This window comes from Cryptomeria japonica, chromosome 3 (assembly GCF_030272615.1).
Source record: "Cryptomeria japonica chromosome 3, Sugi_1.0, whole genome shotgun sequence".
Lineage (NCBI taxonomy): Eukaryota > Viridiplantae > Streptophyta > Pinopsida > Cupressales > Cupressaceae > Cryptomeria > Cryptomeria japonica.
In genome coordinates, this window is record NC_081407.1 from 722190885 (window position 1) to 722335063 (window position 144179).

At 35.2% G+C, this 144179-nt stretch overlaps 1 protein-coding gene across 1 annotated transcript; it reads left to right on the top strand.

The window, feature by feature from the left end:
• Window positions 1–33338: 33338 nt before the first annotated feature.
• On the top strand, window positions 33339–35838 carry LOC131874333 (uncharacterized). Its single transcript, XM_059217658.1, has 2 exons — window positions 33339–33404; window positions 35419–35838. Exons 1-2 carry the CDS (start codon window positions 33339–33341, stop codon window positions 35836–35838), a joined length of 486 nt encoding a protein of 161 aa, XP_059073641.1.
• Window positions 35839–144179: the final 108341 nt, after the last annotated feature.

A 144179-nucleotide genomic window follows, 5' to 3' on the forward strand; every position in this document is an offset into this window, starting at 1 on the left:
CCTAATGTTAAAGGCGTCACCTTACCCAATAAGGAAAATCTTTTGAACATAGAGTTTGCTAATGAAATTGCACTATTTCTAGAACTAAGTCAGCATAATATGGGCTCTCAGATGAGGAAGATTAACCTATAATATATGGCGTCAACAACTAAATTTTTTAATTTAAATCTATAATGCTTCTTTGGAAAGATAAGCCCCCTCAATGGTTTAACAAATATGAGTTTCAATGAGGAAGGCCTAAAAAACATGTAAGATATATTGGAATTCCCTTTTCTCTAAATTCACGCCTAAAACACATGTGGAACTTGATCAAAGGAAAAAAAAATAAAAATTAGGGAAATGGAACAAATAATTCATATGGCTATCCAATAGTTGCCAAGTGAATGATATTCTGAAGAAGATCAAAAAAAAATTGTGGTTAGATGGAAAAGGCAAAGGCAAGTAGCACTTATTTTAATGGCAATGGCGTTGCCTTGACAAAAATATGAGTGTATTGGGTCTTAAAGATCTAGAGATTGAAGGAATTGCCCTTTTTGCTAAATGGATCATAAAAGATTTGGAGGGTGATGAGCCCTGGAAAGTGTTGACCATGAATACTTTATCTTCTATTCCAAAACAAGCTAGGAAATGGAGGTCATTCCCTTCAATGACTTATTAATTGGTAAATTCCTAATGGTACCCATTGGATCCATTGTGTTTAAATTCATCTAGAAGGCATGGGAAATTAACAAGATCCTCATTACCCATAATGGCATCATGTTGAAGGACAAGAAGTTGAACTATGAGGGATTTGTTTGGTGGAGCCTTTACCATAATAACAAGTCTCTTTCTCTATTACAAGGTTTCTCTTTAGTCCTTTAAAGACGTCCTTTTGGATGGGAAAATTAAATCTTGGAATTTTAGCTAGGAATTTGATATTCCTCAAACTCATTGGAGAACACATTTTATTCCTAGAGAGGCTTGCATCTAGTTGGGATTGACCAAGAGCTACATTACAAGTATTAATTGTCTTAGAGGTCTTAAAGGATATATGGTTCTGCTCTTAGTAATGTGAATGTAAAATTAATTTACAAATCTATGTGTAACAATGCTAATTTGATTGGATTTCTTCATAATTATTGACAAATAAGATTAAGCAATATGTTTTGGATTGACGTTTTTAATAGAATTTGGCATTCCTACTTGGAACCTAAGAAGGATTTCTTTAAAAGGCTACTTATCTTACAAAGAGTTCCATATAAAATGCATAACAAGGATATGGACTTATGTGACATTTGTAGATATCTTGACTCTATCAAGCATATTTTCTTTAATTGTTTTATTGCTAAGGAAATCTAGACTATGTTTTGCAACAATTTGAAAGGAGGGAAGAATAGTGTTATTATATTGGAGATTTTATATGGTGAAGTTCATGGTCTTAATAATGATTAGAATATATTTTAGATTCTTTTAACTAATAGAATTTTATGAAATATTAGGATTTTGAAAAATGAGGGGAAATATCAAGGAGTAAGGAGGGAGCTTGCTGAGTCTTGTAAAAGACTCATTTTTTCTCATGTTTCTATGTAGGTAACATTCACTTTGGATATCTCTAGAGTAAAATTCATGATGTTTTTGGAGGATGGAGCAATGAGGGTAAATACTTCAGAGGTAATATATGGCCACACATGGGCTTACACAAAGGAGGAAAATATACCGCTTGTGAAAGCACTGAGAGAGTTTGTCCAACATTACAATGAAGCTAAGTAGAAAGAAGATAAAGACAAGGGGCAATAGGTAGGCCAGGATAACAAGAAGAACAAAGTGACCAAGGTAAGATTCCATGTAGTGCCAAGACATTCTTTTGAAATGGAGGCAGTCAACTCTAACAAGGAGATATTAGACATTGGCCCCCAATGGGATGGAGGGGCATGGACCAATTTGGAGAAAGAAGCAACCTGTGAGATGAAAATGTAGATCTCCTATATTCAGTTTTGATGTTTAGCAATATCTTACAATAGTATGTAATGGTTACTTGTTCAATCTCTATGCTTGGATAAGGCTTTGTTTGTATATTAACTCGAGAAAACTATTGTTGTGGTAGTACAAACTTTATCTTCTAGATACGAGTGTAATAGCTAACATTATGGATAAACTTTGTAGTTTTTTGAACTATCTTTAATATATTAAAAAATCCCTAGTTGAACACTCCACCTCCAAGCACCACATCTTTTTAGGAGAAATTCAAATCTTGGTCAAATAAGACATCTACTTCAAAATAAAACTCAAATAATTTATAGAAATTAACAATCACCATTTTTCTTTAAAACTATTGTTGAGCCACCTCAGAAACCACTTCCTCTCCCTTATTGACTCACATCCTCTCTTTCTAACCAACCTTTGCTTTTCCTTTTTTAAGCTATGCTTATTTCCTACCCTAGCATGCAATAGCCTGTTCCCTTACTACTCTCTTGTAATCCTAGTTTACTCTATACCCATGTGGTCCATTTTCTTTTCTCTTTCTTTCTTTTCTTACCATTTATTCTTGGTATATATTTTCTCCTATAGTTCTATCTCGGTCATATCTTTTAGTGTTTATATTTATTTTTATATTTACATGTATAGATTTAGGTTTAATAATAGACCTCTATGTTTATGTTTTAGTCTCTCCTTTAATGTGTATGTTTTTAGATAAATGTGTGTAATTTTTCTTCTTTGTTTGTGCACTCTATTATTTGTTGTGAACTATTCATTTATATATAATTAAATTTATACATACTAATTACCTTCATGTATGTTTGTGAGTTGTACATATTATATAAAAAAGTAAAATTCTAAATATGTATGTATACTTAAATAAATATGCAATTTGTTTCCTCATATTTTATTTTTCTATTTTGAAGATATACATATACTTCTTAGTTTGTACCTCTATTTTACTTCATTGATATTTTATTTGAACTCCCTTATAATCTCCAGAGTTTAAGACTACCTCACCCGCCTTATTTATTGGCACTATTCTATTTACCGATTTTCATCCATTCTTCTCAATTTTTTACATCTAAGAATAGATTAGAGAATCTAATTCTAGTAGATAACAAAAATTCTAATACAAATAAATCCTGAAGCACACATTCTAAGCATCCACAAGAAGACATTTCCGACAGAGAGTGCACAAATAGCTGTCTGTTGCTCCATTAGAATAAAATGTACAAGGATTGAGGCTATGAATGGTACCTGTAACATTATTACCGCATGTCACTTAAATCAAACTGAGAAATAAGGTTATTCTGTTGCCCATCGGTAAAATATCTTGTACTGTCAAAGGCATAATTATAATCGAAATTCTGTTGATCATTGGAGTCCAGCCATGGGACACAACCAAACCAAAGCAAATCAGAATCTGACAAGAGATCAAATTGATATTGGCTTGATGTTTTTACAGATTCTATGGTCTCTTCAATGTCACGTAGACTCCATCAGAATTCTCTTGAACAAGAATCTTTGATGGAGATGCAGTTTTGTGTACTGTGCTTACTAATTCATTTGTCTCAAATGAATATATGGTATTGCAAGATTTCTTCAGATATTTGAGCCTGGTTGATATATCTGGGGAAAAATTCAGCTTATCTGATTCTCCGTTGCAAACATGTTTTAATTGCTTGGATTCTTCTGGGCTGGGGTTCGAATCTATTTGCAGTTTTATGTTATGATAGTGAAAGTTCTTCTTTGTCGGAGACTTTAAGGTCATTTTTGCGTCAGTGGTATCTTTTACCTTGAGGTTTACTCCATTGCAGCTTGATTTCTTACTCAAATGAATATTCCAGAAGTTCTTTACGTCATTGGGTGTTCTTCCCGGTATACGGGCGGCAATCAGCGACCACCTGAAAATTATTATTTTCTTTACTTCTCAAATCATTCATGAAGCCTAAAACATAAGTAAAGACTGCAGGGATTGCAATGAATAGATGGATACTTCGTTGTTTGGGTAAGTAATTTGAACCTGTTTCCAAGCAGTTTGTGAAGCCTTATAATAAGATCTTTTTCGTCCTTAGAAATGTGACCTAGCTTTACATTGGGGCGGAGGTAATTCATCCACCGGAGTCTGCAACTCTTTCCACACCTCTTCAAACCTGTAAATATTAAGTGACAAAACCTGAAATTTATATGAAGCGCTATTCTTCAGATCGTAAGGAAGTTTCTAATCAAATAGTAACAATGTATAAAGTTGACTCTTGGATTAGATTAGATGATTGAGTTGTTGAACAACACGGATAGTAATTACAGAATTAGGTCCAATTCAAATGGTATGTTCAATGAGAAGGGATTTGAGGCATGACTATGAAGTCTTAGGAATTCCCATGTAGAAAAGAAAAAATAGTAAGTAGGTTCAGTATAAATTTATTTTTTTTAAATGTGTTGAAAGCTTATATAAAATCCTATACAATATAATTGTAGAAGATCGATCAAAGTAAATGAAGAAAATCAAATATAAAGTTAAATTATCATGTAAGTTTATAATTAAATAATAATAACATATTAAGTTGACTTCTAGATTAGATTAGATGGTTGAATGGTTAAAAAACATGAACAATGATTACAATTTTGAATCCAATTTAGAAACTATGTCCAAAGAACATTTGAGACATGACTATTAAGTTTTATTTAAGAAAAAAAGTCATTAAATGGATTCAACATAAATTTATTAATTTTTAGAAATGTATCAAAAACTTATGTACAAAATTACTATAGATGATAAAACTGAATACATAATTGAACTACCATATAAGTTTCTAATCAAATAATAACAATGTATGAGGTCAACTTTTAAAGTAGATTGGATGGTTGAATTGTTGAAAATCATGAACAGTAATTGTAAGTTTGGACTAAATTCAAATGCTATGTCCGAATGAAAGAGCACTAAAAAGCATGACAACTGAATTGTCAAAAATAGTATAATTTTTTTAGAAATGTGTTGAAAGCCTATCTAAAAACCATTATATAGAAGAAAATATATCATTACATTTTTATGACTCTTTTACAATCAACACACTTTTAACTCATAAACGTAAGTGGCATTTAAGCTTTACCATATTCAAATACAAAAATCTGTATTCATCATGGTTCACCAATCTTCATGTTGGCATTTTGAATTTATTGGTTTTTTTGCATAAAGATTGCATTAATGATATGTTGTCATTGATGTCAATTGCACTGGTAAAAGGCATTCAAGTTATTGATGATATTGTTGTTTTTGATATTGGCTTGTAACTAGTAAGAAGAGAGATGTAGAAGATGTTGTAACCTGTATGTAAAGTTTGTGAGTTGAATCGGTGAACTGGCGTAAAGGGTTAAACCTTCTATGTAATGTAATTGGTAAACCCTATCAGGTGTTAAACCCTAACCAATCAAGTTTGTTGGTTTATTACCCGATGAGCGGTAATGATGGAGACACGTGTGATCACTATATGAGGATAAATTCAAATTGGTTTGATGTGTTTGTTTAATGTCTAGGGAAGGAGAAAAGTGAAATGTATTTAATGCACAACATGTGATGAGCTACAAAGTCCACTAGAGTGGTGATCATGGAGCGGTTGGAATTGTCTTCAAGAATGTGAAGAGACTATCATGATTGAACCGACTTGTTTGTAATCTCAATAATGAGAATTAGGTTTTTGTTGTGTTACCAACCTAATTGATTTGTATTTGAGGTCGATGAAGGTGTTTGTAAAGGTTGTTGGCAAGGCTGATAGAAAACCTGTTGAGTGTATGGTTGCCCAAATAGTGAATGGATCTGCACTTTGAGTGAAGGCGGATTGAAGCTTAGAAGGATCTGATCAAGCAAAGATAGTGCTACTCAGATAGATCAAGAAAACCTGTTGTTTTCTAACAATTACAACAAAAGTAAAATCCCTTAACCGAGTAAGCTCTAACAAGCTTGGTTACTCATTAAATACTCTAAAAAGGTGGTCCATTAGCTTGGATTCTTAAATCCTCCAGTGAGGTTACTCCTAACAGGGTATTGTGCTTCTAACAAGGCATATTTGTAAATCTGTTAATCAGTTGATTCCTAACCAGAATTAGTTCTTAACAAGACTTATTGTAAAGCTCTAACAGGCTCTGGCTCCTAACAAGGCAAACTTTGAAATATTTCAGATAGCTATCCTTGTGAGTCCCATCTAACCATGGTTTTTACCTATTTAAGTTTTCCACGTATAAACATTTGTGTCAAGTGGTGAATGGTTTTGTGGGTGTGATCTTATTTGTTGATTTGGTTAAACTCTAATAAGGCATGTTAAGTATAAGCATTGAGAGATGAATATGTTGAGTTAAGATTAAGCATTGTTGATGTTTACAAGTTTGATTGTGTTTACTATTAAAGTTGTCATAACAGTTAAACTGGTTAATGTCAACTATTTCTATGAATATTGATCTTGACTGAGATATGTTTACTTTATTTGACTGAGTTTGAGTTTGGGAACTTTGTATCAGTTTTTCAATATACTGATTCACCCCCCCTCTTAGTATGCTACTAGATACTTATTCTTTCATCATACCATCAATTGGTATCAGAGCATCTTAGGTCCTCTTAATCTAAAAGCCTAACAAATTGAGGAAAAGATCTTGTAGATCACGATGAAGAAACAAGGTCCAAATTTTAACAAAGATAACTATAGAATATGGAGTGACAAAATGAGGATTTACATTAAGAGTCTTAGTAGTCAGTATTGGGATCATATAGAACATAAGTATACTACACCTACTCGACCCCTGACTGATGATTAGAAGAAAGAACAAGAAGAAAATCACTAGGCATTAGAAGCTATTATCAGTTCTCTATCGGATGCTGAATATACAGATGTTCATGGTCTTGAAACTGCATATGAAGTATGGAAGAAACTTGAAGATATCTATAGCGGTGATGAGCATGTCAAGATTGCTAAAGAAGAGAGTTTAAGAGGCAAGTTTGATGACATGAGAATGTCAGAAGGAGAGAACATCCAACAGTATGGTCAAAGGATCAAAGAGATAGTTGGAGAAATAAAGAGTGCAGGAGGGAAAGTGGAAGATGCCATAGTAATCAGTAAGGTACTAAGAACCTTGCTACTAGTCTATGCTATCCAAGTTGCAGCTATTCAGGAGTTGAAATCCATTGACAAGACAAAGGTAGCTCTTGACTGTATTATTTGCAAACTTACTGCTTTTGAACTAAATGGCTATGATGGTAGTGTACAGAAATTAGAATCTGCATTCAAAGCTTCTGTCTCTAACCCATCTATGAGAAGAAGTAGAGATATCGGCCATAGTTATGAATCTAGATCCAACAAAGATGCTGATGATGTAGACAACTTAGTGGAACTTGAAGCATTTTTGGCAAAACGACTGCCTAGAGGGAATGGTAAATATAGAGGTAAGCTACCTTTGAAATGTTTTGCATGCAACAAGATTCGTCATATAGCAGCAAACTTCCCTAATGGTGAAAATGATTACAAGAGAGACAAATTTAAGAAGTAGAAGGGTAAAGGTAAGAGAGATTGTCTTGTAGCTATTGACAGTGGTATTATTGATGATGAATCTGATGATGATGCTAGTTAAGATATTGTGTTTGTAGCAATTAAGGAAGAAGTATTAGATCAGAAGGCAGTAGTATCTAGAACGGATAACTCTGATGATTGGATCATTGATAGTGGTTGTCCACATCACATGACCGGTGATCGGAGAAAATTTCTTTCCCTGAAGGAATTTGATGGTGGTGTTGTCAGATTTGGAAATCACTCACCCTGTATGGTAAAAGGTAAGGGAGTTATTTCTCTTAATGGGAAGAGCAGTGTTGATGATGTCTATTGGGTTGAAGGCCTAAAGCACAATCTATTAAGTGTGGCACAACTTAATGACAAAGGTTACCCACATGAGTTTAGAAATGGTATATGAAAGATCTTTGACAACAAAGGTGAATTAACTGCAACCGGGAAATAGACCAAAGGTAATATATTTCATCTCAATCCTAAAGTTAGCAACTGTTTGATTGCAAAAATAGATGTTAGCTGGCTTTGGCATAGGAAATTTTGTCATATAAATTTTGACAATATTATTAAAGTAAGCAAGTCTAAGATAATAAGAGGTCTGCCTTAGCTACAGTTGGTCTTGGGTTTGACTCCGAGGCCTGAACTCACCCGACCTAATGCGCTGGGCTGAGTCACAGAAATACCATTGACAAAACAAACAAATGTAATGCCCCACCAGGAAACCCCAAAGGGATAAAGCTAAAACACTCAAATGGAGTGCAAATATTTTTTATTTTATTTTTATAATAAGACATAACACTAAGATACATTGGAGTTATCTAATGCTTAGATAACATAGCGAAAGACTAGATGAACCTAAGGAGTTTCCCAACGTGATTACGTAATTTAACACCTAACTCAACTCACGACATCTGATCCAATTAAGCAAGATATCTTAATTACATGTTATTACTTGAAACATGGATATAATTTGTTTAGTGAATTGACATTATAGAAATTAGGAAGCGTTCATCTATTATGGTTGAAGATGAGGCTAACATGAGGAAATTTACCTAATGAAGTTAAAACATAGATAACATGTGAATTCATCCAGTTTAGTTAAAATATAGCTAATAAGATGAAGTTCATTTATTAAGGTTAAAATGTAAATAACCAAATGAGTTCATCCATAATAGTTACAACATAGCTAATAAGATGAAGATCATTTGTTAAGGATAAATTCTAAATAACATAATGACGTTCATCCATTATAGTTAAATTATAGATAATAAGATGAAGATCATTTGTTAAGGATAAATTATAAGTAACATAATGAAGTTCATCCATTAGGGTTAAGATATAGGTAACTTAATGAGTTCACCCATTATAGTTAAAATAAGGTTAATATGATGAATTCATTTGTTAAGATTAAAATATAAATAACTAAATGAGTTCACCCAATTTATTTCTATTATAGCTATTGAGATGAAGTTCATTTATTAAGATTAAAATGTAGATAACAACATGAAGTTCATCCATTAGAATTACAATTTAGGTGATATGACGAGTTCATCCAATAACTTTTAAACCATTCATTACGTTCAATTTTTGTATTAAACACATAACAAGCACCTTGTTCCAAAACGCTCTATTAACATCATCATAACTAGGAGGTCTTTTCATGCATACATATTTTCATTAACATTAATAGAGTTCATTCCTTCATTTTCCATTTATTGCATTTAACCAGATGACTATATTCATGCATTCAAAAATTAACTTCATTAAATCCCCATTATACACTTAAAAAATGCATCCATACATGCTATCACTAAGTATGAAACATGAGAGACAAAAGCATCACATAACACAGAAATGATCTTGGAGTTCACCCCTAGAGGGCTACATCTCCAGGTCTGCTCAACTGCAAGACCCCTCTGGCAATTAATTAAGTTAAGATTACATAAGGTTCATGTCATTTACATCTCTGCCTTATAGGTGAACACAACCACTATACAACGACCACTTTGGTCAATAAATACATAAATGATCCCTTCATAGAAGCGGATCCAATTGAACACATCAAAAGCAATTACAAGGGTTTCTTGTCTGACGGTACTCTAACTAGGGACTTGACCAACTATGTTTAATCATTAAACAACCAGACGACAAGGTCAAACATATCAAGGTTTTGCCATTTCTTTAAACAAAAGCGAATACAAAAATTAAACCTTGTACAACCAATAACCGGAAAATACAATCTTTTCCCATATTGATTTAAACATTTAAAGGTTGATCAAGTTTTCTAAATGATCTAAGTTGTTTTCGGTTTTCTACCTCATCCAGATCCAGGTCATTCTAGGTTTCCTACTCACTACGTTCATATGCATCAAGACATAACATAAATACATCTCTACAAGTTTTCCAACCAAGTTCACATGAATGTAAGCATTATTAATCTAAATAGGTTATTTAATCCTTAGATAAACGTCATTGACATACTGGTTTGAAATAACCTAGTCCCCTCTCTAGCAACACAAATTTACCCTTTACAAAAAGAAAATATACATTAAAAGGAATCTTCGAAATGGGAAAAAATACTCCTCAATGAATTATAATTCCCTTGTGTATATTTAAAGCAATTACACCATCCATAAATATGAGTTAGTGTATACATATATCTCAATATATATCTAACTAAATAAAATTAACGTCTAAACAATAATGGTTATTCACTGACAATATTCGCTACAAAGGGACCAACAATTAATATATATATATAATTAATAATATATATTAATATATGGATTATCTAAATTAACATTGATTTAAAAATCCACATTAATCCACAATTAAAAATTAATATATATTAATAATATATATTAATCAGAGTTTAGTGTTAATAAATTATATTAATTTATAACTAAATCTATCCATATTTCTCATTTTCTAAAACAAAAAAAATTTATTAATTTTTTTTAAAACAAGGAAAGGAGAGGTGGAGGGCGGCAAACCCTAAGGTGGATGTACCCTAGCCGTCGGGCCTGCGGTCACCATGGTGGACATAGACCCTTGGCCTCCACACACAGTGGAGTCAGGGTCTTTGTGGCTGTCATGGGGGTCGCAGACCCTTCGGCCTCCACACTATGGAGCAGGGTAACTGCTGCCACTCACATGGACGTAGTCCCTCCACTTCCACAGGGTGGAAGCAGGGGCTCCTGTGGGAGGCGATAAGGGGAGGGCGTGAGTTGAGCTTCGACTCCCCCCCCAAAACTCCAAAATATATTCTTTTTCCTTTTTTTTTAATTTTTTTTAATTTTTTATTTTTTAAAGTTTTGATTTAAATTCTATTAAACAGAAATAATGAAATTTCAAAAAAACATTACTTTTTATTTCCTTCTTTCTTATTTTTTTTTATAGAATGATCATGAATACCAAGTTGATTTTAAAACCAAATCTGCAGTCTCAGACATATAAATGCACTTAGCAAATTTGAAAACAAAAACCCCCAATAAACATAGACTCAGAAATTTTCTGAGACAAAGAATAAGAGAATGGATTTACACTCCTTCATCTACTCCATTTAAACGATCTTGAACCACAAAATCAACCATATTCCCAACTAATACCTAAATTTTAAGAACATTCATGGAGCTTTACAACAAGAAATCTTCAAGAACAACCATTTTATTTTTTGAAGAGACAAACCCAATACCATAAGAAAACAAGAGATGCATTCGAATCCTACCTCATCTCGCATTCTTCGCAAGATTTTGAAGACAAGCCCAACCTGCAGCTGTAGAAAAATCCATCATTCCAAAATCCCCAATCTCCATCCAAAGAATCTTTTTTCCCAAAAATTCAACAACCCCCAAAATATTTTTCCAACCTAGGTTAAAAGAATGAAATTTTGACCTAATTTTCTAATTTCGAATTTAAGCACTTTTTAAATAAAAAAAATGAAACTAATCATTCTTTTCAATTATTCAAATAATCTAACTTGCTTTTCTAAATAAAAATTAAAAATCTTCTCTCTCATTTAATTATTAACTAAGCTAACATTTATTTTTCACAATATTGATGGGAATAAAATATTTTAATTACATTAATTCCCAAAATCACTCTTTCACACTAAATCAAAATATATATGAATAAAACTTACTTTTCTAATCAAAATCGATTTTCTTAAATAAGTAAAATTAATCTTTGTTTTCCAAAACACAAAAGGGATTAACTTATTTCTATTTCAAATAACTTTAAATCCTTCCTTTTTTTAAAACGCATAAACTAATTAAATTTGTTATTTAAAATTAACTATTAAATTAAACTCGCTACAAACATAAATAAAGCGATCTTTTTAATTAATGATTAATCACCTAAAAGGAACCTATTTATTTTAATTTCTCAATTACTAATGCGTAAATGAACACATTAAATTAAATTAACTACTTAACATAAAATATTCCATTTTACCACATGCAAGGCACGCAAACCAAAAAAGCCAACAAATCACACGACACGCAAACCCAAACAAAAAAGGAAACCGATGAACCACACAAGATGCTCACTTGATCATGGCTAAGGCAAGACAAGGGTTTTGTAACCACCTAATCCAAATTCTAAGGATGAAAGAGGTATACTCAACCCTGCGAATCCTAATGGAGACGAACCTCGCACCTAGGCAGTACTGTACCTGCAATCTCCTGCAACCATGAGTCACGCAAGCATACATATATATATATATATATATATATATATATTCAATGAAGGCGTTAGTTTGAGATTTATAACAAGAATTAGGGAAACAATTAAACTTACACAAGAATCGATGTGAAAGTACAATAACAGGTACGCACAATATTCATATTATCTAATCTACCACATTACATCTCAGTAAATCAACCATCCAAGAATGCCACATAGAAAAAGTCAACCAAGGTCAAACTGGTTTTACAAGGTCGACTAGGGTAGGGCCACTACAGAAACAGACCAAAGGTAATCTATTTCATCTCAATCCTAAAGTTAGCAACTGTTTGATTGCAAAAATAGATGTTAGCTCGCTTTGGCATAGGAGATTTTGTCATATAAATTTTGACAATATTATTAAAGTAAGCATGTCTAAGACAGTAAGAGGTCTGCCTCAGCTAGACAAACTGGTTAATGCTCTTTGTAAAGAATGTCAACTAGGAAAGATGACTTCTTCAACTTTCAAGAGCAAGTCCTTCCTAGCAGAGCACTTGTTAGATTTGGTTCATACAGACCTATGTGGACCAATAAGAACAAGAAGCATTCAAGTTGACGGAAACTTTATGATCTTCACTGATGATTGTTCAACGATGATGTGGGTCACATTCTTGAAGGATAAGAATGAATCTTTTGGAAAATTCAAGGCATTCAGAGCTTTAGCTGAGAAGGAGAGTGGCAAAAAGATAAAATGTCTAAGAATAGATCAAGGCGGTGAATTCACTTCAGTAGAGTTCACTAAATATTATGATGATAATGGTATCAAGTGGCAACTTTCTGCACCAAGGACACCACAACAGAATGGTATAGTAGAGAGAAACAACTGGTCAGTGGCTAAAGCTGCTATAACTATGTTGATACAAGGAGGTGTATCAAAAACCTTTTGGAAAGAAGCTGCTAGAACTATATTGATACAATGAACCAAATTCTGGTAAAAAGAGGTAAGGACAAGACCCCATATGAGTACTAGTATGGGAGATCACATGATCTTAGCTATTTAAAAATATTTCATAGCAAATGTTTTATTAAAAGAGGTGACTACATAAGCAAGTTTGAAGCTAAGAGTGATGAAGGCATATTTCTTGGCTATTCCACCAAGAGTAAGGCCTATAAATGCTTCTACAACTGGACACAAAAAATTGTTGAGAGTGTTGATGTTCATGTAGATGAATGTCCTAAAATATTAGAAGGAACCAGTTCTGAGAAGAAGGATGAAGATCCTTGCATTTTTCTTTTAGAACCAGAAACTGGTAAAGCAAATCCTGATGTACTTGCTCAACTGAAACAAATAAACTCAGAAGAAGATGACAATGAAGAAGCTGAACCTGAAGAGAATGATCATGTTATTCCTAGGTATGTGAGACTAAATCACAGTATTGAACAGATAATTGGGAATAAGGATGTTGGAGTACTAACTAGAAGGAGAATACGAGAACTCTTGCATGATATCCACTTTTGAACCCATAAATGTTAAAGAGGCATTTGGTGATGATCATTGGATGAAAGCTATGGAGAAGGAGTTAGAACAAATTGAGAAGAACAACACTTGGACCCTGGTACCCTGACCGGTAAACAAGAATGATATAGGTACTAAATGGGTATTCAGAAATAAGTTAAATGAAAATGGTGTTGTAGTTTGCAATAAGGCAAGATTAGTATGCAAAAGTTATGTGTAAGAAGAAGGGGAAGACTATGGAGAAACTTTTGCACTAGTAGCAAGACTGGAAGTTGTCAGAACACTACTTGTATTTGCAGCTCATAAGAAGTTCAAAGTATACCAGATGGATGTCAAGTCTGTATTCTTGAATGGGATACTGGAAGAAGAGGTTTATATAGAGCAGCTTGATGGTTATGCATTGACAGATAAGGAAGACATGGTATCCAAATTGCATAAATCTTTGTATGGATTAAAGCAAGCACCCAGAGCATGGTATAAATGAATTCATACTCATCTGATGAAGATAGGCTTTGCTAGAACCAGTGATGACAACAACATTTATCTCAAGTCTGAAGGAGATGATATACTGGTTAGTGAAGTATTTGTAGATGACATTATATTTGCAGGAAATGATGACATGAGTAATTGTTGTGTAGATGAAATGAAGAATGAATTTGAGATGTCATTAGTGGGGGAAATAAAAATTTTCATAGGCTTACAGATACAGTAGATGAAGTATGGTATTTTCATTACTCAGTCCAAGTATGTGAAAGAGGTTTTGAAAACTTTCGGTATGAGTGACAGTAAACTAGTTGGAACCCCAATGGTTACAGGTTGTAAATTGTCCAAGGAAGATGCATCTAAGTCTGAAGATGAAAAGGAATAAATGTCAATGATTGTCAAACTACACTATGTTGTTCACAATCGACCGGATATAGCACATACAGTTGGTATTGTGGCTAGATTTCACAAGAATCCAAAGGAGGCACATCTGATGGTAACTAAGAGAATCTTTAGATATTTGAAAGGTACTATTGACTATGGATTATCGTATACATATGGTGGAGATTTTGACTTGAAGGTATACACAAATGCTGATTGGGCATGAAATATTGATGACCAGAAGAGTACTACCGGTGGAACATTCTTTCTAGGAGTAAGGCTAGTTTCATGGAGTAGTAACAAGAAGAGTTGCACTTCGCAATCTACTGCTGGGGCTGAATATGTAGCAGCTTATATTAATTGCACACAAGCTATGTGGATGAGGCACATTTTGGAAGGTTTGAAGATGAAAATCTCAGAACCTATAAAGATTTTGTGTGGTAATACAAGTGCAATAAACATTTCTAAAAATTTTGTTTTGCACGCAAGGATTAAGCACATTGAATTGAAATGTCACTTCTTTAGGGAAAAAGTTCAAAATAAAGATGTTATCTTGGAGCATGTTTCTACCAAGGAGCAGCTTGCAGATATCCTTACCAAACCTTTGTCTAAGACCACTTTTGAGTATCTTAGAAGTCAATTGGGGGTTGTCCCTCTTCATGAAGTTAGTTGAACATGATGCTGATTGCATCAGTCCCTGAATTACTTGTAGAATCTTATATGGATTGATGAAGGAGTGGATGTATTCCATAGGGGGAGCATCAAGTTGCAGAATGATGCTGATGCACAGTGAGAGAAGAATTACATGTTTTACTTTCACTTTGGCATTGTTCTCAAAGGGGGAGAAGAATTATGTGATTGAGGAGAAGAATTGTGTCTGACAAGGTGAATACTTGGTAATGTAAACCAGGATTCTTATTCACTAGCAGTAGGCTAAAGAAACATAGAGCAAGGTGAATACTTGGTAATGTAAACCAAGATTCCTATTCACCAATCTCAGTAGCAATCAGAGGCATTGATATTTATATTGCCATCAATGCCAAAGGGGGAGATTGTTGGCATTTTGAGTTTATTAGCATTTTGCATAAAGATTGTATTAATGATATGTTGTCATTGATGTCAATTGAACCAGTAAAAGGTATTCATGTTATTGCTGATATTGTTGTTTTTCATATTGGCTTGTAACTGGTAAGAAGAGAGTTGTAGAAGATGTTGTAACATGTATGTAAAGTTTGTGAGTTGAACCAGTGAACCGGTGTAAAGGGTTAAACCTTCTATGTAATGTAACCAGTAAACCCTATCATCTGTTAAACCCTAACTAATCAAGTTGGCTGGTTTATTATCTAAAGTGGGGTAATGATAGAGACACGTGTGATCACTGTATGAGGATAAATTCAAATTGGTTTGACACATTTTCTTATTTTCTAGGGAAGGAGCAAAGTGGATTGCATTTAATGCACAACGTGTGATGAGTTACAAAGTCCAATGGAGCGGTGATCATGAAGCGGTTGGAATTGTCTTGAAGAATGTGAAGAGACTATCATGATTTCTAATGGTCAAGATTGAAACCAACTTGTTTATAATCTCAATGATGAGAATTAGGTTTTTGTTGTGTTACCGACCTAATTGATTTGTATTTAAGGTTGATGAAGTTGTTTGTAAAGGTTGTTGGCAAGGTTGATAGAAAACCTATTGAGTGTGTGGTTGCCCAGCCAGTGAATGTATCTGCACTTTGAGTGAAGGCAAATTGAAGCTTAGAAGGATATGATCAAGCAAAGATAGTGCTACTCAGACAGATCAAGAAAACCTGTTGTTTTCTAACAATTACAATAGAAGTAAAATCCCTTAATTGGGTAAGCTCTAAAAAACTTGGTTACTCATTAAATCCTCTAACAAGGTGGTCCATTAGCTTGGATTCTTAAATCCTCCAGCGAGGTTACTCCTAACAAGGTATTGTGCTTCTAACAAGGCATATTTGTAAATCCCTTAACTGGGTGATTCCTAACCGGAATTATTTCTCAACAGGACTTATTGTAAAGCTCTGACAGGTTTTAGCTCCTAACAGGGCGAACTTCGGAAGAGTTGAGATAGCTATCCTTGTGACTCCTATCTCACCGTGGTTTTTACCTATTTGGGTTTTCCATGTATAAACATTTGTGTCAAGTGGTGAATGCTTTTGTGGGTGTGATCTTATTTGTTGATTTGGTTAAACTCTAATAAGGCATGTTAAGTATAAGAATTGAGAGATAAATATGTTGAGTTAAGATTAAGTATTGTTGATGTTTACAAGTTTGAAGGTGTTTACTGTTAAAGTTGTCGTAACAGTTAAACCAGTTAATGTCAAGTATTTCTATGAATATTGATCTTGACTGAGATATGTTTACTTTGTTTGACTGAGTTTGAGTTTGGGAACTTTCTATTAGTTTTTCAATATACTGATTCATCCCCCCTCCCTCTTAGTATTCTACTAGATACTTATTCTTTCATCATAACATCACTTCACACCAGCGGTTAGAAAAAATCAGTGCTTGTGTATATCACAATAAGATTAGAAAGATAGCTAGTGCAAAGCCATGGAGACAATTCAATTTATGAGAAAGGAAAAAGTAAGAACATCTAGCATAGGAAGATTTGGTAATAATCTCTCTAGATTTATGAATGAATTGTAGACGGTACAAAAGCCAGGATAATATGCCACCCTTTTTTTGAAAAAGATTCGCAAACCTTTAAATTGAGTTGCAAGTAACATCATGCGAATGCGAATGAAACATAGCAGTCACTGTCAGCTGCATAGACATGGCCCTTGAATAGTTATGAAGGCAACATGACTTTCATGGTGATCAGATATCAAAAGGTTTCTTTTGGTGGATAAAACATCTCCAAGTATCGATCTTTTAAAATGGTTCAACCAATTGAGAAATAATCCTTTCACTATCTATGGCTGGGGTTAAGTAGACATGCTAGTTTGCAATGAACAATGTAATTTTTTAGTTGTTTCTTGTTCTTAAATTCATTGTATAGCAACATTCAGACAACATAAATTGTGATCTAGTCTTGACTCTTAGGCATTATGTATAATATATTTTCTACCTCTTTTGGCCAACATCTATATTGAACAATGTAATTTTTACTAGGTTGAATGGTACTCTTGTTATAGTTCTCTTTCTTACAAGGATTCTATGGATTAGTCACATAAGCCCTTGAAAATGTGTTGTAAAATACTGTTACCATTCAACCCTCAAATTTAATGCCCCATCCTAATCAAGTCATTTTTCTATCCTCAATATAAGATTAAGATGTCATTTAAAAAAAATTGTCCACCATAACTTATTAGTGAGTCCATGCTTGAATGAATTTGGTTTTTTTTTTTGGGAAGTTATGTGCAACCTGAAGCTTTAAATTGTCTATTTCAAGTCATGTCCAACTACAAAGCTATCTTCCTGTACCATTTATCAATTTTTTCCTCTTCTTATTTTTCATAACTATGGGGGACCTTTCCTTGTAGCGGTAGTTACACTAGTCAACCAATTTATCAGCATGGTAGTTGGAATCCTCAATTTGTTTTGTTGCCCCTCTCATTGAATATCCATTGTCTTAAACATCTCTCGTGACAACTTCCATAACACATGTTAACCACTCTCACTACACTATGATCTTCTTAGATGTAAAACATTCATTCACTTACACAACTGGCTCCATTGGTTGTACAATTGGAATACCTTCATCATTTTCAGATATTGGTAGTCTCGCACCTCTCCTGTATGGAACGAGTGTTGTATGCAATCCCTCTCTACCATTCCTAGTTCTTATTTGGGCTTTTTTCTTCATTATTTTTTCTTCATCTTTAATGAAGCATTGCATAATGTGAGAATTGAATGACCATATAATAGCTATAATAATTGTGTATATGTTTATGATCCATATATTTCACATTTTTAGATAGAAATATACATACATTTTATATTTTTATTCATATATTTTATGTGCCAATGGATTTCTAAGTTACAAAAAGTTGTAATCAATTTATTTAGAAAAAATATTACAATGTTGTGGCTGCTTGCAAGAAGTTGAGTCCACTTTTGGGTCAAAAAGTGGAAGTGTTTTCCATATTTTTTAGAATTCATCTTTTTTGACCTAAAATTTTGAAGCACTTAAAAAATGAATCTTGAAAAAAGTTAGTAATAGAAAATGTAGTGCTTGAAGTTTAGTTTCCAAATATGCAATTTATTTTAATATTGAAATGATAGAAATTAAGTTTGAATAGGCATTTCTAAAACCTATAGTTTAAAAGTCAATTTTTCAAGACCATACCATGCACGTGTATGAGAAGCATACTTTAACCCAAATGCAAGTATTTTTTTGAATCATTTTCGGAAAAGAGTTGTAACTCACTCACCTTTGATGAGGATATTTTTTTGTAATTTTTTATCGGGCATAACTACTGCTTTGAAAATCCCTCATGTACAACAAGCATAACTTGACCTAAAATTATCGTTTATTTTTAAATTGTATAGAATTGTCTCTAGTTTGATGCCATATCATTTGTTTTTCAAAAAAATAAAAAAAAAGTTATTAAAAAACTAAGAAACCTTGTTATTTCAAGTTTATTGACCTCTTTCATTAGAAATTATTTTAAAAATAAAAAATTAATCCAATTTTTTAAAAAATTACATATTTGGAATCTAGACAGTCTCTTCTATAATGGGTTTTCATTGTTTCAAAAAATTCTAAAAAAATTGATGTTTAGATATATGTCCAAAGTCATTATTTTTTATGGACACTAATATGGCTTTCAAGTTGCAGGTCAAACCAAGTCCAAGGCTAAGGGTCAGCACTCCAAGCCATTTCCCAAAGCAAAATTTGAAGAGCAAACTGGGCCAAAATTTGGTTTTTTTATGAACGGGATCTCCCATTTATAAATCGGGACCCTATTTATGATTCAAGATCCCATTCCTTTTTTAAAAAAAATAAAAAATACAAATTATAAATGGGATCCTGTTCATTTTTTACCTTTTTTTTTAAAATAGTTTTGTATTTATAGAAATTCTTTTCACTAATATGACATGTCCTATTGTACGGCTTTTATGCATTATTTTTTTATTCTTGTCTCGTGGATGCTCTTTTCTTGCAACTTTATATCCATTTTTTGAAGGTGTTAATCATTGCATAATTTTAAAGCCATAATTTATTAATCATGGGATCTAAACAACTTCAAAAGAAGAAACAAAGGAGGGACATGACCACAGAGTAAATTCAAGCACAAAGAGAGAAGGAAGAAAAATATCAAAGAGATAGAAGAATGAGGTTTCGAGAAATGAGTAATCCTAATTCTTTTGGATCCACGACAATGGAAGAGACAAACATTCAAAATGATCTTATGGGGAATAAGATGGATGTAGATGATGCAGTTATGGAAGATAATACGAATATAGAGACTAATCCTACTACATATTCAAATCTATGTACGTCTTCAAATTATCTAGGTACATCTTGAAATCCTTCTTTGAAAGACATGGATAGTGTAATTATAGATGATGTTCATGGTGATAATTTATTAGAAGTTGGATATAGAAATATTGAGATTGATATTATTCATGAAAAAATGGAATAACTTAGAGATATTGAAAATGAAAACCCTTCTATTGCTGAAGATTAAATTCCTTTGGATGTTGAAAATGAAAATCCTTATGAACATGGTGAAAATGAAAGTCTTCCTATTGTTAAAGATCATGAAAATATTTTTAAAAAAATTGAAAATAATGTTTTGGATAATATTCCTAGTAAGATTTCTTGGAGACAAATAAGAACTTATGCCAATAGAATATACAAAGATTTTTTTATCAAAAAAAACTAGCAATTCAATATCTACTAATGATTCAATTGATGAGAATGTCAAAAATGAGAAAAGTGATGAAAAAATTAGGCATCTTTGTGAAACCAACAAAAAAAGATGAATAAGTTAAGCATGCTATGTCTACTGTTGTAAGTGTAAGAGTAAAAGGTATTAGTTTATTTAATTAATTAAATCATATTGATTTAATAATTAAGTCACATTTTCTCTATTTCACTTAGGCTAAATTTTGGAAGCTAAACTTAGGAATATTAATAATTAATTCATTATTAATTATTAATTTCTTATAGGGTTTATGTTTTTAGGTTTTGATCTCCTTTTATAAGGATTGATCCCTTTGTAATCCTTACCGATTCTGATTATTATTATTGCATATTCTTGCTCTAGATTTTTAAAGCAATCTTTGTGTTTTGTATGAATCTTCCATTGTTGTGACAAGTTATTTGCATATAGGTGTTCAATGGGTTATGTGAGGTTGTATTTCACAACTTTAACATGGTATCAAAGCTTCAGACTTAAGGCTTTCCTATTCGTTTGATTGGGAGATTATACCTATAGCGGGTCTTCTATGCAATTTGTGTTGATTTGGACCTCACCATTGAATCTGACACGTGCAAAATAGTCAAGATCGACCTTTTGTTTGTTAATTTTTGATTCACGGGGCCAGATCTGTGAGGGTTTGAAAATCCAGCTTTTTTTGTGATCCAGGGGGCACCTAGTTTTTGGAGAAATTTGGGCCCAAAAGGATGTCACGGATAGCTTCAGGAGGTTGATTCCATGAATTTTGATATATAATTTGATATATTTGGGCATCGTTGACCTTTGATGCAACTTTTTTTTCCCTGTACAACCATACCACTTATGCACACACTACAAAATTGTTTAAAATTATTCTAGTTTATTTTATCCAAAAATTAACCGAAATTTTTTATTAATATCATTGCTTTTTTTAAGTTTTTTGGGCATTGAAAATTTTTTTTTAACAAAAAATAAAAAGCTTGTAAGGGGGGGCGTAGCCCCTACTACAGTTCATCCAGCCTGCAGCAAGGCCAACGGTGTTTAGCCAGGCCCCCTCCCCATTGTAATTTTTTTGCAGCCTTGCCAAAAAATTTACCGACCGTAGACACCGCCTCCACGACCATCGCCACCCATCTCGTCAGCTCTGCTTTGCTGACCCTTTAGTTTTTTTATGCAATCGATGTTTCCATGCAGCTGGTGGTTTTTTGTCGGACCCCTACTTTTTGTCGGCCGCTGCCACCATTTTCTGGTTGCTGGCTGTTATTTTCCAACCCCCACCATTTGGCCTCCAATTCCCGCAATTTTTTTTTTGGCTACCTTTAACCTTTTAAGGCCGACACCAAATTTTTCCAGCGACAAATATTTTTTTCCAACCCTGACAGTTTTTCCGGTCATCTATAAATTTTGGTGAAGTTTTTTCGGTGGATTTTATAGGAAAAGGTGTTTTTTTCAGCAGGAAACAAATATTCTCAAAATATTCCACTGTCGTCAACATGACATTAGTGGTACGGTTAGCTGTGCATGGCCATTTGAACCCTCTTTGTGCCTTAAAAGAGGTGTTTTTATGTTTTGACCATAACTTGGGCATACGATATCATTTTTTTGCAAATGAGATATGGTTGGAAAGATGGTTTTGTCTACTTTCTAGATTTGTGGGTTTCATCACTTTGTTTTTGTGTTGGTACATATTATAGCCATTTTAAGTCAGAGGTGTTGTTTTCAATCCCGAGTTCCTAACTTTTCACCAGTTTCTTCATTTTTCACGATTCTAGTAGCATTGGGACATTGTTTTAGAGCTTTCACAACCATAAATGCACTTTTTCTAGATTTCACTCCATGTACATTTTATTTAGTGGTTTTTTTTTTCACACTCTAGTGAATTACTTAGACATATGAGATGGTGAAAACTTCTTATTTGCGTGGGATGACTTATTTTTGGTTGTTCTACATGTATGCCAAGTATTATGTCTTTTTTTTTTTACATTCTAAGCTTTCATTGTAAGCATTTATGATTTTGTAAATGCACTGAGATAAAACGCCTTTGTATTGCACATGTATTATGGGATCTTGCACATCAATATTATGCCTTATTGTACTCGCACTATGATATAGTGTTATGAGGGTTTGATGTTTTCCTTTGTTTTACTTCATACCTTTCTCATGTGTGTGTGCCTTGGTTTGCACACCCTTTATATTTGCTTATACTTTCATGCCAGCACGGTCAGATGTTCTTGGTTCTTCTTCATGCACTACATGATGGCTTTCAGATTCAGTGTACATGTCATACCTCTCACTTATCAGCATTATGGGGGGGCTTCTATTGTTGGTGCTAATGCTTCCTTAGTTTCATATTAGAGTCAGCTATGTATTCAGTATTTGTTCCTATGTATTAGGTGGATGCAGCGGCTGGTTATGCATTTCAATGAGATGGAACACTTACCATATGGACACTCTTGCATTCTTATTTCTGGAGGTGACCTTCCATTTTTCATTTGATCATTTCTTCATACTGTTGGTACTCGTGCCATCTGTATCTTTGAGTTCTAGATGTCTTGCCTTTGTTAGCCATCTAATTTGGATTCGAGTAGTGTCATTGAGGGAACTCATCAGATCCATGTCTTCTTGATCCTGATCATATTTTATTTCAGAGGAGGTTCTTATTTCAGCATCTTAGCAGTCATTCAATGATAGAGTTTGCAGCTTCTTCATGCTAATCTTTTGTTCCTATCTTTTGCAACATTCTTGTTTGGAATCTTCTTAGTCCTTCAATTAAGCTTTCATCTCTTCTTGGAGAGGATTTTTTTCCCCACAGGGTTTTCTCCTTTTCTCAACTTTACAAAGATTTCATTGTACTTGGGTACCTCATTAGGCCTTGTTGCCGAGACCCATTTTTTAGCTTTCTAGCATCTTGTCCTTAGTTTTTTTAGCTTCTCCCTAACTTCATCTTAAGGGGGGTTGTTATAGTTAAAGGTATTAGTTTACTTAATTAATTAAATCATATTGATTTAATAATTAAGTCGCCTTTTCTCTGTTTCACTTAAGCTAAATTTAGGAAGCTAAACTTAGGAATATTAATAATTAATTCATTATTAGTTATTAATTTTTTTTAGGGTTTATGTTTTTATTTTTTGATCTTTTTTTATAAGGATTGATCCCTTTGTAATCCTTATCGAATCTAATTATTATTATTGCATTTTCTTTCTCTGGTTTTTCAAAGCAATCTTTGGTTTTTGTGAATCTTCCACTGTTGTGATAGGTTATTTGCATACATGTTTTCACTGGGTTCTGCAAGGTTGTATTTCACAAATCTAATAGTAAGCGCCATTGAATCTATTGGAAAATAGAGTCAATCTAAAGATAAGAATGTAGCATGATGAGCCATAAGAATTGCTATAGTGAATAAAACAACCCTGAATGAAAGGATGTTAAGAAATAGTAATGGAATTTTAAAGATGCATCCTAAAACATTGGTAAAAGCAACAAAGAGAAGAGAAAGTATTGAAAATGATCCAATCAACCAAAGATGGATTTTTAGTGGTTGACTTCCAAGGTCAGCTATGAAAATGAATATTGAAGTGAAATATTTGATTGAAAAGTATTGGCATGATAATAGAAGGGTATTGTCTAATGCTAGAGATGTTTTGAAGTTGACAGTGAGGTTGAAAATTCATGATCCTCATCCAAAACACCTATTAGACACAACTCAAAATAAATTTTATAGAAATTATTTGGATGATGAACTATGTTACCTTGAAACATTACTATAAGTCAAAGACCATTTGAGAAATGCAAGTCGTGCTATGTGAAAATTAATACGCAATGAATCTCTTGTTGTTGTTAAATGCATGTGTCATTTCATTATTATTATGATGTTTTTTGATATGTATGTTGTGTTTTGTATAGTAACATGCTCATATAGGAATGTGTTATTGATATGCCATTTGAAACAATCAAGGAATTTGTAGCAATTTTATTTTGTGAAAGATATAATGGGAAATTATTTTATTTAAGTTCATGTATCTCTTGACAATGTTCTAGTTGTGCAAATTTTTCATTATTAGTAGAATGTATGCATGAGAGTAGTGAAAATGATATTTGACAACAACTAGTGGATGTTAGAATATTTAAGAATATTGAGTATCCCTTAAAATATGGGAAAATAGGAAATTGTGTCGATTTGATCATAGAAAAAGTTAGTGTATATGCATTCATGTCAGAATTTAAGAGTAAGATTATACCAGAATATGTGACACACTCTCGACATGCCAAATGACTTGATGATAATATTTTCACATGTAGAAATTCATTTCCAGTTGGAAATATACTATCAGTGGTGGACTTTGTAGACAATTATACTCTTAAGCCACAAGAGGAAATTCAATCTCAGTACTAAAATTCTACTTAGGTCGCTATTTTTGTTCATATTGTTAATAGAAATTATAATGCCTCCAAAAATACCTTAGAGAAACTAACCATCTAATATGAAAATGGAGATATTTTTTTTTAAAAGCATAACTTAATGCAAAATATTCAACTAATTTCTCATATGCATTTATCATCAATTTATAAGATATACATGTTTTCATCAAGTACATAAACATAAAATCACTGTACACAAGCAGAAATAAAACAACTCTATAGTTAATCTTTCCCTAGGGTACCTCAAAGTAATTATTTACAACCTCATGAAGATTATATCCATATAATAACATCATATTTACTACCATGATCCAATGCATTATAACTCAACTAACCTTTCTCTTTTCATGCACACATAAAATACCTCACTAGTCTATCTATCATTAATAGATCTATTTATAATTCAAATCCCATTAATCCCCTAAGATGCATTTTAAAACACCAATTACCAATGTTCCTAATCCCAATTACTTATTCAACATCCTAGCATCATTACTCCATTTCCAATTATAATTACCACATTACTAATCCATTTCCTTAATCATCATAGGCATTCCCATTATACTATATGCATATCTATAGAACCAAATCCATTAATGAGCATTATCCAAGATACATTAAGAATACATCATTATGTTCACCTAATATCTCATCTACCATTACATATGAATACTATATCCATTTACATAATAGAGAATAGCTCTCAACTACAAATACAATTATATCATGAATTCTACACATACATATGCCATATGAATCTCATACACCAATCTGATAGAAGTATCCATCCATAGCTGAAGAGATAATAATCCACATCCACGCATGAGAGCATCCAATAAAGAACATCCCAATGGAAGAAGATATCAAACCACCCAACCATGTTAGGAGATGACACAAGATCCCACACACACCCTAGATCCAGGATGATACCTAACAACCAAAGGATAATACTCCACACATCATGTAGCTAAATCAAAGCTCAATATAAACATAAGACCTCTAGAGGCTACTCAACAAATCAAGACTCAAGGTGCTAGGAACTACTTGTAGGGAAAGAGTATCATTGCATGCAATCATAATGGGAACATGGGAACCCGTCCTGACATCCATAATTCTCATGCAAAGCCATCTCAACCTTGAAGGAGTAAGGGAGATTAGCTTACCTAGATCACCAAGGTCTTCTCAACCATTCTTGGATCCTTATAAATACCCCAGGGACATGCGTTGAGGCCACAAAACCATTTTTATCGTATCATGGTGAATTATAATTACCCAGCCCTCTTAAAATCAACTAATTTAAATTATCACTTGATTACAAGATAAACTCCCAATGAGATATTTTGGTAGTTTAGACTTTGGATAACCTGGTTGTCTATTCCCCACGACCCTAGTGACTCACTTGGAATCCCACTCCCCCTAGCATGCACCTATGCCTTAGGGTGACAATGATGCACATCACATAAACATGGGCTCTCAATAACTCATAACTAGATAACCAAGGTTATATAACAAATAATAATCTCCAAGAACATGAACAACATATGTTACAATCATAGCCTTACATAGGGAAACCAAGAATCATCAAACATCAAGAATCTCATTATCAAAAGCATCGAATATGAGCCCAAAGAATAACATAAATGCATTTCCCATCTTGCTCAATCTATTAGTGGAATTAATCATCTCAAATCAATAAACGGTTCTTGGAACAACATCAGGAAACTTAGAAAAGCCAAAAGGATAGCCTCTGGATTGGCAAAACCAAAAGAATAAAAAGCCAAGATGAATCAAAATATCAAACACAACAGTCTAGCACCTACATAGACCATCTCAACGCATATAAAAAATAATGCAAAGCTTATGCCAATAAAAACTATGCTTTTGTTTAACAATTTAACGCATACAAGCAATACAATAGTAAAATTAGAATAGAGCACAAAAAGGTCTCAAACAAACCCAAAATCATTCGGCCAATTCCAATAAATAAATTAAACACTTAAACTAAAGTTGGGCTTAACAAAAATGAGACATAAATAAGTGAGAACATGAAATAAATTCAATTGACCAAAACAACACCAACAATCCTTGCATCCAAAATTCACAACAAGCATTTCTAGGAAGGATAATTGAAAAATACAATAGTCCCCATCATATATTATTAAACCATATAATTAACTTAACAATAACATCAATTTCTTCTCCCCATAGAGAGGCTTTTACAAACAGTCCATTTCAATAACAAAACAAGCAGATCTCCAACCTGATATTAGAAGTTATGGAAAGACAACAATCTGATGAAGCGCAATCCCAACTCCAAGCTCCAAAACCAAAAACCTCAAAATCTTCAAACAATGCAAAATTTCTCTAGCTAAGCCCACACCACAAGAATCTCAAAAAACCAAATGAACAGAGTTCCATTCAAAATCCATGGAACATGTTGGCCAATAAAAAATAATTAAAAATATAATATTTCATACCAACCCCTACCCAAATTCAAGGTAAGAAAATTATAATAAAATATTACTTAACTTACCTGAATATCTCAACCAATAATAAAATAGCATTGGTAGGGTAAACAATTAAATAATAGATGAATAATTAGACCAAACAGGAAAATGAAAATTTTATAATAATAACTAATAAATAAAATATAAAGGCTTAGTAAAATAAACCCAATAAATCAAAGGCCCAATGAAAATAATCCAAAATAATATATTTCTTGCCAACAATCTCGAAAATTAAAACAACAATAATATAAAATAATATTATTACAATCTTGAACCTCATAGCCAATAATGAGGGAGGGTAGGTAAGATAAATAATAAATAAATAATGGGTAGGAAGAATAAACAATAATAAATAATAAATAAACCCATTAACCAATAAAAAAAATAGAAAGGGCTGATAAATAAAATAAATAAATCAAAAGCCAATAAATGTTAAAGCATGAAAATAATATAAATAAATAAATAATATTATCTCACAAACACAACTCCTAAAAATCTCAATCATAACAAGGGGTAAGTAAATAAATAAATAATAAACAAATAAATAACCAATAAATAGATAAGCCAATAATAAATAAATAAATACACAATAAACAAATAATTAAATGTACAGATAGATATAAAAATACTCCAGCCAATATAATTTAAACTCAATACCATTACTATCTCCCACATACATGTAAAATATAATAAATAAATAAATAATCTTTCATGCATAATTATAAATTCCAAATATTATGATCGACAAAATAATATTAATAAATAATAAACCTAAATAATTAATTACACAATTATATTTAAATACCAATGTCATCCAATAATTTAATTTGTTATTAATTAAGTATATAAGATAATTAATTAACTAATAATTTAATTAACAAATAATCGCAACTTCTTAAGACAAACCATCATAGGGTAACATAAAATACCACAAGACAACTCTACCACAAAAATAAGACTGATAGGGTACCAACTTAAACCTAGAGTGTAGAATGGGATTTCATGTCATGTCCGATCAACTTGCCATTGGGATGAAGACATGCTCAAACCTATGAAGTCAAATGGATTCAATGTCTAGTACCTGCAAACCTATCACCACAAATACACGTACAAAAACATATACCATAACATATATCCTGAAATAAACAAACAAGTGAAGGGGAATCACCATGTCATATCATGTTCATGAATGAGCGGTATGACATCGTCCCTATCACAAACACAATAGAAGACAGTCACAACAACCAAGAACTATCATAATCATCATATAGTAGACTAAGCTATATAATGTGATATATTAATATACAAAAGGCAAGATGAATCAGATAGGGGCACTACATCCTTCCCCCCTTGGACTCAACTTACTCCTGGAAGTCACAAGGGTTACATTGAAAACATGCACGCATTAATCCAAAACTTCCTTTGAACATAGACAAATTAAAATCTTTCCTTTAAGACAATTACAAACAATATACCTAATCTTTCTCAATTAAGGATTAATCAATAAAACATCTTAACTCAAGCATTTCCTAGTTCAAAGTAAGATAATTCCAACAAAAATTTCCTTCCTATGCTTCAATTATTCAAGGAGAATGCATTACACAAGAGATAAAATAAGTCACAATACTCCTACTAATTATAACAAGCATGCTAAATCATAAAAATATTTTCAAGAGAACTTCATTGAACCACATTTTGTGAGACAAAACTATAAATCCTATCACTGAGTTAGCATCTATAAGTGAATATCACAATAACTCACACCATTTAAGCATGTCAGCACTCCTTTAACATCTAATTGCAAGCAATTAAGAAGACAAATGTTTATTTTACACAACATTTTACACATAGGAACATCCTTATATTATTAAAGTAGCCATTTCATACACCTATGTGAGGAAACATTTCTTTCAATAAGCTTCCTTCAAGACCAAATAAAATCATAATAATCCACAATTTGTATAAATCTATAACCCATATACTTAAGAGAAAACAAGATTTATGGTATTCAAACATCCCAGTCTCCACATCAAGCACAAAACATGAAGCACAACACCATCTTAACTAAACCTTTCTCTTGACGAGTCCTTTTTTGTGTCGGTGCCTGTGTGGATGCGCCTCCCGAGCCTCCTACTGGAGTTCTGGAATGAGGAAATCTTTAAGGGGATAGCGAGTTCTTTTGGAGAACTTCTCTTGATCGATCCAACGACTACAACTAAATCAAGGTTGGTTTTTGCGCGTATCTGTGTTAATGTTAATCAAATGACGGATATGCCCCAATCTATTGATATTATATCTAAATTAGGGAAATGGACCCAAGCGATTGAATATGAATTGCTCCCATTTGCTTGTTTTCATTGTAAAAAGTCGGGTCATTGGGCAAAATCTTGTCCTCTTAAGAAGAGTAAGAATAGCAAGAGTGATGGCAGTTTGAAGCAGAAATGGCAAACAAAAGATAAGAAAGAAGACCCACTAGTAGAGTGTGTTCCTGACAAGGAAGTGATTGAGCTCGAAAATGAGGCAAAGAAGGATGCGATTAGTAATAATGAAAAATTTATTTGTGCCTATTCTAATAATCAAATAGAAAGTACCAAAGAAGAAGAGTAAAGGATAGAGGCAAATGTGCAAAAACATGATCCAGAGGACCAGAAGGGAGGGCTTGTCAATCAAGATAAAGTAGAGGAGATTTCCAATGACGATGCTTCTGCTTCATCTTATACAAAAGCAAATGGGGAAGACTTCAATGAATTGCAGCATTACAACATCTTTGATTTTGATCCTCTTTTGTTATTAACTAATGGAAGCCCTAAGCCGTTTCAATGCAAAACCCCATCTAATAGTGTGGAAATGACAGCCCTGGAGTGAAATCTTAGGATTCTTAGTACTAAAGAGGGAAAATTGAATAAGGAAGGACCCAATGGAGGTATCTCAACTAGAAGAAAGAGTAAGAAAAATGCAGATGTTGGAAGCCAAAACAAAAAGCTGGGGAGATCTTCTCTAAAACATCAAAGGGAATAGGAAAGTTGGAAGAACCATGCTGATGGAACACAGAGCTCCATCGAGTCAGCTCTATCCCTAGTTAAAGTATGAAGATAATTTCTTGGAATATAAGAGGGTTGAATGCCCCTCATGAGCAAGATGTGTTACATAATATTATAAGAGATCATAAACCGGATGTGGTCCTTGTTAAGGAAACTAAGATGTGTAAGGATAAAGTGGAAAGGATAAAAATATTTAAAAATAATGGAGTTATAGGAACTAGTTCAGAGGGTGCCTTTGGAGGAACAACAATTTTTTGGAACTAAAAAACTATTAAAGGTAAGGAAATCATTTTTGAAATCAATAGGAATTATGTGCTCCTTGAGCATATCAAGGATAACTTTGTTTGGGTTATCACTAATGTCTATGTGCCTAATACCAAAGCTGGGAGATTTAAATACTGGAGAAGTCTTGCAGAAGATAGACTAAATTTTGTTGATAAAAGCTGGATAATAATGGAGATTTCAATACTCTGCTTAAGAGGAAGAGAAGATGGGAGGCCTCCCCTTGCAGCTTGATGGTAAACAGGATCTTATGGACTTCATCAATGATCAAGCTCTTATGGATGTGGATCTCCAAGGGATCAACTATACATGGACTAATAGAAGAACTGGAGTTGATCTTATTCAAGTAAAGTTAGACAGAACCTTAATTTCTCCTGAGTGGTTATCTAAGTATAGTTGTTCTTTGGCATCTATTATTAAGATTGGATCTGATCATTACCCTATTTCTTTTACTGCCAATTCTTTTCTGCTAACAGAAATTTCCCTTTTAGATTTGAAAAAACCTGGTTATCCTTTCTGTCTCTAGAAGTTTGTGTTGCTGATTGGTGGAGTTCTAAGGTTGAGGGAATGGATTTATTTAGAGTAGCCAAAAAGCTCAATTTTATAAAGGATAAAAACAAATTTTGGAACAAAGAGACTTTTGGGGATATCTTCAAAAGTAAAGCCCAAATTAAAACTGAAATAAAAGAAGTTTAAGATAAAATCCAAGAGGACGGGCTTTCAAAAGATTTGAGATCTGTGGAAAATGGTTTGTTCTCTAAATACCACACTATTATTTCTAATCAAGAGACATTCTTGAGACAAAGATCAAGAGCCTTGTATTTGAAGGAAGGTGATAAAAATACTCGGTTTTTTCACTTAACTGCTCTTAAGCATAGGGTGGCTAACAGGATTTCAAGGTTATCTTGTAATAGCGGGATTTTAACGGATGATAATGACATAAGAAAGGAAGTTCTGGATTATTTTAGTAAGTTCTTGGGAGAAGTGGATGATCTTGACGTCAGTAATAAAAATCTCCTTTTGGAGGCTATTCCTTCTACCTTGACTGAGGAAGAAAACAAATATCTCTCTCGAATACCTTCTAGTCAGCAAATAAAAAAGGTGGTGTTTTCTTTTCAGGGAGATAAGTCTCCTGGTTCGAACAGTTTTCCAATGTTCTTTTTCTAATCCTTTTAGCACATTGTGGAGACTGATATCTGTAAAGGAGTTAAAGAATTCTTTGGTTCTAGAAGGCTTTTAAAAGAATTGAATGCGGCCTTCATTGTTCTAATTCCGAAGATTTCAGGAGCTAACTCTCTCAATAAGTTTAGACCTATTAGTCTTTGTAATTCTGTTTACAAGATTTTGTCTAAGGTTCTCACTTCAAGATTGTTGCATATTCTTCCCAGAATTATTTCTGCTCAGCAAAATGGTTTTGTCCCCGATAGACAGATTTTGAATTCCATTATTTCAGTTCATGAAAATATTCATTCTCTAATGGTTGCTAAAAATCAAGGATTTTTTCTTAAGTTAGATACGTCTAAAGCCTATGATAGAGTGAATTGGTAGTTTCTTTTTAGGATTATGAAAGCCTTTGGATTTGGAGAAAAAGTTATTCAGCTCTGTTCTCAATTGATGGAAACTTCCTCATCTGCTATTATTGTCAATGGATCTCCTTCCAATTTCTTCAAAAGCACTAGAGCTCTAAGACAGGGGGATCCCATCTCCCCTATCTTGTTTACTATTTTAGCTGAAAGTTTGGGTAGATTTATTTTTAAAAATGTGGAAGAAGGTAATCTGAAAGGACTGAAACCTTCTTCGTCCAATATTACTTGTACTCATGACAGTTTGTTGATGATTTGATCACCATGGGGGAAGCTACTATTAGGGAATCAAGAAATATGAAGAATGTTATGGATATTTATGAATCTGCTTTTGGCCAAAAAATTGATTGGGATAAGAGCTCATTGTTCTTCATCAACACCCCTATTCAAAGACAATTAAGGATTGAAAGAATTCTTGGATGTAAAATTACTGAGTTTCCCTCTACTTACTTGGGGCTTCCCCTTTGTATTAAGCCTGCAAATAATTTATGGATTAAATTGGTTGACAAATTCAACTCTAAACTAGTAGGTTGGAAAGCGGCTACCCTTAGTCAAGCGGGCAAGGTTACAATGCTTAAAGCTACTCTCCAAAAGTTGCCTATTTATGCTCTCAGTCTATTTAAAATCCCTAGAAAGTTTGCAGAGGCAATTGAAGGAATCCAAAAAATGTTTCTTTGGTCGGGAGTGGAAGACAAGAATAGAATTCCCCTTATAGTGTGGAATAAAATCTGCTCTCCCAAGGCCTCTGGGGGATTAGGTTTAAGGAATATTAGCTCTATGAATAATGTGTTATTAACAAAACAAATCTGGAGAATGAAAGGGGAGGAAAGAGACTGGAATTTAATCTGGAGAAAGAAATATCTTCATATGCAACCTTCTGAGGAAGAATTTATGGATAAATCTTTTACTGTTGAAGGCTCTACAATTTGGAATGCAGTTCAATTGGATAAAAGTTGGGCTGCTGCTGGAAGAATGTGGAAATTGGGGAATGGTAGAAGTATAAGATTTTGGGAAGATAGATGGCTTATGGATAAACCTTTGGAGGAAATTCCAATCCTTTATGATTGGAAAGACTAGTTCAAAAATAGGCATGGGGGTTTGGTTAGAGACTACTGGAGAAATGAGAATTGGATTGAGTTTAGCCAGCATTGTCCAGGTTTAAAGTTTCTTGAGATTTTGATTTCTTCTAAAATTTTGAGGGACAACAAAGAGGATAGTTTGATTTGGAGGGAAACCCCGGATGAGAATTATTCTGTGTCTTCGGCTGTGGCTATCCACAACAAAGTTATGGAAGAGATTCCTATTTGGGCTAAAGTGTGGAATAAGAAGTTGATTCCTAAAGTTAATATCTTTTTTTGGATCTTTATCCCAAACAAGGTGTTGACTTTGGACAACCTTCAAAAGAGAGGATTTTTTTTTCCTAACAGGTGTTCTCTTTGTTGCAGGGAAGAAGAGTCTTCTTGCCATATTCTCCACCAGTGTACTTTCAGCCAGGAAATTTGAAAAATTATTTTTAGTAGGTGGAAGTTGAGCTGGGCTTTTCCGAACTCTCTAGGGGAGTCCTGGCAGCAATGGTTCTATCCTAATTCCAACCCTAAGATTGTGGTTCTTTGGAAACTTACTTTCCCTAATGTTATCTGGAAAATCTAGAAGGAGCACAATAATATGATTTTTAGGGATAAAAGTGCTAACCCTGAAGTTGTGGTGGATAAAATATACAAAAGTATATTTGAATGTCTCAATGATATTGATCATGGTCTAGCAGCTAAAGAAGACTTTAATGATAGGTGGAACCTTTCTACAACCAAATCTAGTAAGGAGAAGGGTAGGGAAGGACTAGCATGGTGCTTTCCACTTCAGGGATGGATAAAGGCCAACTTTGATGGGGCGTTGAAGGGGAATCCAGGTAAAGCTGGTTATGGGGGCATTGTTAGGAATTTTGCTGGAAGTTGCCTAGTGGCGGTCGTTGGCCCTTTGGGTAGTCAAACCAATCATTATGCTGAAGCTTCAGCAGCTCTGAATACTGATTATTGCTAAGAACCTAAATCATGACAACTTATGGCTGGAGGGAGACTCACTAAATATTATCAAGTTCTTGAAGGGGGAAACCGAGCCATTGTGGTCTATAGAAAACATAATTTTGAAAGCTAGAGAAATTATTGCTAGTTTTAAAGTTATCATAATTGAACATGCCTTTAGAGAAAAAAATTTGGTTGCAGATGGCCTGGCGAACCTAGGCGTTAATTCCGAAGCTCAAACTATTTGGCATGAGGAAGATAATATTAATTTTAGTATTAAAGATCTCCTAAGAAACTATAGATTCATGGGGAAAGAAGGACCGCATAATTATGATAGTTGAAAGGAGTAGTTTATGCATTTATAGAAAGGTTATGATTACTTGGCGAAGTGGCAGAATTGCAATCAAAGATATTAACACTTAGCACACTTTGTGGGTTATCATTTTCAAAATTTTGAGAGACAATAGGAAGGAAGCTTTGAGCTTGCAGAAGAATAGAGGTGACATTCTAAAATTGAATATGGGAGGGGGTCTAAGGAGGGAGGAACTAGATAACATTTCCAGATGGAAGGAAATGCCAAAAGTATGGACAAAGCTGGAAAAAGGGTCCCTGATGAATTTTATGGAGAAGCTGGTTGATTACAATAAAGGTAGGGTTAATCTTGCAGTCTCCAAAATAACTAAACATTGGAGTAACGAGTCTTTTAAAATCCATGGCGTGAGGTTCAAATTGGACCTGGGCTTCATTGCAACTGTAATAGGTATGCCCCACTCAGGTCTCAATTTTATTAGAGATCTTAAAGTTTCCAATAATGTGGTTAAACTTTTTCTGCGTAAGGAAAAGGAGAGGGCTAAAATAGGTAAAGCCACGGGGGGTTATTATGATGCCTCCAACATCAATAAAATTTGGGGTTGTGTGTTGAATGCTATCATGGAATACATAACAATGGAGGGTCATTTTACTAGGGCCCATACATATCACTTTGTGCTATTAAACCACTTTAGGCATGAGAAAAGGGTTTCCCTACCCTACTATCTCTTCAAGTCTTTGCTGAGGTCTCTCAACAAACACAACAAGAATCCCTCAAACCCAGTGCTTCATTGTGGCCTCATTCTGCTCATTTATGAGCACTGCAAAATCCTTGCCATTTAGGAAAACAAGAGGTTGTCTGCTTCTCCAAGGAAAGGCAAGAGAAAGCTGGAGAAAGGCGGACCCAGCAAGGAAGAGTCGATTCAGAGCAAAAAAAGCAAGAGCACTACTAGGATGAAAACCCAAGAGGACAAGAATGACATAGAGGAAACTGGAAAAAATGGTAGTGAAATGGAAACAAATGAGTCTGGAGGTGAGGAAAGTTGGAAAGATGAGGACATGGGTGCAGAGGAAGATGAAGCTAAGGATGTGTCCAGCCAAGATAGTCCAATTCACAGTGCTAGCTTAGGCAATGACAACAGCCAGCCTATGGTGGAGAAGGATGATAAGGTTAATAAGGAAAAAGATATGGATTCTGAGAGGGAGAAGGATAAGGAACCTGAGAAGGAAACAACTAAGGATAGTCTAAGTAAGGATAAGTAGTGTGCTGGAGAAGGGTTAATCCCGGATAACCTCAAAAACCTTACCAAGCCTAGATTGGGTTTTGACAGATGGACATATGAATTTTTGAAGAATTTAGAAAAAAATGAGAAGCAGATGGATGAGAAAAGGAAGGAAGATGATAGGAACCAGAGGAAATGGAAGTAGGACATGGAGGAAAAAGTTAAAAAGATGGCAGCTCAGATTGACTATCTGGAAGAAGGTAAAGTGGCAATGATAAACCCATTGGGAATGATTCCGAATATCTTGTCTGTTGTTACAAAGAACCTAGAGGATATTTCTAAGGTCCTTGAAAGCTCCATCTCTCCCAAACCAGTGGTGGACCTCGCCATTGATGAAGATGCTATCGAGACTGGGAGCGGAGAAGCTACGCCTGGTGGAGCGACAAAGAGAACTAGGGCGAGCATGACAAAAGCTGTTGCGACGTCTGCTAAAGAAATCCCTAATCTTAGGGATAATATCAAAGATCTATATGGGATTAGCAGTAACTTGGCTAATTCCCTGAAAAACATAAACTAGTTCCTTTTTGTGCTTTGTCTGGTTTGGCTAGTTATCGGTGCTTTTTGGGGATTTTTAGCTGGTTTTTTCTAGTTGTTATGTTGTTTTTTCTTATGTATGTTCCTTTTGGTTTCTTAATGCTTTTATCTCATAAGGATATTTTGTAAAGGGTTTTGGGGCCCCTTCAAAACCTGTTTTTACCTTAATAAAAAACTAAGAAGAAGGAATAAATATAACCACCTGATACAAACATTTGAGGCATCCTACATCTAATCAAATTATCCAAATGCACCCTTATCCATTGATTATACATGATATATACATAAGCACTCATTTAAGACAAAGAATTAGCAGTTCATTTTCATTAACTATTTCATATATCACAAATTTCTCAAATCCAAATGTACTTCTATCTAACATTTCATAAAATCTAGAAAGTTACCAGTACATTTCATCCTATTAACATATTTAATTTACTCAACTAATATCAACATTATCTAATTGTTTACTAAGTCTAGTGCACTTCTTTGTGGTGTCCTCCCTTGTACACACTATCAAAGGTTCAAAGTGAACATTATAGAGACTACACTTAACACAAAATGAGGGCCCACAATACTCAACATTCAAAATGACCACTATAGACATCAACAACAAAAGAGAAAGTCCAAAAAGAAAAGATCATCAAATTTAACGTATAATCATGAAAAGTTGTCGGCGAAATGAACAAGAAATAAAGTGCGACAAGTGTCACCATAAAGAAAAAATAGATGAAACAAGAATTTAAAAATTCAAAAGCCAAATTAACTCCAATGGCACTTCATTCAATCACCAATTAACTCAAGACAATATAGCCAACTCATCCAAATCTACATCACGAGGTGACCACTATTAGTCACACCAAAGGGAATAACCACTGCACAACCTCCAAGGCTACAATGCCCTGGATGTGATATAGAGTGCACACCAGGCATTTAAATCCATAAATTTATTTATATATCCATATGGCTTTATTATCTTCAGTGCAATGCATTCTCTTATGAAAGTCTAAGCAATTATTCTTAATGAAGGAGGTCATATACTAGGAAAATATAAAGTGTCTCACATAAGTTCTTCAATTATGCATCATAATATACACTAATTAATTATTATACACATAATATAAACACCTCAACTTCTATTCACAAAGAAATTAAGGTACTATTTCAATGTGACAAGTTAATCCTATAAGCATACCATTAGTTAAGAGGATATACACAATTTCTCTTACTCTATACCATAGTCATTTATATATTGCTAGCATCCAAAAGTCAAGCATAAGAAACAAATACACATGTCACACACAACTATGATTTCTAGAAAGGATTAAGGAGAGAGCACAAAACATAGATTTCTAAAATTTTCCAAGGTTCAAATGTTCTTTATTTCGTTACAGTTTTCAAAGGACAATTCAAGTCAAATAGAATGCTATCGCAGACCATGCAAGACTACAAGAAACAACCTTAACTAGAGATATGAGTGTTTGCAACATAGGCTCTGATACCGGATGTAATGCTTGCCAAAATACCTTAGAGAAACTAACCATCTAATATGCAAATAGATTTTATTTTTTAAAAGCATAACTTAATGCAACATATTCAATTAATTTCTCATATGCATTTATCATCCATTGACAAGATATACATGTTTTCATCATGAACATAAACATAAAAGCACTATATGCAAGCAGAAATAAACACAACTCTATAATTAATCTTTCTCTAGGGTACCTCAATGTCATTACTTACAACCTCATAAAGATAATATCCATATAAGCATAACATCATATTTACTACCATGATCCAATGCATTATAACTCAACTAACCTTTCTCTTTTAATGCATACATAAAATACCTCACTAGACTATTTATCGTGAATAGATCCATTAATAATGCAAATCCCATAAATCCCCTATGATGCATTTTAAAACACCAATTCCCAATGTTCCTAATCCCAATTACTTATTCAACATCCTAGCATCATTATTCCATTTCCAATACTAATTACCACATTACTAAACTATTTCCTTAATCATCATAGGCATTCCCATTACACTAAATGCATATCTATAGAACCAATTCCATTAATGAGAATTATCCAAGATACAATAAGAATACATCATTATGTTCACCTAATATATCATCTACCATTACATATGAATACTATATCCATTTACATCAAAGAGCATAGCTCTCAACTAAAAATACAATTACATCATGAATTCTACACATACATATCCTATATGAATCATATACATCGATCTTGTACAAGTATCCATCCATAGCTGAAGAGATAATAATCCACATCCACACATGAGAGAATCCAATGAAGAACATCCCAGTGGAAGACAACATCAAGCCACCTGACCATATGGAACCAAAGGAACCACCCCCTGTGCTAGGATTTGACATGAGTGTTGGCCATTTGGAGGAATTGATTATGTGTTGCATTGATGTTTTGTCATTAATGTCAACATTAGCTGTTTTTGGATTATTTACCGACACCCTTCTGGTCCCTGTAGGATGTATGGTTTCTGGTTGGTTTGGATCCGACATGATCTAGTATGCTCCAGTATGGTTTGGTTATGGAATTGTCTTATTCATGATGTGTTCATATTCAATCATTTGGTTTTGTTCTAGTGATTGGATTCTATCATGTTTGCTTGAAAGCTTGGCTTGTGGTACTAGCGAGGGTTTCACTGACAAAGATTTGATGGAGATCTTTGATGATATGCATAAGTGGTGTTTGTGCAGCTTCTAGTATGGATTCAGGATGTTGATGATAATCATGTTCGAGACTTGGTGGATGTAGATCATTACTTTAGCATGTCGACCTATATTGGGTCCCGGTTGATCTATGTTATGGACCAGCTTAATGTAACATGTGGATTAGACTTCTTGATACATTTCTGGGATGTCTTATGGGTTGAATATTGTTTGTTTGGTCTAAGGCCGACATTTTTTGTAAATATGTAATTGGTTTATTGTCTGGTGGTTGACCTGATTGTTTATGGTTGAGGGTTTATATACATATATATATGTGTGTGTGTGTGTGTGTATGTATATGTTCTGAGATCTCATTGTAGATGATCAATGTTATGGGAAATGGATATGTAATGTGAGAATAATATAATATCATTCAGGAAAAGGATTTGGTCGACCATTGGAGATCAAATTGGGTTTATGTAAGAGGATTTAGTCCTCTGGTATTGAGCTTAACCAAAGTTGTACTCAAGCGTAGAAGATGTTGCCTTTGCAGTTCATTCACTTTTCTGGATTGTAGTCTGGATTTCTATGTAGTCAGTGAGACTCCTTTTGTAATGAGAAGTGTACTCTAGGCTATTGGCCTTCCTACCAGTGCAGGCCCGTCAATTGTAATTTACATACTTACTGCAGAAGTATTATCTGACTATGGGTAGGCTTCCCATCGTGGTTTTTCCCTTTATCGGATTTTCCATGTACAAATCTTGGTGTCATGTGGATGGGATTATTGTTTAAGCTTAATTGGTTTAACTTCTATTCCGGCATTTGGTTTAAGAATTCTGGTATTAATGTTTTGGGTTCTGGTATTAAAGTGTTAATTGCTAAATGTTCAGGTAATCTGTGACAACTGATTCACCCCCCTCTTAGTTATCTTCTGGTCATTTGAATTGTCTAACAATTGGTATCAAAACTCTAGTCCTCTATGTAGAAAGCTTAACCACTTGAGGAAGATCCTATGGTGACTAACAGTTCAAGTTCATCCAGTTCACCTAGAGCTATATTTCGAAGAGATGCTCCTATGCTTGATGGAACAAATTACAAAATATGGAATATTCAGATGGAGACTCATCTGAGATGTCTTGGTAAGGAGATTTGGGAGGTTACACAGAATGGTGTTACACCTCATAATCCAACATCTAGCAATCCTCCTCCAAAAAATTTGGATAAGGAGCTTGAGAATGATTGTAGAGCAAGAGAAACCCTTTGTGTGCACTTTCTGGTCATCAAATAATGGGATTAACTGACAAATCATCTGGAAAGGCTATATGGGATAAGTTGGAGACTCTTAATTAAGGTGACCCTACAGTGAAGATTGCAAAACTTGATGGTTACTGGGTGAGATATGAAAACCTGAAGATGGAACAAGATTAAAGGATTACTGCACTCATGGAAAGAGCTAATGAGATTGTTATGGGAATTGAATGTTGTGGTGGAACTCTGAGTGAAGATGAAATCATTTCTAAAGTTCTCAGAGCCCTACCACTGGCTTACAAGATGAAGGCTACTATTATTAATAATTTGAGAACAATGGCTAATACATCTATCAATAGGTATATTTTGGTTGGTAAACTATTTGCTTTTGATCTTGAAGAATTGGAGCTTCTGGAGTTGTGAAGTCTGAATTGGCTTTTCATGCATCCGCATCATCAATCGGTAAGCAAGATTGGAAAGCTTTATATGCAAAAGAATTGGATGACATGAAAAGAGAAGATGATGAGTTTGAGCAACTTGAAGCACTATTTTCTAGAAGAGTACTTAAAGGATTGATAGGAAGTAACTATGAAGGAAAAGCACCTTTTATATGTTTTGCATGTAATATGATTGGTCATTTTGCATCTAGATGTCCTGAAAGGAATTCAAGATTTGAAGAAAGAGTTAAAAGATCATTTAAGCCTAACCCTGGATATCAGAACAAGTATAAGTACAAGACAAAAAGAGACAAATCATGCTACATAGCAGATGGGGAAGACATTATTGATTTTGATGATGAACCAATAGAAGATTCTGCTAGTGGTTCCGGCAGTGGGAAGGAATGGGTGTTCTTGGCTATTAAGGAAGATGTTTTGGCACTGGAAGAGAATGTACCCAAAGAGAAGGCACTTGCTGCTAAAATTGAAGACAAGGATGAATGGGTAATTGATAGTGGTTGTTCACGTCATATGACTAGAGATAAATGGAAGTTTCTATCTTTGCAAGAATTTGATGGCAGTCTGGTTAGATTTGGAGATGACAAAGCATGTATGTCAAAGTAAAATGAACTATATTATTGGATGGTAAGAAAAATACTGACAATGTTTATTATTTTGAAGGTTTAAGGCATAATATTTTGAGTGTAGGGCAAATGGTGGATAAGGGATTTCAATTATAGTTCAAGGATGGAAAATGCAAAATCATTAACAGATCTGGTTTGGAGATTGCAACTGGTACACAAACAAAAGGTAATATATTTCATCTGAATTCTAGTAAGAAGACATGTTTGATTGCATAAATTGATGAGAGTTAGCTATGGCATAAAAGGTTGTGTCATGTGATTTTTGATTGCATTGTAAAGATCAGTTCAACTAAGGCAGTTAGAGATATACCTAAGATTGTGAAGCCCTATAATCTGATATGTAAAAAATATCAAATGGGTAAATAGGTTAGAACCTCTTTTAGGAGTATACAAGATAAATCTAATGATGTTCTTGATCTTATTCATATTGATTTGTGTGGCCCTTATAGAGTTAAAAGTTTTCAAGGTGATAGATATTTCATGCTAATCATTGATGATTATTCTAGAATGATGTGGGTTACTTTTCTAGGAGAGAAATTTGAGGCTTTTGAAAAGTTTAAAATCTTTAAGGCTATAATGGAAACTGAGACATGCTTGAAGATTAAATGCTTAAGATCAGATCATGACGGAGAATTCACATCTGGTGAGTTTAATAACTTTTGTGAGAAGCATGGTATAAGGAGATAATTTTCTACTCCTTGGACACCTCAGCAGAATGGAGTTGTGGAAAGGAAGAATAGAACTATCTTGGATGCTGCTAGAACAATGATGATGGAAGCTAGTCTACCTCATATCTATTAGAGAGGAGCAGTGAGCACAATGGATTATACATTCAACAAAGTACATATCAAAGGAGAAACCAACAAGAAACCTTATGAATTATTGTTTACACTACAGTCAAGTATTTCAGAATATTTGGTAGTAAATGTTATATCAGGAGAGATGATATCATTGGCAAATTTGATCCTAGATGTGATGAAGGCATATTTATTTGTTATTCTAATGAAAGAAAAGCATATAGATGTTATAACAAGAGATTGCAGAGAATTGTGGAGAGTGCTAATGTCAAGGTGGATGAGCTGAATATAGGTAAAATCAGAGTTTATAAGAAGGAATCGACAGTGGAAATGATTATATATGAACCAGTACACCTATACCAGAAAAAAGTGTTGAACCAGTTAATCGACAGTATGAGAAAATTCAACAGTAATTGAAGAACCACGAAGAGAAATAGAGAGTCATAAGACTCCTAGGTATGTGAGATTGAATCACTCAGAAGATCAGATCATTGGGGATAAGAACAATGGAGTATTGACAAGAAGAATAGTGGCAACTAATGAGGTATGCTTAATTTATCAAGTTGAACTGGTATCAGTAATTGAGGCATGTAAAGATGAATATTGGTTGAAAGCTATGGAAGAAGAATTAGATCAAATTGAGAAGAATAACACATGGACTTTAGTTCCCCGACCTAAAAATAAGAATTTTATTGGAACTAAATGGGTTTTTAGGAATAAATTGAATGAGGATGGTCAAGTTATAAGGAATAAGGCTAGATTGGTTTGTAAAGGATATTATCAGAAGGAAATAATTGATTATAGAGAAACTTTTACACCTGTAGCTAGGATTGAAGTTGTAAGATTATTGCTTGCCTATGCTGCCCATAAGAACTACAAGGTTTATCAGATGGATGTTAAGTGTGCATTTTCTAATGGGGATCTTGATGAGGAAGTTTATATTGAGAAACCTGAAGGTTTTTCACTATCAGATGATACAAACATGGTTTGCAGGTTAAGGAAAGCTTTATATGGATTGAAATAGGCACCTAAGGCTTGGTATGCAAGGTTGGATAAATATCTTTTGAAGCTTGGCTTTACTAAGAGTAATGCTGACAGTAATTTATATTATAAGGTCACTTATGATGATATACAAATTATTAAAGTATTTGTTGATGACATTTATTTTGGAGCTGAAGATAAGTTGTGCAGGTAATTTTCTAAGAACATGGAGAAAGATTTTGAAATGTATATGATTGGGGAAATGAATTTTTTCTTAGGTTTACAGATTACTCACACTGACAAAGGTATTTTCATTTATCAAACTAAGTATGCTAGGGAATTGTTGAAGAAATTTGGTATGAGAGATTCTAAACCAGTAAGTACTCCTATGGTTACAAGTGAAAAATTGACTGGAAAAGATGTTTTTGCACCGGTAAATACTACAAGATACAAATCTATAATTGGAGGCCTTCTTTATTTGACTTAGACTAGGCCTGACATAATGAATGTTATTTGTATTGCATCTAGATTTCAGAGTGATCCTAGAGAAAATTAGGAGAGTGCGGTGAAAAGGATTTTTAGATACTTACAAGGCACATCAGAATATGGTTTGTGGTACCCTAAGAAAGATGAATTTACTTTATATGCATGTATAGATGTTGATTGGGCTAGAGATGTTGATGACCGAAAAAGTACTTCCGCTGGAGATTTCTTTCTTGGAAAGAAGTTGGTTTCATGGATCAGAAATAAACAATCATGTATTTCTTTATCTACTGCTAAAGTTGAGTTTGTTGTTGTTGCTAATCACTATACACATGTTTTATGGATGAAGCAAATGTTGAAGGATATCAAAGTGCATTGCACTGGACCAGTAGTTATTTATTGTGATAACTCTACTCCTATTGATATATCAAAGAATCTGGTATTTCATTCTAAGACAAAGCATATATCTATCAAGTATAAATTTTTGAAGGAGAAGGTGGAAGAAAATGAAGTCAGATTGGTTTATGTGAACACTAAAGAGAAGATTGCAGACATCTTCACTAAACCTTTGCCTAAGGAACCATTTGAGTACCTGGGAGACAAATTGGGAGTTTCTACCCCTCTGATAGAGACTTGATTGATGTGGTTTGGCATCAGTCCAATATATATTATCAGAGATACCATTCATTCTGGAACTGATGTGGGGATGCTACTACTCAGGGGGAGTAGTCAGCTTTGTGTTTCAATGGTATGTTTTTGCTTTGATATTTTTGTCAGACTTCTGGAATTGATGTCAAAGGGGGAGAGATATTAATGTAAAAAAATTAAGGGATTTGTATACATTAGAGTGAGAGATATAATGTTTAATTCAGAGGTTTACAAAGATATCATTCATAGGGGGAGTCTAGTCTTTGTTTTAGAGCTTCATTGTTATCTCTTTGAGTGGGAGATTTTTGGTTGTCTTGCATTGGGGGAGACTTGTTTGGCATTTCTTGGTACTTAGATGTTTTTCACATCTAGTGTTGCCATCAATGCCAAAGGGGGAGATTGTTGGCCATTTGGAGGAATTTATTATGTGTTGCATTTATTTTTTGTCATTGATGTCAATACTAGCTATTTTGGATGCTTTACCGACACCCTTTTGGTCCTAGTAGGATGTATGGTTTCTGGTTGGTTTGGATCTGGCATGATCTGGTATGCTCTAGTATGGTTTGGTTATGGAATTGTCTTATTCATGATACTCATGTTCATATTCAATCATTTGGATTTGGTCTAGTGATCGGATGCTATCTTATTTGCTTGAAAGCTTGGTTTGTCGTACCAGTGAGGGTTTTACCAGCAGAGCTTTGATGGAGATATTTGATGATATGCATAAGTGGTGTTGGTGCAGCTTCTAGTATGGATTCAGGATGCTGATGATAATCATGTTTGAGGCTTGGCAGATGGAGATCATTGCTTTAGTGTGTGGACCTATATTGGGTCCTGGTTGATCTAGGTTATGGACTGGCTTAATGTAATGTGTGGATTGGACTTCTTGATACATTTCTGGGATGTCTTATGGGTTGAATATTGTTTGTTTGGTCTAAGGTTGACATGTTTTGTAATTATGTAATTGGTTTATTGTCTGGTGGCCGACCTGATTGTTTATGGTCGAGGGTTTGTATATATATGCTGTAAGATCTCATTGTAGATGATCAATGTTATGGGAAATGGATATGTAATGTGCGAATAATGTAATATCATTCAAGTAGAGGATTTGATCAATCATTGGAGATCAAATTTATGTAAGAGGATTTAGTCCTTCGGTATTGAGCTTAACCAAAACTTTACGCAGACATAGGAGATGCTATCTTTGCAGTTCATTCCCTCTTCCAGATTGTAGTCTGGATTTCTATGTAGTCAGTGAGACTCTTTTTGTGATGAGCAGTGCACTCTAGGATGTTGGCCTTCCTTCCAGTGCAAGCCCCTCAATTTTAATTCACATACTTATTGTAGAAGTATTATCTGATTGTGGGTAGGCTTCCCACCATGGTTTTTCCCTTTATCGGTTTTCCATGTACAAATCTTGGTGTCATGTGGATGGTATTTATTCTGTGATTATTGTTTATGCTTAATTTGTTTAACTATTTTTCCAATATTTTGTTTAAGCATTCTGATATTAATTTTTTGGGTTTCGGTATTAAATTTTTAATTGCTAAATGTTCTAGTAATTTGTGACAACTGATTCACCCCCCCCTCTCTTAGTTGTCTTTCGGGTATTTGAACTGTCTAACAATGAGATCAAACACACACTCTAGGTCTAGGTTGACACCTAACTAGCAAAGGATAATACTCCACACATCATGCAGCTAAACCAGAGCTTAATATAAACATAAGACCTCTAGAGGCTACTCAATAAATCAACACTCAAGGTGCTAGGACCTACTTGTAGGGAAAGAGTGTCATTGTTGTCAATTGACACTCATGGGATTCATTTTGTTGTCATTGATGGCAACAAGATAAGATGGAAGTCATATACCAGCATTAGGAGGAATATACCAGTAGACACCGACTTTGGAGCATTTAGGGCTACACTGGCACCGACATCAATACTTCAAGGAAGCCAACATCAAGGAAGATTTATTTAGTAAATCATTTTGTAATTATTGTCAAGGCCGACATTGAATATCTTTTTTTAATGTATTATAAGCCACATAAGGTATATTATTTGTAATAGGTATATAGGTTAGTCTACTAGGTCTTTTTGTGATAGCGACATGAGATGGACATAGGAGAATATAGCAGAACTACATAATGCGAAGTATATGTATGAAGATCATTTTGTATGAGAATGTTATATCATGCAATGATCTATAGATAGCTTGGAAAGAATTCTTGGAGGAGAAGAGATACCGGTAGTAGTGCTCAGGGTTTATGAATAGATACAGAGCAGAGCTAGAACTGGAACTCTATTTTGCATAGTAGATGCCTTTTTGAGTTCATTTTCAATGTTTTACTTTGGCAGAAGCTTGTAGTCAGTGAGGCTCTTTAGTGATGAGGAGTATGCTCTAGGCAGTGTGCCTTCCTGCATGTGCATGCCCCCATTATATGTAATATTTTTTCATATGTCTAGTGAACTGATATTGGGGGTCACAAATCCCACTATGGTTTTTCCTCTTTGAGGTTTTCCACATATAAATTCTGAGTGTTATGGTGTTCATTTATGTGGATGGTTTATTTGCTTCATACTATATGTTTGTTTGTTTACCATTTTATATGTGTATGGTATAAAAGGACAAAATCTTATCGTACTAGTAGAACACTTATTCACCCCACCCTCTTAGTGTTCTCAGATCCCAACAATTGGTATCAGAGCCTGTTATCTCGAAAGAAGTTTAACATCTTGAGGAAGATCCTAAAAATGGAATCTTTGAACATGGCTATGGAGAAGAAACCTGAGATGGCTCTTGCGGATTATGATGCTAAAAGGATAAAGAACTTGAAACTGCAAGATGAATTGAATTCTGGTAATGAGTTCATTCTTATCCTGCAAGAAAGGTTATCATTAGCTCAAGCCAAGAGAAAAGAACTTTTGCAAAACCCAGATGATGAGGAGAAGAATGCACTTAAGGAACAATGTCAGAACCTGAGTCAAGCAAACATGCTCATGAAGAATGAAATGCAAGATTTGACTATGAGGTGATCAAAAGATATTAAGGATAGAAAGAAGAAGGAAGATAATGTTGTTATATCTCTGAAGAACAAATTTTATGAATGTGGCAGATTGACTCATGAGAATAATCTGTTGAGAACTGATTTGGCACACTCCCAGAACAGTGAACAAGAACTTGAAAGGCAAATAACTACTTTGAGAGATGATCTGACTACTGCAAATGAGTATAAAGAAAAATTCAGAATCAGTGCTGCACTATTCAATGACTTATTGAAAAGACAAAGATAGATTGATGATTCTAGAGGACTTGGATTTGCACAGGGTGAAAGCTCTGGTACTGCAAATGAAGATCAAATAACCGGTATGCAGAACTCATCAGAATAGAGGAAATCGGTAAGGCAATCTGATTCTTATAAATTCAATGGTAGATGTTTTGTTTGCAATAAATTTGGGCATATGGCTAAACAATGTAGAAATAAAGCAAATCAAAACTACAATTCTATTCCCGGTCAATGCACAAATTGCAAGAAATATGGTCATAGATTAGAAGATTGCAAAATGAATGTTAAATATCATGCATGTGGAAAGTTTGGACATTTTGCAAATCATTGTAGGTCAAGGAATGATATTAGATATGTCAAAGCAATTCAAAAGAACAATGTTACATGTTATGCATGCAACAAAATAGGTCATATTGTTAAGTATTGTAGAAGCAAGACTCAACTAGTTAGCAATGATAAAGATAATGAAAAAGGAAAGCAGAAGGTAGGTGAAATACAACAAGATCACACCAAGAGATGGGTTAAAAAATATGAAGAACCAAGTGGAGATGGATCTACACCGGTAACTCCACCAATAGAACAGAGCATTCCTACACTGGCAGGAAATTCCATCGGTAACTAAGGCATAAGCCTTAGGGGTTGGAAAAGTTATTGAAAAATCTTTCATATTACCTTGGAGGAGATCAGGAAGAGATCTAGAGAGTTGTGTTTATCATTGATGAAGGTTCACCCAGCATAAGAGTGTGAAACTGGTAGTGGCTAGTACTACAGAAGTGAAGAAGCCTTAAGCTTACATCTCTACCATCACCTCTAATTCTGACCCTGAGGACAATGAAACTCTAGCTTTCAGAGGGGTACAAAGGAAGAAAGTGGATCAACCACCGGTAGAGCAGAAGAAGGTGGAGCCTAGGAGGAGACCTATTAGAAAGCCAACTAAACATATTGCACCTCCACCTTCAGCAAGGAAGCCTATGCAAAAGAGGAAACTAGTCACATCTACCCTGTCAACCCCAAGAAAAAAGAAGGGTGATGATACTGAAACCGGTAAGAGCACGAAGACTTGTGCTGAGCTAATTGATGAAATTACAAAAGTTGGAATTTTGAAAAATGTATCTAAGTATTATAAAGACTTAGAAGAAAATGAGAAAAATGAAATAGAAGAGGCTATTTTGTTATATATAAACATTTATAAGAAAGCCTTAGTAGAAATTTTGAAGGAGATACCTCTATCTTTGTATAATAAACTTGATGCTAGAAGACTTGACGTTGTCAAGAGGGATAAGGAGATTAAGGAAGTAGCACTTTTGGAAATGTTTGGTGTTGTAAACAATGAGGAAATGAAAAGATGCATAGATGTTGAAAATAGGACAATTTTTCAGTAGTAAACCCCAACAGATAAGCTTTATGATGGGCAGAGTAAATGAGGTGATAAATGAGACCAGTATGGGTTGGACCAAATTCTTCCAGAAAAATCCAAATTTTCTTACATCTCAAGAAGAATTTGCAAAAACAACAACTTCCACCATTATTGACAAATCAAAAGGGAAAGGTATTTTGGACAGTTCAACTCCAATTTTGACCAAATCAGCAGTAAGTATAGATATAAAGACACAACCGGCAGTAAAGGAAAGTGTACAATCTGTATCAGAACAAACCATTTTTGAGCAAGGCAATGTGTAGGATACTTTAAATATATGGATAATACTCCATCGACAGTAACTGACACTACACCAAGTGGTGAAGCCACCAGTGCAAAAGAGGTTGAAGAGGATAAGGTAAAAGAAACTAAGTCTATACTAGCAATTAGAATTGATTCCCTAACAAAGGTTTTGGCAATTGACACAAGTCTTAGGTTAAGAAGAGATCAGTCTCTGAGATGAGTCCAATTGAGTTGATGATGATGGTAACTCAGAAATTATTAAAGGAGGGTACTGCAGACAAAGGAATAATTGATCAATCAGTTACAATGTTGCATAGATTGATACCTGACTATCAGATTGGAGATGGAGCAAGCCCTTCCGACTAGCTCAAGACTGTAACAAAGAATATTTCTAACAATTTTCAATCTCTAAGGCAGATTGCAAACCGACAGGCTTTGGAAAGGTTCACAGTAGCTAAAAGAGCATATTTTGATCAGATCAGAGAATTAGAGAAAAAGAAAATTGAGGCCAAACTCATTCTTATTGAAGTTTGTTTAAAATAGTGTACAAATATCTATAGAGTGTGTTGTAACATAGAAATTCTTATAGCTAGTGTAGATGGAAAATTGAAGGAGTTATATGATAAGATAGCTAACATTGCTAATTATTTTGATGGATTAACTCCATTGACCACATCTATTGATGGACAAATTTTATCCTTGGAGAACCAAATTTTTTCTTTGGATAAAGAGAAAGATAAGATCATTTACAGGGCAAGAATTCTTAGAGGACTGGTGAGTCCCAGATTAGATTCATTAGGTGTTCATAAGAGAGACTGCATGGACATGATTGCTAAACTCACACCGATAGAAGTCAAAGAGAAGGAAAAATTGGCACACTTACTAAGTGGACTAATATCCATTTCTGAAACTTTTAAAACCATCTAGGATACATATCCTCAATTGTTGGATAAGACTTACCCCAAAATTTTGAAGTTGGTCAAACTCTAGTGAAATTCACAGTATTCATTTACTCTTTTGTTCTAAATTCTTCCAATTCTTTCACTGGTCTTTGGCTTTGATGCGAAAGGGGGAGTATGTATATATGTGAAAAATATAATAAAAATCAAACAGGATCACATGGGAAGGATATCAGGATATTAGAAGAGTGTATTGCTCAGGGGGAGCATATTTCAGTTAAACCGCCAGAGAATCCATTTTTCACATGAGTGTTGCCATCAATGCCAAAGGGGGAGATTGTTGGCAATTGACACTCATTGGATTCATTTTATTGTCATTGATGGAAACAAGATCAGATGGAAGTCATATACTAATATTAGGAGGCATATACCGACAGACACTGGGTTTGGAGCATTCAGGGCTACACCGACACCGACACTGGCATCGACATCAATACTTCAAGGAAGTTGCCATCAAGGAAGATTTATTTAGTAAATAATTTTGTATTTATTCTCAAGGCCAACATTGAATATCTTTTTGTAATGTATTGTAAGCTGACATAAGGCATATTGTTTGTAATAGGTATATAGGTCAGTCTGCTAGGTCTTTTTGTGATAGCGACATGAGATGGACATAGGAGAATATAGAAGAACTGCATAATGCAAACTATATGTATGAAGATCATTTTGTATGCGAATGTTATAGCATGCAATGAACTGTAGATATCTTGGAAAGCATTATTGGAGGAGAAGAGATATCTGTAGTAGTGCTCAGAGTTTATGAACCGGTACAGAGAGAAGCTAGAACCGAAACTCTATTTTGCATAGCAGATGCATTTTTGAGTTCATTTTGAGTGTTTTACTTTAGCAAAAGCTTGTAGTCAGTGAGGCTCTTTAGTGATGAGCAGTATGCTCTAGGTAGTGTGCCTTCCTGCATGTGCAGGCCCCCATTATATGTAATATCCTTTCATATGGCCAGTGAACTGATATTGTGGGTCACAAATCCCACCATGGTTTTTCCTCTTTGAGGTTTTCTACGTATAAATTCTAAGTGTTATGGTGTTCATTTATGTGGATAGTCTATTTGTTTCATATTATATGTTTGTTTGTTTATTGGTTTATATGTGTATGGTATAAAAGGATAAAATATTATCATACTAGCAGAAAACTTATTCACCCCCCCTCTCAGTGTTCTCAGATCCCAACAATCATAATGGGAATAGTCCCCGCATCCATAATGCCCATGCAGAGATATCTCAACCTTTAAGATGTAAGGGAGATTAGCTTACCTGGATGACCAAGGTATTCTCAACCATTCCTCAATCACTATAAATAATCTAGGGACATGTGTTGAGGCCACTAAACCATTTCTTATCTTATCATGGTGAATTACTATTACCCAACCCTCCTAAAATAAATTAATTTAAATTATCACTTGATTACAAGATAAACTCCCAATGCGATATTCTGACAATTTAGGCTTCAGGTAACCTAGTTGTCTATTGGTATTTTGGATATGTTGATATGGTTTTGTCATTGATGTCAACACTTATCAACACTTGGAGATCTTGATTATGTTCACTGGCAAGTCAATGACTTATGCACCGTCACTGGTATCTGGTTCACCGACAGGATATATTGTTCACCGACATTTGGAATGACTTGGAGATTACTTGGTAATGTCGAAGACATTGTTTGGACACTTGGCTTTTGTGATTCATTCATTGGTTTGATCAGGTTTGCATATTTGTTGTTATCGACAAATAGGTCCAGGTTATGCACCGACAAGCATATCTATTCAAGATCAACATGACACATCATGAAGATGATTTATTATTATTGTAAATGCATTGAGCCGACATGATGCATCGGATATTGATTCATTTGTAATTGATTTTATTGTAATATCTTTAGTGAGCCAACCTACTCAATTGGTCTTAGGTTATGGTATAAATGTAAGATCTCATTTGTGAGATTGATATGGATAGGATTGGAAAAAGGATTGTAATAAGGTATATGCGAAGGTAAGCAGAGCTTTACATGCAGACATCATTCCAAATTGAAGGAAGGTTTGAAGAAGGCATATTAGAGCTAAACTGGTACTGAATCTAGCATATGAAGATGCTATTTTGAGTAGTACATTATCATTGGATTTAACCATCTGATTGTAGTGAGTGTGACTCCCACTTTGTGATTGAGCAATGAGCTCTAGGCAACTGGCCTTTTTGCATGTGCAGACTCCATATTGTACACACATACTATCTGCAGTAGTATCATCTGATTGTGGGTAAGGTTTTCCAGCATGGTTTTTCTCCTTACAGGGTTTCCACGTACAAATATTGGTATTATGTGTTGTGGATGTTATTACCTTTCTATTTCATGCATTAATCTTTACCTATACTGCAATTAACTGATAAAACTGTCTACCAGCATAAAGTTTGGTTTATCGGTATTAAGCATTAAGTTTGGTTAACTTTGTTTTGGTTTATATTTATTGGACAATTGATTCACCCCCCTCTCAATTGTCTCTGGGACCTAATAATTGGTATCACAGCCTAGTCCTCCTTTTGCAGAAGTTTAACAACTTGAGGAGATCCAATGTCTTCTAACTATTTCAGGAAGGATAGTCCTAAACTTGATGGAACCAACTATGGCATATGGAAGATCAGGATGGAGACACATTTGAATTGCATTGGAAAGGACATATGGGAAGTTACAAAGAATGGTTATGTTGCTTCTACTCAAGGTCAACCTAACCCACCAACCTTGGCTAAAGATGAGGAAAATGATTGCAAAGCAAGAGAAGCACTTTTGAGCGCATTGTTAGATCAACAAATCATGGGATTATCAGATAGATCTACTGCTAAAGCTATTTGGGATGAATTGGAAACATTGAATGAAGGAGATTCCACAGTCAAAATTGCAAAACTTGAATGCTTTTGGGCCAAGCATGAAAATCTGAAAATGGAAGAAGATGAAAGGATTTCTGCTTTTATAGAAAGAGTAAATGAAATTGTTTTGGGTATACAATGTTGTGGAGGAACCTTAAGTGAAGATGAAATTGTTTCTAAAGTTTTAAGAGCATTTCCACTAGAATGTAAAATGAAAGTTACTGCTATAAATGAATTGATAACAATGCCTAATACATCAGTATCTAGAGACACTTTGGTTGGAAAAATTTTAGCTTTTGAACTTGAGGAATTTGGTCCCATTGCTACTATAAAGACATATTTAGCTTTCAAAGTGTGTGGGAGAAAAAGTCACACTAAGCAAACATGCCCTAATCTCACTTTCAACCACACACTTGTGGAATACGAAAGAGCCTAGAGGTATCACACAATTGGCTACTTCTTCTCATGGAAGAGAGAGCCACGGGCTACCTATTAGGATTTCTATTCCTTTGTTGTAATTGAAAGATGAAATGATGCAAGTTAAATCCCTAACCCCAAAGTGCAAGTATGGACTAATAACAAGATTTGTAGAATTGAACTTAAACAATGAAAAGCTGTAAACACAAGGACAAGACAAGAATGTAAATGTGTACCTGGTGTTAAAATCTGAGTGAAAATGTTCAGGACGGGAGCGCGGGCGCCACTGTCCTGATTTTGCTCCTGAAACTGCTGTTTTGCAACCTGAAAAGCTGTCAGAAAGTTGCTGAAAGTTGCTATCTGACAGAAGGACCAGGGCGCCCAGCGCCCCTATCCTAGGGACCAGGGCGCCCAGCGCCCCTGTCCTGGCAGGACCAGGGCGCCCCACGCCCCTGTCCTACTCTTTTGCTCTGAAATTTGGTGCGGAGTGCTGTCTCGACCTGTTATTCTCGGATCTGCAACCTGCGGTGTCGTCCGAGTCCCGAAACCTGCACTTATATCTGAAAAGATGTTTGGGTGGCTATATAGGGTTTTGCCTTAGTCAAACCCCCGCTTCGGTGATTTCCACCTCCACGAATAGCCAAGTTGTATTGTAAAATGTATTGTGTGTGCAGACCTAGTGTGTGTGCAAGGTCCTTAAATGCAAGAAAGCAAACTAGAGCAACCTAGAAAGTAAACCCTAATTGCTTGTAAATGATAATGTAAATGCTCTAAATCAAGATGCAAAGTGATCTAAAGCATGAATAAAGGATATATTGAAGCTTATGCAAAGACATGAAAACAACATGAAATCATACCCAACCCTCAAGGGAGGAGTACAAGCCAATCTTCAGTCGGTAATCTCCTATTGTTCTTCAATGTCTTCCAAGCCCTAAATGGATGAATGAAATTGATAAATGCTTGATGGATGGATGTTGAATGTTATTGAAGTCTTCAAAGATCTTCTCTTTCGCTGCATAGAAGGTCCTTCAAAGCCCCAAAATTCCCATCCTTTCAAATGAAGAAAGAGAGCTCTTATGTATGAAACCCTAGGTCTTAATTTCAACTTTTGGCCGACCTAGAGATTGAATATCCCACCAATTTCTTGGGGTTAAGCTTTATTTTATGATTGGATCGCGCTCCTAAAATTTTGGGAAAAATGTCCGGGACCATGTTGCACTCCGGGCGCCATGGTCCCGACAACTTTTCACCAAATTTTCAGGGCCGTCGGATATGATGATTTTAGAGAGAATCCCGAAGTTACAGCTGATTTCGAGATGTTTTGACCCCCGAAATCAAGCCCCCAAGTTCAAAATAAGACCTAATTAGGGCTTTTGATTAAATGATGTATTGGAGGAATAAAATGAAAAGGGTACACTTTAATGAAAGGGCCCAACTTTATGATGTAGAAAATGATAAAATAGGACCTTAGACCTAATTAATTTAATTAATTAAGTGCTAAAGGGGAAATGCAATGCAAAATACAAAATGCGCGAAGGCGGGTGCTAAACTAGGTGTGAAATTGTACCACCCTAGCAAGTGCGTACAATTTACGATGCTACATTTAGCCCCCACTTTAGCGGTCATATGAATACTACGTGCATATGCAAGCTAAAGTACAAAAAAGTAAACATTATTTGAAAAAGGATATATCCATAAGTCTGTCGAACGAAGCCCCCAACGGTATCTGCAGTACACAGTTAGGAACCGCACCCTACAAAACACACGTTAGATCACAAAATCACCTAATGCTTACTAAGGAAGGTGATGAAAATTCGAGGGTAGCTATATGCCCCCCCCTGTTTCGGCTTGCTAATTTTAGTGAGTTGAAACAGGGTATCATGTTTACCACTTCGAATTGTTAAAGAATATTGATGACAAATGCTCACAAGAAGATTTGATATGAGATCAAAAAGTAATGGAGAATCATTTGGTAAGAAAGAGGACTAAATCTCAATTCCAACACAACAAAGAGTGTGAGGATTTGAGAGTTCTCTAACACAAGATGAAGGATGTAAATGGAAACAAAATGCAAAGAGAAGAAAAGAAAGGAAAAAAAGCATGAATACACACATTGGTGATCCATGAGAAGAATAGTGAGAGAGAAAACATGGACTTCTCACCCCTAGATCTTGTCTAGGTGATCCATGGGAAAAAGGACATGGAAAACTAGCCCCTAGAGTCTGTCTAGGTGATCCATGTAAGGGAGGAGAGTGAGAAAGTCTAGCCTTATGCCGCTAGTTCCACTCAACCTCGTGCATGTGTGTGTAAGTGAGGTTAGAAGCATCTCATAGGAGTCTATGCCCGAGTATGCTACAACCTGTATATGTATAGTACAAAAGTGTGACATCTCGCTCTAAGAGTCTGTGCTCTGGTTCCGAGAATAATCAGCTTGCATAAAAGAAAAATGGAGACATCTCGCTCTAAGAGTCTGTGCTCTGGTTCCGAGAATGACCCATTGCTCAAAAAGTGTAATGTTTATGTCATAAGCAAAGTAGAACAAGGATACCTACCTTCATCACAAAAGAAGATACCCCAAAAATGCAACAATGTCATAGATCCAAGCAAGAGAGTTTTGCACTCTTTAAGCAAGGATAAAATAGTTGAAAAGAGATATCTTGTAGTATGTGTAAAAGAGATCCTTAGAGGAGAAGAGATCTTTGTACAAAAGACACCTATCCCCAAGAGGAATTGTCTTAGACAAATATAACATCTTCTAGAATAAGACAAAGAAGAGAATAAGAATGCAATACTTCCTTCTTTTGCGAGGTGAAAGTGATTCTTAATGAAGGATGACGCTCTTTTTAACCCAATTAGGAGAGTGAATTCATTATGGATGTATTTTACCAAGTGCAAAAGAGGTTGTAGTCAAGGACTTACACCTCTTGTAAGAGAGAATCCTTGAACAAACAACAACAAATGCGTACAAGGCATAACATCAAGTAATAAAGTCCACACCATCCACAAAATAGGAAAAAGTGGATCCTTAGATAAAAATAAGGAAAGATCATTGCCTCCCAAGGATAAGGACAATGAGAAGGACTTACACAATCTTCTAGGGAGAGATTTGGACATAAGCAAAAGAAGAGATGTATGAAATCACTCTTGTCCCCATAGGAACAAGAAAATTAGGCTATTATGTTGCTTCAAAAAAATATGATTGCACTTGAAATTGTACCATCATGAATGACAATGAGCCCCCAGTAAATGAGCTACCAATGTCACATAATGATGAGCAACATAACAGCCATTAATGTTATTTAAAGACATGATAGATTGAATGAGGTATTTGGATATGACATGCTAAATGCTCAACTATAAGTGAGATCAAAAACATGTATAAAGTGATAAAAATTGAAGAAGAAAAGTCACAAGAAATCTTAGAAGAGGGATGAGTGTAATTTATTAGAGCCTTATCCCTAGAGGAAAGGACTTTATGATGAATAGGAGATAAAGATTCATAAGTGGATTTAGAAATTTGAGGGGATTCATAAAGAGATTTGTTCATTGCCAAGATTTCCTTATGAGGGGAATGAGAGTTGATAGAAGTAGAAGATGATTTAGTTGAAGTGAGATCACCATCACTACTAAATATAGCATTCACATTGAGAGATGGTCTTTTAGATGCTTTGGTACGTTTGCAGGGATTATAGCCGAGTCCAAAGGCATAATTCTGAAAATTAGTCTCTAGAGGAACTTTTATCCCTTGTTCATGAGCACCACAACCATTTCCATGATACCCATGCTTAGCAAAAATGCGAAAACCACGACCATAACGATCAGCCATTTCAGGAAGAGAGGGTGGTTTTTCATAAGACAAAGAATCAAACTCTTCATAATTAGAGGTGTGAGGAGAAGAAGTTTGAGAGGTGGCCACAAAATTATTGCTCATAGGTTCAGGTAAGACTGATTGATCTCTAGTTTCTTCCTTCTCTTTACCTTTAAGATCTCTAGGAGGAACCCTATACTCACCTACAAAGGTGGGATTAAAGTCAAGGGATCCCCAAACGTCTTCTGCGAGAACCTTCTCAGGATCAAAAGCCTTTTCATGTGTAAACTCAAGTCGAGAAGGATCTTCTTCAGGAGCTTTAGACTCATCCAAAGAATTTTGATTATTAGAGGGTGATGATTCATCCATAGGTATCTTGTTTAACGAGTCATCACTAGAAGAGGAAAGCTTAGAAGAACTCCCTTTGGAAGTAGATGTTTGCAAACAAGCCTGAAGATTAGTATCACCTATCAAGGTATATGTCTTATTGTTATAAATAAATTTAACTTGTCTATGCAATGTAGAGGGGACAACTTGCATACTGTGAATCCAAGGTCTCCCTAATAACAAGTTGTATGTTAGATTTCCCGACATAACATGGATAGGAGTAGGCAAAGTAATAGGTCCCACTGTGATGGGTAAGGTGATAATACCTAATGAAGACTTAGCCACATTATCAAAGCCTCGAATGGGACGAGAGTCAGGCTCAATAAGGGATGTATCCACATTCATCTTATGCAATAGATTAATGCTACACACATTAAGGCCAGAGCCATTATCTACCAGTTTTCATCTTATAGCAGTGTCATTTATGATAACCACAATCATCAAGGGATCATATTGATGTTGAATTTCACTAGTAGGCAATTCATCTTGAGTAAACACAATTTGAGCTTTAGGATTCATCACAGAGTTAACCAAAGACACTATATTACTAGATGTATTAGGTGGAGGAACATTCAAATCTTTCAAGGCATCTTGTAACATTCCATGATAAACGGAAGAAGTTTGGATCAAATCCCAAAGGGATATCTTAGCAGGGGTAGCTTTAAGTTGTTCTATGAGATCATATTCCTTACCAAGAACTTGTGAAATACGTGGAGCTTGCGGAAGAATTGGTTGGGAAGGAGGAAGCGAAGTGGGGATAACTGGAGAAGGATTAGGTTGCCTATTGTTTCTTGTGTTATAGGTATGAGCAACCGCATGATAACTCTCTCTAGTCAGTTGCTTAGCATACTCATAAGGGCTCTTAGAAAACTAACCTCCTTGCACAGTAATAATAGGTTTCTTAGGCGTGCAAAAAGAATCATTAGCATAACCACCTTGAACCACTAAGATAGGCTTATTTAAAGGTTGAGAATTTTGAGAAGGACAAGCACCTTGGATAGTGAAGAGAGGTTTGTTAGGTGTTTCATTCACATGTATCAAATTGATTGAGGATGGTTTAGAGGAATGAACAACAATGTTGGAAGAATTATTGATAGTCTTCTCTTGCACTAAAATCTCATCACGAATTAAATCAATTTTAGGAGAGAGACAAGGGGTAGGCATTGATGTCCTAGTAGGAAGAGGAAAGGTCATATCATCCTCTATCATCAAATGATCTACATGGGGAATAAACTCTCTAGGAGAAGAGTCAACATTACTCTCTAAAGTCTCACTTTTGAGAGGGAGATCTTTGAAAGAGATGTTAACCATCTTGCTTTGAACTAGGGTATCCTTATGAGTAGAACCAAGTTGAGGAGAGGGAGATGATTTTTTAGAGGGAGAATAATTGATATTCAAGGAAGGTGAGAAACTATCAAGGGAGAGAGAATAATCTACACCTTCTTCTAATGGTTCATCCCAAATAGTGAGGTTGTTGAAAGGAATGTTTGAAGTATTGTCAATTTCGGGAAAGGAGATAACATTGTTTATTAATTCCTCATCCTTAGGAGGGAGAGCATCAATAGATGTGTTAAACTCATCCTCTTTCCTCAAAATATTTTCAATATGATCTTTATGGGAGAGAGATTTAAGGAAATTGCTTATTATTTCATCTTCCTTCTCTAAGGGATGCTTATGGGTAAGACAAACTTTAGGAGAAGGGTAAGCATTTATCATTAATTCATCATCTCTAGTGGGAATTTTGTTGGAAAAGGAAATGCCATCACTAGAAAATGTAGGGATAATGTCATCTTCTTGCACAAAAGGATCCTCATGAAGGGAGTGTTTTTTAGGAGGAACATGAACATATTTCTCCGAAGATTCATGCTTAGGAAGGAGATCTTTGAAAGAAGTGTTCATAACCTCTTGTTGCACTAACATGCCCCCATTGGAAGGACCAACTTTAGGAGAAAATAATTCAATGTCCATCAATACCTTTTCACTTAGAGAGGCATCATGGAGGGAAGGTGAAGTAGCATTAAGAAAGGTGTTTATGATATCATTCTCTTCCTCTAGGATAGCTAAATAGGAAGGGCACATTTTAGGAGAATTATCAAGATCACTCTTAAAGACTTCATCCTTAGAGCATGGGAGAGTCTCAAAGGGATTGGTAGAAACTCTTTTAGGCACTAAAATGTTGTTATAGATGGGGGGAGGTTCTTTAGAAGAAGGAAAAATTGAAACAAGGGAAGCTAACCCATTATCACATCTATGGAATGAATGCATCATGACAACAATTTTCCTCTTTTAAATGATAACACATGCAAAATAGAAGAAAATGTTCAATTTTAACCAATGCAAGCACTTAGAATGTAGATTTAGAAAATGAAATTTATGATTCAAATGAGTTCCTAAATCAGATTTGAAATTATTGATCCAATTAAGCTATCACAAGTTCAACTTTGAATTGAAAAATTAGGGTTTTAGCAAAAATTTCCTCTAAATTTTTTGAATCTTGCAAGAAATTAAAGCTTGTGAATACAAATTTGAATTTGAAATAGCATAAAAACTCAAATTTGAAAACCTAAATCAGAATTAGAGAAGATTGGAGTTCATGTCAGGTTCACCAAAATGTGTGGGAGAAAAAGTGACACTAAGCAAACATGCCCTAATCTCACTTTCAACCACACACTTGTGGAATACGAAAGAGCCTAGAGGTATCACACAATTGGCTACTTCTTCTTGTGGAAGAGAGAGCCACGGGCTACCTATTAGGATTTCTATTCCTTTGTTGTAATTGAAAGATGAAATGATGCAAGTTCAATCCCTAACCCCAAAGTGCAAGTATGGACTAATAACAAGATTTGCAGAATTGAACTTAAACAATGAAAAGCTGTAAACACAAGGACAAGACAAGAATGTAAATGTGTACCTGGTGTTAAAATCTGAGTGAAAATGTTCGGGATGGGAGCGCGGGCGCCACTGTCCTGATTTTGCTCCTGAAACTGCTGTTTTGCAACCTGAAAAGCTGTCAGAAAGTTGCTGAAAGTTGCTGTCTGACAGAAGGACCAGGGCGCCCAGCGCCCCTGTCCCAGGGACCAGGGTGCCCAGTACCCCTGTCCTGGTAGGACCAGGGCGCCCCACGCCCCTGTCCTGGTCTTTTGCTCTAAAATTTGGTGCAGAGTGCTGTCTCGACCTGTTATTCCCGGATCTGCAACCTGCGGTGTCGTCTGAGTCCCGAAACCTGCACTTATATCTGAAAAGATGTTTGGGCGGCTATATAGGGTTTTGCCTTAGTCAAACCCCCACTTCGGTGATTTCCACCTCCACGAATAGCCAAGTTGTATTGTAAAATGTATTGTGTGTGCAGACCTAGTGTGTGTGCAAGGTCCTTAAATGCAAGAAAGCAAACTAGAGCAACCTAGAAAGTAAACCCTAATTGCTTGTAAATGATAGTGTAAATGCTCTAAATCAAGATGCAAAGTGATCTAAAGCATGAATAAAGGATATATTGAAGCTTATGCAAAGACATGAAAACAACATGAAATCATACCCAACCCTCAAGGGAGGAGTACAAGCCAATCTTCAGTCGGTAATCTCCTATTGTTCTTCAATGTCTTCCAAGCCCTAAATGGATGAATGAAATTGATAAATGCTTGATGGATGGATGTTGAATGTTATTGAAGTCTTCAAAGATCTTCTCTTTCGCTGCATAGAAGGTCCTTCAAAGCCCCAAAATTCCCATCCTTTTAAATGAAGAAAGAGAGCTCTTATGTATGAAACCCTAGGTCTTAATTTCAACTTTTGGCCGACCTAGAGATTGAATATCCCGCCAATTTCTTGGGGTTAAGCTTTATTTTATGATTGGATCGCGCTCCTAAAAGTTTAGGAAAAATGTCCGGGACCATGTTGCACTCCGGGCGCCATGGTCCCAACAACTTTTCACCAAATTTTCAGGGCCGTCGGATATGATGATTTTAGAGAGAATCCTGAAGTTACAGCTGATTTCGAGATGTTTTGACCCCCGAAATCAAGCCCCCAAGTTCAAAATAAGACCTAATTAGGGCTTTTGATTAAATGATGTATTGGAGGAATAAAATGAAAAGGGCACACTTTAATGAAAGGGCCCAACTTTATGATGTAGAAAATGATAAAATAGGACCTTAGACCTAATTAATTTAATTAATTAAGTGCTAAAGGGGAAATGCAATGCAAAATACAAAATGCGCCAAGGCGGGTGCTAAACTAGGTGTGAAATTGTACCACCCTAGCAAGTGCGTACAATTTACGACGCTACACAAAGCAGCAACATCATCTGCATCATCATCATCATCATCATTTGATAAATCTGATTGGAAAGCCTTTTATCCAAGAGAACTTGAAGAAAGCAGAAGGAGAATGAAGAATTGGAAGAACTTGAAGCACTTTTTGCAAGGAAAATGCCTAAAGGTCCAATTGGAAGTAAGCATGAAGGTAAATCACCCTTTAAATGTTTTAACTGCAATAAAGTTGGTCACATGGCATCTAGGTGTCCTGATAGACATGCAAGATTGAAAGAAGAAGCTAAAAGAACATATAAGCCTAACCCTGAATATCAGAGATATAGATTTAAGAAGAATAGAGACAAATCTTGTTACTATGTTGATGAAGGAGTTACTAATGATTTTGATGAAGAACCGACAGACAATGGATGGGCTTTTGTTGCTATAACAGAAGATCAATCGACACCTACTATTCAACTGGTAGAGCAAGCCCTGACAGCTAAAATTGAAGATAAGGATGAATGGATCATTGACTCAGGATGTTCACATCATATGACTAGTGATAAAAGTAAATCTTTAACCTTTCAGGAATACAATGGAGGTCTAGTGAGATTTGGAGATGATAAAGCTTGTTTGATCAAAGGAAAAGGGAGTATATCTTTTGATGGTAAGCACAATACTGATAATGCTTACAATGTTGAAGGTTTCAAGCATAATCTTTTGAGTGTTGGTCAATCAATTGAAAAAGGTTTTCAGTTACAATTAAAGAATGGTAAATGCAAAATCATGTACAGAACTGGTTTGGAAATTGCAACCGGTAATCAGACTAGAGGTAATATCTTTCACTTGAACAACTATGAGTAAACATGCTTGATTGCACATATTGATGAAAGTTGTTTATGGCATAAGAGACTTTGTCATGTAAATTTTGATTGCATTGTGAAAATTAGTACAACTAAGGTAGTAAGAGATTTACCTAAGATTGTTAAACCTCACAATCCAGTATGTAAGGAATGCCAAATTGGAAAGCAAGTTAGAGCATCTTTTAAGAGTAGACTAGATAAATCCAATAATTCTCTTGACTTAATTCATATTGATTTATGTGGTCCAGCAAGAACTAGAAGTTTACAAGGAGATAGGTATTTTATGCTAATCATTGATGTGTATTCTAGAATGTGTTGGGTCACTTTTCTTAGGGAAAAATCAGAAGCTTTTGGGAAATTCAAATTATTCAAGGTGATGGTAGAGATTGAAACCGGTAAGAAAATCAAATGTTTGAGATTAGATCAAGGAGGTGAGTTCAAATCTAAGGAATTTAATACATTCTGTGAAGTGAATGGAATCAAGAGATAATTATTAGCACCTCGAACACCCCAGCAGAATGGAGTTGTGGAAAGAAAGAACAAAATTATTGGATATGGAGCTAGAAGCATGATATCAAAAACAAACCTACCTCATGTATATTGGATAGAAGCAGTGAATACAATAGTCTATACATTTAACAGAGTTCACATCAAAGGTTGAACTGGTATGACCCCTCATGAACTATGGTTTGGTATTACTCCTACTCTTAAATATTTCAGAATATTTGGAAGTAAATGCTACATTAGAAGAGATGAGTATATTCACAAATTTGATCCTAGAAGTGAGGAAGGAATATTTCTTAATTATTCATCTAAGAGCAAGGCATATAGATGTTTTAATAAGAGATTGCAAAAAATTGTTGAAAGTGAAAATGTGAAGATTGATGAACAATTTAGAGGAAATTCAAGGTACATGGACTCTGAACCAACAATAGAGATAATATAAAATGAACCTACAATGAGTACACCAATACAAAATGTTGATCTAGTTACACCGGCATCATCTGAGGACTCAACAGTGACTGAGGAACAACAACAAGCAAAAACACCTTGGTATTTAAGATTGAACCACTCTGAAGAACAGATAATTGGGAATAAGTATCAAGGTGTTATGACTAGAGGAAGACTAGAAAATGAAGAGGTATGTCTTATTTTTCAAATTGAACCAACATCAATTAATGACGCATGTGAAGATAAACACTGGATTAAAGCTATGGAAGATGAATTGGAACAAATTGAAAAGAATAACACATGAATATTAGTTCCTCAGCCTAAAGACAAAAATGTAATTGGAACTAAATGGGTATTCAAAAATAAACTTAATGAAGATGGCAAGGTAATCAGAAATAAAGCAAAATTAGTGTGTAAGGGATATTCTCAGAAAGAAGCAATTGATTATAATGAAACCTTTGCACTGGTAGCTAGAATTGAGGTAGTTAGATTATTCTTGGCTTTTGCACCACACAAGAACTATAAAGTATATCAAATGGATGTTAAATGTGCATTTTTGAATGGTGATCTTGAAGAGGAAGTTTACATTGAACAACCTAATGGATTTTCATTAACAAATGACAAGGATATGGTTTGCAGGTTGAGGAAAGCTTTGTATGGACTAAAGCAAGCTCTTAGAGCCTGGTATGCTAGATTGGATAGATATCTTTTGAAGATTGGTTTCACTAAAGGTAATACTAACAACAATCTATATTACAAAGTAACTAATGATGACATCTTGGTTATTGAAGTTTTTGTTGATGATAATCTTTGGAGGAGAAGATGGATTATGTAAAGACTTTTCTATTAAGATGTAGGAAGAATTTGAAATGTCTATGATTGGGGAGATAAAATTCTTCTTAGGATTGTAGATTTCACAGACTGATAAAGGTATATTCTTATGTCAATCTAAATACTTGAAGGAATTACTAAAGAAATTTTGCATGGAAAACTCCAAATTGGTAAGCACACCTATGGCTACAACTGATAAAATATCATTGAAAGATGAATCAACACGTATTAGTCTGACTAAAAACAAGTCTATGATAGGAGGTTTATTGTATTTGACTCAAATAAGACCTGATATTATGAATGTAGTATGTAATGTTTCAAGATTTCAAAGTAATCCTAAAAAAAATCATGAATCGACAGTGAAAAGGATTTTCCGGTATCTACAAGGCACTACAAATCTTGGCTTATTGTATCATAGAGATGAAAACTTTGATTTATGTGTATACATAGATGCAAACTGGGCAAGAGATGTAGATGACAGAAAAAGTACCACTGGTGGAGCATTTTATCTTGGCAATAGATTAATTTCTTGGTTGAGCAAGAAAAAAAGTTGCACATCTTTATCAACGAAAGAATCAGAATATGTTGCAGCAACAACTAATTGCACATAGGTATTATGCTTCAAGCAAATGTTGAAGGATATAAAAGTAAAATGCAAGGAACCTATAACTATTTACTATGATAATATGGCAGCAATTGATATATCTAAGAATCTGGTACTTCACTCAAAAACTAAACATGTTTCTATCAAATTAAATTTTTTGAAAGAGAATGTTGAAGCAAAAGAAGTGAAATTGGTTTATGTGAATACTAAAGAGAGGATTGCAGATATTTTTACTAAGCCTTTGCCTAAGGAGACTTTTGAATATCTCAGAGAGTAGCTTGGGGTTATACCCCCACTGGTAGAGATTTAGAAGTTGATGATTGTCATCAACCAGTAGAATTAATAGAGAAATCTTGTATTCCAGCTTTGATGAGGAGAGCTACTTTTCAGTGGGAGTAGTTGGTATTTTGTAATAAGTTAGTACTTTGTATGAACTATTTTGAAACTAGTTTTTGTATTTCCTTGGCATTTGATGTCAAAGGAGGAAAGATTGTTATGGAAAAACACATTATCCTTTGAGAGAGATATTTTTATTTTGGGAGAGACTAGTACTCTTTGTATTTTGATTAATGATCTCTTTGGGAGATTGTTGGTTTTTGGTTTTTGGCATTTCTACTTTGGCACTTTGATGGTTTTTCCATCTTGTGTTGCCATCAATGCCAAAGGAGTAGATTGTTGGTATTTTGGATATGCTGATATTGTTTTGTCATTGATGCCAACACTTGTCAACACTTACAACACTTGGAGATCTTGATTATGTTCACTAGCAAGTCAGTGACTTATGCACAGTCATCGATATCTAGTTCACCAACAGGATATATTGTTCACCGACATTTGGAATGACTTGGAGATTAATTGGTTATGTTGAAGACATTGTTTGGACACTTGGTTTTGGTGATTCGTTCATTGGTTTGTTTAGGTTTGCATATTTGTTGTTACCAGCAAATAGGTCTAGGTTATGCATCGACAAGCATATCTATTCTAGATCAGCATGGCACATCATGAAGATGATTTGTTATTATTGTAAATGCATTGAGCCGACATGATGCATCAGATATTGATTCATTTGTAATTGATTTTATTATAATATCTTTAATCAGTCGACCTATGCAATTGGTCTTAGGTTATGGTATAAATGTAAGATCTCATTTGTGAGATTAATATAGATAGGATTGGAAAAAGGATTGTAATAAGGTATATGCGAAGGTAAGAAAAGATTTACACATAGACATCATTCAAGATTGAAGGAAGGTTTGAAGAAGGCATATTAGAGCTAAACCGGTACTGAATTGAGCATATGTAGATGCTATTCTGAGTAGTACATTATCATTGGATTTGACCATCCGATTGTAGTTAGTGTGACTCCCATTTTGTGATTGAGCAGTGAGCTCTAGGCACCTGGCCTTTCTGCATGTGCAGATTCCATATTGTACACACATACTATCTGTAGTAGTATCATCTGATTATGGGTAAGGCTTCTCACTGTGGTTTTTCTCCTTATCGGGTTTCCACATACAAATATTGGTGTTATGTATTGTGGATGTTATTATCTTTCTATTTCATTCATTAGTCTTTACCGGTACTGCAATTAACTGATAAAACTGTCTACCGACATAAAGTTTGGTTAACTTTGTTTTGGTTTATATTTATTGGACAATTGATTCACCCCCCCTCTCAATTGTCTGCAGGACCTAACATTGTCTACTCTTGATACAACCATAACTAGTAAAACCCTCAAAAGAGAATTGAGCGGCTTATGTAGCAGGAGTAACACAATGAAAGAAATAATAAAAATAGAAAGATCATAGAAACAGATCATATTATTGTCTTAGAACTTCTGACAACCAACCGGTTATCATCATACAATCATCATAGGACATCCGATAGTTAATTGGCTACATGAAGCCTACAAGCCAGAACAATCCAACCAAGACTCTCAAAATCAACCGGATCACTAAACATGAATCTAAATCCTTATTCTGATTTCTACCTCCTATGTCTCACAAATGATTACATAATGCCCTGTATATACCCTCTGGAACATATCCAAGTTAGCCATAAAATATTACATTTACCAATGAAGGAAAATAAAATGTGTAATTAGGTCAACCTTAAGAATGAAAGAAATTCTTCCAAAAAATAACAACCAAGAAGTGTGGATCAACAAGAAGGTCGTCCACATGCCAAAAAACATTGGACAAGACCCCAAATAGATCCACACACCAAGAGCCTCTTTGATAAAGAAGGAAGACTAACGGGTAAGCACAAGAATTGCCTTGGAACCCAAAAATAGTCAACCGTAAGCGATAACTAGTCAGAAAAGAATCCAAATGGACTGAATATATGGAATTAAGCACATGAACCATCTCGAAGACTAAAAATAGGATCTGCAATTAAAAGAAAGCAACTACCGACACCTATCGGTAAGAACACAAAAAACTGCACACTGAACTAAACTGAAAGGAAATATTTTTGGTTGATGCAAGATTGCTCATAGACCAGGGATGCTCCTACATCAGACACCCCAAGTAGAAAGAGATGTTCCATGAGAGGAAACTCATGAACATCAAAAAGGATTTGGGGGAAAGATCCCATACTCATTTCTGATCCAAACATCTTCCTTATCCACAAACCTCTTGTTTATCTCTTCCGGGATCTCAACCAGATTCTCTAACCCCTGACTCTCTTGGTTTCTCTTCCTTTGCTTCAGATCTGCACATTGTCTCTTCTTACTATTCTCTTTCTTCTGCAACTCTGATTTGTTTCTACCACAAGATCTCATCTGGTTTTCCACTATAAGCTTTCTATTATCCAGTTCTATCTATCCATCAGGCTTATTTATCAGATCCTTCTGTAGGCTCATGCCATCTTTCGGTATAACTTCTGCAATTGGTTTCTCAATACTACAACTTTTCTCAAGACTCGGATTCTTCACCTCCTTCTCTTTCTCACTTCAAAGAAGTCAATGTGAACTTCTTCCCATCTTTCTGAATAGTGATTAGGTTTCTTCTACAGTCATAAATAGATCCTCTATCAAACTGCCAAGGTCTTCCCAATAAGACATGACAAGCACTCATAGATACAGAATCACACAAGACCTCATCCCTAAAAGGCCCAATATTAAAATTCACCAAATACTGCTGCTTTCCTTCTATCTTTTGATCATCTTGTAACCAACTTACCTTGTAAGGACAAGGATGCTCAAGCCTCTCTAATTCAAGCTTCACTACCATCTCTTTAGATGCCAAATTATCAGTACTTCCACGATCCACAATAACCTTGCAACACTTACCACCTAATTTGCACATAGTCCAGAAAAAACTCTTTCTCTGAGTAGATCCGGTATGTTCACTGCTTTGCTCATCATAACTCTTCTGAACATAAGGGATTCTCCTTTCTCTAGTGTATAGTCTATTTTGATAACTTCACCTTTTGGTTCCTCATTTTCCACACAACTTCTTGCCATTCCCTGCTTACATTCATAAAATCTATGTCCGGTTTCACCACACTTGAAATATTTGTCGGGAAATTCTCTACCAGTACTGCCACTACCTTTCCTCAATGTTTTCTATTCCAGTTCTTCACTCCACTTAGGTTTTGATTCTTCTTCAACATTCTTCTTTTTTGTACTCATCTACCCCTTGAATCTCTCCTTCCCTCTAGGGTTATTCAGTTGTCTTCTTCTCATCTTCTCCTCTGCCTTCAAAGCACATGGGTAAGCTTATTCAACTATGGAAACCCTCAACATACTCATCTCATCTTGAATGTTAAATGCAAGTCCATTTATGTACCTCGCCACCTTTTCTCTGTCCATCTCTCTATGTCCAGATCTAATCATCACCTTATATAATTCCTCAAGGCACTCTTTCACAGTCATGTTTCTCTATTTCAAGTTTTGCAACTTCTTGAACAATTCCAACTCATAGTATCCAGGTATGAACTTGGCCTTCAATCTTGCAACCATTTGTCTCCACTGAGTGATCTTCCTTTCACCATTCTCCACTCTGTCTTTCTGCAATTCTTTCCACCATAAGACAGCATGCCCTTTCAACTTAGTATGTTCCAACCGGACTCTTTGCGGGTCCTTGACATCCTCAAACTCAAAGTAATCCCCCAACTCTCTGATCCAATCAATCAAATCCTCCAGGTTTAGTGTTCCAAAAAAGTTTGAAACTTCCACTTTATGAGCTCTACTCGCTTACATCATTTCTCTCAAGAATATTTCTTCCCTTCCGTCTTCTGGTCCTTCAACCTCTTTTGCTTCAAGCTCTTCACCGACTTCCTCATACTCATCCTTAGATTCAGGGTTCCTCTACAAACCAACCAATACATTCTGGATTTCATTCCTCACCTCATTCTCGAAGTCCTCCATCATCTTCTCTATCCTTTGAGGGTTCATCCTTCGAGGTAGAATCTCCTATTCTACTCCAGTGAACTTTCGCAACTCGATGATCTAACTACCAGTTTCAATTTCCTCTCCTTGGTGATCTTTCCACCCAAAGGAATGCCTCAAGATTTGCAAACAACCCTTCCACCAACCAATACATAACCTAGATTTGATATCAATTGATGCAGCCATAACCGGTAAAACCCTCAAAAGAGAATTGACTGACTTATGTAGCAAGAGTAACGCAACAAAAGCAATAAGAAAACATAGCAAGATCAAAAAATAGATCATTTTATTGTCTTAGAACCTCTGGCAACTAACTAGTTATCACCATACAACCATCATAGCACATCTGATAGTTAATCGGTTACAAGATAGATACAATCCAAGCAGGACTCTCATAATCAACTGGATCACTAAACAGGATTCTAAATCCTTATTCTGATTTCTACCTCATGTGTCTCGCAAATGATTACATAATACCCTATATATAACCTCTGAAACATATCAAGGTTGGCCACAAAAGGTTACATTTACCAATATAGGAAAATGAAACGTGTAATTAGGTCGGCCCTAAGAATGAAATAAATTCTCCCAATAAATAACAACCAAGAAGTGCAGATCGGCAGGAAGGTCGGACACACACCAAAAAACATCAGACAAGACCCCTAATAGATCCACATGCCAAGATCCGCTCTGGTAAAGAAGGAAGACTAATCGATAAGCACAAGAACTATCCTGGAACTTAGCAACAGTCAACCAAGAGTGATAAATAGCTGAAAAAGAATCCAAATGGACTAAAAATTTGGAATTAATAACATGAACCAGCATGGAGACTGAAAATAGGATCTCTAATGAAAAGCAAGCAACTACCAGTAAGAACATAGAAAATTGCACACTGAACTAAACTAAAAGGAAATATTTTTGGTTGACGCAAGATTTCTCATAGACCGAGGATGCTCTTGAATCAACTCCCCATGACCCTAGTCACTCACTTGGAATCCCACTCCCCCTAGCATGCACCTAGACCTTAGGGTGACAATGATGGACATCACATAAACATGGGTTCTCAATACATCATAACTAGATAACCAAGGGTATACATCAAATAATAATCTCCAAGAACATGAACAACATATGCCAAAATCATAGCCTTACATAGGCAAACAAGAATCATCGAACATCAAGAATCTCATTATCAAAAGCATCCAATATGATCCCAAAGAATAAGAACAAGGAATTTACCATCTTGCTCAATCCATTAGTGCAATTAATCATCTCAAATCAATAAACCATTCCTAGAACAACATCAGGAAACTCAGAAAAGCCAAAAGGACAACCTCTGGATTGGCAAAACCAAAAGAACAAAAATCCAAGATGAATCAAAACTTCAAACACAACAATCTAGCACCTACATACACTATCTTGACACATATAAAAAATAATACAGTGCTTATGCCAATAAAACCAATGATTTTGTTTAACAATTTAGGGCATACAAGTAATACATTAGCACAAATAAGACAGAGCACAAAAAGGTCTCAAAACAACCGAAAAGCATTCAGTCAAGTCTGATAAATAAATTAAACAAAAGTTGGGCTTAACAAAATTGAGACATAAATACGTGAGAACATGAAATAAATTCAATTGACCAAAACAACACCAACAATCCATGCATCCAAAATTCACAACAAGCATTTCTAGGAAGGATAATTGAAAAATATAATAGTCCCCATCATATATTATTAAACCATATAATTAATTTAACAATAACATCAATTTCTTCTCCCCATAGAGAGACTTTTACAAACAGTCCATTTAAATAACAAAACAAGTAGATCTCCAACCTGGTATTAGAAGTTATGGAAAGACAACAATCTAATGAAGTGCAATCCCAACTCCAAGCTCCAAAACCAAAAATCCCAAAATCTTCAAACAATGTAAAATTTCTCCAGCCAAGCCCACACATTAGGAATCTCAGAAAACAAAATAAATAGAATTTCATTCAAAATCCATGGAACATGTTGGCCAATAAAAAATAATTAAAAATATAATATTTCATGCCAACCCCTACCCAAATTCAAGGTAAGAAAAATATAAAATAATATTACTTAACTTACTCGAATATCTCAACCGATAATAAAATAGGGTGGGTAGGATAAATAATTAAATAATAGATAAATACTTAAATCAAGTGGGAAAATGGAATTTTATAATAATAACTAATAAATAAAATATAAAGGCTTGGTAAAATAAACCGAATAAATCAAAGGCCCAAATAATCCAAAATAGTATATTTCTTACCAACCATCTCGAAAATTAAAACAACAATAATATAAAATAATATTATTACAATCTTGAACCTTACAACCAATAATGAGAGAGGGTAGGTAAGATAAATAATAAATAAGAAATAAAGCCATTAACCAATTAAAAAAGAAGAAAGGGCTAATAAATAAAATAAATAAATTAAAAAACCAATAAATGTTAAACCACAAAAAAATATAAATAAAAAAATAAACAATAAATAATATTATCTCTCAAACACAACTCTCAAAAAGGTCAATCATAACAAGGGGCAAGTAAATAAATAAGTAATAAACAAATAAATAACAAATAAATAACTGAACCAAGGGAAAATTTCCATGCAAGGTTAGCATGTTAGTTAAGTCCAAATAAGCATAAAAATCTAAATAAGAGCAATAAACTAACTAATCTATACCTTACAAGAGGAGAGTCTCTCTTGTTCCTCTGATTGAGCTTGATGAAGTAGAGGCTCCCTTGTGCTCCACTTGTTTGGATGTTCTCTTCTTGATGGATGTGGAATGCTCTCCAAATGCATAACAAGATTGGTGGATTAGGATTGGAATTGGATCATGATGGATGGGGAATGGATAGATTTTGATGAAAAAGGGATTTGTCTTAGATGAGGGATTATTTGGATATTATGAGGACATTATGTGGATATGATATAAGAAGATAGAGGAAGAAAGGGGCAACATAAGATTAGAAGAAAATTCCATGTAGTGATTTGTAAGGAAATGAGACTCCAATTTATAGATTGAAGGAGGCCAATGGAGGGCCAAGTTTGATTTTGGTATGAAGGGTTGAGATTGATTTGGGATGGAAGACATGGATGAAGGTGTATTGGGAGAATAAAAAGGAATATTAAATTCCTTGGGGAAAGGGGAGAGGAATTAAAAATTCCAAAATAAAGGATGTGTGGGAAGACTAAATGGATAAAGGAATTAAAAATGTCTTGGGAAGAGAATGCATGGGGAGATTCAAGGAATTTGAATTTCCTTGAAAGGGTCAAAGGTGATGTGACATTAGTGGAGGAATATAACAATTGGAGAATAATAATAACTATGATTAAGGAAGAATTAATTAGGCTGAGTGGGGATTAGGAAAAGTGATTTGTAGGAATCCCATGACTTAAGTTAATTGATTAGAATTAATTACCTAAGAGGAATTTAGAAGACTTAATTATTTGGTTGACATTTAAAAGAATATGGAAATAATTAATTTATTTGATAAATTAATTATTGGACTATAGTGACAAGATTGATTAAATTTGATTTAATTAACCTTAAGAAGAAGGGAACTAACACAATTAAATTGGTTAACTATGATGGCAAACTTAAATTAATTAAACATTAATTTAATTAATTTTAGGTGTCTACATTTTGTCCCTCTTTGATATAGTGTCATGAGGTGATGTTATATCAAATAAGAGTAAAACATAGTGGATGGTGAGGATAAGGACTATTAGCTTGATGCCCTAGTCATGAGATGAGGAAGAATGATGAGGAGGAAAGATGACGAGGAAGTAGAGGTAAGCCCCCTCGAGAGGACATGCGGGTTCAAAGAACATGGGTGTGCTCTCGAAATGGATTAGAAGACTAAATAATGAAATAATCAAGATGATGAAAGAGGGAATAAATGAATTGGAGCTTCTGAGATGGATAAACAAAATGAAGTGGATATGATTTCTTGTTGTGCAGATATGGAGAGAAAACCTAGTTTTTGATATTGCCACAGATTATCCACACTGATGATTATAGGAATTAGGATGTTTTGAATATCTAAGGCATGGACTAGACTCTCAAATAATAGGTATCTCTATGTACACGGGTTCAGAAACATCGATGATGATGTCAATGCGAGACTGTAGGATCATACAAGAGAAACCATAAAGCTTGACGTACCCAAAAAACAATGCCCCATTATACACCAACCAAGACATGCCGAGATATAGGATGATAAGGGCAGCCCTGAACAGGTATAGTCTTGGGACACAAGATGAAAATCAAAGTGACAAGCTCAACAATTACATCTCTTGCCAAGTGTGGGACATGGATTCGGTTAGGCTGCTAGACATAGGAAGGATACATCCCAATGGGTAGGAAGATCACTTTGGATAAACTGCTAGACATGGGAAGGATGCATCCCGATGGCCAGGGTACAGATTGTTGGCATTTGCATGAAGATTGAATTAATGACATGTTATGTTCTCATTTATGTTAATTGAATTGGTAATGGTATTTATGATATTGTTGATATTGTTATTGTCTTTTAACCGATAGAAAGAGCTTTGTGGAAGATGTTGTAAAGCAATATGTAAGTTTCTAAGTTGAACCAGTAAACCCTACCAGTTGTCTTTTAAACCCTAATCGATTAAGTTTATTGAAATGGTTATGATGATGTATTATTTGATGATGAGAGGTAATGGCGCGTTTGTTTGTTTGTTTGTCTTGGGAATGAGCAAAGTGGATTGCATCTAATCCAAAGCATGTGATGAGTTACATGTCTGATGAAGTGGTGATCATGGAGCGGTTGGAATTTTCTTGAAGAATGTGTACAAATTGTTATGTAAATCCAACGGTCACACTTGTACCAACTTGTTTGTAATCTCTATGAGAGAATTAGGTTTTTGTTGTGTTACCGACCTAATTGATTTGTATTTAAGGTCGATGAAGTTGTTTTGTAAAAGATGTTGGTAGAAATTAGTTGAGTGTGTGGTTGCCTAACCAGATAATGAATCTCCAGTTTGAGTAAGGGCAGATTGAAGCTTAAAAGGATCTTATCAAGCAAATGTAGTGCTATTCAGACATATCAAGAAAAACTCGTTGTCTTCTAACAATTACAGCAGAATTGAAATCCCTAATCGGGTAAGCTCTAACAAGCTTGGTTACTTCTTAAATCCTCTAACAAGGTGGTCCATTAGCTTGGATTCTTAAATCCTCTATCGAGATTACTCCTAATAGGGTATTTTCTTTTTATCAAGGCATTTGTAAAATCCCTTAATCGGGTGATTCCTAATAGGATCAGTTCTTAACAGGACTTATTGTAAAAGCTTTAACAAGCTTGGCTCCCAACAAGGTGAACTTTAGAAGAGTTCAGATAGCTATCTTGTGAGTCTCATATCACTGTGGCTTTTACCTATTTGGGTTTTCCACGTATAAACATGTGTGTCATGTGGTGAATGTTTTTATGGTTATGATCTTATTTGTTGATTTGATTAATTACTTAACTATTCTGATACGGCATGATAACCAAAAGCACTGAGAAATGAAGTATGTTGATATATGATTAAGCATTTGGATGTTGACAAGTTGAATGATGTTTACTATTAAGTTGTTGTAACAGTTAACTGGTTGATATTGAGTATTCTTACGAGTATTGATCTTAACAGTGAAATTTTATTGATAAGTTTATTTTGTGTGATTGAGATTGAGTTTGGGAAGTTTGTATCAGTTTTTCAGTTTACTGATTCACCCCCCTCTCAGTAATCTACCAGATACTTATTCTTTCATCATACCATCAATTGGTATCAGAGCGTCTCAGTTCCACTTAAATCTAACAGTCTAAGAGCTTGAGGAAAATATCTTGTAGATCATGATGAAGAAGGAAGGTCTGAAGTTCAACAAAGAAAACTATAGGATATGGAGTGACAGAATGAATATTTACATCAAGAGTCTGGGAAGTCAGTATTGGGATCATGTAGAAACTAAGTATATTGCACCTATTGGAACTCTGACTGATGATCAGAAGAAAGGACAACAAGAAAATCATCAAGCACTGGAAGCTATTATCAGTTCCCTATCTGATGTTGAATATGTAGATGTTCATGGTCTTGAAACTACATATGAAGTATGGAAAAAACTTGAAGAGATTTATAGCGGTGATGAACATGTTAAGATTTCTAAAGAGGAGAGCCTAATAAGAAAGTTTGATGACATGAGAATGTTCAAAGGTGAGAATATCTAGTAGTATGGTCAAAGGATAAAAGAGATAGTTGGTGAGATAAAGAGTGCAGGAGGGAAAGTGGAAGATGCCACAGTGATTAGTAAGGTACTGAGAACCCTGCTACTAGTCTATGCTATCCGAGTTGCAGCTATTTAGGAGTTGAAGTCCATTGACAAAACTAAGGTAACTCTTGACTCTATCATTGGCAAGCTTACTGCTTTTGAATTAAATGGTTATGATGGTAGTGTACAGAAATCAGAATCTGCATTCAGAGCTTCTTTCTCTAACCCATCTATGAGAAAAAGTAGAGATACTAGTCATGGTTATGAATCTAGATCTAGCAGAGATGTTGATGATGAAGACTGCTTAGTGGAGCTTGAAGCATTGTTGGCAAAATGACTGCCTAGAGGCACTGGGAAATATAGAGGTAAACTACCTTTAAAAAGTTTTGCATGCAACAAGATTGGTCATATAGTAGCTAATTTTCCTAATGGTGAAAATGAACACAAGAGAGACAAATTCAAGAAGTATAAGGGTAAAGGCAAGAGAGGTTGTCTTATTGCTATTGATAGTGGTATCACTGATGAATAATCTGCTAATGATGCTAGTGAAGATATTGTGTTTGTAGCTATTAAGGAAGAGATATCAGTTCAGAAGGCATTAGTATCCAGGATGGATAACTCTGATGATTGGATCATTAATAGTGGTTGTTCACATCATATGATCGGTGATCAGAGAAAATTTCTTTCCTTGAAGGAATTTGATGGCGGTGTTGTCAGATTTGGCAATGACTCACCCTGTATGGTTAAAGGTAAGGCAGTTATTTCTCTTAATGGGAAGAGAAGTGTTGACGATGCCTATTGGGTTGAAGGTATAAAGAACAATCTACTAAGTGTGGCACAACTTAATGATAGAGGATACCCACTGGAGTTTAGAAATGGTATGTGCAAAATCTTTGACAACAAAGGTGAATTGATTGCAATCGGGAAACAAACTAGAGGTAATCTATTTCATCTTAATCCTAAAGTTAGCAATTGTTTTATTGAAAAGATAGATGATAGCTGTCTTTGGCATAGGAGATTTTTTCATATAAAACTTTGATAACATTGTTAAAGTGAGCAAGTTCAAGATAGTAAGAGGTTTGCCTTAGCTAGATAAACTGGTTAATGCTCTTTGTAAAGAATGTCAGTTAGGAAAGATGACTTCTTCAACTTTCAAGAGCAAGTCCTTCTTAGCAGAGCACTTGTTAGATTTGATTCATAAAAATCTATGTGGACCAATAAGAACAAGAATCACCAAAGTGATAGATATTTCATTATCTTCACTGATGATTTCTCAAGGATGATGTGGGTCACATTCTTAAAGGATAAGAATGAAGCTTTTGGTAAGTTCAAGGCTTTCAAGGCCTTAGCTGAAAAAGAGAGTGGCAAAAAGATAAAATGTCTGAGAACAGATCAAGACAGTGAATTTAATTCCGAGGAGTTCAATAAGTACTGTGATGACAATGGTATCAAATGATAGCTTTCTGCACCAAGGACACCATAGTAGAATGGTATCATAGAGAGGAACAAACGATCAGTGGTTGAAGCTGCTAGGACAATGTTGATACAAGGAGGTGTAGCAAAAACATTTTGGAAAGAATTTGTAAGTAAAACTGTCTACACAATGAACCAAGTTTAGGTGAAAAGAGGTAAGGACAAGACCCCTTATGAATATTGGTATGGTACATCACCTAATGTTATCTATTGGCAGCAATTTTTTTATTAAGAGAGGTGATTACATTAGCAAAATTGAAGCTAAGAGTGATGAAGGCATATTTATTGGCTATTCAACCAAGAGTAAGGCATACATGTGCTTCAACAACTAGACATAGAGAATTGTTGAGAGTGCTAATGTTTGAGTAGATGAATATCCCGAAGTCTCAAAAGGAACCGATTCAGAGAAAATGGATGAGGATCCTTGAATTTTGCTTTTGGAACTTGAGATTGTTAAATTAGAAACCAGTAAAGAAAATTCTAATGCACCTGTTCAACCAGAACAAATAAATTCAGAAGAAGATGATAATGAAGAAGTTGAACCTCAAGATAATGATCATGTTATTCCTAGATATGTGAGACTGAACCATAGTCCTAAACATATTATTGGGGATAAGGATGTTGGAGTAGTAACTAGAAGGAGAATAAGAGAGAACTCTTGCATCATCTCCACCATTGAACCAAGAAGTGCCAAGGAGGCATTTGGTGATGATCATTGGGTTAAAGCTATGGAGGAGGAATTGGATCAAATTGAAAAGAACAACACTTGGACCCTGGTACCCTGACCAGTAAATAAGAATGTTATAGGTAATAAATAGTTATACTAGAACAAATTGAATGAAGATGGTGTTATAGTTCGCAACAAGGAAAGATTAGTCTGCAAGGGTTATGCACAAGAACAAGGAGAAGATTATGGCAAAAATTTTGCACCAGTAGCAAGACTGGAAGGTGCTAGAACTTTACTTGCATTTGTAGCCCATAAGAAGTTCAAGGTATACCAGATGGATGTTAAGTCTGCATTTTTGAATGGGATATTGGAATAAGAGGTATACATAGAGTAGCCAGATGGTTATGCTTTGACAGATGAGAAAGACATGGTATGAAGATTGCATTAAACTTTGTATGGATTAAAGCAGGCACCCAAAGCATGGTATGAAAGGCTTCACACACATCTAATGAAGATAGGCTTTGAAAGAATTAGTGATGATAGTAACATTTATCTCAAGTCTGAAGGAGATGAAATACTGGTAAGTGAAGTATTTGTTGATGATAACATATTTGGATGTAATGATGTCATGAGCAACACTTTTGTAGATGAAATAAAATATGAGTTTGAAATGTCTTTAGTAGGGCAAATAAAAAATTTCATAGGCTTGTAGATACAACAAATGAAGAATGGTATTTTAATTACACAATCTAAGTATGTGAAAGAGGTTTTGAAGAATTTTTCCACGAGTGACTATAAACCAGTTGGAACACCAATGGTTACAGGTTGTAAGTTGTCCAAGGAGGATGAATCTAAGTCTATTAATGAAAAGGAATACAGGTCAATGATTGGCAAATTACACTATGTTGTTCACAGTAGACCGGATATAGCCCATGTGGTTGATATAGTTGCAAGATTCCATAAGAATCCAAATGCAGCACATCTGATAGCAACCAAGAGAATATTTAGATATCTAAAAGGTACTGTTGACTATGGATTATGGTATCCATATGGAGGAAACTTTGATTTGAAGGTGTACACAGATGCTGATTGGGTAGGAAATGTTGGTGATCGGAAGAGCACTACCAGTGGAGCATTTTTTCTAGGAGGAAGGCTTGTTTCATGGAGCAGTAAAAAGCAGAGTTGTACTTCACAATCTACTGCTGAAGCTGAGTATGTTGCAGCTTATATGAATTGCACATAGGCTATTTGGATGAGGTACATTTTGGAAGGTTTCAAGATGAAAATCTCATAACCTATAATGATTTTATGTGATAACACAAGTGCCATTAATATTTCTAAGAATCTTGTTTTACACGCACGAACCAAGCACATTGAATTGTAGTATCATTTCTCAAGGGAGAAAGTTCAATGAAAAGATGTTATCTTAGAGCATGTTTCTACCAAGGAGAAGCTTGTAGATATTTTTACAAAACCTCTACCTAAGACTACATTTGAGTGTCTTAGAATTCAACTAGGGGTTGTACCCCTTCATGAAGTTAGTTGAGCATGATACTGATTGCATCAATCCCTGAATCACTTGCAAAATCTTAGAAGGATTGATGTATAAGTGGATGTATTCCACAGGAGGAGCATCAAGTCATAGTATGTTGTTGATGCACAGTGAAAATTTGCAATTACATGTTTTACTTTCAATTTGGCATTGTTGTCAAAGGGGGAGAAGAATTATGTGATTGGCAAAAGGAAACCAACGACAGATAGAGCATGGTGAATACTTGGTAATGTAAACCAGGATTCCTATTCACCAATCACAACAGTAATCAGAGGCGTTGATATTTGTATTGCCATCAATACCAAAGAGGAAGATTGTTGGCATTTGCATGAAGATTGCATTAATGATATGTTATGTTGTCATTGATGTCAATTGAATCGGTAATGGTATTTATGATATTGTTGATATTGTTATTGTCTTGTAACTAGTACAAAGAGCTTTTTGGAAGATGTTGTAAACCGGTATGTAAGTTTGTGAGTTGAACGGGTAAACCCTACCAGTTGTCTTTGTTAAACCCTAACTGATTAAGTTTGCTAAAATGGTTATGATGGTTTATTATCTGATGATGAGCGGTAATGGTGTGTTTGTTTGTTTGTTTGTCTCGAGAATGAGCAAAGTGGATTGCATCTAATGAAAAGTGCATGATGATTTACAAGTCCGATGAAGTGGTGATCATTGAGTGGTTGGAATTTTCTTGAAGAATGTGTACAAATTGTTATGTAAATCCAATGGTCACACTTGTACTGACTTGTTTGTAATCTCTATGAGAGAATTAGGTTTTTGTTGTGTTACCAACCTAATTAATTTGTATTTAAGCTCGATGAAGTTGTTTTGTAAAAGGTGCTGGCAGAAATCAGTTAAGTGTGTGGTTGCCTAAGTGGATAATGAATGTGTAGTTTAAGTAAAGGCAGATTAGAACTTAAAAGGATCTTATCAAGCAAATGTAGTGCTATTCAAACAGATCAAGAAAAACCTATTGTCTTCTAACAATTATAGCAAAATTGAAATCCCCTAACTGCGTAAGCTCTAACAAGCTTGGTTACTTCTTAAATCCTCTAACAAGGTGGTCCATTAGCTTGGATTCTTAAATCCTCTATCGAGGTTACTCCTAACAGGGTATTTGCTTTTTATCAAGGCATTTGTAAAATCCCTTAACCGGGTGATTCCTAACAATATCAGTTCTTAACATGACTTATTGTAAAAGCTTTAACATGCTTGGGTCCTAATAGGGCAAACTTTAGAAGAGTTCAGATATCTATTTTGGGAGTCTCATCTCACCGTGGTTTTTACCTATTTGGGTTTTCCACGTATAAACATTTGTGTCATGTGGTGAATGTTTTCATGGTTATGATCTTATTTGTTGATTTGATTAACTATTTAACTATTTTGATAAGGCATGATAACCGGAAGCATTGAGAGATGAAGTATGTTGATCTTTGATTAAGCAATTGGATGTTTACAAGTTGAATGATGTTTACTGTTAAGTTGATGTAACAGTTAACTAGTTGATGTTGAGTATTTTTATGAGTATTGATCTTGACAGTGGAATTTTATTGATAAGTTTACTTTGTGTGATTGAGATTGAGTTTGGGAAGTTTTTATCAGTTTCTTAGTTTACTGATTCACCCCCTGTCTCAATAATCTACCAGATACTTATTCTTGCATCATACCATCATGAATATATTGATAGATGCAAGAGACAAGATGGTGTGCGGGACCTCTAGGTGAGAGGATTTCTTCTTGGATTTGATTAACACGATGTGGATGAGTGTTTGGATTACATGTGAGTTAGGAAAAGCTTAGATATATTGGGGGGATAAATGATTGAATATGATTAGATGGGATGGGGAATATGATATGACATGATGGGATTGGTTTGTGGATATAAGATACATGGAGGGGGACCAATGAAAATATCAAGACCAAAGGTAGGAATGAGGGATGAATTTGGATAAGATGAGGGATATGAGATGTAGGATATGGATAGGATAGTCAAGAACAAAGATAGGAAAGGATGATGGACTCAGATAGGATGCGGATAAAGGATAATGGATATGGATAATGCAGATGATAGGACAACAAGGATGAAGCTTGCCCCCAAGTGTAGAGTGAAAGAAGATGGGGGGATAAGTTGGGATTGGATAGACTTGATCGAAAAAAGTAATGATGAAGATGAGGACAAGGACTTAGAAACTTTAGATTGGATTGATGGATTGATTTGATTTTCTAGGATTGAGTTGAATTCGATTAGATTGGATTGGTCCTTGGGCTAGGACAAGATTGATTTGGATTAAAATGAAACATTAGCCCTTGGATTAGGACTTAAGTGAAGAATGAAAGGATCCAAATGATTAAACCTTCTTCTACTTATGGTGGAATTGCGTGCCTAAGCAAAATAGGGAAAAAGGATCCAAATGATTAAGCCTTCTTCTACTTAGGGTGGACTTACGCACCTTAGCAAAATAGGGAAAAGGATCCAAATGATTAAGACTTCTTCTAGTTAGGGTGGACTTGCATGCCTAAGAAAAATAGGGAAAAGGATCCAAATGATTAAGCCTTCTTCTACTTAGGGTGGACTTCCATGCCTAAGCAAAATAGGGCAAAGGATCCAAATGATTAAGCCTTATTCTACTTAGGGTTGACTTGCATGCCTAAGAAAAATAGGGCAAAAGGATTTAGGGTTTTGATCAACCCAAATCATTAAGAAAAGGTACTTGGGGGGGATTCTTTCCCAAGCACAAAAAGACAATTGATGATTGATTAAAGATAAAGGTCTAAATCAAACTTTCACAAAGTGTTGAATTTGGATTAGGATTCATGAATAATGATTGGATTAGAGGAATATTAATTGATTGATTGGGATTTTTGGAGATTTTATTAGGTTGATGTGCTAATTCCTCGAGGATGGAATGAAAATGACTGTGGAAGAATGGACTGATGGTATGAAGAGGAAGGGAAGGTTACCCTAGATTGGATTAATGATAGAATAGAGCTATTGGTTGGGGATTGATGATTGTTTATATAGATGAAAATGGATCAGGGATTTGATATGGATGATGATGAGAGAAATAGGGGTTTGATAATGACAAAGTGGAATTTGAAGGGGTAGTGTTTAATACTAATTCTACTCTTGGCAGGGAAACATAAAAAACACATTAGCCATTGACACAAATAGAGACTTGAAGCACAACATGCTATCCTAGGAAGTCGGTTGAGGAGGAAAACCTTTGCTTGCTAACTCAGGTACACAACCAATAGATAATGAGAATATGACCATTGAGTCTCATGCAATGGATCCTCAACACCATATTAGCTGTCTCCAAATGCTAATGGGGCATGATATGGCAAGTTTCTTGGGGGAGTTACTATCTCCCTTGCACATAGATTATACACCTTTCGGAGGTGAACTGAGTAGCTTCTATTCCTAGTGTTCTTAGTAAGGGTTTATGTTTGAAGACTATCCTTTGTAGTCTCGCAAGAATGATTCAGGCCTATAGCTCAAAAAAGTACCAAGAACAATAGTAGTCATGCTAGCATGAATTAGACCTCAAGGGCCCTACAAAGTGCTCAATATGAGAGTAAACTTAGATAGCTCTGTCCTTCGATATTTTCACCTCAAAAGGCGATTTGACTATAGTGAGCTAGAATGCTCGGGTTCATCCATGCTCACTTGGGTTGTTCCCCTCTCACCAATGCCTGTGCAAATTGCTAGGAAAATCAGGACGGCAAGCCCTCTAAAGGTTAAAAAAAACATGCAATTGAAATAAAATAGGACATTAGAAGCATGGTGTTTATTTTAGTCTCACATATTCATGATTTTCTATGTGAAGAATGCGGGAAAAGAAACTAGACTAATGAGTAAAACAATCTTTAATTAGGGTGTTGTAGGAAAACAAATTAGTAGTTTAGATTTTGAACCAACGAGAAAACCTTGCAAAACTCAAAATCTGAACTAGTAAACAAAAATTTACTAATGATACAGTGCACACGCTGATCGATAGGCACAGGTGTTGCAGTGCCTATGTAGGCATTGATCTACCTATGCATGCATTGAAGGAGGTTTGCATGACTAAGAGAAATAGAAAGACAAATTTGTTTTCTGAATTTTGAATTTAAAACTAACTACATCAAGCGCATTGATCTCAAATCGCATGCACTAAAGCGCAAGCGCAGGCGCCAAAAGGAAAAAGTTTAAATTTTAAAAATGAGTGGGCTTTTGGGTTTAGTGAATTCATTGAATTAGAATCACAGACATTGGTTCACCTTTGTAGGCGTTGATCCACCAGTAGCCCAAAAAACTTGATTAAGACACCTAAAGTTGAAAAAAAACAGAATCAAAGAGCTATGCTAGAATTATTTTTGTTCTTTTTTTAAAGGCCTTTTTAGATGTTTTGATTGTTTTAGATTAATAGAAAGAAAAGATAAATAAAATCGAAGCTCGAAATAAAGTGTCAAAAGACACTAGGTAGATGTGCTAAAACCGAGGTGAATGTGTTGTTCAGCGGTCTACAAAAAAGAAGGGGTTAGGAAAATTAAGACCCTCACGCTAATTCCGTAGCGCTTGAGTCATTCTGTTGCCTACAAAAAAGGTGGTCAGAAAAAAATTCAAATTTGAAGTGGGTGCACCAAAGCGCCTATGCACGCACAAAGCAAAAGCATGTGTGCTGAAGTCGAGGCGCACGTGCTGGTTTGCAAACTCTCACATTGATCCGTAACCTGTGACTAAAAATGGTGAAAAACCTACAAAAAAGGTTAAATTTTTGGGATGTGGGTCCCACCAGGTGTTCCAAAAAGAAACCAAGGGAAAACTTCCATGCAAGGATAGGAGGTTAATTAAGTCTAAATAAGCATAAAAAACCAAATAAGAGAAATAAACTAACTAATCTATACCTTGCAAGAGGAGAGTCTCTCTTGTTCCTTTGATTGAGCTTGATAAAGTAGAGGTGCCCTTGTGCTCCAATTGTTTGAATGTGTTCTTCTTGATGGATGTGGAATGCTCTCCAAATGCATAACAAGATTGGTGGATTAGGATTGGATTTGGATCATGATGGATAACGAATGGATAGATTTGGATGAAAAAGGGATTTGTCTTGGATGAGGGATTATTTGGATATTATGAGGATATTATGTGGATATGATAGAAGAAGATAGAGGAAGAAAGGGGCAGCATAAGATTAGAAGAAAATTCCATGTAGTGATTTGTGAGGAAATGAGACTCCAATTTATAGATTGGAGGAGGCCAACAAAGGGCCAAGATTGATTTTGGTATGAAGGGTTGAGATTGGTTTGGGATGGAAGACATGGATGAAGGTGTATTGGGAGAATAAAAAGGAATATAAAATTCCTTGGGGAAAGGAGAGAGAATTAAAAAATTCCAAAATAAATGATGTGTGGGAATACTAAATGGATAAAGGAATTAAAAATGACTTGGGAAGAGGATGCATGAGGAGATTCAAGGAATTTGAATTTCCTTGAAAGGATCAAAGGTGATGTGACATGAGTGGAGTAATATAATAACTGGAGAATAATGATAAGTATGATTAAGGAAGAATTAATTAGGTTGAGTGGGGATTAGGAAAAGTGATTTGTAGAAATCACATGACTAAGTTAATTAACTAGAATTACTTAACTAATAGAAATTTAGAAGACTGAATGATTTGGTTGAGTTTTAAAATAATAGGGAAATAATTAATTTATTTGATAAATTAATTATTGGACTATAGTGATAAGATTGATTAAATTTGATTTAATTAACCTTAAGAAGAAGGAAATTAACACAATTAAGTTGGTTAATTATGATGTCAGGCTTAAATTAATTAAATATTAATTTAATTAATTTTAGATATCTACAATAACTAATAAATAGATAAGCCAATAATAAATAAATACACAATAAACAAATAATTAAATGTATGGATAGATATAAAAATACTCCAGCCAATATTATTTAAACTCAATACCATTACTATCTCCCACAAACATATAAAATATAATAAATAAATAAATAAATAATTTTTCATGCATAATTATAAATGCCAAATATTATGATCCACAAAATAACATTAATAAATAATAACACTCAATAATTAATTATGAAATTCTATTAAAATACCAATGCCATCCAATAATTTAGTTTGTTATTAATAAACTATATAAGCTAATTGAATAATTAATAATATAATTAATCAATAATCGCAACTCCTTGAGACAACCCGTCATAGGGTAACATAAAATACCACAAGACAACTCTAACCACAAAACTAAGACTGAGAGGGTACCAATTTAAACCTAGAGTGTAGAATGGGATTTCATGTCATCTTCGATCAACTTTCCATTGGGATGAAGACATCCTTAGACCTGTGAATCTAGGTGGAGTCAATGTCTAGTACCTACAAACTTGTCACCACCAATATATGTACAACAACATATACCATAGGGTGATCATACAGATATGTGTTGCACTTTAGGCTAACAATGCTTGTTCTAACCAGAAGGGTTCTAGCTGGAATGCTTCTGGCTGGAAACCTTCTGGTCAGACCGATTTGGCTATCATGCAGCGCTCACATGGCAACGGATTTCCGACTGAAAGGGTTCCGACCGGAAATCCGTTGTGTTATATAAACTCATAAATCTGCCCAAGCCCCTCATTTTGCATTGAGTGGCTTGGAGTTAAGTAGGAGTGCGAGAAGAACTGTAGCGATCCGACGGAAGTGTTTCAGTGGTAAGTCCATTTTTTTAATTTTTTGTTTTTAATGTATTTATTGTATCATATTAATTTATGTTTTTTTTTTAAAATAGTTTTTGATAGAATATTACTTTTTTTAAAGTTTTTTTTAAATAGTTTTTAAAAAAGATTTTTTTTTGTATTTATTGTATCATATTAGTTTAGAAAATTAGAAAATAAATAAATAAATACACACATACATACAAATACATACACAAACATACACATACATACACATACATACATACCTACATACATACATACATACACATACATACATACCTACCTACCTACATACATACATACACCTAAAATAATTATATGTACACCTTAGGACATACTCATACACATACACAAAAATAAATTCACATACATAAACACATATATAAACATACATACATAGGTCTACATACATACATACACACACATACATGTACATACCTACATGTACATACATACACATACATAAATATATACACATACATACATAAATACACATAAAATAATTATATACACCTTAGGACATACATGCACATACATACATACACCTTGGGACATGCTATCAGGGGTTGTGTGTGTCCTAAGGAGTCACACACGTGGACCACACACGACCACTGATAGCATGTCTAGAGGTGTATGTATGTATGTGTATGTATACATCCTAAGGTGTATATAATTATTTTATGTCTATATATGTATTTTTATATGTATTTATGTATGTGTATATGTATGTATGTAGGTATGTACATGTATGTGTATGTATGTATATATGTGTATGCACCCCTTATGACCCAGTTGAATGTAATGATCACATATGTATGTATATGTATGTGCATACACCCCTTAGGACCTAATTGGACTACATAAGACCAAATGGTGTCCCAAGAGGTCTTATGTAGTCCTAAGGGGTCACGCATGTGTTCTAACACATGGGTGACCCCTTAGGACCACATAAGGCTCCTTACAACACATGTGCACCCCTTAGGACCTAATTGGACCACATAAGACAAAATCATGTCGTAAAGGGTCTTATATGGTCCTAAGGGGTCATGCATGTGTTCTACCACATTGGTGACCCCTTAGGACCACATAAGACCCCTTACGACACATGTCCACCCCTTAGGACCTAATTGGACCACATAAGACCAAATGGTGTTGCAAGGGGTCTTATGTCATCCTAAGGGGTCATGCATGTGTTCTAGAAAATGGGTGACCCCTTAAGACCAAATTGTGTTGCAAGGGGTCTTATGTGGTCCTAAGGGTCACACATGTGTTCTAACGCATGGGTGACCCCTTAGGACCACATTAGGCCCCTTACAACACATGTGCACCCCTTAGGACCTAATTGGACCACATAAGACCAAATGGTGTCACAAGGGGTCTTATGTGGTCCTTAGGGGTCACACATGTGTTCTAACACATGGGTGACCCCTTAGGACCACATAATACCCCTTACGACACATGTGTACCCCTTAGGACCAAATTGGACCACATAAGACGAAATGGTGTTGTAAGGGGTCTTATGTGGTCTTAAGGGGTCATGCATGTATTCTAAGACATGCGTGACCCCTTAGGACCACATAAGGTGACCTCTGAGGACCACATAAGACCCCTTACGACACATGTGCACCCCTTAGGACCTAATTGGACCACATAAGTGTTGCTCCCAACCAGTGCTGAGAAGGGAGGGATGAATCAACATTTAATCAAAATTCTCACAATCTAACTTTTATCTTAAATCTTCATTCATCTAAGATGCAACAATATACTTAAATACTAAAGTAAAATATGCAAGCATAAAAATTTCATAGTGACACTATGGAGTTATCTCATGGAAACCCAATAGGGAGAAAACCACAGGGTGAGTAGGAACTCACAAAATTTGTACTTTTCTAGAGCATGCCCAGTTAAGAGCCATCCCTGTTAGAAGATTACAATGACACTATTAGGTGCCACTCGGTTAAGGGATTTTGATCAAGGCCGATTAGTGCCTTTACCCTATTAGAGGTAGCCTAGTTAGAGGACTTAGAACATTAGTTAAGATGTTACCCAGTTAAGGGATTTATACAATGGGACCTGTTAAAGTCCATCCAATTAAGGGATTTATGTTGCAATTGGATTATCTGCTAAATTAGCTACTTATAGCTTGATCACATCTCAATATGTATGTCACTCAATACACACCAGTTGTGACTTCTGTGCACAACACCGGTTCCTTCGACTATTCACTTTTCTGGTCACTTGTCCCTCTATATTGCACTCTGTCAATCTTCTGTTCTTCGACTCTACACTCTGCTTGTTCACTATTCTTCGGCTCTGCTCTCAGTCGGTTCTCTGTTCTTTGGCTCTTCACTTAGCTAGTTCCCTGTATGTCGAGTTTACACTTAGTCGATCAACCTCACACACAGATTCAACTGTGCTAACACCTCTTAGCACTTCCTCTCACTCTGCTCTTCACCTTGGATCGCCTTCAGCAAGATTTCCTTGTTCCAAATTTCACGATCAAAACTATCAAAAAGAGCTCCAGAACTCTTTATACATTTTCTATCGATACCTATAGGCATATCCTCAATAAAATCAATCAAGGATTTAGGAAGATTTCAAATTCAAAACACTCCCACTCTTTCTCTGTGCGACCTTCAACAGTTCTGCCAAGTGTTCAACCAGTTCTGCCACCACATCTCCCAAGTATAGAAACCTCTAAGTCATGTTTAGTCAAATAAATGCGAACCTGAGAATTCGCATGTAATCATGCTTGACTGCATGATAACTAAAAGGTAACTTTACCAACAAATGATTTGGCATAGACACAATCTTACCAACTCATTCTTTTCCACCATGACTACATGGACGATCACTTCTCTGAGATTTATGATGATCACTAGTTTTCCTTTTGTCATACTAGTGTACCAGTATGTAACTGCACTTCTTACTTTACCAGTTCATTCTTTGTCTACCGGTTTGTTGTGCTAGCATCATGTCTCTCTCCTGTTTGCCAGTGAGTTACTAGTTGGTTGGAGCAAACAAGTTTTCTTGCCTGTGTCACCTTTTGTAACTTTACCATCACCAAAGTGACTGATCTTCCAGAATGATAGATCAGTTGACTTAATGTATGGTACCTTGAGTTGAAGTTGATGTTATGATGAAAGAATAAGTATCCAGTAGATTACTAAGAGGGGGAGGGGTGAATCAGTAAACTGAAGAACTGATACAAACTTCCAAAACTCAATCTCAATCACACAAAGTAAACTTATCAATAAAATTTCACTGTCAAGATCAATAGTCATAAGAATACTCAACATCAACCAGTTAACTGTTACAACAACTTAATGGTAAACATCATTCAATTTGTAAACATCCAAATGCTTAATCATATATCAGCATACTTCATCTCTCAATGCTTCTAGTTATCATGATTTATTAGAATAGTTAAGTAGTTGATCAAATCAACAAATAAGATCATAACCACAAAAAACATTCACTGCATGACACAAATGTTTATACGTGGAAAACCCAAATAGGTAAAAACCATGGTGAGATGAGACTCACAAGATAGCTATCTGAACTCTTCTGAAGTTTACCCTATTAGGAGCCAAGTCTGTTAGAGCTTTTATAATAAGTCCTGTTAAGAAGTGATCCTGTTAGGAATCACCCGATTAAGGGATTTTATAAATGCCTTGATAAAACACAAATACCTTGTTAGGAGTAACCTCGATAGAGGATTTAAGAATCCAAGCTAATGGAACACCTTGATAGAGGATTTAAGAAGTAACCAAGCTTGTTAGAGCTTACCCAGTTAGGGGATTTCAATTCTGTTGTAATTGTTAGAAGACAACAGGTTTTTCTTGATCAGTCTGAATAGAACTACATTTGCTTAATCAAATCCTTTTAAGCTTCAATCTACCTTTACTCAAACTGCAGATTCATTAGCCGGTTAGGAAACCACACACTCAACTAATTTCTTCCAACACCTTTTACAAAACAACTTCATCGACCTTAAATACAATCAATTAGGTTGGTATCTCAACAAAAACCTAATTCTCTCATAGAGATTACAAACAAGTTGGTACAAGTGTGATCATTGGATTTACATAACAATCTATACACATTCTTCAAGAAAATTCCAACCGCTCCATGATCACCGCTTCATCAGACTTGTAACTCATCACATGCTTTGCATTAGATGCAATCCACTTTTCTCATTCTCAAGACAAACAAAAAAACAAACAAATGCGCTATTACCGCTCATCATCAGATAATAAACCATCATAACCATTTCAGAAAACTTAATCGATTAGGGTTTAACAAAGAAAATGGGTACGATTTACCGATTACATAACATAGAAAGGGTTTAACCTTATACACTGGTTTATCGGTTCAAATCACAAACTTACGTACCAGTTTAAAACATCTTACACAAAGCTCTTCCTACTGGTTACAAGACAATAACAATATTAGCAATATCATAAATACCATTACCGATTCAATTGACATCAATGAGAATATATCATATCATTAATGCAATCTTCATGCAAATGCAAAAAGAAGTAACCTTTGATCATTCAATATCAATGTTGTTTCCATTCACTATTGCTTATTGAAAAGTAACACCAGTTTACCTATACCACTTCACTGGTTAGTGTCTTCACCAGTAAGTGTTGGACATCAATGACAAACCTTAGCACATATACCGGTTTTCTAGATTGACCAGTTTTGTCAATGCCAACAATCCAGCAATCTCCCCCTTTGGCATTGATGGCAAGCACTTCAAACTTTGACTAGTTAGATGCACGTTTCTTCATCTCTGTAACAGTCCAGTCATTTTTCCCTAAGTGAAGAATATCCCCCCTTGTCACTAATATATGCCAATGCTGAAACACTCTTAACATATCTCCCCCTTTGACAACAATGCCAAAGAGTCCATTCTGAACACTTACAAGACTGCTCCCCCTAACTAGAGTAGTCCACACTCATCAATCTAGTTGTTTTCATTAAAAAAACTTGAAATTATACCAGATTGATGTAGAACGTTGTTTTCTTACTTTACTGAATGGAGGGGCATAACCCCCAGCTTACCTTTGAGATAGTCAAAGGTGTCCTTCTATAGTGGCTTGGTGAATATATCGGCCACCTTCTCTTTTGTTGGTATGTACTCTAACATCACTTCCTTTTCTTGAACTTTTTTCCTTAGATAGTGATATTTGATGGCTATATGCTTCATTTTGGAGTGCATCACTAGGTTCTTAGATATGTCAATGGCACTGGTGTTGTCACAATGAATCACTACTGGTCCAACCACCCTTTCTTGAATTCCTTCTAGCAGTTTCTTGATCCAAACTATATGTGTGCAGTTAATTGCAATAGCTACATACTCAACCTTAGTCGTAGATTGAGATATATAGTTTTGTTTCTTACTTGTCCAAAATACAATCCTTTCTCCGAGAAAGAATGAACCTCCACTAGTGCTCTTCCTATCATCGATGTTTCTAGCTCAATCTGAATTAGTGAAGACACTTAAACTAAAGTCTCCTTTGTGTGAATACTAGAGACCATACTCATCAATCCCCTTTAGGTATCTGAATATTCTTTTGACTGCCATCATGTGAGTTTCTTTTGGATTTGCAAAAAATATGGCAACCAATCCAATAGCTTGTGCGATGTCCGGTATGTACTGTATACTGTAATTCACCAATCATGGATTGGTAAAGTGTCTCATCCACTTCTTCAACCTCATCATGTTTAGACAGCTTGCAACCTATAACCATTGGAGTTCCAATAGGTTTGCAATCTTCCATTCTGAAAGTCTTAAGAATTTCTTGCATGTATTTAGTCTGACTGATAAAGATGCCATTCTTTAATTGAGAGACTTGTAGGCCAATAAAAGACTTAATCTCACCAATCATGGACATCTCAAATTCTTGTTGCATTTGTCCTGTAAAGCTTCTTCCCATCTCATCATCTCCCCCAAAGATGATGTCATCTACAAAGATCTCATCAATTAAGTGTTTTCCTTCAACTCCACTCATCAGGTACAAGTTACTATTATCACTGGTTCTTTTGAACCCAATGCTTAGCAGATATGAGTGTAACCTCTCATACCAAGCTCTTGCTGCTTGTTTCAGCCCATACAGAGCCTTTTGCAACCAGCATACCATATTCCTCCCATCTTTAGATGCAAACCCTTATGGTGTCTCTATGTATACTTCTTCCTCTAACACCCCATTTAAGAATGTCAATATGACATCCATTTGGTATACTTTAAACCATTTATAAGCAACATAGGCTAGCATAATTTTGACCCCTTCTAGTCTAGCTACCGGTGCGAAGGTTTCTCCATAGTCCAAACCTTCTTCTTGAGCATATCCCTTATAGACCAATCTTTCCTTGTTTCTTATTACCTTACCAGGTTCATCCATCCTATTTCTAAACACCCACTTGGTGCCTACTACATTTTTATTTTCTGGTCTGGGTACTAGAATCCATGTATCATTTTTCTCTATTTTCTCTAGTTCTTCTTCCATGGCTTTGACCTAGTCATCATCTTTCAGAGCTTCCTTTGCTATTTTGAGCTCAAAAATAGAGAGCATACACTCATTCTCTCTTTCTCTTCTTCTAGTTAGAACTCTTGCATCCTTGTCACCAATGATATCTTCTATAGAGTGATTATTTTTGACATATTTAGGCAATACTGGTTCACTCCTTGGAGCTTCTTCTACCAATTGTGTAGGTTCTATTTCACAGACTTCTTCATTAGAAACTTCAACATGATCTTCTTTAGTAGGTTCCACCGATATATTATACTTGAACCCTTTATAGTCCTCCAGTTCACTCTTACTGTCCTGTTCATTTTTGTCAGAGTACTCATCTACTCTGGCATTTGTACTTTCCACAATCTTACCGGTCCTTTTGTTTAGACATCCGTATGCCTTTCTCTTTGTTGAGTAACCTAAGAAGGTTCCCTCATCACTCTTGGGAACAAATTTTCCAGTGTACTCGTCCCTTTTGATGTAGCACCTGCTTCCAAATACTTTGAAATAACAAACATTAGGTGAGTAACCACTCCATAATTCATAAGGAGTTTTGTTTGTCCCCTTCTTTACTTGTATTTGGTTCAGAATGTATACAACAGTGCTTATGGATTCTCTCTAGAAGGTATGTGGGATATCCTTCTATATCATTAGAGTTCTAGCACAATCAATAAGAGTTTTATTTCTTCTTTCAGCAACTCCATTCTGCTGAGGTGTTCTGGGTGCAGACATTTGTCTCATGATTCCTTGTTCCTCACAGTAGTTCATGAACTTTTGAGAGGTGAACTCTCCTCCTTTGTCTAATCTTTAGCACTTCTGATTCTTACCGGTTCCTCTTTCTACTCAAGCCTTAAACACCTTAAACATGTGAAAGGCTTCTGATTTTTCCTTTAAGAATATAACCCACGTCATCCTTGAGAATCATCCACAAATAACATAAAATATCAGTCTCCATAGAAACTCTTGGTTTTGATGGGACCACACAGGTCTGTGTGAACTAAGTCCAACATACTTTCAGATGAGAAAGTTTTACTATTGAAACTGGACCCAGTCAACTTTCCTAGTTGAGACAATCTTTTGTGTCACAACCTGTTGTCATCTGCCTTAGCCACTAGACAATTACCTATGGTTGTGTCTAGATGGAACAAATTGCCTCTTGACTATTTACCAGTGGTAATTAGACTTCCTGACTTATCATTTATCTTACATATCCCTTCATTGAACTCTAACTGGTATCCTTTATTGTTAAGTTGTGCAACACTTAAGAAGCTATACTTTAATCCTTCTAGCCAAAAGACATCATCACAATCTATCTTATTATTCAAGGCTATAGACCCCTTACCTCTTACTTCACATGGAGCATCATTTCCAAACCTCACTATTCCTCCATTGCAATCCTCCATGCTTGGGAATTTGCTTCTATCACCGGTCATGTGATGAGTGTAGCCATTGTCTATCACCCATTCTCCACACTGGTTTGTGCTAGAAATCAGTGCCATATCTCCTTCGTCTATGTTGTCCTCTTTGACTACCACAAAGGCAATGCCATCATCATTGGATCTCTCTGATTCTTCATCAGTGACTCCTTCTGCAAGATAACATTCCTTCTTGCTCTTGTCTTTGTAATTTCTGAAAGTGTCCTTTCTATCTCTATCATTGTCGAGGCATCTTGAAGCAATATGACCTATCTTATTATAAGAGAAGCACTTTAAGGGTAACTTACCTTTGTATTTACCTTTACCTCTTGGAAATCTTCTTGCTAGTAGAGATTCAATCTCATATTTCTCTTGTTCCTCAGAGAGCAAGTTCTCATTCTCATGAGAATGACTAGTTTCTAGTAGTAGAGCTACTACCGGTTTCTTTCCTTCTCCTTGTGGGTGTATGCACCATGGATTCTTTGAAGGCAGCATCAATCTTTGGTACGCTGTTATCATAATTACTCAATTCAAAAGTAGTCAGCTTACCGATCAGTGAGTCAAGAGTTACACTTACTGTTCCCAAAGATCTGAGTTCTTGGATAGCAAAGACCCTTATGGCATATTGTGGTAGCAAAGTTCTTAGGATTTTGCTATCCAAATCTTCCTTCTTGAGTTTTCCTCCTGCATTCTTGATAGAATTTACTACATCCTTTATCCTCTTGTTGTACTACTCTATGTTTTTACTATCCTGCATTCTCATCTCATCATACTTTCCTCTCAAGATGTCTACTTTGGCCTTTTGGACATGATGATCTCCCCCATAGACTGCCTTTAGCTTATTCCATATCTGGAAAGCTGTTTTCAAATCTTGCACCTCAACAACTTCATTATCTGAAAGAGTACTAATAGTCAAATCCATAGCAACAATATTATCTTGCCTTTCCTTTATCTGATCAAGAGTAAGAATCCTTGAAGGTTCATTGTATTTTGTGATCACATGGTTCCAGTAGTGTTCACCTAAGGATCTTAGATAAATTTTCATTCTTCCACACCATAAGATGTATTTCTCCTTAAAGAACTTAGGACACTCCTTATGCATCAACTTGGATCTCTCCCTAAGCCGGTTAAGCTTCTTCTGATTCTAGGGACTTGTGCTCTGATACCAATTGTTAGTCCCAATCGATGTTGAGAGGGGAGGGGTGAATCAACACTAAATCAAAATTCTCACAATCTAACTTTTATCTTAAATCTTCATTCATTTAGGATTCAACAATATACTTAAATACTGAAGAAAAAATATGCAAGCATGAAAGTTCACAGTGATACCAAGGAGTTATCTTGTGGAAACCCAATGGGAGAAAACCATGGTGTGAGTAGGAACTCACATAATTTGTACTCTTCTAGAGTACGCCCGGTTAAGAGCCATCCCTGTTAGGAGATTACAACACTATTAGGTGCCACCCGGTTAAGGGATTTTGATCAATGCCAATTAGTGCCTTTACCTTGTTAAAGCTAGCCTAATTAGAGGACTTAGAACATCAGTTAAGATGTTACCCGATTAAGGGATTTATACAATGGGACCTATTAAAGTCCACCCAGTTAAAAGATTTATGTTGCAATTGTTAGAAGGCAATAGTTGGATGATCTGCTAAATTAGCTACGGATAGCTTGATCAAATCTCAATATGTATGTCACTCAATACACACCAGTTGTGACTTCTGTACACAACATCGGTTCCTTCAGCTACTCACTTTGCCAGTCACTTGTCCCTCTGCACTGCACTCTGTCGATCTTGTATTCTTCAGCTCTACACTATTCTTGTTCACTATTCTTCAGCTCTGCTCTCAGCTGGTTCTCTGATCTTTGGCTTTGCACTCAGCCAGTTCTCTGTCTGTCGACTCTGCACTTAGTCGATCTACCTCACACACACATTCAACTATGCTAACACCTCTTAGCACTTCCTCTCACTCTTCTCTTCACCTTGGATCACCTTCAGCAAGATTTCCTTGTTCCAAATTTCATGATCAAAACTTTTAGAAAGACCTCCAGAACTTTAATACATTTTCTGTCAATACCTACAAGCATATCCTCAATCAGATCAATCAAGGATTTAGGAAGATTTAAATTAAAACTCTCTCGCTCTTTCTCTATGCGCCCTTTAGTAATTCAGTTAAGTGTTCAACCAGTTCTACCACCGCATCTCCCAAGGATAGAAACCTCTGAGTCATGTTCAGTCAAATAAATATGAACCTGAGAATTCACATGTAATCATTCTTGACTACATGATAACTGAAAGTTAACTTTAGCAACAAATGATTTGTCATAGACACAAGCTTACCAACTCATTTTTTGCCACCCACGACTACATGGCAAATCATTGCTTCAAGATTTATGGTGATTGCCTATCTTCCTTTTATCATATAGGTATACCGATATGTAACTACCACTTCTTACTTTACCAGTTCATTCTTTGTCTATTGGTTTGTTGTGCTAAAATCATATCTCTCCTATTTTCCTGTGAGTTACCAGTTGGTTGGAGAAAACAAGTTTTCTTGCCTAAGTCACCTTTTGTAACTTTACCATCACCAAAGTGACCGATCTCCTGAATGATAGATCGGTTGACTTAAAGTATGTTACCTTGAGCTGAAGTAACCTTTGATCATTCAATACCAATGTTGTTTCCATTCACTATTGGTTACTAAAAAGAAACACCACTTTACCTATACCACTTCACTAGTTGGTGTCTTCACCAGTAAGTGTTGGACATCAATGACAAACCTTAGCACATATACCGGTTTTTAAGATTGACTGGTTTTGTCAATGCCAATAATCCAACAATAAGATCAAATGTTGTCGTAAGGGGTCTTATATGGTCCTAAGGGGTCACTCATGTGTTCTAACACATGAGTGACCCCTTAGGACCACATAAGGCCCCTTACGACACATGTGCACCCCTTCGGACCTAATTGGACCACATAAGACCAAATAGTGTCGCAAGGGGTCTTATGTGGTTCTAAGGTGTCACGCATGTGCTCTGACACATGGGAGCCTTTAGGACCACATAAGGCCCCCTTATGACATATATGGACCCCTTAGGACCTAATTGGACCACATAGGACCAAATGGTGTTGCAAAGGGTCTTATGTGGTCCTAAGGGGTCACCCATGTGTTAGAACACATGGGTGACCCCTTAGGACCACATAAGACCCCTTACGACACATGTGCACCCCTTAGGACCAAATTGGACTACATAAGACAAAATAGTGTCGGAAGGGGTCTTATTTGGTTCTAAAGGGTCACTCATGTGTTCTAACACATGAGTGACACCGTAGGACCACATATGGTCCCTTACAACACATGTGCACCCCTTAGGACCTAATTGGACCACATCAGACCAAATGGTGTCACAAGGGGTCTTATGTGGTCCTAAGGGGTTACGCATGTGTTCTAACACATGGGTGACCCCTTAGAGCCACATAAGACTCCTTACGACACATGTGCATCCTTTCGGACCTAATTGGACCACATAAGACCAAATGGTGTCGCAAGGGGTCTTATGTGGTCCTAAGGGTCCACGCACATGTTCCAACACATGGGTGACCCCTTAGGACCATATAAGATCCTTACGACACACGTGCACCCCTTAGGACCTAATTGGGCCACATAAGACCAAATGGTGTCACAAGGGGTCTTATGTGGTCCTAAGGGGTCACCCATACATGGGTGAACCCTTAGGACCACATAAGACCCCTTATGACACATGTGCACCCCTTAGAACCTAATTGGACCATATAAGACCAAATGGTGTTGTAAGGGGTCACATATGTGCTCTAACACATGAGTGATGCCTTAGGACCACATAAGGCCCCTTACGACCCATCTGCACCCCTTAGGGCCTAATTGGACCACATAAGACCAAAGGGTGTTGCAAGGGGCCTTATGTGGTCCTAAAGTGTCACGCATGTGTTCTAACACATGGGTGACCCCTTAGGACCACATGAGGCCCCTTACGACACATGTGTACTCCTTAGGACCTAATTGGACCATATAAGACCAAATGGTGTCACAAGGGGTCTTATGTGGTCCTAAGGGGTCACACGTGTTCTAACACATGTGTGACCCTTTAGGACCACATAAGACCCCTTATGACACATGTGCACTCCTTGGGACCTAATTGGACCATATAAGACCAAATGGTGTCACAATGGGTCTTATGTGCTCCTAAGGGATCACACATGTGTTCTAACACATGGGGTACCCCTTTGGACCACATAAGACCCCTTATGACACATGTGCACCCCTTAGGACCTAATTGGACCATAAAGGCCAAATAGTGTCACAAGGGGTCTTATGTGGTCCTAAGGGGTCACTCGTGTGTTGTAACACATGGGTGACCCCTTACGACCACATTAGGTCCCTTACGACACATGTGCACCCCTTAGGACCTAATTGGGCCACATAAGATCAAATGGTACATCACAAGGGGCCTTATGTGGTCCTAAGAGGTCATGCATGTGATCTAACACATGGGTGACCCCTTAGGACCATATAAGACTCCTTATGACACATGTGCACCCTTTAGGATCTAATTGGACCACATAAGATCAAATGGTGTCAAAAGGGATCTTATGTGGTCCTAATTTGACTAATTTGACTTAATTTGACTTTGTTTGACTAATTTTACTTAATTTGACTCATTTGACTTAATTTGACTTAATATGACTAATATTCAACTTAATTATTATATATGCAAATATATGTAATTATAAATTAGACATATATTGAAATTTAAAATTAAATTTGTAGTTGTTGTTTAAACTTCTATTGTGCATAGATAGAGAAATTTATCTTAAATTGGTTAGTATATATAATTTTAGTGTATGCATTTATGAAGTTTGAATTTCTTTTTTGTATATCTAATTTTTTTAATTTACATATTTATATATGTTTAGAATGATAAAAATGTATGTATACTTTTATATTTATTGTAATATGGACTACATACATGCACATGTGCAGATATATATATATATATGTGTGTGTGTGTGTGTGTGTGTGTGTGTGTGTGTGTGTGTGTGTGTGTGTGTGTGTACATTACCCACTATCATCATGTCTGATGAGGCTGGATCCCATAACACTAGTAGTTTTGAGCCTAGTGTTCATCCTCCTAGGAGTGAGTAGACGCCACATATGTCTACCACAACTCCACTAGAGAGACAACAAGTCTATGATCAGACAATAGAGGCACTCCAATGTGCCCTAAATCATTTAAATATCACATTGGGAAACATGTGTGATCAAAGAAATAAGCAAAGGGATGAGATAATTAAAAATGAGCTACTTCATATGATTGACTTCATTGACAATTATAATCCATATGATGAGGTCAACACAGAGGAGTTCTATAGATCGCTTTCATGCAGTGTACATGGTACGATGAAATGGGATACAGTGAATGATAAGGTTTCCACAGTCGATGTGAAAACCGTGTTTCCTCATTATCAGGCCTTTGGTAGGGTGAAGGGTTATATGCCTACCAAGTGCACAGATACACTAGTAGCACCTTTTATCTATCTTAGATGGTTGGGCAGTCATCATAGGTGGCCCCAAAAGGATGAGTTTCCCCTTTATTTCTACAAACAATTGTTTGCAAAGTTTCATTTGTTGGATGATGTTGACTACACTGATTTTTTGAATCATGCTGGGCAAGGGAAGGGTATATTTTTAGATAAGTTTAGACAACCAAGTCCACCCCCACCCATTAATAAATGGACATTGATTGGTCCAAACCGTGTGGTTTCTTCCCAAGAGTGTGGACCTAGCACATGTTGCAGATAGTGTACCAAATGACACTCGACAATCCATCTTTTCCAGTATTACTACTATAGCCACATAGGTGGATGAGATGACATTAGATCTGGTGGGTAGATATTTTTTTTGCTCTCATAGTAGCATTCATGGAGCTCACGATGTATCAGCAAGTGATGATCCATATGTTTGATTAGACATACCATCATTGGTGGATGTTGCATGCATTCATAACATAGATCCTTTACGACAGATGAGCACATGCTTATCCAATGATTTCTTGGATTCATATCAAGTGATTTCTATGGAGCATGGGATACCACTAGAGGAGACCCCATCATATGTTAGGTGTGTACTTGGTAGATTGACTGCTTCTAGCTATGGTTGTGAGCATACAGATTCTCAGCTTACTACTATTGCACATCCTACTCCGTAGCCCCAACATACAACACTTGGTCAAGATACACCTCCTCCTCCTATTTATACATTAGTTGATCAGGCCATAGTACCTGGTACTAGAGTTTAGGGGATGTTCACTACCATGCTTATGGAGCCAAACAATGAGAGGGATCATGTTGCAGTGGGATCTTTGCATGATTCCGACATCAATAGGATTGGATGAGCCTTACATGTTGCAGGAGAGGTATGAATTATAATATAATTTCCTAATTTTAATTTAGAAATTTGATATAGCTACTTTATTGTACACATGAACTACATAGATTAAATTAATTATATATTGGATTGTATTTTTTGAACTATATAGGGTATCACATTAGGGTCGATGTATGGAGACTTGGATGCTTCCAGTGACCCAGGTGTTCATCAGGAGACACAGGTATATAAAGTTTAAATTAATTTTTTTTTGTTTTTAAGTTCTATTTAAAGGGATATCTAGGTGTTGAATAAATAATTTCAAGTTATTTAAATTATATATTGAACAAAATGTGTGCATTGTCTAGGATGAGTGAGAATTGCACAGGATGGGTCATTCATCCTGCAAATGTTCTAGAGTCCAGATTGCAAGTGTAGATGAAATTCAACATGATTTTGACAACAAAAAGTTTCATGTACCTTATTTATGCATACAAAGCAAGGACACAATCTCTCAAACATCCTTTGGCAAATCTTTACATCTAAAAATTCCTTCTTGAATGCTTCAAAAATTAACTTTGTGTTGTATCTAAGAAATGTTTAGGGTGTGTAATCTTTTTACCATCTTCATCTATCATCTATATAGTGTCCCTTTTATTGTAAGTAACGCGAGAGTGGTTGGTCCTATAATCAATGACCTGTCATTTTTACATCTTCAGAAATTTTGGCTTTTCTAGGAACCCTACAGATATTTACCCAATTCTTTTCAATGTTTTCATCCAACATATTTCTCTTCCTAATGTATCTTTGAACAGTTCTTCTAGATACATGCATTAATTGATAAATTACATTAACTTGATTTCTATGAGTCAATTTCTTACTAGTAATCATAGTCATCAATTCTCTACGTGCAACACTTAAATCAAGACCTCAACTTGTGTTGTTAATACAATTCAATGATTCTTGTAAATTTTTAATTATAGTTTCTTTTACTAATGTATCAGGAGAACTTTTCTTATTATCAACACCCAACAACTCCAAAACAGGGTTCATTTCCCTTTTCCTAAATAACTTAGCAAATAATTGTTCTCTTCCAATAATACACTTATTTTTAAAATAATCATCCCTCGATTTATTACAATGCAATTTTAATGTTCTTTTAGGTATCATATCTTTAGATGGAAATTTATTGAAAAGACTATCTTCATCCATTTCCATCAAATTTTCCATACTAGAAATTTTTTCGAACTTGATCTTGTACCAATTTTATCTCGTACCTAAATATATGTTTCTTTAACATCATCATGTTTATCTTGAGCATCAACGAATTGTTGTTAACTATGTTTTGTATGACCTTTCATCTTATCGTCCCTTTTACAATCATACAACCTTGATCTAGTCCTCTTATTCCCCATTGCAAAAAATATTCAGATCTTCAAAATTTCATGCTTTGAACCTAAAAAAACAAACATGCAAATGTACCATATATAAGAAAAAACATATTTGTGTGAACCTTTCAAGTTATTTTAAATTCTAGAAGTTATCTATATACATATATATACTTATCAAAACAATGTTAGAGTTAAATCTATAAATAGACTTCATTTGTAAACTATGAAAGTTATAAAAGTTATATAGTTACTTTCCCTTGTTCTTAACAAACAAAATATAATTAATGAAATATATTTAATTTTGCATTCTTAAAATTTATACATTGAATAAATGAAACATGTGTAAATTTCATCCATTTAGATCATTTGACTTGAACTCCACTTTTTAAAATTTAGTAAATAAAAAAATAATGTTCAAGAAATAAGACCTAGTTTCTACCAAACATAAGATAAAGAGTAAGAAATTAAGTCTAGTTGGATTCTACATTTGACTATGTAATGTACATATGAACATGATTTAATAACATTAATTGCTTGAAATCTAGTAGCTAATATATAGAGAATTTGAGTCAAGTATAAGTTTCAAAAAAGTTATAATTAAGTAATAAATAGTGTTGAAGATACTCAATTCATTAGTGTTTAATATATATTTTACAAATTCACTATTTAGTTCTTTTAAGTATGTAAATAAGAATCAATCTACACACATATATGAAAATGTATAAATGAATCCATACACGTAAATAAAAAAGGATAAATGCATACATATATAAATAAAAACATATGGAATCCATGTACACGTAAATAAAAGATTCAAGATATAAGATACACATGATTGAATCCACAATTAACGTTTAATATAAAAAATTTGAAAAAATAAAGTGTAATATAATATACTTGAAAATAAATTATTGAATCCACAATTAATGATTAATAAAACAAAGTTTAATTAAATCTAAAAAATATACATAGTTTTCAAAAAACCTTCAAATATTTGTATATTTGAACATAATTGAAAAAATAATGTAAAATAACATAATTGAAAATAAATGATTGATGCACAATTAATGAATAATAAAATAAATTTTTAAAAAATATAAAAGATATTTAATTTCTCTCAAAACATCTAATATTGTAAATTAAGCATGATTGAAAAAAATAATTTAAAATAACATACTTGGAAAGGGTAGATGCCTTTGGAAAAAAAATCAAAATCTTCACCCCTTTATAAAATTAGAAATATTCGCTCCTTTATAATCTTCCTCCTTGCTCCAAAATGCCACTTTATTTGAGAAAAAAAATTGATTTTATTCAAAAATCACTGTTATTATTTTCGCACTTGATTGAAAATGATTTTTTTAATGGAAAAAAAACATTATTTTATATGGGGTTGAAGCAATCGATCACTTTTATAATTGGTCGAGTCGGCCTCGATAGTTCCGGTCGAAAACAGTTCCGGGTGGAACCCTTCCGACCGAAATGTTTACGGTCGGAACGCTTCCGACCAAAACTATCTATGCGGAATGCCAAGTGGCAGCCATATCAACAAAAATGTTGATTTTCTGAAACTTGTGACTTCTGCAAAAAATTCAATAGGTAAATTAAATTTATTTAAAAAAACTAAAAATACCCTTTGTAGAGATCAAAGTCACGATTCTACTCATATAATTTTTATAATGTTTTGATTATATTTAATATATAAAAAATTAAAAATACTACAAGTAGGTATTCTTTTGTTCTGTAAGAGGCTGGTTTGAAAACAAAAAAAAATATCGAATAACTTCAAAAAAATTGAAAAAAATATGGTTCACTAGAGGAGAGAGTCTTCTCCAAAAGGGTTTTTTTTTTTCATTTTTTTATTATCACAAATTGAATAGACAAATTATGGTGGGAGACAAAAACTATCAAATTCTTCAACATTTTTTAGCAATAAAAAATGGACTTTAAAGATAAAAAAAATATATAAATTATTGACGAAAAAATTCAAAAGATAGTAGACTAAAACTTCACCAAATTTTATCCATTTCATTAGTTTACAACATCTTCAAATTCAAAATTCAAATACCACTTTTATGGCGACGAAATTGAATAGTTATTGTTGTGTTAACCTTTTTCCTTTGTAAAAGTGTGACACAGGTTTGTACTTTACCCCATAACATATATCATGAAATAAATAGACAAGTGAAGGGGAATCACAATGTCATATCATGCTCATGAATGAGTGGTATGACATCATCCCTATCACAAACGCAGTAGAAGACAATCACAACAATCAAGCACTATCATAATTATCATAAACTAGACTAAGCTATATAATATGATCTATTGATGTACAAAAGGCAATATGAATAAGGGAGGGGCACTACATAAATTCAAATGATAGTATAGAGGATGATATGAATTTTCTAAGGGAGTACCATTTCTATGTGAGTGATAACCAGATGCACTCATCAGAGTTTGATCAATATTGTTTCAACATATTTTATATAAATTTAAGAGAAAGAGGAATCTAGATGACAATTAACATCTTATATGGTCAAATAATTGTACAAGACAATTCAAAAATTCTCGAATGTTTTATTGGTTAAGCAGGGCTCACAAGGAATACAATATCTAACATATATGGAGATTTTTTGAAGCTAAACATGGTAAAAGAGAATATGATGGAGCTGGTGCACGTGTTAAAATAATTCTTGCTAGAGAGAAATTAAAATTTGAGGATAAAGTAAAATATAAAGATGCACATGCAATTGTGGATTGGTGCAATACAACATTATCTCCTGGACCAAGTGTGAACTCTACAATTTAATGATTCTTTTAATTAGTTGAAGAATAGAACATTGTTTCTAGACTTGATTGTGAGACAATTAGAAGATCAACAAAATGGCATTCATTTAAGAGTTCAAATTCAAGCACATGGACTATCTAGACAAGGGAGCTTGCATGCTTTTGTTAGTTTTGTATTTTAGGTGATTCTGATGTATGTGAGAATACTGATTGGATTGAAGAGTGAAATCAAGATTGTTGACATAGGTGCTCAAACACAAGATCAGATTGACACAACAATTCAAGATAATGGTCAATTGTTTGCAAAAGATGATTATGACCATGTTTCAGACCTTGTACAAAAAGGGAATTTGATTATTTTATTTTAATTTTGAATGAGCATGCTTAATTATTTTTGTTTTTTATATAGTGTAGATTGGTGAAATTTTATTAAAAATTGATTAAATTTTTTTTTTGGGTAGGACATATGTATGTTGTTGTTGCACCTGAGGATAATGAAGAGGAAACAAAATATTGGTTGGCTTGATGTGTTGAGACTAAGCACAAGTTGTTTAAACTTCGAGAAGATGATGATGGCTATTATTATCCAACTGGTTCAGTGGTGGTTGTTGGAACTTGGCTAAGGAAATAATATGACAAGGAAGAATGGTTTTCCTACTTTTAAAGATTATCAAACACATAAGAAGATTATACACTACTCACATTTGATTGTTGCAACAAATATACAACTAGTGAGATATTGTAGGAGATGTGCTAATAAAGAGTTGTGGACAATTTCTATGAAAGATCATGAGACAATTATAGATGCTTTGGAAAAAGAGAGGATGCAGATGGTACAATTGAATAATCTAGGTAATGTATAGATATAGTTTTATATAATATAAATTTAACATATTCTTCAGTGATATTGATATTTCTTTACATTATTAAAATTCATTTATTATCATTTGATGTATAGTTTTATTATTGTTTGATATAGGTCCATCCCCTAAAGAGCTTACTTGATGGTACAATGGAATAATTAAATAAAGGTATGTATAATTTTTTAAATTTACATGTTTTTCAATGATATTGATATTGCTTTAATGCATAGTTAAAATTCATTTATTGTCTTTTTTTACTTTCATAGATTCTAATTTTATGTTCCCTTAAGCCATGTCCTAATTAGGTTCATCCCCTTAAGTCATTCTAATTAGGTCTCCTTAAGACATACTAATTCTAGGCTCATGTCCTTAAGCCACATGTCTTAATTAGGTCCATCCCCTTAAGCCATGTCCTAATTAGGTCCATCCCCTTAAGCCATGACCTAATTAGTTTGATCCCCTTAAGCCATATTTACTAATTAGGTCCATCCCCCTAAGCCATGTCCTAATTAGGTTAAATCCCTTAAGTTGTCCTAATTAGGCCCCCTTGAGCCATCATGGATGAGTTCATCCCCTTAAGCCATGTCCTAATTAGTTAATCCACTTAAGCCATGTTCTAATTATGTCCATCCCCTTAAATCATGTCCTAATTAGTTTCATCCCCTTAAGCCATGTCCTAATTAGGTCCATCCCCTTAAGCCATGTCCTAATTAGTTTCATACCCTTAATCAATCCTAATTAGGTTCATCCCCTTAACCCATGACCTAATTAGGTTCATCCCTATAAGCCATATCCTAATTAGTTTCATCCCCTTAAGTCATCCTAATTAGGTCCCCTTAAGCCATCCTAATTAGGTTCATCCCCTTAAGCCAAATCCTAATTAGATTTGGATCCCCTTAAGCCATGTCCTAATTAGTTTCATCCCCCTAGGTCCTATTTTTATATATATCTAACTAATTTTTTTGTTGTAGGTTTATCTTATTTTTTGTGTAGGTGGTGTTAACAAGTACTACACATCTAAATGTGCATTTGAAAGTTCATGACAAATTAATGAATTCTCATAGTATGGTAAGCATTAGATGTTCAAATTTTATGACATTTTTTAGTATAAATTAAATATCAATTTCATAAATTTAATATATAATTTGATATTTTGTATCATTATTGTTTGATATATCTAGGTTCATCCCATTAAGCTTTAGATGGTATAATAGATTTTTTAAGTAAATAGAGGTATGTATATATATAGTGTTATATAAATTTGAATACATGTTCAAATTAGATATACTTTGACATCTACTTTAATTAGATATATCCCCTTAAGTCATCCCCTAAAGACATATTTCCTATTTTAATATCTAACTAAGTTTTGTTGTAGGCAAATCCTAGTTTTTGTTGTAGGTGACACGTTAACAAATTTGTGAATTTAATTAAATCAAGAATTCAAATAAAATGGTAAGCATCAAATTTTGTTGAATGTTTAATTAATTTCTAATTTTAGTGTGTATGTTTAATTTTATTCTAATTAACTATTTTTTTATTGCACAGATCTCCTAGAGCCTAAAATTATCTCTACGAGGGTCAATTTTAATGTTATTTCCTCAATAAAATGAACTTTTTAATAATGTGTATGAATTTTAAATATTGAGTTCTACTTTTAAGATGTGGATCAAATTTTTAATCTTAAATTGAATCATAGATCTTTAATTTATTGCTTCATTTTTAATTTAATTTAAATATGTATATTATAATTTATTGTTTCATCATAAATGTATGTGTATATATATTCTAATTTATTGAATCATTTGTGATCTATATGTGTGTATATTATTTAATTTAAATGTGTATATTATTTGATGGGTATATTATTTATTGCTTCATTTATAATGTATGTGTATATATTATAATATATTGCTTTGTTTGTAATCTTTATGTGTGTATATTGTTTAATTTAAAATTGTACATATTATCTAATATACAGCTAATATACATGTATATTATTTATTGCTTCATGTTTGTAATGAACTAACTAATTATGTGTGTACATATATATTATAATCTATCAATTTTGCTTTGTTTCTAATGTTTTAATTGCTTCATTTGTAATCTATCAGTTGCTTCAATTGTAAGATCTATCCCCTTAAGCAATGTCCTAATTAGTTTCACCCCCTTTAGTCATCTCAATTAGGTCCATCACCTTAAGCCATTTGCTAATTAATTCATCCCCTTAAGCTATGTCCTAATTAGTTTCATCCCCTTAAGTCATCCTAATAGGTCCTCTTGAGCCATCATGGATGAGTTCATCCCCTTAAGCCATGTCCTAGTTAGTTCATCCCCTTAAGTCATCCTAATTAAGTCCCCTTGAGACATCATGGATGAGTTAATCCCCTTAAGCCATGTCCTAATGCATGTGTATATTATTTAATTTAAATGTGTACACATATTATCTAATATACATGTATATTATTTATTGCTTCATGTTTGTAATGAACTAGATAATTATACATGTACATATATTACAATCCATCAAAAGCACTTCATTTGTAATGTTTTAATGTGTGTATATTTAATTTAAATGTGTATATAATTTAATTTATGTGTTTATTATTTATTTCTTCAATTGTAATCAAGGTACACACATTGTTAGAAATCAATAGAATATGTACATAAGAAGACATATTATAAAGTTCATGCATGTAGAACAAAGTACTAGGGAAAGCATAATGTCCATGAAATGTAAGTTTAGAAAGCACATACAATTATATATATATATATATATATATATATATATATATATATATATTTGTTTGTAATGTTTTAATGTGTATATATTATTTAATTTATGTGTTTATTATTTATGGCTTCATTTGTAATTAAGGTATGAGAATTGTTAGAAATCAATAAAAGATATACATAAGAAGATATATATCATTAATTCCATACATGTAGGAATCATAATGTCCAAGAAATGTACTAAAGCACATACTGTAATAAAGTCAAACAAACTGCATGTACTGAAATAAGTTTGTGAAACACATGTACACATATATATAAAAATAAGTCCCTGATGAAACAAACTGTGAAACATGTACTAAATCTATATGTAACCCCTAAAATCAAGAGGACTCCCTAACATCCAGACTCATATTCAATTCATGCAAACCAAGATGAAGAGAATCAGTCCATGGGACACAAATGAACTTGAAATCAAAATTTTAAAACTATTTAAAATAATTTAAAATATTTAATTCACTTTTTAATAATTTAAATTAAAAAATCATAACTAACTAAAATGTATTGTATGAGTTTTTTCATCTCCTCTCTCATTTGGGTTCTCTACATATCTAGGTGCTATGGGGACTCTCTCATGCTATAGAATAAAAATGAAATTAAATTTATTTAATGAAAAATAAAATTAGGTCCTGGAATTAGGGACGCATCCTCCTAAGCCACATGTCCTAATTAGGTGCTTTAAAATTTTTAAAATCATATAAAAATATATCATACCTGATCATCTCTTCCTCACACATCTAGGTGCTCTGCATTGGTATGCATAGGTTCTATGACCATGGTTGTACCTGTCCCATCCAGTAGTTCAAGAATATAAGTAAATTAAATATTTATAAGTTCAAATTTATGAGCATGTCAATAAATAAGTAAATTTTATTTTTAACATAATCAAAATTACATATTCTTGGATATCATTCACATCCAATTCACACATCTATAGTCCCATTTATAATAGGTTAAATTCATTTAATACCTCAACTAGGATTACTACAGATAGAATATACATGAATTACATAAAGTCTTCCACCACAAGAAACTATACATAAAGTTTTCCACTCTAGTAGATAAGGGGACCTAAATACATCACAACGCATATTTCTAATTTGATTCCAATGAACTGCACATACTAGCACATCCTCCAAAGTTTACATCCAAGATAACATGTAGAAAATAATAAATATTGTTAAATAATCATCCCAAAAAGAATCTTTCAAGAAAAAATATTCAATTTGTAGATCTACACATCCTATGGTAAGAACCATATCAACCTTCTAACTCGGCCTCCAATTCATATTCAGACCAAAAGAGTATGATCCAAATAAGATTAACTGAGTTGGCCACAGACCAACATAAATTCACTTTCCAATCAAACCAACACTTGAGATCTGAAATGGAACATTGCACAAACCATATGAACATATCCTCCAATCCGCAACATGTCAAACAACATAGTAGAGAAATGCAAAGCATTCCCTAAACTAGTCCTAACAGACAACCTCATTGTCAGCAAACTACAACAACCAATCTTCACCATCTGAGCAATTGATGACTTGACAACATGATAGTTACAACATCCATAGATCATAGGCATTATGTATAGAACCACAATCCATAATCTTCCAAAATTTGAGGAATGTTGAGCATTCTTCCATAAGGTCTTTAAATACTCTCTCCTGTATATTGCAACTTCTACTATTATTACCATCTAGATACACCTCAAACTTACTAAACATCACCACGCAACAACATAACAATATCTAATCACTCATTTTCGAACCATAAACTACATCTAAACAATTGAACAACTCCAATTTCCTCTTCATTTCTTCTACATTAACACACATTGTGACATTAATGACAACATCAAACAAGTTTTGCATCAATGAAAATACAACTGAAGTTTCTAACAAAATGAAGCTTGGGAAAAGTTAAAAACATTATATAATACAATACTTGAAGTTAGAGGCTATCAAATTGATAATTATTCGATGATCTTTGATCCAAAGAACTTGGAACATATCTAGGATTATACAACCAAAGTTAACGGTTTGAGAGAATATCTAGGATTATTGTGAATTGTATGTGAATGATATCCAAGAATATGTGAATAAGTAAATGAGTGAGTGAGTGGATCTCTCTCTCTCTCTCTCTCTCTCTCTCTCTCTCTCTCTCTCTCTCTCTCTCTCTCTCTCTCTTCCTCTCTTTATCTCACTAGATCTCTCTATCCTTGGTATTTTCGTATTTTCCTTTCTTTCCATCAAGAACTCCATTCCTCTCTCTCTCTCTCTCTCTCTCTCTCTCTCTCTCTCTCTCTCTCTCCTTGGTATTCACCTTTCTTTCCATCAACCACAAAGAGGAGGAGAGAGAGAGGTGAAGAGAGGGATGGATGGAGAGAGCAAGAAAAAGAGAGGGGGAGGAAGGTGGGGGTAAAGGGAGAGACTAGAGGGAGAGAAAGCCCAAGAGGGATAGAGGGAGGAAGGGAAAGAGAGAGAGAGAAAGGTAGGGGTTGAGGAAGAGAGAGAGGGGGATTGTAGGGAAAGAGAAGGAGAGACTAAAGAGAGAGAATTCTGATACGAGTATGTTGATTACTGAAATTTAACTAAGTCATAAATTTATATGAATACTCTAAAAACTAGAATCTACATTATAACTCCTAGAGATCTGAAACCACTCTCAAACATCATGCCAATATATATATATATATATATTAAAAATAACTTAAAGTATAAGAAGGAAAAAACTTATAATTAAATTTTATATTTTATGTAAATATTCAAAGAGAAAGAAAGTGAAAGAGAAGGATAATTTGTAGTTTCCAAATTAAACATGCACTTGTCAAAATGCATATGCATTTGGTGCATGCCAAATTTGGCGCTCACCTTGTTTGGCATGCACCCTATTTGGAACACACCAAATATATTTGTCATGCCCAAACCTTAGGTTTGACATGCCAAGCCTATTTGGTGCGCGCCAAATAGGGCACATGCTTTATTTAGCATGCGCCAAAGGGCCTAATGGGGGTCAAAAAGTTTTTGACACCTTTTTGGTCCCCCATCTTGGTGCACTCACCCTAGTTGTTTCTATTATTTCTAGAACAATCGATTGTAACACAATATTGCTACCCTTTTGTGAGACTAGAGCTTGAGACTGTGAGTCTAATCTCTAATTGTTGTTTCATGCTACCTTTGACCGATCTATGTTATTGTAATCATATTCTCATTATGGGTAAGTGCACAAAGATGGTGGTCAAAAAGGGGGGTATAAGTGGACACTTTTTTTTTGAAATCAGGTGAACCTGAACTTAGAGGCAAAATTTGAAAGTCATCCACTCAAGATATGAAGATAATCAAAGAACAAATATTGTAGTACTCTGAATCTAGTTTCCAAAATACTTAACTTTTTCAAAATTGGATAAGATTAAGGGGGTCAAATCCTTCACGCACGAAAAAATGACCCTATTTTTTCTGAAAAACATAACATAGTGTCTAACGTGGGCATCAAAAAAGTCATAGTTAGATTTAGTATTTTGACAAATCCTTTGGAAAAAAGATAGTTAAGAGTGAGCACTAGAAGATGTGTATTTTTTTGTAATTTTTTGTTGAGTAATTTTTTTTTATGATTTTTCCAATCGAGCACATCCTGAAAATTCAGTACCTGTTCGTGCGTGAAGCATAAGTTGCACAAAACAAATTGAAAATACATTTTTTTTTTAAATTGTAAAGAATCAAGTTCACTACAATAATATATAAAGTTTTTTAAATTTGGATACGTATATCAAAAGTTATTCAAAAAATGGTGCACCTATGTTTGTGAGAACTATGGAGACACTAGTAAAAGAAATTCAATAGTAATATGTTATTGTTGTTCAAATTGAAAAAAAATTATATGGCTAGAAAGCTCAGAAGATGGGTGAAAATATGGTGGCAATTTTAGAAATACCTACTTTATGAAGTGTAAACCTGATGATGACAAAGTCAATAAACCAAGTTGATAAAATAAAACACGTCAAAGATGAGAGAAATGGAGGGAAATCAAACTTCCAATGCGTAGCTTTGTCATCCAGGCCTATTTCCAAGCCTAAAAAGTCAAAAGCATGTACAGGGTACTTATGATTTAAAAAGTGTGTACGGGGTATTTATAGTATAAGGAGTGCATACGTGCTTGTTTCCCTTTAAACAGTGCATACACGCTATTGTATAATATGATATTTTATGTATAATATGTGTATATTCATATAATATATGTAATATATAATATGTGTATAATATGACATTGTATATATAATATGTTTATATACATATAATATATTAAACATATATATACACATGTAAGTGTATCGTCTCTCCCTCTCAAACACATACAAGGTCTCTCTCTCTCTCTCCCCTTCTCCCTTCCTCCATACCCCATCCCTCTTTCTCTTCTTCTCTCCCTCCATACCCCACTGCAACTATGTCTGCACTTCTATAGAAGTAAGTGAATTTATTTCTTATCTCCAACTTCCTTTTTGATTTTTATCATGTATTCTCTCCCTCCCTCTACCTCTCCCTTCCCCCCATGTTCTCTCCCTCTCTCTCCCTCTCCCCTCTCCCCTCCCTCTCTCTCCCTCTCCCCTCTCCTCTCCCTCTCTCCCTCTCTCTCCCTCTCCCCTCCCTCTCTCCCTCTCTCTCCCTCTCTCTCTCTCTCTCACTCCCTCCCTCCCCCCTCTCTCTCTCTCTCTCTCTCTCTCTCTCTCTCTCTCTCTCTCTCTCTCTCTCTCTCTCCCTCTCCCTCTCCCTCTCCCTCTCTCCTTCCCTCTCTCCCTCTCTCTACCTTCCCTCCCCCCTCTTCTCTCCCTCTCTCTCTACCTTCCCTCCCCCTCTTCTCTCCCTCTCTCTCCCTCTACCTCTCCCTTCCCCCTATGTTCTCTCCCTCTCTCCCTCTCCTCTCCCTCTCTCTCCCTCTCCCCTCTCCTCTCCCTCTCTCCCTCTCTCTCCATCTCCCCTCTCCTCTCCCTCGCTCTTCCTCTCCCACCCCCCTCTTCTCCCTCTCTCTCTCTCTCTCTCTATCCCTCCCTCTACCTCTCTCTCTCTCTCTCTCTCTCTCTCTCTCTCTCTCTCTCTCTCTCTCTCTCTCTCTCTCTCTCTCTCTACCTCCCCTCCCCCCTCTTCTCTCCCTCTCTCCCTCCCTCTACCTCTCCCTTCCCCCCATGTTCTCTCCCTCTCTCTCCCTCTCCCCTCTCCTCTCCCTCTCTCTCCCTCTCCCCTCTCCTCTCCCTCTCTCCCTCTCTCTCCCTCTCCCCTCTCCTCTCCCTCTCTCTCCCTTCCCCCCCTCTTCTCTCCCTCTCTCCCTCTCCCTTCCTCCATACCCCTTCCATAACTTTTTTAAGGCTTAGTAGCGTGTACGCGATACTTATTACTCATAAGCATGTACGGGGTACTATTCCGATTATTCGATACCTTGGGATAACATTTTTAGGCTTATTAGTGCATACGCGCTACTTATCAGCTGAGAATGTCGTTAGGCTTGCCAACATTTTATGGCCTAGAAGCGCGTATGCATTTATAGACATAGTTTTAGTTGCCCAAGAGCCTCAATGGCCTCAAAAGAAGTTTTTGAGGTTGTTGAAGGCGCCACTGGAACTATGTCTGCACTTCTATCACTATTGTATACATAAAAGTTGAATTTTTTATTTTTTGCATGATTTCAAACGATTGAATTGTTGTTTTTATTAGTTTTTTGTTTTTGCATGGTTTCAAATGATTAAATTGTGATTGTTTAATAGTCTGATTCCAAAAAATAGTGATAAGATGCATACTTAAGGTTATTTATTTATTTTTGAACTTTTCTTTACATATATATGTAATATGATTCTATTTACGTCAACCGATCTCAACCATGGGAAAGAACAAGCGAGGAACAATGGCACAATGAGAGGCTCAAAAGGAAAGACAAAGGCAGTGTATGAAGAAATTGCATGACATAAGAACAATGGGAGAAGAAGGTATGTCAACCTCAACATCTCAATTCGATTTACCAAATGAATATAATGCACCTAATGCAATTGAAGAAGAAACATTTGATAATTTACCGTTTGAACCTAATGCAATTGAAGAAGATACTGCATTAAATAATCAATTAAATGATGAACATATTACACCTTCTCTACTTGATGAATTGAACATACATAATGCACCGATGTTAACACCTCCTAGAATCATTTGTAGGAAACCAAAGTATTTAATTGACATTGATGAGAATATATTGAAGTCAATGCCCAATAAAATGAATGAACGAACTTGTAGGAGAATGGTTAAAAGAATATGGCAAAACTATTTTAAAAACTTAAATCAAACAGCAAGATGTCAATTAATTGTTCAAATGATTAAAAATTTGAATTTTAGAGAGACAATGAAAATTCTAGGCCTAAGATCATTTGAAAGTAACAGTGAAAGAACTATTGTCAGAAATCTATTTGATGCATATCAATCTATTGGTTCAAAATCACATAGTAAAGATTCTAATGCTACTTGACATGTCATTACATCAACCATAATGAGCAAGAAAATAAAAAAAGATCGTTTGATAAGAAAAACAATTAAGTCATTGAACGTTAGTAGAACAACATTAAGTAAAGCATTAAAGAGGCGAGAACAAATAGAGGAACCTAACAATAATTCTCTTTGGGCATTCTCGGGTAGACTACCACACAAAGACAAGGTTGTTGTAGATGCACTAAAAACATTAATTAAAATTTTTTGGCATGACAACACAAGAGTATCGCCTAGCCAAAGAGATGTTGTTAGAAGGCAAATTGGGTCTAAAAATCATGAGCCACATGCGAAACACTATTTGGATATGAATCAAACTAAATTTTATGAAAGATTCCTTCAAAAGTTTCCTCACATAAAAATTTCTCAAAGATTTTTTGAAATGGCAAAACCTTTTTATATTAAGATTAATCATGTATGCACCACGTGTTGTTGTAGGATGCATATTGAATTTTCCATGCATTATGATATTTTTCGTCATATTTGTTCTACTTTGCACACTAACAATGTGTTTGCAGGGATGTAATGTAATAGACATGATGGTTGCATTTATTATAAGATGCCTTGTTTGGAAGGTTCTTGTGCTATATGTGGTGGTTTGCAATGTTTACCAAGATGCATACATTTGGAGAGCACACACGAAATTGGTACAAAACTAGTTTCTTTTGGAAAATACAAGACAGTCACATATGGAGTTAAAGATGGAAAAGATTTGAAGAGATGTGAGCTAGTGAAAAATGATATATGTGTAGCTCAATTTATGAAAATGTTTCAAGAGAAACTAGTTTATGAGTACATAATGCATACACATAGAGCTCAATGGTTAGATGAGCAATTCAAGTTGTGTAAGGACACATTTTCTCTAGGCACCATTGTCTCTATCATTGATTTCGCTGAAAATTGTACACTAAAACCTCAAAATGAAGTACAATCCATGTATTATCACTCTACACAAGTTTCTATTTTTGTACACATAGTGTTCATGCATGCAAATGATAGCACAAAGGAGGATAGAAAGGTTGTAAGAGAGTATCACTTCTACATAAGTGATGATCGTACTCATTCATCGAAGTTTGTACAAGGATGCTTTAAAGTTTTCTATGATAGTTTAAGGGAAAGGAACATACGATACAACCGATACTTAATATGGTCAGATAATTGCACCGCACAATTCAAGAATGCAAGGATGTTTTATTGGCTGACAAGGATGCATGTGACAAGTGGTGTACAACATTTTTGGAATTTCACTGAGGCTGGACATGGTAAGGGAGAGCACGATGGTGCAAGAGCATGTGTGAAAAGAGCCCTAGCCAGGGAAGAATTGAAGTACAAAGGTGGTGCTGAGTTGGTAGATGCAGAAACAATTGTGCGATGGTGTAAGTCTACGATGGGTCCAGGTAATCCAGGTACATCATTGGTTCATAGATATTTTTGGTTGATTACTAAATCTAACATTGAAAACTATCTAGATTGGTACAGTTGCAGGATCAAGTGACATGCACTCATTTATGAGTTCAAATTCAAGTTCACTGGTAATTTATACGAGATAGATGGTATGTTTTTGCTCTTCATGCATGTATTGTTTGTGGGAAGAATGTGAATCAGAAGAGTGGATTGACAAATAGTCTTGTAGACCATTGGTTCCCATTGATTCATATCAAATTCCCAAAGCACTACAATTGAGCCAGATGGAGACATCAATGGATTTTGACCATGTATCCAACCTAGTGGATTCAGGTAATTTTTTGAGTTAATTTTTTTGCAAGTATTATTTTTGGTTCATTTTGTTGTACATCATACTTTATTTTTGGTATTAATTAACACTTTATAAAATGCAGATCATGTGTATGCAGTTGTTGCAGAAGAGAACAATGAAGAAGGAACAAATTACTATTTGTGTCGTTGTGTTGAGCCTAAAAGAAAATTGACAACCACAATCATTGATGGAGAGGGTATTGAGTACCTAATAGGGTTTGTTGTCGTGATAGGAACATGGCTTTGGAGATACCCTATCAAGAATTCTGATGTTTGGTTGTTTGAGGACTTTGAAACACACAGACATATTCTTCATTTCTGTAACCTTGTTGTTGCAACAAATATTCATTTGATGAAGTATCGTGGTAGACCTCATAACAAGATTTTATTTAAAGCTCATGAATCTGACCACGAGGCAATACTTGACACAATACGGGTTAGAGCCGATCCTGAAGGCTCACTTGATTGATTCTATGGTTCAGAGTAGAATGATTTTGAGAATTTTGTAGAAATTGTCGATGAATTGTTCTATATTCATTTTTTGTATATATAAATGCCCATGAGCTGATTTTTACATGTTTAGGGGCATAATTTTGTATATTTAAGTGGCAATGAGCTGATTTGTACATATGTACATGCCAAATTTTATATATTAAAATGGTGATGAGCTGAATCGCACATATTGTAATGCCAAATTTTGTATAAAAGCCCATGAGATGATTTGTATATTAAAATGGCAATGAGTTGAATCGCATATATTGTAATGCCAAATTTTGTATAAAAGCCCATGAGATTATTCGTAAGACAATTTTTTGTATAGTCAAATAGCCAAGAGCTGATTTGACCATATTTAGAGGCAAATTTTTTAATAATATGTGACAATGTTTTGTGACTATTTTGTGTGTCAATGTTTTGTGACTATATTTTGAGTATATGTGATGTGTCCTTGGTCAATCATGAGCATTCTTGATTCTTGTATAATCATGGATAATTATTTGAGTCATTATCGGGTCATAGGGGTGATAGATTGAGACTAGATACAATTTGAGCAAAAATTGTCATTGTTGTCAAAATACAACACAATGGTTATACCTATATGTCTAGAAATACTGAAGATGTTATTCTGATGAGATATCATGAAATAATAGCTAAAGAGGAAACCTATTGGAAACAAAGATCGAGAAATGTCTAGTTAAAGGAGGGGGATAGGAACACTAAATACTTCCATATGTCCACACTTAGACATTAGGCCATAAATAGAATTGTACCAATTAAAGTGAATGGCAGATGTGTTGAAGATGATGATTCCATGAGCAAGGTTGCAATGGATTTTTTCTCTAATCTACTTGCTAAGGATCAAAATCTGAATAAACAGGCCCAAAGGGAACTTCTTGACAGTATGCCTACCATTCTGGGGGAAGATCACAATGACTATTTAACTACCATTCCCTCCCATGATGAAATTCTGACAGCTGTTAAGTCCTTTGAGGGCAGCAAAGCCCTAGATCCAAATGGCTTTCCCATGTTCTTCTTCCAAATGTACTGGCATATTATTGGATATGATGTTAGCAGAGCTGTGAAAGAGTTTTTTGGTGCTAGAAAACTTTTGAAAGAAGTTAATGGTAATTTTATAGCTCTTATACCCAAAAAGATGGGGGCTGATTTAGTGGATCTTTTCAGACCTATAAGCTTATGCAACTCTCTCTACAAGATTATCTCTAAGGTCCTTAGCTCTAGAAATCTCAATTTGCTTCCTTCCATTATATCGCCTCAGCAAAGTGGTTTTGTCCCAGGAAGGCAAATTTTGGACTCTATCATCTCTGTTGATGAAAATATCCATTCTCTAGCCTTTTCTAAAAAAGAAGGTTTTTTTCTGAAGCTTAACCTTTCTAAAGCCTATGATAGAGTGGATTGGGATTTTATGATGGATGTTCTTTCAGCTTTTGGTTTTAATCCTAGGAGTGTTGGACTTATCAGGCAACTTGTTTCTTCGACCACTTTCTCTGTGCTAATGAATGGCTCCCCCTCTCCTTTCTTTAAAGCCTCAAGAGGTTTCAGGCAAGGGGACCCCCTATCTTCAGTGATCTTTATCATCATGGCAGAATGTTTGGGGAGATGTATTGGAAAACTTGTTGAGAAAAGGGAGTTTTGTGGTTTGAAACCTTCTTCAGCAGATGAAATATGCTCTCATCAGTAGTTTGTTGATGATTGTATAATAATGGGAAAAGCCACTATGAAGGATGCTAGAAGACTAAAAAAAGCTTTGGATATCTATGGAGAGGCTACTGGTCAGCTTATAAACTAGTCTAAAAGATTTTTTTATTTTATCAATACCTCGGAGAGAAGGAGGATTAAAATTAGTAACATTCTGGGTGGCCAAATTGGTAGCTTGCTTGCCTCCTATTTGGGGCTCCCTTTAGGTCAAGATCCTCTGGATACCTTTTGGGGAGCCTTGGTGGATATATTCCATAAAAAGTTGTCTAGATGGAAGGGATCTCTACTTAGTCAAGCAGGTAAGGTTCAAATGCTAAAAACCACTCTTCAAAGTATCCCTCTCTATGCCATCAGTCTGTTCAGGATTCCTACTAAGTATGATGAGGCCATTGAAAAAATACAGAGATCCTTTTTATGGACATGGGTTGAGGAGAAGAAGAGAATGAACTTAATTGCTTGGGAGAAGGTCTGTAAGCCTATGAATAAAGGTGGTCTGGGCCTTAGAAGAATAAGAGACATAAATGAATACCTTATGGCTAAGCAGGTTTGGAGAGGATATAGAAATCAAGGAGAGTGGAAAAAAATATGGGACAACAAATATAAAATCCAATGTCCAAATCTTCAAAGTTTCCTCAAAGCAGAGATTATCCCAATTGGATCCAATATTTGGAAAAATATCTCTAGGACTAGAGACTTAATTATCAAAGGTACAAAATGGAAGTTGGGGAAAGGGAATCTTATTCAGTTCTGGGAGGATCCTTGGCTTATGTAGCTCCCTTTAAATGAAAACCTTGAGTGGAACAAAAATCAGAACCAATGCAAGGAAATATTTGGAACCAAGGTGGAGGATTATTGGAAAGATAGACAGTGGAAAGACTTATCTCAAGTGGATCAATCTTTGGGTAGTTTGAACAAAGTCATGAACTCAATGGTGAGGATTGAAAAGAAGACCAGTTAATTTATAAACTCACTGCTAGTGGTACTTTTACTCTGGCATCCCTTTATCATCAACAATACAATAACATGGAAAGTCCTTGCTGGGCTAAAGCATGGGTAAAAGGCCTTACCCCCAAGATCAACATTTTCTTTTGGATAGCCCTCCAAGACAAAATTCTCACAACAAAGAATATAAGAAAAAGAGGTATCAGCATACCAAGTTTCTGTACACTCTGTAAGAAGAATGAGGAGACAATAAATCATATGCTCTTTCATTGCCCCTTCTCAGCTGATGTTTGGGGAAGTTGTCTGGATCAATTCAATATCAATTGGAGCTTCCCCAACTTGATTCAGGAGATTTTCAAGTCATGGCATCATCCTTCAAAAAATAGAACCACTACCTTGCTATGGAGAATTTCTTTACCACACATGTGTTGGGGTATATGGAAAGAGGGAAATGATAGGATTTTCAGAGAAAAATATACTAAGGCTAACATTGTGTTTGAAAAAATAAGAAAAAGCATGGTGGAAAATATGAATATTATAGGTGGTATTGATAATCCTAACACTAAGGAGGATCAATTTGTCTATAAAAAATGGAGATTAAAAGCTCAAGAGAGTATCCAGAGTAACCCTAGAGAGGGAGTGATATAGACCAGCCCACCTAGGGGATGGATGAAAATCAATTTTGATGGGGCCTCTAAGGGAAACCCAGGGGTTGTAGGATGTGGAGTGGTCCTAAGGGATGAATGGGGAATATGTAAAATCATAAAATGTGTTCCTATAGGAAAATAGACCAACCATGTTGCCAAAGCCATGGTGGCATATCATGGGATTATCCTTGCCAAAGAAGCCAAATGCACTAAAGTTTGGTGTGAAGGAGACTCCTTAAACATTATCAATTGTTTAAATATGAAATTCTTGCTGTCATGGTCCATTAGTAATTATATTAAAGCAACAAGGAAAATCAGCGAAGAGTTCGAAATGTGTGTTTTTACACATGTTTATAGGGAGGTCAACTCTTGTGCTCATTGGGCAGCCAACTTGGCTTGCCAATCGGGAGACATCATCACTAGTTATGGTGAAAAAGAGATTGCAAGTGAAATGAAATCCTTGCTCAATCAGGACTGAAGCTATACAAGGTATTGTGGTACTTTTAATCATTATTTCTAATGACCTTTCCGCCTTTTTTGATGCAGGGCTTGCTTGAAGATAATGAGCTATTAAATAGGTGTCATATCATCATTATTTGGCACAGATTATGGGCGCTCTTACAGAATAACCATAGGAACCAGAGGAAAAGTTATAAAAATGAGAGAAGGCATTGCAAGGAAGGTGCTAGAAAAATGGGAGGAAACAAGAAGAGATTTGAACCTACATCCTGCTTTGAATGGAGAAAGAACAAAGAAGTCTAGAGTATCCTTCAGCAGGGGGGGCTCAATGTTTTCATGTAATGACTGAATGGGAAGGACCCCACAATTACCAGCTACTTCATCAAGAACTGGAAAAATGGAAAAGTTATGATTGAATCACATATGATGAATGTAGAGGAAGAGGTTATTGCTAAGGCCATGGGGATGACTACCGAGGGTATGAAATTTTATAGGGACAAAGGGATACCAGATAAGGCTATAGACAAGTTTCCTATTACGGATGGTGAGAGAAGAAAGATGATCAAAATTGACAACTCCTACCACTCCCTGAAGAGAATTTGCAGGCCATGGAGGTTTGTCTTATTTGCTTCTATTGAATATATTGCCTTAGATGGTAGGTTTACCAGCACTTATGGGCATCACTTCATCCTTCTTAACCATTTCCATCATGGTGAAAGGGTTAGCCTACCCTATTACCTAGCCTGTTCAATGGATCATACTATAAAGGAGATCTAGAAGGACCCTAAAGGTGATCATGCCCTCCACAAGGGGCTCATGGTCCTGGTTTATAAAATGCTAAAAGGGAAGTGCATTGAAAAGCCTATTAAAGGCAAAAATACCAGAGATGAGACTATGGAAAGTAAGGATAGTGGTTTCAACTTTGATTCTGAGATTGAGGGAGAGTCGGAAGAAACTAGCAAAAAAGGGAGGAGTAGGGCTAAGAAGAGGAGAATTATTGTGGAATCTGAAATGTCGGACTCTGAAACTGATTCCCTTGAGGAAAAACCTGTTAAAAAGAGGAAAGGGAAAGCCTCTAGAAAGAAGGCTCAAAAAAAGAACACTAAAAAGGGTAGCAATTCTGATCTCAATTATGTTCTGGTTGAGTCTAAGGAGGAGGATGATGATAATAAGAGGATTGTTAGCTAGGACAAAGAAGGGGAGGTAACCTGGTTAAGGATAATTTGGAAACCGTGGAGACCGTGAAAACCACTAGACTGCATAGCGAGGAAAAAGGGGGTCAAAGTGATAGTGGTGACAAAGATACGATTAAGGCTTTCTGTGAGACCATCACTACTTTGGTGAAGGATATTAATAGTTTGAAAATAGATACACAGGCCATGGCAAGAATTACAGTTGGTGACAAGCCCTTGGTAGAGCATGTTAAAGAGTTAGTGGCCATTTTGCATAATGTGCAAGCTATTGAATGTATGGTTGGAAAAATCTTAGCCACGGAGAATAAGGTCAATGAGATGAGAGATAGAAAGGAAATAGACAACAAACTGAAATATTTTGGCAGTAGAATTGACAAGCTGGAGCACAATGTCAAGTAGCTTGTTGATCAAAATTTTCAAATTCTTAAATATTTGGTGGACAACATGAACATCTTTATCAACAGGTACAAGAACAATACAGAGAAGGAAGGTGATAAAGAGCAGGTGAACAAGAAGGGTCACGAAAGGAGGACCAAAGCCAACACAAAGAATAAGGTCAACATCGAAGGTTGTGAGCTAGAGGATATGAAGACCTCAGCGAACAACATGAAACAAATGGTTGTTCACGCTAAGGAGATCCTAAATAGTATTTAGTTCCAGTTGTTGTCCTTGGTTCTGTCTCTTTGTTGTCTTTTGCTTTCCTGTTGCTGTCTGTTCTGAGTTTTATGTAATTTTGTAATGATGTTTTAAGTTGTTCCCTTCCGATGGGTTCATTTGGACTTTTTGAAGTGATCAAGCACTTTTTTATGCTTTTTTGTTCTCCTGGCTTGTAAAAGGTTTGGGTACCTTTCAAATACCCATTTTTACTTAATCAAAACTTCTACATTACGTCGGTAGGGTATGACTCTTGACGTTCTGGTGCTTTGGGATGCATGACATGGGCATGCCTAGCATAAACATGCCCACCTAGATGCGCTCGTGATGTCGGTTTGTGCACACGAGGAACAAAATCAATTCTAGCCAATCTTGCAACTTTTCGTTGCAAGCAATTGACAATTTTTTGAGCAGGCGAAAAAATGCTACTAATTGAAAATGGCTCTGAGTAGTCAAAAACTAAGATAGGCCATTGTAGAGAAGCCTCACACAACCCCACGGGATCAAACAGATTGACCATATGTGTCGTTGATTGGAAGAAATAGTTCATCAAATTTTGACAATTTTTTGGACTCGGGGCACTTGAGAGACCTCACCGGTAGGGTATGACTCTCGACGTTCTGGTGCTTTGGGATGCATGATAGGGGAATGCCTAGCATAAACATGCCCACCTAGATGTGCTCACGACATTGGTTTGTGCACATGAGGAACATAATCAATTCTAGCCAATCTTGCAACTTTTCCTTGCAAGCAACTGACGATTTTTTTAGCAAGCGAAAAATGCTACTAATTGAAAATGGCTTCGAGTCATCAAAAACTAAGATAGGCCATTGTAGAGGAGCCTCATGTGACCCCACAAGATCAAACAAATTGACCATATGTGTCGTGGATTGGAAGAAACAGTTCGTCAAATTTTGACAATTTTTTGGACTCAGGGCACTTGAGAGATCTCACCGGTAGGGTATGACTCTCGACGTTCTGGTGCTTTGGGATGCATGACAGGAGCATGCCTAGCATAAAAATGCCCACCCAGATGTGCTTGTGATTCCTGTTTGTGCACATGAGGAACATAATCAATTCTAGCCAATCTTGCAACTTTTCCTTGCAAGCAACTGACGGTTTTTCGAGTAGGCGAAAATATGCTACTAATTGAAAATGGCTCCGAGTCATCAAAAAATGAGATAGGCCATTATAGAGGAGCCTCACATGACCCTAAAAGATCAAACAGATCGACCGTATGTGTCGTGGATTGGAAGAAATAGTTCGTCAAATTTTGATAATTTTTTGGACTCAGGGCACTTGAGAGATCTCACTGGTAGGGTATGACTCTCGACGTTCTGGTGCTTTGGGATGCATGATAGGGGCATGCCTAGCATAAACATGCCCACTCGGATGCACTCGCGATGTCAGTTTATGCACACGAGGAAAAGAATCAATTCTAGCCAATCTTGCAACTTTTCCTTCCAAGCAACTGATGGTTTTTTTAGCAGACAAAAAAATGCTACTAATTGAAAATGGCTTCAATTCATCAAAAACTGAGATAGGTCATTGTAGAGGAGCCTCACGTGACCCCATGAGATCAAACAGATCGATCGTATGTGTCATGGACTGGAAGAAATAGTCCCTCAAATTTTGATAATTTTTTGGACTCAGGGCACTTGAGAGATCGCACCGGTAGGGTATGACTCAATGTTCTAGTGCTTTGGGATGCATGACAGGGGCATGTCTAGCATAAACCTGCCCACCTGAATGCACTCACAACATCAGTTTGTGCACACGAGGAACAAAATTTGACCATTGCGAGCATGAGGGTGCTCTCGCACCAAACACATTGTTGTTTAAATTCATATTGTTGATTTTTGTTGTTTATATTCATAATGTTAATTACATATACAAATATTCATTTAAATTTATAAAAGGGCAGCCACCAAATACAACAAATACATAATAATGAACTGAATACAAGGAGTTTTGTAGGGTTAATTCAACATTTTAGAAATTTTATCAAATCATATTCCACGATTGCAATGCTTTATATCATATATTTTTGTTGTTTATATTCATATTGTTGATTACATATGCAAATATTCATTTAAATTTATAAAAGGACAACCACAAAATACAAAGAATACAAAATAATGAACTCATTACACATTTATTGGATCGAATATCGATATTATATATAAAAAAAGGCATGTCTGCCAAGTCAATACAAGTATTACAAAAATGTGGCATATGCCATGTCCAAATTGATATACAATAAAAATGTAGAATATATCTACATGTATTGGTCATTCTATGACCAAAACTAACACTATATGATCCTAAAATTTTGGTGGATCATCAAAATCAAGCCTCTTTGGAGCAGTACGCGGCTCTGTAGATGGCTACAAAACCACAATTCAAAAGCCAAGTTAGAATTCTTTTGTAGAAAATAGTTCACAATTAACATCATAACTATGCATTTAACTTTAATTCCTTTGCAACTGAAATGTAGATTACCTCATCGACTGATCCAAGAGCTAATGTCTTCGCTCTCCTCTCCTTGTCACTCTTAGGAGTTTTCTTGAAGACATACTTAAATTGATCCACGTTACGGCCGTACCGCAAAGGAGTCTATTGTAGATGAAATGTACAATTAATACAATGTACTAACATAAATATATCAAAAACACTTAAAAGCTATAATATAGAGAACAATGACCTACCCGTGCCTGAGATGCTTCTCCAATGGACTGAGGATGGCTCACCATCGATGTAGAAACTGATGCTATTACCTATACAAAAAATGTACAAAGATTAAATACAATTAATATAATGACAAGTATTGAAGGTTGAAAACAATTAATTTTACATATCAAACAAAAGTGTACCGGATCCTGAGATGCTTCTCTAGTGCAAGGAGGAGGGTTCGCCATTGATGAAATAGGTATGGATATTTCCTGTATGAAAAAATTATAAGATTATAATATATCACAAGCTCACATGTACGCGTGCATATAATCATGAAATCAAGAAAATAAAGTAGAGATACATACCTCTGCCCTCTCTTGATTCGTGGGCGAATCAGGTGCATTCAACATATCCACAAAGCTCAATGGCCATTGTACATGTAAAATAGACAAAAAACACTAATCAATCTACAAACCCCAACTAATACTTGATTTTGACATTTTCAAACAATTGTACAACTAAAAATGTTGTCAATTACCTTCTTCACACGTTTTGGCATCTTTGAGGAATTCTTTTTCTTAGGACGAGCCCTAGACGCGGCGGGGGTACCCTAAAAACACAAAATTTACATGAGATATTAGTATAGATAATAAATTAAACATAATTTTAAAAATCTAAAATGAAATGACTTGCATATTCCATCAAAACAATACATAAAAAGAGTTGTACAAAATATCATACCGTATAGCCTTGTAGGCCAAAATCGATCATTGAGAGCGTGGTGTCATCAATCTGGGACATTTCGTCCCTTGTCAATGCCTACAAACCATAAATTAGACCAAGCATTAAAGATAGTTAGTATATCTTGTATTTTTTTGAATTCAAAGTGTACTATTCTATTTTAGCATGTTACAAAATTTATACCTCAGGCATCGAAGTTGCAGCTGTGGTAACTGGGGGAGGTGTATGGGATACCACTGCTACATCCTGAAATGCATATTATTTGTCTCAATTTAAATCGATGTATAAATGAAAATTCATTTATGTAATTAAAAAATTAAAGTAACTGATAAATAAAATGTTATGAATTCAAATCAACACACCTGTGTCTGTGGCTCATGGGCAAACACCATGTCCATCAACTCATCTGTCAGTGCGACATCCTCAACCGTGTGAGCCTGACATCTACAACCACAAATCGTGCATAGATGATATGAGTATCCATCGACACTGGCTACATCATCTATCCCCAAGCATATCCCCGAGCAACTGACACACATATGCTCGATGGGCTCTCTGTTGCCCTCTAACGGCTCATCATCCAATACAATAGGGTGTGCTAATGACGTCCCATGCTGGATGATGGGACCAATCAATGTTGTGGCCACTTGAAGAGTCTGTAGCTCCATCGACTCTTTCAGTTCTAACGAGACAACCTGATGCACCTCAGGTTTGGGTGCTAGGGGGTGGCGACTCTCTGCGGCTAATCGCCTACGGGTTCCAGGTCTATCTTGGGCAGAGCCACCACCTCTACCATGAAACTCTCTCATGTCAAAATAATTTGGGCACACATTGAGCACAAACTCACAATATATTTTTCTCAAAAAATATAATGGCACCTCATTATTATTACAAGGTGGATCGTCAAAGACCATCCACCACCTCTATCGAAAAAGATTCTTCATCTGCACATTGGTACACCAATGTATGGGAAACCTCTTTACATTAGGAGGTAGTGACTGACTAGTTTTGGGGTCAACAAAAAGGGCACATATTTGTTGTTTAGAAATATTTTTGTTTTTAACTCCATTGTATGATAGCCGATTGGCATAGAATTGATGACACCTATCCCTAAAGCTTCTCCATTTGGTAATTTTTGTGGAAACAGCTATGGCACCACTAGCTAATGTTTCTAGGCTAGCGGTGAGGGATTGATGATGGTCAAGTTCAGAAGTTTTCAATTTTACAATTAGTCTATTGATTTTGGATGTATTCTACCCTAACCGATTAATTAATTCTTCTTGTGTTTCGGCTGTGCGGTCAAAAGGAGGAATTGGGGGTTGTTCTTGTGTGTTTTCAGGAGGTGCATTTGGTTGTTCTTGTGGGTTTTCGGGGGGTGTATTTGGTTGTTCTTGTTCTGGATTAGAAGAATCTGGTTTTTGAAACAAAAAATGAAAAAACCTAATCAAAATTAATGAAATTAAATTCAAAATGTAAAACAAATTGCATAAACCAGAAAGAAAGATAAAAATAAACAAAAACTAACCTTGATCCATAGCTTGGAGGACAAATTTAGCACCCTGTTCACAGTTTAGGTTAGAAAATGGGAAAAAAACAAAGTAAAAAACACGCTTTTTGGGTAAATGAGCACCCAATTTTTTTTAAAAACTTTTTTTATCAGGCACCGCGTACACGGTTTTACTAGGATTATTAGCGCGTACGCGCTCATTTTCCTATAAGCAGCATGTACGCGCTAATTTTCCTAGGTGTAGCATGTACGAGCTCAGTTTCCTAAACATGGCGTGTACGCGCTACCTTTTCTAGGCTCGGGAAGAACAAACCTAAGTGCGTACACAGGAATTTGAAATTTTAAAACCGCGTACGCGCTGCCTATTTTTCCATGTTTTCTTTGGGTGGTGTCCACTTTTCTGACCACCATCTTTGTGCACACACCCTTATCATTGATCTTGTATTTATAACAATGAAGGGGAATCTCCTGCGTTGATCATTCTCTCATGGATTCATGATTTTTCTCTTGCTACTAAAATATCCCAATACATTCTTTTTATTATAATTGTGCTTTAAGAGCACCTCTATCTGATGAAATAATATATTATAAATTGTCCCTTGAATGGAATATTCTCATTTTCTTTGTATAGTGAACTTGATGGTTATTATTTATTTATTGTTTTCATCTACAACTTATCCTTTCATTGTAGCAGGTTGGGACTAATTGCCTTCAATATCTTGCTTCAAGATAGTCATTTAGATTATAACAATGTGATATTAGCCTTTCGTGATATTGTTATCTCTACTCATATTGCTTGTAAGAACCCTTTGACTGAAACAATTTCATGAAGACCCCTTACCATTGGAATATTATTAATCATCACTATCAATTTAGTTGATATGTGTACCATATATTTGTTTTAAATGATGTGAGTTTCACATTCTCTCTTGCATATCTTGAGTGACCATTCTGGGGATCCATGCATATTTTGAATGATCATATTGGGAATTGATTTTTGTTTTCCATCTTGAAGTTATCATCACAAAATAAAATAGCTACATCTTATAATTTGCATGATTCTTCTAGGTCATTGGCCACAAATGTTGGTCAAGTTCACCCAAATTTGGCATGCTTTTAAAAGTGAAGATTCTATTTAGTATTTGGAAAGATGGAACTCAATTATTTTTTTAGAAATGTTCCCTAGCTCTCATTTTTCCTCCAAATACCAAGTAAATCCATACACTTCTTTTCTATCTTTCAGGCTAAAGGAGAAACATGAAGAATATGATATGTTTCTTCTTCGGTTGAATCTTTTCTATATTTCAAGATATAGGAGAAACATGAAGAATATGGGATGCTTCTTGTTCAATTGAAAAAAATTGTTAGGAAATTGCATCTACAAGTGGTCATTCTAGATATCGCATGTTGAAAACACTACAACTCCAACATGTTCAAAATTAAATATTTCCTTCTGGTTGCCTTCTTTAAATTATATAGTTAAATCAAGGAGTTTTTGTGCTACACCATTAAACTTAATGGACATGTATAGTATGGGCTAGTTTAAGTACTTGACTATGAGGTTGTAGTGTTTGGGAAATTAGTGTGAATATTCATTAATGGTTATGTTCTATCCATGGTATGTTTCCTTGGCCGTGGAGAAACTCCCACATCATTTTGTAAGATACAAAACATTTGAAATAATTACAGTTAATATGGTATTTCTTATCAAGTTAATTTGTTATGCTATTTTGTTGAGTGTTTTGTAAGAAAAAAAATATTGGAAATAACTAAATATGACTAAATACCATGGGGGCTTCATAGGCTAGGCAATAATACATCACGTGCATGTCATGGGGGCTTCGCTATCTAGGCAATATTATATCACGTGCATCCATATTAGGGGGTTTAATATCACAAAAATGGGGGTACAATATATTGCCTATTAGTGAAAATGGGGGGCTTTTTTTAGGGCTATGAAAAAATACTTGGTATCTAGTGAAAATAGGGGGCTTTTAATTCAAGTTGTGTATTAGGAGGGGGTGATAAAAAAGAAATTTAGGACAATATTTTTTGAAAGTAGGGGGATTCTTTAGTATGCCATGAATGCACGTGCTATAACCCAGGATCACTAAGTGAAGCCCCCGTGGTGCATTCATATTGGGGGGTTTCATATCCCAAAAATGAGGGTACAATATATTGCCTATTGGTGAAAATAGGGGTTTATTAAATTTAGGCTATGAAAAAATGCAATATTTGATGAAAATAGGGGGACTTTTAATTCATTTTGTGTATTGGGAGGGGGTGAGAAAAAAGGATTTTAGGGCAATATTTTTTGAAAATAGGGGGATTCTTTAGTATGCCATGAACACATGTGCTATAACCCAGGTTCACTAAGTGAAGCCCTCGTGCTAAATATATGACCAATTGATGGCAAAATAATGATTAAATTGACTAAATATACTACCAATGGATGTAAATTAGTTAATATAAATGACTAAATATACTACCAAAGGACAAAAATTAGTTAATACAAATGACTAAATATACTACCAATGAACATAAATTAGTGAATAAAAATGACTAAATATACTACCAATTTACGACAATTAATGATTACAATGACTAAATAAATGACTAAATATACTACCAAATTGATCAATCAAAACAACCAATAAATTCCTAAAGATGGTTTAGTCATAAATTTGGTCACAGTATAAATAACCAAGAATAAACTACTAATGTCACGTGACCAACATTAGTCATTTATATACAATTTTTAGTAGTCTTTTAGTCATTTGTTGTTGTTTTTTGTACTAGTGGACATAGGGATGGGGAGGGAGAGAAGGAGACGGAAGAGAGAGGGAGGGAGGAATAGAGATGGGGGTAAGAAGGGAAGGCTAGGCATAGAAGGAGAGATAGTGGGAGAGACCTAGAGAGGGGATTGTAGAGGTGAGGGAGAGAGAGAGAGAGAGAGAGAGAGAGAGAGAGAGAAGTTCACAAAGAGAGAAATAGGGTTGAGGAGACAGGGAGAGAGATGGAGAGAGATGGAGAGGGAGGTACAAAACTAGAGAGGGGAGACATATAGAGACGAGAGACCTAGAGCCTAGGAAGAGAGGAGCGAGAGACATAGAGAGAAAGATAGAGGGGTTGAGAGGTGGGTAGTGAGATAATGAGGGAGATTTAGAGACACAAAGATATAGGGAGGGTGAGACCTAGGGATGGGGAGAGATAGAGGGTGGAAGGGAGAGGTAGTGATTGAGAGAATGGTTAGAGAGGGGAGATAAACAATGTGTGTGTGTGTGTGTGTGTGTGAGAGAGAGAGAGAGAGAGAGAGTGAGAGAGAGAGAGAGAGAGAGAGAGAGAGTGTGTGTGTGAGAGAGAGAGAGAGAGAGAGAGGGAGAGAAGGTGGGAGAGACCTAGAGAATAAAGGTAGTGAGGGAGTGAGGGGGAGGTGTGTAAAGAGGGAGAGAGGAAACATGTAATAGAGAGTGAAGGGTAGGAAAGAGAGGTAAAGAGGTAGTTTTAGATCTTGGGGGAGAGAGGTACAAATGTGATAGAGGAAGAGTGATAAAGATAAATCTATAGGTTTAGAGTTTTGGGGAGATAAAGACAATGATATAGAGTTAGAGAGATTGCTGATAGGAGTATGTTGATTTTTTAAATTTGACTAAGTCTAAAAAATTTAAATAATCGTCTAAATCCTAAAATATACATTGTAACTCCTAGAGATCTGAAACCACTCTCAAACATCTTGATAATATATACATGAAATATACTTATACCTAATATTATATTTCATGTATATATTCTTGTTAGGAGAGAGAGGGTGAAAGAGAAAGACAGTTTGCCAATGCTAAACATTTGGCTATCACCAAATTTGGCACTCAACAAATAGGCTTGGCATGACCAAACCTATTAGCACACATCAAATATGATGGGTGCCCTATTTGGTGCACATCAAATGGCCTTGTCTGGGTAGAAAAAATGGCACCTTTATTGTCCCCCATCTTGATGCACTCACCCTCTTCTTTACCAAGAGCATGAGTGTAAGTTCATACTCCTACAAAGTGGGGCTAAATGTAGTGACATAAATTGTACCCCTCTACAATTTCACTCATTTTGGTGGTTGTATCTCATGCCCCAGATGCATACCTGATTTTTCTCAACTTATGACCATTGTTAGAAGCTCTACGCAATCCTTTACTCACAAACCTTTAATGCATCTGAAAATACAAACACTATAGCAACTAATACCATAGACCTCTTGGACAATGGTTCCTAGCACCCTAGTCCAGCCATTTTGGGCCCAAATTTGAAATTCAAACAATTGGCTTTGCAAGTAGTGGGAAAGAGCTACCTAATGTGGACCTCCTTTAGAAATCAAATATGAAAAGGTGTAAGTTGTGTATAAATGCAACTCCCTCCCTCATTTGAATTGTTGTCTCTAAAATTATCATTTCCTACCATTACAATTGAGCATTCAATCAAGCATTTTGAAGACAATTGAGGAAAAGTCTACAAACATGCATCCAAGCATTCAAGTTGTGTGGTCCTCCATGGTGAATGCATGCACTAACACCTATCAAGCAATATCAAGCTTTGTGTGAGGCTTTATGGCAAGGAATTTTACATCAAAGGTATCATTTGTCATTGAAACATTTCCTTTCAAGTTTTTTAGCATCTACCCTACTAGGGGTAAACTCTCTTCCACCCAACATTGTTTAATGAAGGTGGAAATGCCAACACAAAGTTTGAAATTATAGAGGGATACAATCTAGGACACTACAGTCTCCCTCTTCCTCTCGCAATCTATCTTGATCTCTACTTATATCTTTCTCTCCCTCTGCCTAGACCTCTATATCTATACTCTTTGCCTCTCTATGTCTATTTCTCCATGTTTCTTCTTCCATTTCTCAATCTATATGTATCTCATTATCTCTCTATCACTCCCTATCTCTCTCTATGCATCTCTCTCTCTCTCTCTCTTCATCTCTATCTTCCTCTGTATCTTTATCTATACCCATCTCTCCCTCTCTCTATATACCTCTTTATTCTAAACATAACATGAGCCTAATTATCTTCCTAATGAAGATTTTTCTTCCAATTGTGTGTAGATCCCTATAAGTCGATTCATAGTTGATTTGAAGCTATCACTTCTCCATTCAGACTTTTGTTGCACAAACAACAACATTTTTCAAATGACCTACTAATTAACTTTATGTACTACACAAATACAAAAACAAAAATTAGACTAAAATTTTCCCTAATTGACTTTCCACACCTCTTTACCATACCCATTGTATACCAAAATCCAATAAACAATATTAAATCATACTAAAAATTGGAAAACTAAACTAAAAAAATCCGACAATACTTGTTTATTGAGGCCACCTAAACTTTCCTTACCTTGACAGAGATTTTCTCACTAGGTATGAAAGTCAAACTAGGAAGGAGAAAACGTGGGCGTGGGCGTGGACCAATTGGTGTCCCAACCCCCCCAACGTTGAAGACAGACAGACATAAAGACACACGACAATATATCCAAATCGTCCGTGACGGCCTTCATTTTATAATAAAGAAACGAAACCACTAAAATAAAGAGAAAAAGTAATTGCGGGCAAGCCTAAGCCTGCTGTAAAAGCGTCTTTTTGTAGAGTAAGTACTTTTAATAATTCAGACATAGGCCTAGTCTAATTTCATTTTGTCGTGTCATACGTGATCCGCACTCACCGGACAAAACAAAACAAACTCTACAATAATATCGACGTACACTCCAATATGTGCATAGTGTTGGGTGGTCCATAATATTTTGTCTTTTAGAGCAATATGTGTACACACTTCATATCACAGATTTTTATGTAAAAGGACTAGAAAAAATTATACCAACTTCTAGTATGAAACTTCATAATGAAGACGATATATATTTGTCTTGTTATACATGTGGTGCCTATTTGACCAAGTAATTTGGGGTACATTATCATTCGGTACAATTCTTGAAAAACTCTCTCTTATGATCCTATAGAGGACTCCATGTGTTGTCTTTCATATTTGTCTTGATAACCGTGAATTTTAAATTAATGTTGTCACTTGAATAAAAAATTGTTAGTGAATTTTTATTGTGCTTATGGAAATTAAATTTTTTAGCATTCGACAGATTTGATGTTTTTGGAATCGATTATGTGAGTGTTTTTGCATCAATGTTTCGAATCACTCTCTTTGATCCATCATCAAGATCTTTCTCCTTGTCCTTAAACACACTTTCATTCTAATGATGGATCACAGAGTGTGATTTGAAACGTTATGCAAAAAAATCATGCAATTGAATCTAGAAATAACAAATCTATCAACATAATGAATTGTAGAAATTTAATGTCATTAATTTTTAGTATTTATTAATTAAATAATATATTTTTTAATAAAATAATATTTATCAATGTAATTCTTTAAATATTTTAAAGAATATTCATGTAATTTAATTTTATATTTTGTATGTTTAATCTTTAAAATAACAAATCTAAATAAATATTTAAAGCTTATCAAAATTTAATTTTTAATATAAATTTTCTTTAATTTAAATTATATAATATGAATAAAATTAGACATTGTTATAACATTAATATGTAATTAATATTAATTAAGAGATAATATTTCTATTAAAAAAAAATTGTAAGATAAAGATCTATATCACCTTTTCTTAAATTAGATCTTAAAATACGATCAATTTTTTTATTAAAATAATTACCATTAATATATAATTTATTTATTTCCATCAAAAGGGGTAAACATTTACTAAGAAAAAATGAAGATTACTAAGCAAAAATGCCAAACAATTATCCATTCATATCCTCCCCAACTAATTTCTCTAATAGATGAGAGAAGTCCAATCTCAATTGACCCCTATTTACAATACTCAAACCAGCTTGCATTCCATCATATGATTATTTTACCAAGCAATCCGCTTCTCTATTCCATTCTCGAGGAATATGAAAAAAGGTAACAAAGTTGAAAGAACTACTCAATTATAGAATCTGTTGAATAACCACAACTAAATGCTAATTAGTGCCATTCAAATGATTCTCATTCAATATATGCGCCACCACTTGAGAATCACATTCACAAATAATCTGTTTCCAACCAAGAGCATAGCCTCTCTCCATTGCATACAAGATGGTGAGGGTCTCCATAAAATTATTTTTATGAAGCCCCTTTAGAATGGAAAGGAGAATTTAAAAAACACCAAAGCTATCTCTACCAATACCACCTACACCTATATGATCACAATTCCTCATAGAGGAACCAAAAGTATTGATCTTCAAAATTGCTTGAGGAGGAGGAAACCATCAACCTACTCAATCAATATTCCTCTTAAGCTATCTACATCTAGTTCTCATAACTTGCTTACATCCCACACCTCCACAATCAAGAATACCTGCATCACCAAGATCCACTACACCTAAAAGATCACACTTGGCTGAGATCGTCTCCTAAAGAGTATTAACAACTTTCCTTATAATTGTTGAATAGCCAATTTTACATCCTAAAAAATCCTCTGATTCCATTCTAACCAAAGATGCCATATAATGAAAGAAGGCCCCAAAACCCAAGCAACCTGTAGAAAAGAGGTCTTAATAGGAGGGTGACCCAAAGTGGTCCCAAAAATCAACTAAAGAGGATGCATGCAAGAAAGCCTGATTCCAAACTGCTCATCAAGGATGCCAAATCTCTAGAGAGAAAGAACACTAAAATAAAATATTAGAAGTGTATTCTTCACTATTAAGGCATAGAACACAAATAGAAGGTCCTTGGAAGCCACACTTTCACAAATTATCCCAAGGAAGACACTTCTTTTGAGCTACCAACCACAAGAAAAAAAGGCACTTGCGTAAAAATTTGTATGATATAAATCCTTCTACTTGTTAAGTTTTCTTTTTGGCTAAAAAGGTTACATTTTTTAAGAGTGTATTCCTGGTAGAACTTAAAATAACATTTAGTTTGAATAAACTTTAATTTAATAGCCATTGGCCCAAAAAAATAAAAAATTGTGAATTGCAAATTCAAAATCTTCATTACCTAAAAAGAGGGTATTGTTGTTCATTTGATTAGTCATATGTTAATAGTTTCCTGTAGATATTTTTTTTGTAGGCTAGCCTTATTAAACATTAGTTTATTTTTTAAGATCAACTTATAGAATTGTAATGTAGTTTGTTGATAACACCTTCCGTACCATCCCCCATACATGTACAAAGTGTATATAATGGATATTCAAATAAATAAAATGGATTGAATGCTCCTAAAAAGTAATAAAATAATTTTATTTAAGTTTTATATAAGTTAAATAAATTCAATGCATACTTCCCCCAGTTTAAATACACTTAAGTTCAAAATTAAGAAAAAAACTATATGTACTTAGCTTCATTTATCATAGAGAGATGTTTTGTTGTAATCCATGCTTGATGATCAAATCCCAAATTTTACTATAAGATTTAATATTGTGAATTTTTTATAAATGCAAAGACTATATGTGCGATGACTATCATAAAAAAGGAGAGATAAGCCCTCAAATTTCTCCTCCAAATCTGAAATGTGAGGCTCCATAATTTTTTTTGATATACCTACCAAATAGTCATCCTGAAAAATTTATATCTGAAAGATAATGATTTATCTACTATAAAAATCACTAGAATCTCCCAACAACACGGTGATAGAAGATGAATGTGTGATCTCAATTGGAGAAGTGGGAGATATATGGGAGGTATCTTAATCATCAATATGCTCAAGTGATATATCATATTAAAGCTCCTCTAAGTTGTCATTATCAAGAAGGAGATTATCAACATCATCAAACAAAATGAGACAATCTAATATAAGGATCATTTGGGAATAAAGGATTATTTTGATCTTCATAGATCTCCCAAATATTGTTCCAATGTGTGTGTGAGCACCTGATTCTTGAGACACAATATAGGCATTTTTGAAGATGCTTGTAACAAGAAATCCTATGCTATGATCATTTTTTACTACCCCAAACTAATTTCTTCTAGTGTGCCTCTGGCTTAGGGATGAGTCTATAAAAATAAGGAAAAAGATTGAGCCAATTTCATTGTGAGAATGTCTTTAGCCCAACACTCATGAAATTGTTGTTGAACACATAGTACCATTGAGAGGGGGGTGAATCAATGGTTCCTAAATTTTTTGACTTTTAAATCAACTTCAAAATACCGATTATTATCTCAAGCACCAAACTATCAAATTGGTAAATCAAAAAGGAAACTAAAGAGGACAATCACACAAATGCAACTCACAACACTAGATATATGAGAAAAAACCAATATGGGAAAAACTTCGATGAGAAAAGCTGCTAGAGACTACTGCTCCAATCTAGCCTCACAAGTAAAACATCGGATTACGAAGATTTAGGGCACCAACCCAAGGAGCACCAAGCTCAAACTTGGCAATGCATATATATTGAAATTCAATTTAGATATAATTAAGGCTTCTTGTTGCAAATGAATTCTGCAACTTTTGATCAAATATCTTACTGTCGGTTGAAACTCTTTTCTTCTGCACTGGATCTCACACTACCAATTGTGAGATCACTCTCTCCGATCCTTGGCCTCTCTTATCTCTCTCTCTCTCTCATGGTCTCACAACCTATTGTGTCACACTTGGATGTTGTCTTCCTCTATCACACCTCACCAGTTTATTTAACTGTTGGACCTACTACAATTATACCGGTACTCAATCACTACCAGTTAAAACCTCTCACCAGTTTGCTTGCTCACTCACTCTACAAATTTCTTAGAATTAATTCTAAGGAAAAATGATCCTTCTCTACACTTAAGCTCTCTTTTTCTTCTGTACCAGCATCAACTTGCTCTATTTTGAGCTCATATATTTATCACCATTGTTTCCCGCCAAGAATGCATTCAAACACTGCCATGTTAGCTTTTCCTTTTCAATTTCAATCCGTATCTTCTCTGATGCAATCTTCTTTTCAAAGATATGATCTTTATGACAACGTTCAATCACTAACTGAACTTCGCATTCCAATATGCATTTTTAAAATTTGGAGTTCGGCACCTCATTTTTATACTTTTCTTTGTCACTCACCATTAATGGATTTGTTGTTTCCTTCACCTAACAGGTACGAAGATCAAATCTTCATGCAAGATCAGTGCAATTGCTTTTCCAGCTTGTCTTCCTCAAGTTGCAATCTTCTGACATCCTCCATGACTTGCGGGTTCCTCATTAAAGCCGACCTGCATGCATATTTGTTTCATCGATGCACACTCCACTAACCTATGCAATACCTCCACCTAGCATCTAGTTGTCATGCTTGTTGACATCCTCCTTTTCTTAGATTCCTATGTCGGTTTGACATACATTATCAACCTAGGTTGACTACTGGTTTAGTTTATGTTACCGGTATGACCATCAAACATCCTTTCTGTTCTTTTCACCGGTTGTTGTGCCTTCATAACACACAAACAACCTTCATCTCGGTTTATGTCTTACCAGTAAGCCTTCTTTACCGGTAGATGACCCAAGTCATGTGTGCTTGTAACCTTCCATCTGTCTACTCACTCTTATGTGTATTGCCATCATATTGGTCACCCCTTCTTACTTATCAGTGGCCTTGCCGAACCGGTTGACATCAACGACAACTTAATGCCAAATTGCTAACAATCTCCCCCTTTGGCATTGATGTCAACTTATTGCAAGACATTTCATGCCAGTACATTTCTCCCCCTTTGACACAATGAAAAAGGGTACTATACACTCCCACTTTGACTACGATGAACTCCCCCTGAACCACATGAATCCTTCCTAGGCAGATGACACAACTCCCAACTTGTGTCAGAGGTACTCAAAGGTGCTCACTGGTAATGGTTTGGTGAAAATGTCTGCTACTTGTTCACCAGTAGGGACATTTAATCCATCCTTACCTCCCATCCTTCAACCTTCTCTCTGAGAAAATGATGCTTGATAGCAATGTGCTTTGTTCTGGAATGTATCACAAGATTCTTTGCTATTGCACTTGAATTATCACACTGGATGAGAATAGGATCAGTGATGTCCACCTAGATGTCCTTGAGGGTCTACTTCATCGAAAGCATCTGAGAGCAGCATGTAGTAGCAACAATATATTCTGCTTCAGTAGTTAATAGAGAGTTGATTCCTGCTTCTTGCTATGCCATGAGACAAACTAGTCACCTAGAAAGAATGCACCACCACTGGTTCTCTTTCGATCATCAATGCAACCTTCCCAATCAGCATCAGTGTATGCTTCCAAGATAAAATCTCCTTGTTTGGGGTACCATAATCCATAACTAAGTGTCCCTTGTAGGTATCTAAAGATTCTGCTTACAACATTCATATGTGACTGCTTAGGTGCAATTTGGAATCTGGCCACCATGCATATTGCCTATACTATATTTGGTCTAGAAGTAGTTAGATACAATACATTGCCTATCATGGATCTATACAAATTTTGATCCACAACTAGTGATTCATCATTCTTGCTCAGTTTACTTCTGGTCACCATGGGGGTACTTACTGGTTTACAATCCTCCAGTTGGAATTTCTTCAACATATCCTTTGCATAATTGGTTTGTGAGATAAACATTCCTTTATCTTGTTGTAATATCTGGAAACCAAGGAATTATGTCAATTCACCAAGCATTGACATCTCAAATTCTGATTTCATCTGATCAGAAAATTCTTTGCAGAGGACGTCTTTGTTGCCTCCAAAGATAATGTCATCTACATACACAACCATAATGATCATGTGGTTCCCATTTTTCTTTATGTACAAATTGCTATCACTACTCCCCTTTTTAAATCCCTGCTCCTTTAGGTACAAATCTAATCTTGAATACCATGCTCTAGGAGCTTGCTTTAAGCCATACAAGGCCTTCTTCAACCAGCACACAAATTTTTCATCATCATGTAGTAGAAACCCTTCCGGTTTCTCCATGTACACTTCATCTTCCAAATTTCTATTTAGGAAGGCGGATTTTACATCCATTTGATATACTTTATAACCCTTGTAGGAAAAGAAGGCTAGAAACATTCTAATTGCTTCTAGTCTTGCTACCGGTGCAAATGTTTCTTCAAAGTCAACTCCTTCTACCTATGAGTATCCTTGGCACACTAGTCTAGCTTTATGCCTAACAATTTTACCTTCTTCATTCATCTTGTTTCGGTAGACCCATTTTGTGCCAATGATGTTCTTGTCCTCACGTCTAGGGACTAACTCCCAAGTCTTGTTCTTCTCAATCTATTGCAGTTCTTCTTCCATGGCATCCATCCATTTTTGTCTTTTGCTAGCCTCATTGAATGTTTTAGGTTCTACTTCAGTCACGAGACAAAAGTTGACTTGCTCATCATTCCGGGCAAGTCTTCTTCTAGTCTGCACACCATCACTCTTATTTCCTAGAATTTGCTCTTCTGGGTGATTGAACTACACATACCAGTTGGGAGCCTTCTTGGATGCTTCTTCTAGTTCATTTTCTAACTAAGCTCCATCACCTTCATCACCAAAATAATCATACTAGTTAACCTGTGGTTGACATCCTTTGTGCATATCCTCATCAACTTTTACATGCACACTCTCAATGACTCTTCTTAGTCTTTTGTTGTAGAATTTGTAGGCCTTGTTGTTAGATGAGTAACCAAGGAAGATTCCTTCATCACTCCTGGAGTCAAAACTTCCTAGACCATCCATATCTTTCTTGATAAAACACTTGCTTCCAAATACTTTGAAGTATTTGACTGATGGCTTCCGGTCATACCACAACTCATAAGGTGTCATTCTGTTATTTGTTCTTAGTTGAACTTGGTTCAAAATATATGCAGTAGTATGAATAACTTCCTTCCAATAAGTGTCTGGCAGACTGGCCTCATTTAACATGGTTCTAGCCATCTCCTTAACTATCCCGTTCTTTCTTTCTACCAAACCATTTTGTTATGGTGTCCTAGGAGCTAATTATTGCCTTCTAATTCCATTTTTTTCACAATAATCTTCAAATTCATTTGATGTAAACTCTCCACCCCAGTTTGATCTTAGGCATTTTAACTTGCACCCACTTTTTTCTCCACCATCTTCCTAAAGATCTTGAATCTGTTAAATGCTTGTGACTTATCTTGCAGGAAGGTGACCCATGTCATTCCTAAGTAATCATCAATAAAGAGCATAAAGTATCTTTCACTAGCAATTGCTCTTGTCCTAGTTGGACCACAAAGATATGTATGCACAATTTCAAGTGGTCTTGAGGTGTTGTGCTCTTTTGTCTTGAAGCTCACCTTAGCGTGCTTACCTTTCACACATTCATCACAAAATATGCTTACCGGTTTGATGATGGGTGGAATATTCCTCACACACCCCTTTCTGCTTATCAAAATTTATGTGGCCTAATCTTCGGCACCATAGCCAACTTTCATCAACCTGTCCTAACATGCATTGGGACTCATAGCATTCTTTCAGATTATAAACATTACCATCTGTTCTCTTTCCTTCTGCCACAACATGACTGTTATTGTCTTTCTTTATTTGGCAATTGGTTGAGTCAAAGGTGAATTTATAACCTTTGTCACACATCTGACTCATGCTCAAAAAATTGTGCTTTAGGCCTTACACATAATATACATCATGTGCCTTCAATTTTCCATCAATACTTAGAGTGCCTTTTCCCTTTATTTTGATGGATGAGTTGTCTCCAAATCTTACTGAACCAGCATTCCAGTCTTCAATTTTGATGAATTTATTTTTGTCACCAATCATGTGGTTGGAGCAACCACTATCTACAACCCATATATTTTTCCTTTCAGCATGTAAGGTAGTCAGCACTATGAGACTTGATTTTGCCTTTTCCTTTTCTTTCTCAACCCATACTGGTTTGGTTTCCTTCTTCTTGTCAGCTATTATATTATGCTCAGGTTCAGTTACCAGTTCTTAATTAGGATTTGACTTCTTCTACTTGATCTTCCTATTTTTACACAACCTTGCTATGTGTCCAAACTCTTGACAGTTATAACATTTTACATTTTTATTTAAAGATAAATCCTTAAAATTATTGTAGGGTACCGATTTATTCTTCCTACATTCAAAACTCTTATGATCATATCCATTGCACTGATAGAAGACAACATTCATATCCAGAGTGCATTAAATGGATTTCTACTTTCATAACTCATAGAGGGCTTATTGATTAATCTACAATCAGCTATTCTATGCCCAAATTTGTTACACCAGTAACAATAATCATAAAAGTTAGAAACATACCAGTTAGGTTGCCTTGGTCCTACAAAGGACTTCCTCATCAAGGGTCTTCTCTTCATGTTGTTGATTCTAGTGAATCCTTCATGGTCAACTCTTGCATCTCTCCTTGGATCTACATGTTGGTACAAAGAGTGTGGCCTCTGATTCATTACTTGTGTATACCGGTTTGTGTGGCAATTTCCAACAATATCTACATATGTCTTTTTACCAGTATACTTGCCTACATTGAATGTCTTCTTTTCTTCACCTTCATTTGAAGAGGTGAACTTTATTTCTTTGTTAGATGTATCTTTGTTGGTTGAAATTTGACCTTCTTCAAAACCTAAGCCACTAGTGTCTTTGGATTGCTTCTGTTTACTCAACATCTTGTCTAAGGCTTCGATGTTGCCTTCATATTTGCTCTTTACTTTTATTTCTTCCTTACTTTCTTCAAGCTCCTTTTTGAGCTTCATTATTTCTACTTCCAAATCTTGATGCTCCTTTTCCTTATTTGTCAAATCAGAGGATGTAACTTCACATATCCTCTTGGTTTCTTCCAGTTGCAATTTCAAGTTAGATATAACTTGATTGGACTCATCTAGGGATTGCTTCAAGAGACCTTGTTCATCTACTGCAACAAGCCTGACCTTTTTGAGTTCTCTTCTTATTTTATTCAATTCCTGAAGGGCACTGATAAGCTCACTTTCTAAATCCACTTCAACTTCAATATCCTCCTCTTCCTTATCTTCATCAACTAGTTCATCAAGTGCCATAAAGATATTGACTTTTATGTGATTCTCATGGTAATCATCTTCTGATACATTTTCTTCATCTGTTGTATCATCCTCAATAGTATATAGGTTGTTCTAATTTTGATAGTCTCTCCTTTCTTGTTGGTAGACATTTCTTTCTCTATCTTTGCTAGCAGATTTGATGAACTCTCTTGACTCATCTCCATCAGTTTCTTTGTAGGGACATTTTGCAGCAAAGTGTTTGACCTTACCATAGTTGAAACATTTAAGTGGTAGCTTTCCTTTATACTAGCCAGGTCCTCTTTTGAGATTCCTGACAAAGTTTGCTACCTCTACATCAGAGTATTCACTAGATTCTTTATGAGTAGCTACTTCTTTGCCCTTTTTTGTGGTGTTGAACGCTGCTTCTTTCCTTAAGGCAGTATCATAGCTTGTTCTCATTTCATAGGCTATCAGTGAGCCAAATAGCTCATCCATTGTAAAAGTCTTTAGATCCTTGGCTTCTTCTATGGAAGACACCTTAGTATCATACTTGGGTGTGAGAGATCTAAGTACCTTCTTGACAAGAATCTCATCTACAATTTCTTCTCCAAGTCCTCTAATGGTGTTCACAGTTTCATCAAATTTGTGAAGGTAGTCTGCAATCTTTTCATCATCTTTCATCTTGATGCCTTCAAGTTGGCCCCTTAGTGCTTGCATCTTGGCTTCTTTGACTTTTGCATCTCCCTCAAATGACCTCTACAATTTATCCCAAGTCTCCTTGGCTGATGCATAGTGCATGTCTTTGACAAACTCATTATCAGACAACCTGCTCAAGATAGAATGTTTGGCCTTTGCATTGTTCTCATACTCCTTTTTGGCATTCAGATCTGTGGGAGGAACACTAGGAACAACATACCCATTCTTGACAGACATCTACACATCAAAACTGAGGGAGGAAATATAAGCCTCCATTCTTCTACTCCAGAAGGCATAGTTGGATCCATCAAACATGGGGGATTTTGAGGAGGTGGACTCATTTCTTTCCATTGTGTTCGAAGTCTAGAAACTACCCAAGGTTTAAAAATAACTGGAAACCTACACTCTTATACCAATTGTTGAACAAAGAGTACCACTGAGAGGGGGGTGAATTAAAGTGGTTCCTAAACTTTTTGACTTTTAAAGCAACTTAAGAATACTAGTTATTATCTCAAGCACCAAACTATCAAACTGGTAAAGCAAAAAGGAAACTAAAGAGGACAATCACACAAATATAACTCACAACACTAGATATACGAGGAAAACCCAATATGGGAAAAACCTCGGTGACAAAAGTTGTTGGAGACTATTGCTCCAATCCAACCTCACAAGTAAAACACTGTATTACAAATA

Excerpts from the sequence above, each read along its gene's own strand:
- LOC131874333 (XM_059217658.1), top strand. The coding sequence starts at position 33,339 with ATGGGGGTTTGGTTAGAGACTACTGGAGAAATGAGAATTGGATTGAGT. Across the intron at positions 33,405-35,418 it reads GTTTAGCCAGCATTGTCCAG|GAAAACAAGAGGTTGTCTGC; the intron begins GTTTAAAGTTTC and ends CTTGCCATTTAG.